Raw genomic sequence first — 144179 nt, forward strand, 5'->3', positions numbered from 1 at the left:
ATAATCTAACAGGGGCTAAAGAGAGGTCAGACATCCCAGCGCCAGACTCTGACTACAGTTGTCCCAGCGCCAGATTCTATGACTACAGTTGTCCCAGCGCCAGATTCTATGACTACAGTTGTCCCAGCGCCAGTTTCTATGACTACAGTTGTCCCAGCGCCAGACTTTATGATGACTACAGTTGTCCCAGCGCCAGATTCTATGAGTACAGTTGTCCAGTGCCAGATTCTGTGACTACAGTTGTCCCAGCACCAGACTCTATGACTATGCATGTTACATACAGAAAACACAATCAACCATACTCTTCTTTTAAAATTATATTTGGCAAAAATCAGCAAATTCTTAAATAAAATTTTTCAGATGCAAAATGCGCTGTCCCCATGCGAACGAAAAATAGAGCCAGGGAACGCAGCTATACAGAGGTTTCCATGTCGTGACCGTATAAGAGAGAACATACAAACACATATGTAACATTGAGGCGCCATGTTCCGCTAATACAAGTAGAAAGCTGGAGTATGACAATATGACTGAATGGGAGATGGGTGGGGTGCAGTGGTATTAGCCGCACCCCCTTCACGTGACGGTATCTACAACAGATTTCCTTGCACGCAGCTTCATATATAAACCTCACAGGTACCCTGGAGGCGTGCAGTCTCAGCAGGAAACGTTAGGGCATCTTACACCTAATAGAGGTTCAGTGGCCACCAGGGGGCCCCACAATGCAGGCTGGCCCACACACTGTCTGTCCAGGTGACTGCCCAATAAATCACAGCCTGACCCATCCAATGCTGGGAGAGGAGCTGAACTCGGCGCTGTATAATCCCCTGTGTGGAGAGCCAAACACACACAGCTTCAGGAGGACCGATATCCCTGGGTGGTGGTCCCTTCACATGTCTTCCCCCTTAATTAAAGTGTCCTCTGAGCTCTCAGCAGCCGCCTCTGGCACCTCTCCTGGGCTGTCAGCTCTGGTTTCTAGAGCACCATATGTGGGGTGGGCAGGAGAGGCTAGAGGTGAGAGGACCTGTTCTTGGAGGACAGAGGCCACAAAAACCTAGAGGACATAAATGATTAGACTGAGGAAATGATGTTAAATAAAAAGAAAAAACAGCACTTACCCAGATCAGGGAGACAAGTATTTATGCAGCAGTAAAGAAGAGTTTTTTGCTACCTCTTGACAACAGTACAGAAAAGGCAATATACTGCGCTTATATACTACGCTTATATACTGCGCTATTATACTGCGCTTATATACTACGCTTATATACTGTGCTTATATACTGCGCTTATATACTGCGCTTATATACTGCGCTTATATACTGCGCTTATATACCCCAGTCAGGACATTAATTCAAACACACGGAAAATATTAATAGGTTTAATTACCCGCACTTATGGTCAGAAAAAGTACATAGATTTGCAAGACATAAATACGAATAAATACACTACCTAAAGGAATATATATCATACTGGTAACAATATAGATAGCATTATAAAAAATACAGAGAGTTGATCAGACTCTATGGGCCAAATGTAATAGGGGGTCAGCTTTAGTAACAGTACAAACTCGCAAAAGTCTGTACTGAAACTCGCAATTTCAATAGCCTGCAAACTTTTCAGCTCTAGGCTACTGAATTTGCGAGTTTAGGCGAGTTTTTCGCTATGTAAACTGACACCTTTTAATGCGAGTAGCATTAAAAGGTTTGAGTTTTACAGAAGCCACCACAGATCAGTGAGATCCGTGATGGCTTCTGTGTTTGAAAAAAAACAAACGTGCACCCCCTCCCCAAAAGCATAACCAGCCCTGGGCTTTATAAAGCCTGTTCTGGTTCTCAATATACAGGGGCCCCCTACGCATTTTGGCCCCTGTATTTTAAGAACCAGCACAGGGCTTTGTTGAGCTGGTTCTGGAAAATCAGGGGACAAAACGAGTAGGGGGCCCCTGAATATTCCAAAACCAGCACCGACTCTTTCTAGCAGGGGGATAATGCCACAGCCAGGGAAAACCTTTCACCGGTTTCCCCGGCCAAAGCATTATCCCTGACCGCTAGTCAGTCCAGGCCGGGGATCTCTGGGGAGTTGGGTACCCCCCAATAAAGGGGTACCCCTCTCCAGGGCACCCCAGGCCTAGACTGATAGCCCAGGGCTATTCCCGGCACCCTAGGGTGCTGGGTGCCGGGTTGATAGTGTAAAGTGTAAAATTTAAGTTTCCATATCGTCTTTAGTTGTAGAACCATAAGTACCAGCAAGCCTCCCCCGCATGCTGGTATTTGGAGAACCACAAATACCAGCATGCGAGGCATTACGGGCCCGCTGGCACTTATAGTTCCACAACCAAATAAAATATGAGATATGGTAAGAACTTACCCTTGTTATCTCTATTTCTACGAAGTCCATAGGGTTCCACAGGATACCTTGGGGTATAGGTGTGACGTCAGTCGCAGGGCACCAAAGAGTTAAGCTTTCAGCCTCCCAGGATGCACTAGGTCCCCCTCCTATACCCCGCCCCCAGGCCAAGGCACCTCAGTTAGTTACCAAGCCATAGGCCGGAGGAGGAGAAGGAAGAGAGAGAACAAAGATCTGGACACATACAAGAATCACATTCTCACCAGAGGGAGACGGAAAACCGGTGACCAGAGCAAAGCCCATCTGCAGCACAGGTGCGACAGGGCGGGAGTCCTGTGGAACCCTATGGACTTCGTAGAAATAGAGATAACAAGGGTAAGTTCTTACCATATCTCATATTTTCTACTTCAGGGTCCATAGGGTATCCACAGGATACCTTGGGGATGTCCCAAAGCAGTATCCTTTAAGGGTGGGGACGCTCCTGTGCAGAAAGGAGAATCCGCCGCCCGAAGGAAGCATCCTGAGAGGCGAAGGTGTCAAACCTGTAATACCTCACGAAGGTATGGACAGAAGACCACGTAGCAGCCTTGCAGATCTGAACTGCCGAGGCACCACGTCAAGCTGCCCACGAAGGACCCACAGACCTAGTGGAATGAGCCTTCAGAGAAGGAGGGACCGGTAGGCCTTCATGAAGATAAGCTTCAGAAATAGCCATACGGATCCAGGCTGCCAAAGTTTGCTTTGAAGCAGGCCAACCCTTTTTACAGAAGCCATAGAGGACAACAAAGCGTCCGACTTCCTAAACAAAGAAGTGCGGTCCACATAAGTCCTTAAGGCCCGCACAACATCCAAAGAGGCCTCACCCACGGAAAGACCCGGTGAGTTAAAGGCCGGAACAACTATTTCCTCGTTAACATGAAACTGGGAAACAACTTTGGGAAGAAACTTGGGCCGAGTGCGGAGCACTGCCCTGTTCCCATGAAAAACCAAGAAAGGGGGTCTACAAGAAAGAGCCCCTAACTCAGAAACACGTCTGGCTGAAGCAACGGCCAGAAGGAAAACAGTCTTAGCTGTTAGCCATTTAATATCCACTGAGCCCAGTGGTTCAAACGGCGGTCCTTGGAGAGCCCTCAGGACCACAGCCAAATCCCAAGGCGCCACAGGTGGAACAAAGGGCGGCTGAATACGGAGAACACCTTGCATAAAGGTGCGCACATCCGGGATTGTAGCAATCCTACGGTGAAACCAGACAGATAGGGCCGAAACCTGTACCTTCAAAGAAGCAAGGCGAAGCCCATGATCTAGTCCCGCTTGCAGGAAGGCGAGAATCCGAGACAGACGAAACTCCCGCGGTGCATAACCTCTCGGTCGACACCACTGGAAGAACATATGCCACACGCGATGGTATATCCTCGCGGAAGACGGTTTCCGAGCTCGTAACATGGTACGCACCACAGAGCTGGAAAACCCCCGGGACCTCAGCATGGCCGTCTCAATAGCCACGCCGCCAAAGACAGCCGAGTCAGGTCCGGGTGAAGACAAGGACCCTGAGACAGAATGTCCGGTCGTAGCGGCAACCGCAGAGGACTGTCCACGGACAGACCCTGAAGGTCTGAGAACCAGTGCCGTCTGGGCCACGCGGGAGCTATCAACAGGAGCATCCCTCCTTCCTGTTTGAATTTCCGGATTACCCGTGGAAGAAGGGAGACCGGAGGGAACAGGTATGCGAACCTGAACGTCCACCGGACGGACAGAGCATCCACCAGAGACGCCCCTTCGTCTCTTGTGCGAGACCCGTACACCGGCAACTTGTTGTTGTGCCGGGACGCCATGAGGTCGATTTCTGGAAGACCCCACCTGTCCACCAGTAGTTGAAAAACGTCCGGGTGCAGGGACCATTCCCCTGGATGAACGTCCTGGCGACTTAGAAAGTCCGCCTGCCAATTTAGCACTCCCGGGATGAAGACCGCTGATATGGCCGGAAGATTGCGCTCCGCCCAAACCAGGATCCGAGAGACCTCTACGAGAGCCGCCCGACTGCGAGTTCCTCCTTGCCTGTTTATGTAGGCCACGGTGGTAGCATTGTCCGACTGGACCTGCACCGGGTGACCCTGGAGAAACCGCTGTGCCTGCAGGAGAGCATTGAAGACCGCACGGAGTTCCAAGATATTTATTGGAAGCTCCGCTTCTGTCGGCGTCCACCTGCCCTGGAACAAGTGTGGACCCGAAACTGCTCCCCAGCCCCGAAGACTGGCGTCCGTTGTCAACAGGACCCAATTTGGAACCCAGAACGGACGTCCCTTGTTGAGGTGGGTCGTCTTTAACCACCACGCAAGGGACAGGCGAACCTCCGGGGTGAGCACAATCGTCTGGAACTTCAGAGACTGAGGCAGCCCGTTCCACTTGGACAGGATCAGGTGCTGCAGAGGTCTGGAGTGAAACAGGGCGTATTCCACCATGTCGAACACCGACACCATGGAGCCCAGTAACCTCATCGCCGAGTGTAAGGACACCCGGCGGCTGTGCAGACAACTGCGCACCCTTGACTGTAAAGCAGAGATCTTGTCCTCCGTCACGAAGATCCTTTGCTGTCCCGAGTTCAATAAGGCTCCAAGATGCAGAATCCTCCGAGACGGGATTAGAGTGGACTTCTGCCAGTTGATTAGCCAGCCGTGCCGTTGCAGCAGTGCAATGGTCAGGTCCAAGTGGTGTAACAGGAGCTCTGGAGATCCTGTCACCAATAACAGGTCGTCCAAGTACGGCAACATGCGGACTCCTTGCAGCTGCAGAGAAGCCGCCATGACCGTCATCACCTTGGTGAAAACACGTGGTGCTGTCGCCAGGCCAAAAGGTAACGCCCGAAACTGGAAATGGTCGCTGCGGATTGCAAACCGAAAGAACTCTTGATGGCGCAAAAGAATAGGGACATGCAGGTAAGCGTCCTGTATGTCCAATGACACCATGTAGTCCCCAGGTTCCAGCGCCAGAATGATGGACCGTAGGGTCTCCATCCGAAACTTCGGGACCCGCAAAGACTTGTTGAGTGCTTTGAGGTTGAGAATCGGACGATATGACCCATTGGGTTTCTGTACCAAAAATAGATTTGAATAGAAACCCTGGCCCCTCTGGGAGAATGGAACAGGCACTATAACTCCAGCCTGGAGCATAGTGTGCAATACCTTCCGCAGCTCCGTAGCCTTGTTCCGGTCTGATGGTAGACCCGTGGTGAAGAATCGAGCCGGGGGTCTGTGCCGGAAGGAGAGGGCGTACCCGTGAGAGACCACCTCCAGAACCCAAGTGTCTGTCGTAGTGAACGACCAACACCGGGAGAACTGCAGCAGGCGGCCTCCCACCCTGGGATCCCCCAAGGGGAGACCCGGACCGTAAGGCCGCAGGCTTGTCATCTGGCTTGGGGGCCGGACGTCTGGTACTCCATGCCTGTTTCCGGGGCTTGCCCGATTTCTTAGGGCCAGCCTGTCGAGGAAACGACTGTGGTTTGGGCCTGCCCTGGGCCCTAGATGACCGAAAGGACGATGGTCCAGAACCAGAAGGAGCAGCGGCCGACGGGAGACAAGCAGATTTGGCTGCCGCCAGCGTGGCCACAATCTTATCCAGATCCGGACCGAAGAGAACTTCTCCGGTAAACGGCAACGCTTCCAGACCTTCTTGGATCTGCGTCCGCCTTCCAGGATCGCAGCCACAAGGTGCGACGAGCAGCTACCGCTGCTGAAGAAATTCTAGACACCAGAGTACTAATGTCTAGAGCCGCCTCGTTGATGTAGGTGGCCGAATCACGGAGATTGCCAATCAACTCCGCTTGTTCGGCCGGACAGTCGGATTCAAAAGAAGCCTCTAATGAATCCGCCCAGCGCTCCATCGCTCTGGCAACCCAGCAAATGGCCATAGCCGGCCGTGCTGCCCCCCCTGCAAGGGAATAAGCGGACTTCAGGCAGATTTCTACCTTGCGGTCCGTAGCATCCTTAAGGGAGGACATGGATGGCATCGGCAATGTGGCACTACGGACAAGACGGGTCACGTGAGAATCCACCTGTGGAGGGGATTCCCACTTCGCAAAATAATTATCCGCGAACGGATAAGCCACCGCCAGGCGTCTCTGCGGCTGGTATCTTTTGCCAGGTTGTTTCCACGCCTCCTCTAAATGGTCCACCAACTGACCCGAAAGAGGAAAGACTGTGGCATCGCCCTTCACATCTTTGAAAAAGGCATACTTAGATTTAGCCGCTGGGGGAACTTCGTCCTCAATCACCAAGGCTGTGCGGACCGCCCGAATAAGTCCAGGAATATATACTTTGGACTTAGCATCAGCGTCCTTAGTATGGAAAGGTTCCTGATCGTAAGGATCCAGAATCTCCCCATCATCAGACGTCCCTTCGTCATCCTCATAAGGAGCGGACAGAGACGCCACCGGCCTTTTATGAGGCCGCATCACAGACTCCCCTTGCAATACATCCGACAAGTGCTGTAAAGAACTCGTCAGGGAGTTAACCCACGCTGGCTCCTGAGAACCCGGGAGCGGGGAAATAGGGAGACTGTGGGGTACCACCAATTGTCGTGGGAACCCATGCATGGGTGACGACACCACAGACTGCTGGGACAAACCCATCGGAGTAAACGCGGGCTGCGGAGCTAACTGGCCCACTAAAGCTGTTAACGCCTGAGCGAAACAAGCCCAGGGCGGCTCCTGTACCGGTGCTGTAACCGTAATAGGCCGCGCCATGGACAACACTGCCGGCAAAGGCCCTCCGCGCTACCCTCCCCCTCCGCTAACGGTACTTTGCACGTGGTACACTGTAGCCGGAGGGGAAAATCACTTTCAGACATGATGGCACCACGTATGTGACCTCTCTCACCAATTAAGTATTAAATAGGCGAGAGACCACCCTGCAGCACCGCACCGCAAGGGCTTTAGCAGAAAGAACAGGGACAGTAATAAAGCTGACAGTTTAGAGAAGAATAGTTACAGGCAGCGCTAGCACAGTCACATACAATGCAGAGAAATAACAATTCCTGCACTAACAGCGCTGATCACTCAACTACACAGACACAGGGCCTGGTAGGACACAGCGCTGCATACACAGACCTGAGCCACAGCGGAGGAGAGGTATGCGGGGGGACCCAGACCACGATGCTTCCTTCCAGACTTCCAGCAGCGTTCACCATGCGTTGCAGAGAAGATGGCCGCCGAGGAGCAGAGAGAAGCTGGCCTGGGGGAGGAGCGCTGACACAGGACCAGTCAGCACAGTGCAGAGAGGGCTGTGTGCAGCGGGGGAGGCGCCGGCTGTGAGACAGGGAAGGCGCGCTCCCCTGGCATGCATTTAACCCCTGGGACGCCGCAGCGCTACCGCTCTGCTGCGGTCCACTGTCCCAGGGGGTAGTGGAAGCGCAGGTTGGTCGCCTGGCTCCACGCTGCAGCCAGTCCCCAGGGAGCCCCCTGCCTGGGGACTTAGGACCATGTGATCAGCGGGGACCCACCGCGGGACCCCGCTGCTTACCTCTGTCCCCCTTGAATCCGGCCATGGTCCGGAGCATCTGGGGTCACCGCTAGCTGTGACCCCAGACGCCCACCAGCATCCCCGGATCAGTACCGGCGTTCTGGTACCGGCGGGGTGTAGGGAAGACAGCATGGACGTCAGGACTGACTGTCCATGCTGTTCATCCAGTTGTGCAGCCACAGCTGCATGAAGAATAAGCTTCAGGGGCTCTTCTAGCCCCCACTCCAACAGGTGCACCCGACTCCGGCCGGGCACCAAACTAAACTGAGGTGCCTTGGCCTGGGGGCGGGGTATAGGAGGGGGACCTAGTGCATCCTGGGAGGCTGAAAGCTTAACTCTTTGGTGCCCTGCGACTGACGTCACACCTATACCCCAAGGTATCCTGTGGATACCCTATGGACCCTGAAGTAGAAATACGTAAATAAACACAAACCGTGAATGTAAAATTTGAATAAAACATACATGCACACTCACACATACCTGAAAAAAAAAAATCTATACTCACCTCTCCTATGCGTAGATCGCGTCCACTTGTCCAAGTAGGCAATCCAGGGGTTAAAAAAAAATCCACGCAAAAAAAAACGAGCCATGCCGTACCGAGCAAAGGTATGTGTGTACACATACCTTTGCTCCGCCTAAATGGCTGGGGCACACGTGTGCCCCGTCATTGGAGGGGCCGCCAGCCAATCAGGGAGCATCTCCGTCGGAGCAGCTCCCTGTTTGGCTTAATTCGGCCAGCCTGTGTGTCCTATAGACTGCAATGGTGAGAAATCCCCATTGAAGTCTATGGTGGGAACCGCTACATTGCTGACGTGTGCCCCGGTCATTTACGTGGAGCAAAGGTATGTGTACACACATACCCTTGCTGTGTCCGGCGTGGATCGGGTTTTTTTCGGTTTGTTGTTTAATCCCTGGATTGCCTACTTGGACAAGAGGACGCGATCGACGCACAGGAGAGGTGAGTATGGATTTTTCATTCAGGTACCCCTATGGATTACTTCGGATACTAGGTGAGTATGTGTGAGTGTGCATGTATATTTTATTCAAATTTTACATTCTGGGTGTGTGTGTGTTTATTTACGTATTTCTTTAGTTGTGGAACTACAAGTGCCAGCGGGCCCGTAATGCCCCGCATGCTGGTATTTGTGGTTCTCCAAATACCAGCATGTGGGGGAGGCTTGCTGGTACTTGTGGTTCTACAACTAAAGACAATATTTAACCCTTAATTTAACACACAACATTAACACTATGAACCCGGCACCCACCGCCCTAGGGTGCCGGGGATAGCCCCGGGCTATCAGTCTAGGCCTGGGGTGCCCTGGAGAGGGGGGCCCCTTTATTGGGGATCCCCGACCTGGACTGACTAGCGGTCAGGGATAATGCTTTGGCCGGGGAAACCGGTGAAAGGTTTTCCCTGGCTGTGGCATTATCCCCCCCCCCCGCTAGAAACAGTTAGGTGCTGGTTCTGGAATTTTCAGGGAACCCCTACTCGTTTTGTCCCCTGATTTTCCAGAACCAGCTCAACAAAGCCCTGTGCTGGTTCTTAATATACAGGGGCCCCCTATGCATTTTGGCCCCTGTATTTTTAGAACCAGAACAGGCTTTATAAAGCCCGGGGCTGGTAAGGCTTTTGGGTAGGGGGTGCACGTAATTTTTTTTTTATTTAAAAACCTTTTACATAAGTACACACAGAAACATGTACATATCTCATGGTTATGTGCATGTTTCTGTGTTAAAATTACTTGCTCAGGATGTACTCGCTAGCCTGAAGCAGGTCTACTATTTGGGGACTTTTGGTTATCTTTTTTTTGCGAGTCTGAAACTGACACCCTATTACATTGGGCGACTTGATTGTTTTCAATGTGAAAACATCTGGATGAGAGTTTGAGAATGGGGAGTTTTAGTAACTCTGAAAAATGCGAGTTTTAGTGAACAGAGGGCCTGATTCAGACCCGGTCGCAAGCGCTGATCGCTCGCAACCGGGTCGATGGTGGCCCAGAGCACATGCGTATGACGGAGCCGGCTCCGTCGTGCGCATGCGCGAGACCCGGATAGCGACGGGCAATCCGTCGCTCCAGGTCTCGCACCAAAGGGGGCGTGCTGTCGATGTTGAGTGACAGCACGCCCCCTTTGGTGGGCGGGCCAGGGGGGTGGCTGCCCAGACGGATGCGTTCCCATGAGAATGCCTACCGTCTGGGGGCGGCCCCACTGACATCACAAGTGATGTCAGTGGGAGAGCTTTCGGCTCTGTTTGAGCCGAAAGCTCTCTGGGGCTTGCGGCCACGAGACCCTACCACAAGGGTCTCGTCGCAAGCCCGATGGTCTTGAGGGTCTTGACCATCGCGACCATCATCCTGGCCGCTCGCATTAGCTGTTCGTGGCGAGTCATATCCGGCGTTTCATGTCCATGTGGGTCCAGGATATGACACGCCACAGTGATGGCGGAAGTAATGCTAAGAAGGGCGGAAATAGCCCTAATACCAATACTTTAAAAAGGTTTTAAAACAACTCACAAATATAATATTTGAAGAAGAATTACTGCAATATATTAGATATAAGCTGAAGAACTGATAAAAATCTATAGCTTACAGGTGCGCTCTTACATACAGGAAGTGATGTGGACTCCTGACCCTGATTGAACTCCTAATGGGGTATAAATACCTGACCTTTACATCTATACACTATCCCCTTGATGAAGTCATAGGATGAAACGCGTTGGAGAGGGACTGTTACTTGCCTCATGAGCTTTGAAGAAAACTAACTTTTCCATACACTCAGATAAGCTGCTATTATTTACAACTTGCTCATTCCTCTTTTAACTATTTATACTGTACCTTGATTTACTTTTATGATGATTCATATGTTGGTTAGGAACTTTGCCTAACTATGGGCGTTTTTATTCTTTGTTTTAGTAAATAAATCTTCTTTTATATTTATTCCATTGCATTGGCACTTTTTGTTCCTAGTGACTTAAGTTTACAGGACTATATTATCTTTTTCACAGAACGTTAATTGTTTACATATATATATATATATATATATATATATATATATATTTTGATAACGCACAGGCACTTCTTATTCATTTTACATAACACTATTTTATTGTTTATCTGATAAGTTATTTATTGCACGTTATTAATTTATTGTGATTGCACAAGACACTTTATATTCACTTGCTGATTTACATATTATTTACATGGAAAAATATTTATTTTACTTAGCATACCTGTCGCTTAAGGGTCAATACAAATTCTGTTTATTTATTTTCTAAATACTTGCACTAGTATTTTTCTATTTACCCAGAGCTGACACCTAAAATATTTATAGGTTGAGGTGCTATCTAATTTCAAATTGTCCATTTTTGTATCATAAATTTACAAATAGTGGTGCTATACCCATCTATTTTTCTATATTGATATATATATATATATTCCTTTAGGCAGTGTATTTATGTCTATGTAAATTGATGTACTTTTTCTGACCATAAGTGCGGGCAATTAAACCTATGAATTGTTTATGTGTGTTTGAATGAATCTCCTGACTGGGGTATATAAGCGCAGTATATAAGCGCAGTGTGTAAGGGCAGTATATAAGCGCAGTGTGTAAGGGCAGTATATAAGCGCAGTGTGTGTAAGGGCAGTATATAAGCGCAGTGTGTAAGGGCTGTATATAAGCGCAGTGTGTAAGGGCAGTATATAAGCGCAGTGTGTTAGGGTAGTATATAAGCGCAGTGTGTGTAAGGGCAGTATATAAGCGCAGTGTGTAAGGGCTGAATATAAGCGCAGTGTGTTAGGGTAGTATATAAGCGCAGTGTGTGTAAGGGCAGTATATAAGCGCAGTGTGTAAGGGCAGTGTATAAGCGCAGTGTGTAAGCGCAGTATATAAGCGCAGTGTGTAAGGGCAGTATATAAGCGCAGTGTGTAAGGGCAGTATATAAGCGCAGTGTGTAAGGGCTGTATATAAGCGCAGTGTGTAAGGGCTGTATATAAGCGCAGTGTGTAAGGGCAGTATGTAAGCGCAGTATGTAAGTGCAGTGTGTAAGGGCAGTATATAAGCGCAGTGTGTAAGGGCAGTGTGTAAGGGCTGTATATAAGCGCAGTGTGTAAGGGCAGTATATAAGCGCAGTGTGTTAGGGTAGTATATAAGCGCAGTGTGTAAGGGCTGTATATAAGCGCAGTGTGTAAGGGCAGTATATAAGCGCAGTGTGTTAGGGTAGTATATAAGCGCAGTGTGTGTAAGGGCAGTATATAAGCGCAGTGTGTGCAAGGGCAGTATATAAGCGCAGTGTGTAAGGGCAGTATATAAGCGCAGTGTGTAAGGGCTGTATATAAGCGCAGTGTGTAAGGGCAGTATATAAGCGCAGTGTGTAAGGGCTGTATATAAGCGCAGTGTGTGTAAGGGCAGTATATAAGCGCAGTGTGTGTAAGGGCTGTATATAAGCGCAGTGTGTAAGGGCTGTATATAAGCGCAGGGTGTAAGCGTTGTAAATAAGCGCAGTGTGTAAGGGTTGTAAGTAAGCGCAGTGTGTAAGGGCTGTATGTAAGCGCAGTATATAAGCGCAGTGTGTAAGGGCAGTATATAAGCGCAGTGTGTTAGGGTAGTATATAAGCGCAGTGTGTGTAAGGGCAGTATATAAGCGCAGTGTGTAAGGGCTGTATATAAGCGCAGTGTGTAAGGGCTGTATATAAGCGCAGTGTGTAAGGGCAGTATATAAGCGCAGTATGTAAGTGCAGTGTGTAAGGGCAGTATATAAGCGCAGTGTGTAAGGGCTGTATATAAGCGCAGTGTGTAAGGGCAGTATATAAGCGCAGTGTGTGTAAGGGCTGTATATAAGCGCAGTGTGTAAGGGCTGTATATAAGCGCAGGGTGTAAGGGTTGTAAATAAGCGCAGTGTGTAAGGGTTGTAAGTAAGCGCAGTGTGTAAGGGCTGTATGTAAGCGCAGTGTGTAAGGGCAGTGTATAAGCGCAGTGTGTAAGCGCAGTGTATAAGCGCAGTGTGTAAGGGCAGTATATAAGCGCAGTGTGTTAGGGCAGTATATAAGCGCAGTGTGTTAGGGTAGTATATAAGCGCAGTGTGTGTTAGGGCTGTATATAAGCGCAGTGTGTAAGGGCAGTATATAAGCGCAGTGTGTAAGGGCAGTATATAAGCGCAGTGTGTTAGGGCAGTATATAAGCGCAGTGTGTTAGGGTAGTATATAAGCGCAGTGTGTGTTAGGGCTGTATATAAGCGCAGTGTGTAAGGGCAGTATATAAGCGCAGTGTGTGCAAGGGCAGTATATAAGCGCAGTGTGTAAGGGCAGTATATAAGCGCAGTGTGTAAGGGCTGTATATAAGCGCAGTGTGTAAGGGCAGTATATAAGCGCAGTGTGTTAGGGTAGTATATAAGCGCAGTGTGTGTAAGGGCAGTATATAAGCGCAGTGTGTAAGGGCTGTATATAAGCGCAGTGTGTGTAAGGGCTGTATATAAGCGCAGTGTGTAAGGGCTGTATATAAGCGCAGGGTGTAAGGGTTGTAAATAAGCGCAGTGTGTAAGGGTTGTAAGTAAGCGCAGTGTGTAAGGGCTGTATGTAAGCGCAGTGTGTAAGGGCAGTGTATAAGCGCAGTGTGTAAGGGCAGTATATAAGCGCAGTGTGTTAGGGCAGTATATAAGCGCAGTGTGTTAGGGCAGTATATAAGCGCAGTGTGTTAGGGTAGTATATAAGCGCAGTGTGTGTTAGGGCTGTATATAAGCGCAGTGTGTAAGGGCAGTATAAAAGCGCAGTGTGTAAGGGCAGTATATAAGCGCAGTGTGTAAGGGCAGTATATAAGCGCAGTGTGTAAGGGCAGTGTGTTAGGGCAGTATATAAGCGCAGTGTGTAAGGGCAGTATATAAGCGCAGTGTGTGTAAGGGCAGTATATAAGCGCAGTGTGTAAGGGCAGTATTTAAGCGCAGTGTGTGTTAGGGCTGTATATAAGCGCAGTGTGTAAGGGCAGTATATAAGCGCAGTGTGTTAGGGTAGTATATAAGCGCAGTGTGTGTAAGGGCTGTATATAAGCGCAGTGTGTAAGGGCTGTATATAAGCGCAGTGTGTTAGGGCAGTATATAAGCGCAGTGTGTGTAAGGGCAGTATATAAGCGCAGTGTGTAAGGGCTGTATATAAGCGCAGTGTGTAAGGGCAGTATATAAGCGCAGTGTGTAAGGGCAGTATATAAGCGCAGTGTGTAAGGGCAGTATATAAGCGCAGTGTGTAAGGGCAGTGTGTTAGGGCAGTATATAAGCGCAGTATATAAGCGCAGTGTGTAAGGGCAGTATATAAGCGCAGTGTGTAAGGGCTGTATATAAGCGCAGTGTGTAAGGGCAGTATATAAGCGCAGTGTGTAAGGGCAGTATATAAGCGCAGTGTGTTAGGGTAGTATATAAGCGCAGTGTGTAAGGGCTGTATATAAGCGCAGTGTGTAAGGGCAGTGTGTTAGGGCAGTATATAAGCGCAGTGTGTAAGGGCAGTATATAAGCGCAGTGTGTGTAAGGGCTGTATATAAGCGCAGTGTGTAAGGGCTGTATATAAGCGCAGTGTGTAAGGGCAGTATATAAGCGCAGTGTGTAAGGGCAGTATATAAGCGCAGTGTGTAAGGGCAGTATATAAGCGCAGTGTGTAAGGGCAGTGTGTTAGGGCAGTATATAAGCGCAGTGTGTAAGGGCTGTATATAAGCGCAGTGTGTAAGGGCAGTATATAAGCGCAGTGTGTAAGGGCAGTATATAAGCGCAGTGTGTGTAAGGGCAGTATATAAGCGCAGTGTGTAAGGGCAGTATGTAAGTGCAGTGTGTAAGGGCAGTATATAAGCACAGTGTGTAAGGGCTGTATATAAGCGCAGTGTGTAAGGGCAGTATATAAGCGCAGTGTGTAAGGGCAGTATATAAGCGCAGTGTGTTAGGGTAGTATATAAGCGCAGTGTGTAAGGGCTGTATATAAGCGCAGTGTGTAAGGGCAGTGTGTTAGGGCAGTATATAAGCGCAGTGTGTAAGGGCAGTATATAAGCGCAGTGTGTGTAAGGGCTGTATATAAGCGCAGTGTGTAAGGGCTGTATATAAGCGCAGTGTGTTAGGGCAGTATATAAGCGCAGTGTGTGTAAGGGCAGTATATAAGCGCAGTGTGTGTAAGGGCAGTATATAAGCGCAGTGTGTAAGGGCTGTATATAAGCGCAGTGTGTAAGGGCTGTATATAAGCGCAGTGTGTAAGGGCTGTATATAAGCGCAGTGTGTAAGGGCTGTATATAAGCGCAGTGTGTAAGGGCTGTATATAAGCGCAGTGTGTAAGGGCAGTATATAAGCGCAGAGTGTAAGGGCAGTATATAAGCGCAGTGTGTTAGGGCTGTATATAAGCGCAGTGTGTAAGGGCAGTATATAAGCGCAGTGTGTAAGGGCTGTATATAAGCGCAGTGTGTAAGGGCTGTATATAAGCGCAGTGTGTAAGGGCTGTATATAAGCGCAGTGTGTAAGGGCAGTATATAAGCGCAGTGTGTTAGGGCTGTATATAAGCGCAGTGTGTAAGGGCAGTATATAAGCGCAGTGTGTAAGGGCAGTGTGTAAGGGCTGTATATAAGCGCAGTGTGTAAGGGCAGTATATAAGCGCAGTGTGTAAGGGCTGTATATAAGCGCAGTGTGTAAGGGCAGTGTGTTAGGGCAGTATATAAGCGCAGTGTGTAAGGGCAGTATATAAGCGCAGTGTGTGTAAGGGCAGTATATAAGCGCAGTGTGTAAGGGCAGTATATAAGCGCAGTGTGTAAGGGCTGTATATAAGCGCAGTGTGTAAGGGCAGTATATAAGCGCAGTGTGTTAGGGCTGTATATAAGCGCAGTGTGTAAGGGCAGTATATAAGCGCAGTATATAAGCGCAGTGTGTAAGGGCTGTATATAATCGCAGTGTGTAAGGGCTGTATATAAGCGCAGTGTGTAAGCGCAGTGTGTAAGGGCTGTATATAAGCGCAGTGTGTAAGGGCTGTATATAAGCGCAGTGTGTAAGGGCTGTATATAAGCGCAGTGTGTAAGGGCAGTATATAAGCGCAGTGTGTTAGGGCTGTATATAAGCGCAGTGTGTAAGGGCAGTATATAAGCGCAGTGTGTAAGGGCAGTGTGTAAGGGCTGTATATAAGCGCAGTGTGTAAGGGCAGTATATAAGCGCAGTGTGTAAGGGCTGTATATAAGCGCAGTGTGTAAGGGCAGTGTGTTAGGGCAGTATATAAGCGCAGTGTGTAAGGGCAGTATATAAGCGCAGTGTGTGTAAGGGCAGTATATAAGCGCAGTGTGTAAGGGCAGTGTGTTAGGGCAGTATATAAGCGCAGTGTGTAAGGGCAGTATATAAGCGCAGTGTGTAAGGGCAGTATATAAGCGCAGTGTGTAAGGGCAGTGTGTAAGGGCTGTATATAAGCGCAGTGTGTAAGGGCAGTATATAAGCGCAGTGTGTAAGGGCTGTATATAAGCGCAGTGTGTAAGGGCAGTGTGTTAGGGCAGTATATAAGCGCAGTGTGTAAGGGCAGTATATAAGCGCAGTGTGTGTAAGGGCAGTATATAAGCGCAGTGTGTAAGGGCAGTATATAAGCGCAGTGTGTAAGGGCAGTATATAAGCGCAGTGTGTAAGGGCTGTATATAAGCGCAGTGTGTAAGGGCAGTATATAAGCGCAGTGTGTTAGGGCTGTATATAAGCGCAGTGTGTTAGGGTAGTATATAAGCGCAGTGTGTAAGGGCTGTATATAAGCGCAGTGTGTAAGGGCAGTGTGTAAGGGCTGTATATAAGCGCAGTGTGTAAGGGCTGTATATAAGCGCAGTGTGTAAGGGCAGTGTGTAAGGGCTGTATATAAGCGCAGTGTGTAAGGGCAGTGTGTTAGGGCAGTATATAAGCGCAGTGTGTAAGGGCAGTATATAAGCGCAGTGTGTAAGGGCTGTATATAAGCGCAGTGTGTAAGGGCTGTATATAAGCGCAGTGTGTAAGGGCAGTATATAAGCGCAGTGTGTAAGGGCAGTATATAAGCGCAGTGTGTTAGGGTAGTATATAAGCGCAGTGTGTAAGGGCTGTATATAAGCGCAGTGTGTAAGGGCTGTATATAAGCGCAGTGTGTTAGGGCAGTATATAAGCGCAGTGTGTGTAAGGGCAGTATATAAGCGCAGTGTGTGTAAGGGCAGTATATAAGCGCAGTGTGTAAGGGCTGTATATAAGCGCAGTGTGTAAGGGCTGTATATAAGCGCAGTGTGTAAGGGCTGTATATAAGCGCAGTGTGTAAGGGCAGTATATAATCGCAGTGTGTGTAAGGGAAGTGTGTAAGGGCAGTGTGTAAGGGCTGTATATAAGCGCAGTGTGTGTAAGGGAAGTGTGTAAGGGCAGTGTGTAAGGGCTGTATATAAGCGCAGTGTGTAAGGGCAGTATATAATCGCAGTGTGTGTAAGGGAAGTGTGTAAGGGCAGTGTGTAAGGGCAGTATATAATCGCAGTGTGTGTAAGGGAAGTGTGTAAGGGCAGTGTGTAAGGGCTGTATATAAGCGCAGTGTGTAAGGGCAGTATATAAGCGCAGTGTGTTAGGGTAGTATATAAGCGCAGTGTGTGTAAGGGCAGCATATAAGCGCACTGTGTAAGGGCTGTATATAAGCGCAGTGTGTAAGGGCTGTATATAAGCGCAGTGTGTAAGGGTTGTAAATAAGCGCAGTGTGTAAGGGCTGTATGTAAGCGCAGTGTGTAAGGGCAGTGTGTAAGCGCAGTATATAAGCTCAGTGTGTAAGGGCAGTATATAAGCGCAGTGTGTAAGGGCAGTATATAAGCGCAGTGTGTAAGGGCTGTATATAAGCGCAGTGTGTAAGGGCAGTGTGTTAGGGCAGTATATAAGCGCAGTGTGTAAGGGCAGTATATAAGCGCAGTGTGTGTAAGGGCAGTATATAAGCGCAGTGTGTAAGGGCAGTGTGTTAGGGCAGTATATAAGCGCAGTGTGTAAGGGCAGTATATAAGCGCAGTGTGTAAGGGCAGTATATAAGCGCAGTGTGTAAGGGCAGTGTGTAAGGGCTGTATATAAGCGCAGTGTGTAAGGGCAGTATATAAGCGCAGTGTGTAAGGGCTGTATATAAGCGCAGTGTGTAAGGGCAGTGTGTTAGGGCAGTATATAAGCGCAGTGTGTAAGGGCAGTATATAAGCGCAGTGTGTGTAAGGGCAGTATATAAGCGCAGTGTGTAAGGGCAGTATATAAGCGCAGTGTGTAAGGGCAGTATATAAGCGCAGTGTGTAAGGGCTGTATATAAGCGCAGTGTGTAAGGGCAGTATATAAGCGCAGTGTGTTAGGGCTGTATATAAGCGCAGTGTGTTAGGGTAGTATATAAGCGCAGTGTGTAAGGGCTGTATATAAGCGCAGTGTGTAAGGGCAGTGTGTAAGGGCTGTATATAAGCGCAGTGTGTAAGGGCTGTATATAAGCGCAGTGTGTAAGGGCAGTGTGTAAGGGCTGTATATAAGCGCAGTGTGTAAGGGCAGTGTGTTAGGGCAGTATATAAGCGCAGTGTGTAAGGGCAGTATATAAGCGCAGTGTGTAAGGGCTGTATATAAGCGCAGTGTGTAAGGGCTGTATATAAGCGCAGTGTGTAAGGGCAGTATATAAGCGCAGTGTGTAAGGGCAGTATATAAGCGCAGTGTGTTAGGGTAGTATATAAGCGCAGTGTGTAAGGGCTGTATATAAGCGCAGTGTGTAAGGGCAGTATATAAGCGCAGTGTGTTAGGGCAGTATATAAGCGCAGTGTGTGTAAGGGCAGTATATAAGCGCAGTGTGTGTAAGGGCAGTATATAAGCGCAGTGTGTAAGGGCTGTATATAAGCGCAGTGTGTAAGGGCTGTATATAAGCGCAGTGTGTAAGGGCTGTATATAAGCGCAGTGTGTAAGGGCAGTATATAATCGCAGTGTGTGTAAGGGAAGTGTGTAAGGGCAGTATATAAGCGCAGTGTGTGTAAGGGCAGTGTGTAAGGGCTGTATATAAGCGCAGTGTGTAAGGGCAGTATATAAGCGCAGTGTGTTAGGGTAGTATATAAGCGCAGTGTGTGTAAGGGCAGCATATAAGCGCACTGTGTAAGGGCTGTATATAAGCGCAGTGTGTAAGGGCTGTATATAAGCGCAGTGTGTAAGGGTTGTAAATAAGCGCAGTGTGTAAGGGCTGTATGTAAGCGCAGTGTGTAAGGGCAGTGTGTAAGCGCAGTATATAAGCTCAGTGTGTAAGGGCAGTATATAAGTGCAGTGTGTAAGGGCTGTATATAAGCACAGTGTGTAAGGGCAGTGTGTAAGGGCTGTATATAAGCGCAGTGTGTAAGGGCAGTATATAAGCGCAGTGTGTTAGGGTAGTATATAAGCGCAGTGTGTGTAAGGGCAGTATATAAGCGCACTGTGTAAGGGCTGTATATAAGCGCAGTGTGTAAGGGCAGTATATAAGCGCAGTATGTAAGTGCAGTGTGTAAGGGCTGTATATAAGCGCAGTGTGTAAGGGCTGTATATAAGCGCAGTGTGTAAGGGCTGTATATAAGCGCAGTGTGTAAGGGCAGTATATAAGCGCAGTGTGTTAGGGCTGTATATAAGCGCAGTGTGTAAGGGCTGTATATAAGCGCAGTGTGTAAGGGCAGTGTGTTAGGGCAGTATATAAGCGCAGTGTGTAAGGGCAGTATATAAGCGCAGTGTGTAAGGGCAGTATATAAGCGCAGTGTGTAAGGGCTGTATATAAGCGCAGTGTGTAAGGGCAGTATATAAGCGCAGTGTGTTAGGGCTGTATATAAGCGCAGTGTGTTAGGGTAGTATATAAGCGCAGTGTGTAAGGGCTGTATATAAGCGCAGTGTGTAAGGGCAGTGTGTAAGGGCTGTATATAAGCGCAGTGTGTAAGGGCTGTATATAAGCGCAGTGTGTAAGGGCAGTGTGTAAGGGCTGTATATAAGCGCAGTGTGTAAGGGCAGTGTGTTAGGGCAGTATATAAGCGCAGTGTGTAAGGGCAGTATATAAGCGCAGTGTGTAAGGGCTGTATATAAGCGCAGTGTGTAAGGGCTGTATATAAGCGCAGTGTGTAAGGGCAGTATATAAGCGCAGTGTGTAAGGGCAGTATATAAGCGCAGTGTGTTAGGGTAGTATATAAGCGCAGTGTGTAAGGGCTGTATATAAGCGCAGTGTGTAAGGGCAGTATATAAGCGCAGTGTGTTAGGGCAGTATATAAGCGCAGTGTGTGTAAGGGCAGTATATAAGCGCAGTGTGTGTAAGGGCAGTATATAAGCGCAGTGTGTAAGGGCTGTATATAAGCGCAGTGTGTAAGGGCTGTATATAAGCGCAGTGTGTAAGGGCTGTATATAAGCGCAGTGTGTAAGGGCAGTATATAATCGCAGTGTGTGTAAGGGAAGTGTGTAAGGGCAGTATATAAGCGCAGTGTGTGTAAGGGCAGTGTGTAAGGGCTGTATATAAGCGCAGTGTGTAAGGGCAGTATATAAGCGCAGTGTGTTAGGGTAGTATATAAGCGCAGTGTGTGTAAGGGCAGCATATAAGCGCACTGTGTAAGGGCTGTATATAAGCGCAGTGTGTAAGGGCTGTATATAAGCGCAGTGTGTAAGGGTTGTAAATAAGCGCAGTGTGTAAGGGCTGTATGTAAGCGCAGTGTGTAAGGGCAGTGTGTAAGCGCAGTATATAAGCTCAGTGTGTAAGGGCAGTATATAAGTGCAGTGTGTAAGGGCTGTATATAAGCACAGTGTGTAAGGGCAGTGTGTAAGGGCTGTATATAAGCGCAGTGTGTAAGGGCAGTATATAAGCGCAGTGTGTTAGGGTAGTATATAAGCGCAGTGTGTGTAAGGGCAGTATATAAGCGCACTGTGTAAGGGCTGTATATAAGCGCAGTGTGTAAGGGCAGTATATAAGCGCAGTATGTAAGTGCAGTGTGTAAGGGCTGTATATAAGCGCAGTGTGTAAGGGCTGTATATAAGCGCAGTGTGTAAGGGCTGTATATAAGCGCAGTGTGTAAGGGCAGTATATAAGCGCAGTGTGTTAGGGCTGTATATAAGCGCAGTGTGTAAGGGCTGTATATAAGCGCAGTGTGTAAGGGCAGTGTGTTAGGGCAGTATATAAGCGCAGTGTGTAAGGGCAGTATATAAGCGCAGTGTGTGTAAGGGCAGTATATAAGCGCAGTGTGTAAGGGCAGTGTGTAAGGGCAGTATATAAGCGCAGTGTGTAAGGGCTGTATATAAGCGCAGTGTGTAAGGGCAGTATATAAGCGCAGTGTGTTAGTGCTGTATATAAGCGCAGTGTGTAAGGGCTGTATATAAGCACAGTATATAAGCGCAGTGTGTGTAAGGGCAGTATATAAGCGCAGTGTGTGTAAGGGCAGTATATAAGCGCAGTGTGTAAGGGCTGTATATAAGCGCAGTGTGTAAGGGCAGTATATAAGCGCAGTGTGTAAGGGCAGTATATAAGCGCAGTGTGTAAGGGCTGTATATAAGCGCAGTGTGTAAGGGCTGTATATAAGCGCAGTGTGTAAGGGCTGTATATAAGCGCAGTGTGTAAGGGCAGTATATAAGCGCAGTGTGTAAGGGCAGTATATAAGCGCAGTGTGTTAGGGTAGTATATAAGCGCAGTGTGTGTAAGGGCAGTATATAAGCGCACTGTGTAAGGGCTGTATATAAGCGCAGTGTGTAAGGGCAGTATATAAGCGCAGTATGTAAGTGCAGTGTGTAAGGGCTGTATATAAGCGCAGTGTGTAAGGGCTGTATATAAGCGCAGTGTGTGTAAGGGCAGTATATAAGCGCAGTGTGTGTAAGGGCAGTATATAAGCGCAGTGTGTAAGGGCTGTATATAAGCGCAGTGTGTAAGGGCTGTATATAAGCGCAGTGTGTAAGGGCTGTATATAAGCACAGTATATAAGCGCAGTGTGTAAGGGCTGTATATAAGCGCAGTGTGTTAGGGCAGTATATAAGCGCAGTGTGTGTAAGGGCAGTATATAAGCGCAGTGTGTAAGGGCAGTATATAAGCGCAGTGTGTAAGGGCAGTATATAAGCGCAGTGTGTAAGGGCTGTATATAAGCGCATTGTGTAAGGGCTGTATATAAGCGCAGTGTGTAAGGGCTGTATATTATCGCAGTGTGTAAGGGCTGTATATAAGCGCAGTGTGTAAGGGCAGTGTGTAAGGGCAGTATATAAGCGCAGTGTGTGTAAGGGCAGTATATAAGGGCAGTATATAAGCGCAGTGTGTAAGCGCATTGTGTGTAAGGGCAGTATATAAGCGCAGTGTGTTAGGGCAGTATATAAGCGCAGTGTGTGTAAGCGCAGTGTGTAAGCACATTGTGTGTAAGGGCAGTATATAAGCGCAGTGTGTGTAAGGGCAGTGTGTAAGAGCAGTATATAGGCTTAGTGTGTAAGGGCAGTATATAAGCGCAGTGTATAAGGGTAATGTGTAAGGGCAGTATATAAGCGCATTGTGTGTAAGGGCAGTATGTAAGCGCAGTGTGTTAGGGCAGTATATAAGCGCAGTGTGTGTAAGGGCAGTGTGTAAGGGCAGTATATAAGGGCAGTGTGTAAGGGCAGTGTGTAAGCGCAGTGTGTAAGAGCAGTGTGTAAGAGCAGTGTGTAAGAGCAGTGTGTAAGAGCAGTGTGTAAGCGCAGTTTGTAAGGGCAGTATATAAGGGCAGTATATAAGCGCAGTGTATAAGGGCAATGTGTAAGCGCAGTGTGTAAGGGCAGTATATAAGCGCAGTGTGTAAGGGCAGTATGTAAGCGCAGTGTGTAAGGGCAGTATATAAGCGCAGTGTATAAGGGTAATGTGTAAGCGCAGTGTGTAAGGGCAGTATATAAGCGCAGTGTGTAAGCGCATTATGTGTAAGGGCAGTATGTAAGCGCAGTGTGGTAGGGCAGTATATAAGCGCAGTGTGTGTAAGGGCAGTATATAAGGGCAGTGTGTAAGGGCAGTGTGTAAGCGCAGTGTGTAAGAGCAGTGTGTAAGAGCAGTGTGTAAGAGCAGTGTGTAAGAGCAGTGTGTAAGCGCAGTTTGTAAGGGCAGTATATAAGGGCAGTATATAAGCGCAGTGTATAAGGGCAATGTGTAAGCGCAGTGTGTAAGGGCAGTATATAAGCGCAGTGTGTAAGGGCAGTATGTAAGCGCAGTGTGTAAGGGCAGTATATAAGCGCAGTGTATAAGGGTAATGTGTAAGCGCAGTGTGTAAGCGCATTATGTGTAAGGGCAGTATGTAAGCGCAGTGTGGTAGGGCAGTATATAAGCGCAGTGTGTGTAAGGGCAGTGTGTAAGAGCAGTGTGTAAGAGCAGTGTATAAGGGCAGTATATAAGCGCAGTGTGTAAGCGCAGTGTGTAAGGGCAGTATGTAAGCGCAGTGTGTAAGGGCAGTATATAAGTGTAGTGTATAAGCGCAGTATATAAGGGCAGTATATAAGCGCAGTGTATAAGAGCATTGTGTAAGCGCAGTGTGTAAGGGCAGTATATAAGCGCAGTGTGTAAGCGCATTGTGTGTAAGGGCAGTATGTAAGCGCAGTGTGTTAGGGCAGTGTGTAAGAGCAGTATATAAGCGCAGTGTGTGTAAGGGCAGTGTGTAAGGGCAGTGTGTAAGGGCAGTGTGTAAGGGCAGTGTGTAAGGGCAGTGTGTAAGGGCAGTGTGTAAGGGCAGTGTGTAAGGGCAGTGTGTAAGGGCAGTGTGTAAGAGCAGTGTATAAGCGCAGTGTGTAAGAGCAGTGTGTAAGCGCAGTGTGTAAGCGCATTGTGTGTAAGGGCAGTATATAAGCGCAGTGTGTTAGGGCAGTATATAAGCGCAGTGTGTGTAAGGGCAGTGTGTAAGAGCAGTATATAAGCTTAGTGTGTAAGGGCAGTATATAAGCTTAGTGTATAAGGGCAGTGTGTAAGCGCAGTGTGTAAGGGCAGTGTGTAAGCGCAGTGTGTAAGCGCATTATATAAGCGCAGTGTGTGTAAGGGCAGTGTGTAAGGGCAGTGTGTAAGAGCAGTATATAAGCTTAGTGTGTAAGGGCAGTATATAAGCGCAGTGTATAAGGGCAATGTGTAAGCGCAGTGTGTAAGGGCAGTATATAAGCGCAGTGTGTAAGCGCATTGTGTGTAAGGGCAGTATGTAAGCGCAGTGTGTAAGGGCAGTATATAAGCGCAGTGTGTAAGAGCAGTGTGTAAGAGCAGTGTGTAAGGGCAGTATATAAGCGCAGTGTGTGTAAGGGCAGTATGTAAGGGCAGTATGTAAGCGCAGTGTGTAAGGGCAGTATATAAGTGCAGTGTATAAGCGCAGTGTATAAGCGCAGTATATAAGGGCAGTATATATGCGCAGTGTGTAAGGGCAGTATATAAGCGCAGTGTGTAAGGGCAGTATGTAAGCGCAGTGTGTAAGGGCAGTGTGTAAGGGCAGTATATAAGCGCATTGTGTGTAAGCGCATTGTGTGTAAGGGCAGTGTGTAAGAGCAGTATATAAGCTTAGTGTGTAAGGGCAGTGTGTAAGAGCAGTATATAAGCTTAGTGTGTAAGGGCAGTGTGTAAGAGCAGTATATAAGCTTAGTGTGTAAGGGCAGTATATAAGCGCAGTGTATAAGGGTAATGTGTAAGCGCAGTGTGTAAGGGCAGTATATAAGCGCAGTGTGTAAGCGCATTGTGTGTAAGGGCAGTATGTAAGCGCAGTGTGTAAGGGCAGTATGTAAGCGCAGTGTGTGTAAGGGCAGTGTGTAAGCGCAGTGTATAAGGGCAGTATATAAGCGCAGTGTGTGTAAGGGCAGTGTGTAAGGGCAGTGTGTAAGAGCAGTGTGTAAGAGCAGTGTGTAAGCGCAGTGTGTAAGCGCAGTGTGTAAGCGCAGTTTGTAAGGGCAGTATATAAGCGCAGTGTGTAAGGGCAGTATATAAGCGCAGTGTGTTAGGGCAGTATATAAGCGCAGTGTGTGTAAGGGCAGTGTGTAAGAGCAGTATATAAGCTTAGTGTGTAAGGGCAGTATATAAGCGCAGTGTATAAGGGTAATGTGTAAGCGCAGTGTGTAAGGGCAGTATATAAGCGCAGTGTGTAAGCGCATTGTGTGTAAGGGCAGTATGTAAGCGCAGTGTGTAAGGGCAGTATGTAAGCGCAGTGTGTAAGGGCAGTGTGTAAGGGCAGTATATAAGCGCAGTGTGTAAGCGCATTGTGTGTAAGGGCAGTATATAAGCGCAGTGTGTGTAAGGGCAGTGTGTAAGAGCAGTATATAAGCTTAGTGTGTAAGGGCAGTATATAAGCGCAGTGTATAAGGGTAATGTGTAAGCGCAGTGTGTAAGGGCAGTATATAAGCGCAGTGTGTAAGCGCATTGTGTGTAAGGGCAGTATGTAAGCGCAGTGTGTAAGGGCAGTATATAAGCGCAGTGTGTGTAAGGGCAGTGTGTAAGCGCAGTGTGTAAGCGCAGTGTGTAAGCGCAGTTTGTAAGGGCAGTATATAAGCGCAGTGTGTAAGGGCAGTATATAAGCGCAGTGTGTTAGGGCAGTATATAAGCGCAGTGTGTGTAAGGGCAGTGTGTAAGAGCAGTATATAAGCTTAGTGTGTAAGGGCAGTATATAAGCGCAGTGTATAAGGGTAATGTGTAAGCGCAGTATATAAGCGCAGTGTGTAAGCGCATTGTGTGTAAAAACAGTATGTAAGCGCAGTGTGTAAGGGCAGTATATAAGCGCAGTGTGTGTAAGGGCAGTGTGTAAGCGCAGTGTGTAAGCGCAGTGTATAAGGGCAGTATATAAGCGCAGTGTGTGTAAGGGCAGTGTGTAAGGGCAGTGTGTAAGCGCAGTGTGTAAGCGCAGTTTGTAAGGGCAGTATATAAGCGCAGTGTGTAAGGGCAGTATATAAGCGCAGTGTGTTAGGGCAGTATATAAGCGCAGTGTGTGTAAGGGCAGTATGTAAGGGCAGTCTGTAAGCGCAGTGTGTAAGGGCAGTGTGTAAGGGCAGTGTGCAAGGGCAGTGTGTAAGGGCAGTGTGTAAGCGCATTGTGTGTAAGGGCAGTATGTAAGGGCAGTATATAAGTGCAGTGTATAAGCGCAGTATATAAGGGCAGTATATAAGCGCAGTGTGTAAGGGCAGTATATAAGCGCAGTGTGTAAGGGCAGTATGTAAGCGCAGTGTGTAAGGGCAGTGTGTAAGGGCAGTATATAAGCGCAGTGTGTAAGCGCATTGTGTGTAAGGGCAGTATATAAGCGCAGTGTGTGTAAGGGCAGTGTGTAAGAGCAGTATATAAGCTTAGTGTGTAAGGGCAGTATATAAGCGCAGTGTATAAGGGTAGTGTGTAAGCGCAGTGTGTAAGGGCAGTATATAAGCGCAGTGTGTAAGCGCATTGTGTGTAAGGGCAGTATGTAAGCGCAGTGTGTAAGGGCAGTATATAAGCGCAGTGTGTGTAAGCGCAGTGTGTAAGCGCAGTGTATAAGGGCAGTATATAAGCGCAGTGTGTGTAAGGGCAGTGTGTAAGGGCAGTGTGTAAGCGCAGTGTGTAAGCGCAGTGTGTAAGGGCAGTATATAAGCACAGTGTGTAAGCGCATTGTGTGTAAGGGCAGTATATAAGCGCAGTGTGTTAGGGCAGTATATAAGCGCAGTGTGTGTAAGGGCAGTGTGTAAGAGCAGTATATAAGCTTAGTGTGTAAGGGCAGTATATAAGCGCAGTGTATAAGGGCAATGTGTAAGCGCAGTGTGTAAGGGCAGTGTGTAAGCGCATTGTGTGTAAGCGCAGTGTGTAAGCGCATTGTGTGTAAGCGCAGTATATAAGCGCAGTGTGTGTAAGGGCAGTGTGTAAGGGCAGTGTGTAAGAGCAGTATATAAGCTTAGTGTGTAAGGGCAGTATATAAGCGCAGTGTATAAGGGCAATGTGTAAGCGCAGTGTGTAAGAGCAGTATATAAGCTTAGTGTGTAAGGGCAGTATATAAGCGCAGTGTATAAGGGCAATGTGTAAGCGCAGTGTGTAAGGGCAGTGTGTAAGCGCATTGTGTGTAAGGGCAGTATGTAAGCGCAGTGTTTAAGGGCAGTATATAATCGCAGTGTGTAAGGGCAGTATATAAGCGCAGTGTGTGTAAGGGCAGTATGTAAGGGCAGTGTGTAAGGGCAGTATATAAGCGCAGTGTATAAGGGTAATGTGTAAGCGCAGTGTGTAAGGGCAGTATGTAAGCGCAGTGTGTTAGGGCAGTATATAAGCGCAGTGTGTGTAAGGGCAGTGTGTAAGCGCAGTGTGTAAGCGCAGTGTGTAAGCGCAGTGTGTAAGCGCAGTGTGTAAGCGCAGTGTATAAGCGCAGTGTGTGTAAGGGCAGTATGTAAGAGCAGTGTGTAAGGGCAGTATATAAGTGCAGTGTATAAGGGCAGTGTGTAAGGGCAGTGTGTAAGCGCAGTGTGTAAGGGCAGTGTGTAAGCGCAGTGTGTAAGCGCAGTGTGTAAGCGCATTGTGTGTAAGGGCAGTATATAAGCGCAGTGTGTGTAAGGGCAGTGTGTAAGGGCAGTGTGTAAGCGCAGTGTGTAAGGGCAGTATATAAGGGCAGTGTGTAAGGGCAGTGTGTAAGGGCAGTGTATAAGGGCAGTGTGTAAGCGCAGTGTGTAAGGGCAGTGTGTAAGCGCAGTGTGTAAGGGCAGTGTGTAAGGGCAGTGTGTAAGGGCAGTGTGTAAGGGCAGTATTTTGCCTTTCCAGAGGAAATGATGTTGCCAAGATGAGAGGAGAGAGGATATATTACATGAAGGAGCACTGACTACAATCCCATGGTACAAGGGCAGGAGAGAGAATGGAGAACACAACACTCACGCTGTATTGAAGCGCAGATGATATACTGGCACTTTCCGTGTCCTGGATGATCCCATCGCCCTGTTCAGACATCTAGCCGGAGACACCAATTATAAGGAGAAAGTTAATCAGTACGTAAAGGGTGAGAGACTGAGTTTGGGAAGTAAGAGGAGCATGCAATGGAACCCAATGGGTGGTCCTAGATGTTAATAGTTTATAGGGGCGGCCCCATGTGTTATTAAAGGTGAATGGTGCATATCAGTAGGAGTGGTGTTTAAGATGTCTTATTGTCCAGTACAGGAGGGCGGTCTGAGATGTGTGGGGTCTTACAGTCAAGTACAGGATGGCAGTCTGAGATGTGTCAGGTGTTACTGTCCAGTACAGGAGGGCGGTCTGAGATGTGTGGGGTCTCACTGTCCAGTACAGGAGAGCGGTCTGAGATGTGTCAGGTGTTACTGTCCAGTACAGGAGGGCGGTCTGAGATGTGCATGGTTATACTGTCCAGTATAGAAGAGCTGACTGATATGTGCTGGTTCTAACTGTCCAGTACAGGAGGGCGGTCTGAGATGTTTCGGGTGTTACTGTCCAGTACAGGAGGGCGGTCTGAGATGTGTGGGGTCTCACTGCCCAGTACAGGAGAGCGGTCTGAGATGTGTCAGGTGTTACTGTCCAGTACAGGAGGGCAGTCTGAGATGTTTTGGGTGTTACTGTCCAGGACAGGAGGGCGGTCTGAGATGTGTCGGGTGTTACTGTCCAGTACAGGAGGGCGGTCTGAGATGTGCAGAGTGTTACTGTCCAGTACAGGAGGGCGGTCTGAGATCTGCATGGTCCTACTGTCCAGTATAGAAGAGCTGTCTGAGATGTTTCAGGTGTTCCTGTCCAGTACAGGAGGGCGGTCTGAGATGTGCATGGTTATACTGTCCAGTATAGAAGAGCTGACTGATATGTGCTGGTTCTAACTGTCCAGTACAGGAGGGCGGTCTGAGATGTTTCGGGTGTTACTGTCCAGTACAAGAGGGCGGTCTGAGATGTTTCGGGTGTTACTGTCCAGTACAAGAGGGCGGTCTGAGATGTTTCAGGTGTTCCTGTCCAGTACAGGAGGGCGGTCTGAGATGTTTCAGGTGTTCCTGTCCAGTACAGGAGGGCGGTCTGAGATGTTTTGGGTGTTCCTGTCCAGTACAGGAGGGCGGTCTGAGATGTGCAGAGTGTTACTGTCCAGTACAGGAGGGCGGTCTGAGATGTGCATGGTCCTACTGTCCAGTATAGAAGAGCTGTCTGAGATGTGCTGGGTCTTACTGTCCAGTACAGGAGGGCGGTCTGAGATGTGCAGAGTGTTACTGTCCAGTACAGGAGGGCGGTCTGAGATGTGCATGGTCCTACTGTCCAGTATAGAAGAGCTGTCTGAGATGTGCTGGGTCTTACTGTCCAGTACAGGAGGGTGGTCTGAGATGTGTGGGGTCTTACAGTCAAGTACAGGATGGCAGTCTGAGATGTGTGGGGTCTCACTGTCCAGAACAGGAGAGCGGTCTGAGATGTGTCAGGTGTTACTGTCCAGTACAGGAGGGCGGTCTGAGATGTTTCGGGTGTTACTGTCCAGTACAGGAGGGCGTTCTGAGATGTGCATGGTCCTACTGTCCAGTATAGAAGAGCTGTCTGAGATGTGCTGGGTCTTACTGTCCAGTACAGGAGGGCGGTCTGAGATCTGTGGGGTGTTACTGTCCAGGACAGGAGGGCGGTCTGAGATGTTTCGGATGTTACTGTCCAGTATAGGATAGTGGTCTGAAATGTGCAGGGTGTTACTGTTCAGTATAGGAAAGTGATCTGGCAAGTGCAGGGCCTATTGTCCAGTCTGAGATGTGGGGGGTCTTAGTACCCAGTATATGAGGAGGGATGGTATGAGATGTGTGAGGCCTTACTGTCCGGTATAAGGTGGGGAGAGGTATAAGTATTAGGGGGGTAATGGTCAGAGAGGTGCATCAACTTAATAGACAGTATGGTTGGGGGGAGATAATCCTACTGTCCAGTATCTTATGGGGGGGGGGGGGGGGAAGGTCGGTGCAGTTTCTTCAAGATGCAATATAAGATTATTGCTGCGGTATCCTAGCCTAGTTCCAACCTGATAGCTCGATGGTCTCTTTGGTCGCAGTTTTCTGAGATAAAATCCAAAAATGGAGAACAGCAAACAGCAGAGGAGGGTAGTAAATGTAAACAGGGTGACCGGGTGCGTGGACCCTGCAGGAACAACACAGGGAGAAGTGAGGGATGACTGTGGAGTACACATAAGGGATGAGCAGTATGGTATAAAGGCTTTTGGTAAAAAAATCTGTGATGAGCCATCCAGTGCGTTATTCACACCCATGGGTAAATTTACCAAGAATCGAGTTTGGGTGAGATTGCAATCTCGGGTGAGTTTTGTCATTTTTCTCAGCTCACAAAATGACTAAAGACAAACTCGGCAGAGATTTCTCTGTTTACATTGAAAAACTCGGGTGAGATTGCAAATACGATGAAATACACCATCGGCCAAACTTGCAAGTACTTTTCATCGAATAAATACAACTCGGGAATTTACCAAGAATCGGGATTACAATCACAGGTGTAATTGTAGCAAACTCGGTCCTAAATAGGAGTTTCAAGTAGACCACCCCCTGAGCTGCGAGTTTGGCAGAAACATACACAGATCAGTGTGATTTGTGTATGTTTCTGCCTGTAAACACTACTTAATAAAAAAAAAAAAAAAACGTAACCAGCCCAGGCTACTCAGCCCGTCCTGGTTCCTTTCTGAACCAGGACTGGTTTCTCTAATACTAGGAAAAAAAGTATAGGGTTCCCCCATAGGAACCAGCACTGGGCTGCTCAGTCAGTCCTGGTTTTAAAAATAGGGGGGAAAAAAATACATAGGGTACCTCCTATTTTTACAACGAACAAAGAACCAGACTCAAATCCAGCCGGGGTGTAAAGCCACAGCCAGGGGACCCTTTCACTGGGTCTCCCCAGCCAAAGCATTATCACCCCAAGCCGGTCAGCCCAAGTCGGGGATCTCAGGGGAAGTGGGGACCCACCAATAATGGGATCCTTCCTCTCCCGAGCACCCCAGGCTTAAGCTGAAGTCTGGGGTTCTTCCTTGCACCCCCGGGTGGTGGGTGCAGGGGTAATAATGAGGATAATAATATAAACTATTGTTTTTTACAGTGGAACTACAGGTGCCAGCGTGCTTGCCCTTTGGCACTTGTGGGTCCCCACCTTCTCTGAGATCCCCAGCTTGGGCTGACTAGCTTGGGGTGATAATGGTTTGGCCGGGGAAAGCCGATGAAAGGGTACTCTGGCTGTGGCATTACACCCCGGCTGGATTTCAGTCCGGTGCTGGTTTTAAAAATAGGGGAAACCCCTACACAATTTCCCCCCCTATTTTTAAATCCAGGACTGGCTCAGCAGCCCAGTGCTGGTTCCTAAAATACGGGGGAACCCTACATGTTTTTTTTCCCCGTATTTTTAGGAACCAGGATTGGCTGAGTATCCCGGAACTGGTTATGAGTTTTTTTTTTTTTTTTGTGGGGGGGGGGGGCCATGTCATTTTTTTTTTTTTTAAATGAACCCTTTTTCCCCCTTTAAAACACACAAGCAGCCTCCACATATCTCACTGATATGTGCAGGCTGCTTGTTCGGGAGAGTTTGGCTGCGGTTAGACAATGAAAACTCGGGTGAGAAATCTCGATCACATACACCATCAGAAAACACGATCTCCGCAAAACACGATTCTTGGGTAATTTTAGGCTTCTGAAACACTCAAATTGACTGAGTATCAGCAAGCCTAACCACGTTTCAAAACGGCAAAACTCAACCAGACACGAATCTTAGTTAATTTATCCCCCCAGTCTTCAGCATGTTCTACATCTCCAGCATCTTTCTACTGCTTGGATAACTAAGCTACCAGCTCTCTATATGAGCTTCATCACTACTGATAGTGTATATATACTGTATATGAGGCCCACCCTGCTGGACCAATCAGTGTCTGCACATGGGGGGTACAAGGGAGTGAGACCCCCAAGCATCATAATAACAGTCTCTTCTGGATAGGGACTGTCTGGTGATGTGGCGTGGACAGACCTAATTGTCTGGTACATTTAAGCTGGGCCTTCTCTGCTGGTACATCACAGGCATCACCTCATATGGAGCGTTAAAGTGGGGTATTGAGGGGGGGGGGGGGAGATTTTTGAAGAGTGTATAGTAATGACCACACATCTTACCCAGCCTCAGGACGGAGAAGAAGAGCAGCCAGAAGATGCAGAGGATAGGGGCAGCGAGGAGCTGCCGGGATGCCGCTATGTGCAGACTAGGGCTCAGCATGGTAGGGATATAGGCGTAAAAAATATTGTATCTGTCAGTCATATGTTTCAGGAGCAGATACAGGAGTCCTGAGGAAAGAAAGGGCAGCGTTAGAGGACAAGGACTCGTCATTATTGGTAACTGTATAATATGGGCACAGAATGAAGGGAAGAACTTAGCGATACCTGGAAACAGATCATGGTCCAGATCAGTGCAAAGATGAGGAGACAGATCTAGGACAACACCAGGCAGGTAACACACCCTGGCACCCAAAAAAATACAGGTGGCACCTGTGGGTATACCCGAGACAGCCATCTTACCCCTGCAGACCCCCTGTACTGTGTCACACTTACCAAAGGGAACAATGATAGGGCAAGTAATGCTGTAAGTCATCGCCACCGAGAAGACACACGTGGTCCAGGCATACTCCAGGCCAAACTGGAATTCATAGGCCTGATTCTGCAACAAAAGACCCGAGAGTCTACACTGCTGCCCTAGACCAGTCCCCCAACACATGAAAAGCTCCCGATACTAAACTATGGAGTGTTACCCGCTTCACGTGCAGGCGTTCCGGCACCGACTTGGCCAGGCAGAGGCGGGCCGTGTACAGAGTGAGGCCGGGAATCCGCAGCAGCTCCATGGCGGTACCAATCAGGCTGGCTGTGATGACGTAATTCACAAAGAATGCCCCATTGTTGGGGAGAAACACACACCTGGGGCACATGGAGAAAAGTGATCAGGGATAGCTCTATGGTTAGTAAAAGGGGGAGAGTATCAGAGGAGCATGTATCTGGGGAGTATCAGGAGACACGTGACCAGGGAAAGCTCCATGTAAGGTATCAGGAGCGGGGATAAGGGATTATAAGGAGACACGTGACCAGGGGAGGATAAGGGGAGAACACCAAAGTAAGTACAGGCAGGGGAGGATAAGGGGAGAACCCCAAAGTAAGTACAGGCAGGGGAGGATAAGGGGAGAACCCCAAAGTGAGTACAGGCAGGGGAGGATAAGGGGAGAACACCAAAGTGAGTACAGGCAGGGGAGGATAAGGGGAGAACACCAAAGTAAGTACAGGTAGGGGAGGATAAGGGGAGAACACCAAAGTAAGTACAGGTAGGGGAGGATAAGAGGAGATCACCAAAGTGAGTACAGGCAGGGGAGGATAAGGGGAGAACACCAAAGTGAGTACAGACAGGGGAGGATAAGGGGAGAACACCAAAGTAAGTACAGGTAGGGGAGGATAAGGGGAGAACACCAAAGTAAGTACAGGTAGGGGAGGATAAGAGGAGATCACCAAAGTGAGTACAGGCAGGGGAGGATAAGGGGAGGACAACGGGAGAACACCAAAGTAAGTACAGGTAGGGGAGGATAAGAGGAGATCACCAAAGTGAGTACAGGCAGGGGAGGATAAGGGGAGGACAACGGGAGAACACCAAAGTAAGTACAGGTAGGGGAGGATAAGAGGAGATCACCAAAGTGAGTACAGGCAGGGGAGGATAAGGGGAGAACACCAAAGCGAGTACAGGCAGGGGAGGATAAGGGAAGAGACCCAAACTTAGTACAGGCAGGGGAGGAAAAGGGGAGAACCCCAAAGAGAGTACAGGCAGGGGAGAACACATAACTAGAGACAGCTCCAAGTATAAGTATAGGGGATGGAAAGCATTAGTATCAGGAAAGGAATGAACAGAGGATCAAAGACAGCTCCATGTTTAGCATAAGTATTATATGAGTATGAGTATTATAGGAGAGACACTTCCATGGTATGTAGAGTGGGACAGAGCATGAGGTGAGTATCAGGAGAGATATGGTCAGAGACTGCTCCATGTGGGGTATTAGGGGAGAGTGTATCGGAGGAGACCGCATATAAAATACTCACTGGAACTTTAAGTTGGCAGAATCCAAAAAGTGAACATCAAAGAGCCAGCGGAAAAACAGGTCCAAGCTGGGTGAGACATAAGCGACTGAGAAATCCCGCAAATAGCACTATAATTACTACACTTTATCTCCTATACAGCCTTCTAATGTATGCTACACGGTATATTCTCTCAGCAGAAGAACATCAGCCCAAACATGTAACATGAGAATGAAACCAAATAACAGTGAGAGGCAAGACAGCAGTACACGCTACATGTAATATGGGGAGTGCAGGGGACAGTGAGAAGAGACAGCAGTACACGCTACATGTAGTATGGGGAGTGCAGGGGACAGTGAGAAGCGTGGCAGCAGTACACGCTACATGTAATAAGGGGAGTGCAGGGGACAGTGAGAAGAGACAGCAGTAAACGCTACATGTAATATGGGGAGTGCAGGGGACAGTGAGAAGCGAGACAGCAGTACACGCTACATGTAATATGGGGAGTGCAGGGGACAGTGAGAAGAGACAGCAGTACACGCTACATGTAGTATGGGGAGTGCAGGGGACAGTGAGAAGCGTGGCAGCAGTACACGCTACATGTAATAAGGGGAGTGCAGGGGACAGTGAGAAGAGACAGCAGTAAACGCTACATGTAATATGGGGAGTGCAGGGGACAGTGAGAAGCGAGACAGCAGTACACGCTACATGCAAACTGGGGAGTGCAGGGAACAGTGAGAAGAGACAGCAGTACACGTTACATGTAACATGGGGAGCGCAGGGGACAGTGAGAAGAGACAGCAGTACACACTACATGTATACAAAAAGTATGGTGGTCGCTCACATCAGCTTAATGACATTACACAGGTGCTTGTGAATGGCGGGGTTTACAGTGAACCATAGAAAAAAAATGGATATTCCCTCCTGCACACTGCAGCAATATCAACAAAAATACTTGAATCCTACAGGATAATAGAAATTCAGAGATATTAGTTACATACATTTGCAAATATATGAATAAGCGCCAAGCCAGCGTCAAGGCTCCTCTATACTGGCGTCCCTAACATAAAGGGGTTCACGTCCAAGGAGCAGGGTACCCCAAAAAATTCCAGCCAAGGACCATTCCCAGGGCATCACACAAAAAGGTGATAGTGAAGTGTAAAGTATAGATGTGTAAAGATAATCAATAAGTGTTAATATAATGAGAAAGAATTAAAATGACATAAATAATAAACAAACAAAATTTTGGGGTGAGCATTTGGGAGTGGGCTCCCCGGAGTTGCTCTGGCTGGGCCTTTTTCAGGGCATCACCACTTAATTCACATAGATACTTTTTTATCACCTCTCTATTTGTTTGTTTATTATTTATGTCATTTTAATTCTTCCTCATTTATTAACACTTATTGATTTATCTTTACACATCTATACTTTACGCTTCACTATCACCTTTTTTACCCTTTTCGTGTGATGCCCTGGGAATGGTCCTTGGCTGGAATTTTTTGGGGGTACCCTGCTCCTCGGACGTGAACCCCTTTATGTTAGGGGCGCCAGTATAGAGGAGCCTTGACACTGGCCTGGCGCTTATTCAAATATTTGCAAATGTATGCAACTAATATCTCTGAATTTCTATTATCATGTAGGATTCAAGTATTTTTGTTGATATTGCTGTAGTGTGGTGGAGGGAATATCCATTTTTTTCTGTGGATCACGCTACATGTAATAAGGGGAGTGCAGGGAACAGTGAGAAGAGACAGCAGTACACGTTACATGTAATATGGGGAGTGCAGGGAACAGTGAGAAGAGACAGCAGTACACGCTACATGTAATATTGGGAGTGCAGGGAACAGTGAGAAGAGACAGCAGTACACACTACATGTAATATGGGGAGTGCAGGGAACAGTGAGAAGAGACAGCAGTACACACTACATGTAATATGGGGAGCACAGGGAACAGTGAGAAGCAAGACAGTAGTACACACTACATGTAATATGGGGAGCGCAGGGAACAGTGATGAGAGTGTGACACAGCAAATGGCAGCAGTGCAGTACCTGGTCAGACCTAGAGAGGGCAGTATGATGACCATAAATACGAGGAAGAAATAACACTTGTGCATCGTTAGCTCATTTTCATTAGATCTGAAAACAAAGTGCAAAATGGCAATAATAAATGAGAACATGGAGAGAAGTGCATTGTGGGAGTCTAAGAGATGATAATGACAGGTTAAGTAGAAAGGAAATAACACTGATCAGGTGAACACAACACACAGTGAAGTATAAAATACTACTGCCGGGGAGTGTGCACCACCACTACTGAGGAATGAGTACTGTGCATCACCGCTACTGAGGAATGGGAACTGTGCATCACCACTACTGAGGAATGTGTACTGTGCATCACCACTACTGAGGAATGTGTACTGTGCATCGCCACTACTGAGGAATGTGTACTGTGCATCGCCACTACTGAGGAATGTGTACTGTGCATCGCCACTACTGAGGAATGTGTACTGTGCATCGCCACTACTGAGGAATGGGTACTGTGCATCGCCACTACTGAGGAATGGGTACTGTGCATCGCCACTACTGAGGAATGGGTACTGTGCATCGCCACTACTGAGGAATGGGAACTGTGCATCACCACTACTCAGGAATGGGATCTGTGCTTTGGACCTGTTAATGTAATTCTAGCTGGAATTGTGCATTGTCCCTAGCGCCACACTAATAGTCTCTAGGACATCTTGCCAGTGTTCATGCTAGGTATAAACTGTAAACATATGATATAATCTGCAGAGTGATAATAGAGATGACAGTACACAACAGTGATTCCTGGGGTGGACTTTGTATAACTGAATCTCTAATTTAATGATGAATACAAACTCCCTCTTTACCGTACATAGGTATCAGCAACAAATATGGCCGCTCCCCCACTAATGGCACCATTGGATGTCACGGGCGGCCCTCAGTGATAACATGCCTTTCCACTAATGGCACAACTGGATGTCACGGGCGGCCCTCGGTGATAACATGCCTTTCCACTAATGGCACCACTGGATGTCACGGACGGCCCTCAGTGATAACATTCCATTACACTAATGACACCATTGGGGCGGCCCGCAGTGATAACATGCCTTTCCACTAATGGCACCATTGGGCGGTCCTCAGTGATAACATGCCTTTCCACTAATGGCACCATTGGATGTCACGGGCGGCCCTCAGTGATAACATGCCTTTCCACTAATGGCACCATTGGGGCGGCCCTCAGTGATAACATGCCTTTCCACTAATGGCACCATTGGGCGTCCCTCAGTGATAACATGCCTTTCCACTAATGGTACCATTGGATGTCACGGACGGCCCTCAGTGATAACATGCCTTTCCACTAATGGCACCATTGGGCGGCCCTCGGTGATAACATGCCTTTCCACTAATGGCGCCATTGGGCGGCCCTCAGTGATAACATGCCTTTCCACTAATGGCACCATTGGGCGGCCCTCAGTGATAACATGACTTTCCACTAATGGCACCATTGGATGTCACGGGCGGCCCTCAGTGATAACATGCCTTTCCACTAATGGCACCATTGGGGCGGCCCTCAGTGATAACATGCCTTTCCACTAATGGCGCCATTGGGCGGCCCTCAGTGATAACATGCCTTTCCACTAATGGCACCATTGGATGTCACGGGCGGCCCTCAGTGATAACATGCCTTTCCACTAATGGCACCATTGGGGCGGCCCTCAGTGATAACATGCCTTTCCACTAATGGCACCATTGGGCGGTCCTCAGTGATAACATGCCTTTCCACTAATGGCGCCATTGGATGTCACGGGCGGCCCTCAGTGATAACATGCCTTTCCACTAATGGCACCATTGGGGCGGTCCTCAGTGATAACATGCCTTTCCACTAATGGCACCATTGGATGTCACGGGCGGCCCTCAGTGATAACATGCCTTTCCACTAATGGCACCATTGGGGCGGCCCTCAGTGATAACATGCCTTTCCACTAATGGCACCATTGGGCGTCCCTCAGTGATAACATGCCTTTCCACTAATGGCACCATTGGATGTCACGGACGGCCCTCAGTGATAACATGCCTTTCCACTAATGGCACCATTGGGCGGCCCTCGGTGATAACATGCCTTTCCACTAATGGCGCCATTGGGCGGCCCTCAGTGATAACATGCCTTTCCACTAATGGCACCATTGGGCGGCCCTCAGTGATAACATGACTTTCCACTAATGGCACCATTGGATGTCACGGGCGGCCCTCAGTGATAACATGCCTTTCCACTAATGGCACCATTGGGGCGGCCCTCAGTGATAACATGCCTTTCCACTAATGGCGCCATTGGGCGGCCCTCAGTGATAACATACCTTTCCACTAATGGCACCATTGGATGTCACGGGCGGCCCTCAGTGATAACATGCCTTTCCACTAATGGCACCATTGGGGCGGCCCTCAGTGATAACATGCCTTTCCACTAATGGCACCATTGGGCGTCCCTCAGTGATAACATGCCTTTCCACTAATGGCACCATTGGATGTCACGGACGGCCCTCAGTGATAACATGCCTTTCCACTAATGGCACCATTGGGCGGCCCTCGGTGATAACATGCCTTTCCACTAATGGCGCCATTGGGCGGCCCTCAGTGATAACATGCCTTTCCACTAATGGCACCATTGGGCGGCCCTCAGTGATAACATGACTTTCCACTAATGGCACCATTGGATGTCACGGGCGGCCCTCAGTGATAACATGCCTTTCCACTAATGGCACCATTGGGGCGGCCCTCAGTGATAACATGCCTTTCCACTAATGGCGCCATTGGGCGGCCCTCAGTGATAACATGCCTTTCCACTAATGGCACCATTGGATGTCACGGGCGGCCCTCAGTGATAACATGCCTTTCCACTAATTGCACCATTGGGGCGGCCCTCAGTGATAACATGCCTTTCCACTAATGGCACCATTGGGCGGTCCTCAGTGATAACATGCCTTTCCACTAATGGCGCCATTGGGCGGCCCTCAGTGATAACATGCCTTTCCACTAATGGCACCATTGGATGTCACGGGCGGCCCTCAGTGATAACATGCCTTTCCACTAATGGCACCATTGGGGCGGCCCTCAGTGATAACATGCCTTTCCACTAATGGCACCATTGGGCGGTCCTCAGTGATAACATGCCTTTCCACTAATGGCGCCATTGGGCGGCCCTCAGTGATAACATGCCTTTCCACTAATGGCACCATTGGATGTCACGGGCGGCCCTCAGTGATAACATGCCTTTCCACTAATGGCACCATTGGGGCGGCCCTCAGTGATAACATGCCTTTCCACTAATGGCACCATTGGGCGGCCCTCAGTGATAACATGCCTTTCCACTAATGGCACCATTGGGCGGCCCTCAGTGATAACATGCCTTTCCACTAATGGCACCATTGGGCGGCCCTAGTGATAACATGCTTTTCCACTAATGGCACCATTGGATGTCACGGGCGGCCCTCAGTGATAACATGCCTTTCCACTAATAACACCATTGGGCGGCCCTCGGTGATAACATGCCTTTCCACTAACGGCACCACTGGATGTCACGGACGGCCCTCAGTGATAACATGCCTTTCCAGGGGGACATGGCACCAAATTGTTGTATGTGAGAAGATTATCACACACAAACAACAGTGACAGGAGGACTTTAGGAGAAGATAAAGGATTAAGGGGAAGAGAACACAAACAATGACAACTCTTACACACAAGTACTATGACAGAGGACACTGATAATGGACATGAGAGATAAGAAGATTCGGCAGAGATAAACGTACACGACATCTTATTACCTGGTCCAGTGACACTCCAAGAATGCAGAATAATATACAAGGAAGGGCAGGCACACCGAGAAGATCCACAGCAGGAACGTGGGCAGGAACTGGGTTATTACTGGATTCTGGGGAGGAGAAGTTTGGAGGTTATGAGAACAGTGAGAGCCCTCTACAGTACAGTAAGGGGAGGCCAAAGAGAACAGTGAGAGCCCTCTACAGTCCAGTAAGGGGAGGCCGAAGAGAACAGTGACAGCCCTCTACAATACAGTAAGGGGAGGCCGAAGAGAACAGTGACAGCCCTCTACAATACAGTAAGGGGAGGCCGAAGAGAACAGTGACAGCCCTCTACAGTACAGTAAGGGGAGGCCGAATAGAGCAGTGAGAGCCCTCTACAGTACAGTAAGTGGAGGCCGAAGAGAACAGTCCAGGTCTAAGGGGGGATTCAATTTCCAAGATCAATCTGATAAACGGTTTCAGAACGGCACTTCGCGTCTTGCCACCATGGTAAGTTTGCCCTCACACCCCATAGAGGCATGAGGAAACATTGCAAAGTCGGCACTACAGTCACTGACTTGATATGTGCGCAGCTGCGCATGGCGGCAGTGCCGGACTCCACGTCTCGCAGAATTGATTTCCCCCCTAAGAGTCATACCCTGGGGGTCTCGGGGCCTGATTCAGCAAGGTTCGCAACTGCGATTACGCACGCATTGCGTGTGTGCTAACCGGACACTGCGACCGGGACTGCGATTGCAGAGACTACGCAGACCCATCGCAGAGTGATTGACAGGAAGTGCCTTTTGTGGGTGGTGACAGGGGGGGGTGGTCGGTGAAACGCAGGCGTGCCAGTGTGTTAGAACACCGTTGCAGGGGCATGCATAAATTAGCCACTGCGATGCCCTACGCAGCTTAGGTACTCACTGCGTGCGATGAGGTTAGTAATTTCTGAGTAAGGTCGGAACAAGTGTGCGTGAGGCTGCGATGGTACTCACTGTTACTGATGGTTTCGCAGTCTGGCAAAGTATTATGGATGTGTGTAAGGTAAATTGGGTGTCCTTATGTGGTGCTGCGACGTCATAGCGATCGCATTGGATTAGCATATCATCGCAGTCATTGGAGGGCTGGGCCGAGAGGCAGGGTGCCATGTGCCCCCCGGGCAGTAGCGTCATGCGGGCCGCGGTGCAGACTGTGTCACTGTGCTTTAGCAGCTGATGAGAGTCAGACAGACTCTCATCGGCTGCTGCTCCCACTGCCAGAGCCGGACATCTTCCTGCTCCCGCAGTGGTTAATGGGCATGACGCGTCACTCCCATAATGCAAAGCGGCAGACGGAGGAGCCGATCTCGGCGGCGGGACCAGGAGTGGGTGTCAGGTAAGTGTGGTTTTTTTTATTATATCTCTACTGCGGGGGGGGGGGGGGACTACTACTGGGGGCACTACAAGGGGGGGAATACTACTGGGGGCACTACAAGGGGGGGGAATACTACTACTGGGGGCACTACAAGGGGGGGGACTACTACTACTACTGGGGGCACTACAAGGGGGGGACTACTACTACTGGGGGCACTACAATGGCAGGACTACTACTACTGGGGGCACTACAAGGGGGGGACTACTACTGGGGGCACTACACGGGGGGTACTACTACTGGGGGGGACTACTACTAGGGGCACTACAAGGGGAGGGGACTACTACTAGGGGCATTGCATAGGGGGGAGGGGACTACTACTAGGGGCACTACATAGTGGGAGGGGACTACCACTGGGGGCACTGCATCGAGGGACCACTGCTGGGGGCTCTATATAAAGGGCAATAGTGGGGGTACTGCATAGGGGGAAGACTACAACTGGGGCCACTATTTAAGGGGCACTGCATAAGGGTTACCACTACTGGGGGCACTATATAAGGGGCTTACTACTGGGGGCACAAGGGGCATTGCATAGGGGGGATCACTACTGGGGGCACTACTCGAGGCCTGCATAAGGGTGTCCTCCTGTGGCACAGGGTGGCACTGCATATGGGCACTACGACAGAGGGCTGCCCCTAATCTTTATTTTTACCTTACATTAATCCCATATGGACCCGCCTCCTCCCCAGAACACTTGAGGGGGGGGGGCGCCGTAGCACGCACGTTCTTTCGGGCACCCTGGCTTCACGCTACTCCTCTGCCAGGGTCGCCTGCATGCATTTGCCCCCCAGGCTAAAAGTTGGCAGCCAGCCCCTGATCGCAGTCAGACTGAGTGTGTAATCGCAGTTGCGATCCGTAGTGAATCAGACCCTCAGACCTGGGATAAAGGAGCTGAACATTTCTGGGGGCGAGAGAGTATGTCTCACCCTTAAGTTCTCCGCCGGGTAAGTGACGTTGAATCTGTCCATGGTGCTGACAATGACAGCCGGTGTAGTCAGGAAGAAGAGCAGGATGAACAAGGCCAGATTTATACCAACAAAACGAAGCCACCACTTCCATCCAGACAATGCCAGGTTCTCCCTGTTACCAACACAAACGTTACCGAGCGCACAGTTCCAGACTAGACAATCTCCTCCGAGGATGGAGTGAGGCGGAGGAGGACCGTCACTTACCAGATGACATCACTAGGTGCCGGAGCATAACGCACCCCCCACCGGGGGGACTGGAGGATCGGGGTGACAGAGGAGTGCTGTGGGGCTCGTTTGCAATGTGGCCGGTTATAGTCCTGGATAATTCTGAGGAGGAGACAACACTGATCATTCCCCAAGGTTATATGTCATAGTAACCCTACTACATTTAGCACTGGGCCGACCATCTGTCTGATGCCCCGAATAAACAGACTCCGCCCCCTTGTCCCTCATTGTTACTGGATGACGTACAGGAAACAAAACTATTCAGGACTTTCTTGGTGCTGAGACAAATCCCTACTGTGTTTCATATTTGTATTCCTGAATTTTCTAAGGCGCTATTATACACCGCGGAACAGAATAACCAGATGGCTGGAAACCTGTTCCCAGAAATGGTGCTGTAACCCATGGCAACCTATGAGACGGCTGCATTATGTTTTTAGCACTGTAAATAAATACACTGTGAATTGGAGGAATCTGCTGAAAGGCACAAAATACAGCAAACTAGGGCCCTCATTCAGAGCCGTACGCTCTGAGCAGAGTGCACGCTCTGAATGAGGGCCGCCCTCCATAAAAATGGAGCGTCCTCCTGGACGCTCGTATAGCTGTGGGTCACCACCCACAGCCTATACGAGTGTGCAGTTTGATGGCCGCGATGGTCGTGACCATCGCGACCATCGAAACTGCGAGCCGGAGCCTGCGGTTGAGGTTTTCAACCGCAAGCTCCGGAGTGATTTTGGCTCTATCAGAGCCAAAATCACTCCCACTGACATCACTAGTGATGTCAGTGGGCCGGCTTCTAACGGGAGGCGTTCCCGTGGGAACGCCCCCGTCAGGGAGGCACGCCCCCGGCACGCCCACCAAAGGGGGCGTGCTGTCAATCAACATCGACAGCACGCCCCCTTTGATCAGACACAACGAGCGAAGGACTTTCCTTCGTTCGTCGCATCTGGCGCATGCACACGACGGAGCTCCCTCCATCGTGCGCATGCTCAGTGCAGAACATCGACCCACTTGCAAGCGGACAGCCGCACGCGAGTGGGTCTGAATCAGGGCCTAGATGTGTAAGATACATTCGCCATCGGCCTGATTCTGAGCTGTTTGCAGGACGCAGCAGTAGTGACAATGCGGCAGGAGGCGTTTTGTAGACGTCTCCTGCCGGCTTTAGTGATCTGCTGCTGCGTATGAGGACTCATCATCAGATCATCTGCGAAAAACATCGGCCATCTGAATAATCAGGTTACTCAGAAAGGCTGTCTCACATCCATAGCTAGGGGTAGTAAATTTGCTTAAGTAGATGCAGACACTGGCCTCAGCACTCCCAGAAAACAAGGGCGCAACCCACCCCGCCAAACCGTTTTCAGGAACACTGGCCGGCGCCACCACCTCCCCGCCGGCTGATGGCTGCAGCTTGTCAATCAGGCTGCGGCTTATGGATACAGCGTGCGACGACGCAGGATATGTTCTACACACGTGCTGCCCCCCCGCCGCCATCGTGTATGCGTACACTCTGAACCAGGCCCAATGTCACCAGTGCGTGTTAGTGTTTAGGATTATGCTTGAAATGTGCTAGAAAAGATATGGCGACTCATTTACAAAGTCGAACATTATGTCTGTGTCAACATTGTGAATGTCGAGATATTTAGACCATGTCAACATTCTGGTGCCGACATTTGTGAATGTCAGCATTTGGTAGAACACCTGTAAGATGTAACTCCCCAAATAATCAGACGACTGAGCCCCACTCTCCCTGACGGGCACAGGCAGGGGTGGTGCACTCACACTGCCGTCATCCGTTCATCCTGGAAGGTGACAAACGTAGTCCCCAGTCTCTTCAGCGGGATCCGGTTCCTTTCAGCTGTGAACTCGTCAGTCAGCTTCTCCTCCAGCTCCGCGTAGTAATGCTCCGCCTCTACCTGGGAGCAGGAGACAGGGAAACATAGGTCAGCTCTGGCTTCTGTGACTCCTTCCAGGCTGCCATCTTCCCATGTAAGTCAGGTGACATACTGCCCTCACATCGTCCATACACTAGAAGTTTCCACCAACACACATAAGGAGGGGAATTCAGGACCTCATTCAGAGTCGGTGGCGAGCACCGATTCGCTCGTAACCGACTTGATGGCTCGGCCTGCGCACGTGCAGCGGCCGCACTGCGCGTGAGCAAGCCCCGGAGCGACAGAGAAACTCTGTCGCTCCGGAGCTCGTTACCAAAGGGGCGGCTGTCGATGTTGATCGACAGCTGCCCCCGTTTGGTAGGCGGGCCGAGGGGGTGGTTTCCAAAATGGAGGCGTTCCTTTACGAACGCCTACCGTTTTGTGGGCGGCCGCACTGACATCATCAGTGATGTCAGTGGGGAGCTTCCTGCTCCATCAGAGCAGAAAGCTCCCTGGGGCTTACGAGTGTCCAGACCCAACCTTAGGGTCTGGTCGTAAGCCCCAATGGTCGCGATGGTGATCACAGCTTAACGATCGACAAGGAGGCGGCCGTTCAGGATGCAAGCGACCGCCCTGATTCAGTGCGACCGCTTGCAACTAACGACCGCCTCTGAATGAGGTCCTCAGTCCCACGCCATCTGGCTGCTCACGTCTCCATCTATCACGATGGACAATCGGCGATAATTATTCCTGCACAACAATATGGGGAAGTGAGAGAAAATGTGTGACTATACCTCCTGGGTATGGCAAGGAAATTTCTCCAACTTCCCTCTCTCAGCGTAACTGTGATCACCTATATTTTAGTACATACACACTAGCGTATGTATCTACTTCTCACAGCGTAAGGAGAGATAGTTACATAGAAGGACGCGATCATCGTAGAAACAGCGTTCAGCATATAACACTCTCTGCAGGGGAAATGGAACAAGGAATTGAACAAAATGGCTACAGGACCCATCCCCGCACCAGAACGCTATTACAGATAACCGTAGTCCATTCTTCCAGTTACGGAGCTCATTATGGTTACGCCTGGTGTATGTGACATACATTGCTAGTAACAGAAGGCAATCAGCAGTGCATGATCCGCTCATGCGAGCCATACACAGGGCGATTTGAAAGCGTACAACACCTCGGTACGTTTTCAAATTCAGCCCGATGCATCGCATGCTGCTGTGAATGGTAAACGATGCATCTTACAAGAGGCTTCGGTTACCGAATTTAACAGCATAACGGATCTGGTAGATCTTATGGTTTTCCCATAAGATCTACGACAGCGGGGACGCGCATCGCCGTCGTACAGCATGCCAAACCACACACGATATGCACGATTGATCGTTGCGATTGATCAAAATCGTGTACATCGTCCAAAAAAATCTTACCGTGTATGGACGGCATCAGACACGTACAGGGATTGGTATTAGTGGTATAGTACATACTGCAGTGTGACGGTCATCTATACATCATGATAGGTGAGATACAGGAACTGGTTACTGTAACATTGCTGCTTATTCGCCGGGTCTCACGTGCTAATCATGTACGCTAAAGCCTATAAACACAACAGAGAGGTCCCCACCGCGGAGCTCCACTGCAGACTGGCAAAGGGCAACACTCGGCTGTGCCATCTACAGTGCATCCGGAAAGTATTCACAGTGCTTCACTTTTTCCACATTTTGTTATGTTACAGCCTTATATCAGAATGCAATAAATTCATTTTTGTCCTCAAAATTCTACACACAATACCCCATAATGACAACGTGTAAAAAGTTTTTTTGAGATTTTTGCAAATTTAATTAAAAAAAAAAAAAAACTAAGAAATCACATGTACATAAGTAATCACAGCCTTTGCTGAATACTTTGTTGATGCACCTTTGGCAGCAATTACAGCCTCAAGTCTTTTTGACAGGTCAGGACAGGTATGTCCAGCTGCATAATGCACCAAACAGCGGTTATTCACACTCGTGCTCCTGTTGTTATGTCCACATGCAAAAAATACATTTGTCTAGTGGGAAGAGATTATTGATGTAAGTGTAGAGAAGGTGCATTATGGGGGAAATAGCCGGATGAAAGATCAATAGGTCGACACCAGATGGTCGACAGACAATAGGTTTAATATAGTGAAAACGTCTGACAAAGGGTAGACAGTGCCGAAAGTCGACAGGGTTAACAGATCGACAGATTAAAATAGTCGCCCACAAATGGTCGACCCAAAAATGGTTGACTTTTTAATGCTTTTTCAACACATTTAAGGTTAGGATGAGACAGTTAGTATTAGGCATCAGGGGGAAAGTTAGGGTTAGGCACCAGGAGGGGGTTTAGGCACCAGGGGGAGGGTTAGGGTTAGGCACTAGGGGGAGGGTTAGGCATCAGGGGGAAAGTTAGGGTTAGGCACCAGGAGGGGGGTTTAGGCACCAGGGGGAGGGTTAGGCACCAGGGGGAGGGTTAGGGTTAGGCACCAGGAGGGAGGGTTAGGCACCAGGGGGAGGGTTAGGCACCAGGGGGACGGTTAGGGTTTGTCACAAGGGGGAGGGTTAGGGTTAGGCACCAGGAGGAGGGTTAGGGTTAGGCACCAGGAGGAGGGTTAGGGTTTGTCACCAGGGGGAGGGTTAGGGTTAGGCACCAGGGAAAGGGTTGGGCTAAAACAAGAAATAAATGAGTCGACTATTTGCGAGTCGACCATTTCAACATGTCAACCTTTTGACCATGTCGACCTATTGCCTATCGAACATCTGCTGTTGAGCTATCGACTGTCGATCTGATGACTGCCAATCCATTTTACCACGCCCATGGTGGCGATGTAAGGTTTGGCAGATGACACACATTTATCCCGGTGTGTGAATGGACAGGGAGGAAGTTGGGGGCGTGCTATTGCTAGACAAACCCCATCGGTGTCTCGTCACCCATCCACGATTGGTGGCACACACTGGGCCACTAGTTTTGTCTATTACACCTGGCTAAAACTGGCTGGCCCCAGTCTACATAGTTTTTTTTAATTAACTTTCTTTACTGAAGTTTCAAATGTAACAATAACATATATGCAATATTTCATGGATACAAATATAGAGACATAACGGAGTCTATAATATTTCAGATATTCTGAAGTATAAACAGTGACAGAATCAACACAAAAAAAAACACAAACATACATATCAGAAAAACAAAAAAATCCGGAACCGGACCAAACACAATTGATTTCTTAGAGGGGAATGGGAGGATGCTGGGGGAGGGTATGGGGGTCTCATACCACATGGCATTACGGAAGCAGTGAAATACGGCTTCCTTAGTAGAAGCAGGTAAAGTTTCTATGTAGCTCTGACATGTTGCAAAAAACTTTTTAGTTCTTATTTCCTTATGGAGAGAGGTCTCCAACCAATCCATATGAAAAATAAAAAAAAGAGTTTAACGGTTGTTGGAGAGCTCTGAATCCACAAATGAAGGATAGTTTTACGGACAGCTGATGAAATTGATAGTGTTCTTAGAGATGTTAAAAAATTACTCTAACACTTGTGGTAATATCCCAAAAATTGCCCATTCAGGAGTAGGAGGGGCATAATTAACTAAGTAAGTTGTGGCAAAATGCCACCCCCGCCCCCAACCAAAACCGTCTTCCAACGGGGCAGGCCCACAAACAATGATACAAGTCAGCCGAGGAATGTTGACAATTAGGGCAGCTAGGACTAGTTAATATGCCCATTAAAGGTCCTCTATGGGGAGAAATATATCATCGATGAAAAATATTGAGGTACATCTCTGTATATCTGGCCGCTGGAAAAGTATTAACAGAGTACAGCAATACAAGGAGGACATCTATGGTTAGAGAAGGTAAACATCCCAACCATTGGGCCATACCTGTACGTAGGGAAGAGTGTTCAATAGTAGGTCGGAGAAATGTATAGTACAGTATGAAGAAAGGGATGGGTATGAAATACCGGCGGCTCAAATCCCAACGCTGCAAGCGCGAACGTGCAGAATCCCGACAGCAGTGGTAAGTACACTCTCCCTTACTCTTCTCCCCCCCCCCCCCCTACCCCTCATCCTAACCCTTAGTGGTGCCTAACCCTAACCTGCCACCGGTGGTGCCTATCCCTAACCTCCCAGGGGTGCCTAACCCTAACCTGCCACCGGTGGTGCCTAACCCATAACCTGCCACCAGTGGTGCCTAACCCATAACCTCCCAGGGGTGCCTAACCCTAACCTGCCACCGGTGGTGCCTAATCCTAACCCATAACCTGCCACCGGTGGTGCCTAACCCTAACCTGCCACCGGTGGTGCCTATCCCTAACCTCCCAGGGGTGCCTATCCCTAACCTGCCACCGGTGGTGCCTAACCCTAACCCATAACCTGTCACCGGTGGTGCCTAACCCTAACCTCCCAGGGGGTGCCTAACCCTAACCTGCCACTGGTGGTGCCTAACCCCCCCCCCCCCCTTGGCGCATCCTAAACCTAACCCTCCATGGGGGGGCCTAACCCTAACCTTCCCCCCCCAATGATGCCTAATCCTAACCCCCTGTCCCCGCAGGCTAACCCTCTCCGGGGGGTGCCTAACCCCTAATTTCCCCGCGGGGGGTCCCTAAACCTAACCCCCTTCTTCCCCGGGATAACTGCACATACTTACACAGATCATCGTTCTGGATTACGGCGGTTGGGATGCCAACGCCGGTATCCTGATTCCATTCGGGATAGCAGCGTCGGCATTTTGCCGGGTGGCAGGATTCTGGCGTCAGTATATCGACGTCCGGCATCCCGTCCGCCAGCAAATTGACTGCATCCCGGAAGAAATAGTTCCTCTAGATAAAGGAGATTGTGTTAATAATTGTCCAGAGGGTTACCACAGTCCCCAGTTAGAAATTATTTAGGAACTTTATTAACATAATATTGGGCCTGGAGAAAAGAAAAACCAAATGTACCAATAAAAAGAAATTTGACTACAGCTTCAAAGTGAGACAGGAGTTTATGGGAATCAGAGTCTATAAGTTGACCCAAGGTAGAAAGGCTTCCTGCAGCCCATGTAGAAAACGTATGTGAAGCCTGGACATCCTGAGAATTTGGATTACGCAAAAAAAGGCAAATGCATAGAAAAGGATGGGTTCAATTTAAATTTATGTCACAATGACAACCATAGTTTTCTCAGTTTTCTCGCTGTTATAAGAAGGGGGTTATCAAGGGCGTCTGAAGGAATGTCTCGCTCTGCCATATGTAAAAATACGCATAAAGAAATTTGAGGTAAAAATTTTGCTCCAAGACAATATCAGTATATATTTGATGAGTCGTCAACCAATCTTTTAAATAGCGGAAGAAAGCCGCGTAATTGTATTGCAATATGTCTGGAAAATTAACGCCACCATTGTGTTTAGGTTGACACAACTTAGCCAGACCAAACCTCGCTCATTTATTGTTAGAAATACAAGTACGAAACAGAGGAGTAATAGAAAGACTATCTGTCCTAGTTAAAGGAATAGGGAGTACTGTACCTGAAGGGGGTATAGACGTTTTGGAAAATAAAACATACGCAAGAGATTGGTTTTACCTAAATAGGATAACTGGAGATGGCTCATCTTCCCCAAATCCGCAGTAAGTGTGGATAAAATGTTTCCAATATTAAACCAGACCCAGATATGGAAGCTGCCCTCTTGCGCATTTCAGTGGCAATTGTGCCACCCAAGCCGGGGGCGTACAAACCCATGCTTTAAATATAGAGCCCTTGATTTACAAAAGTTAATAAACAATCCTGAAACCGGCACAATGCTTCCCAACATGTCTAAGAGAGGTTTCAAAGATATTCTAGGGATGGAAAGATAAATAAAAACATCATCAGCGAATGCCGTATCCCTAATTTCAGCATTGAAATTTAACAGGCCAAGATTCAATTATCCAAAGTAAGGGGTCAATAGACAGATTAAATAATAAAGGGGAAAGGGGGCACCCCTGACGAGTTCCCCTATTCATCAATATGGGATCACTTCTGGTACCATATATCAGTAAAGAGGTACAGGGGATTAATAAAGTCTGGTCCGAACGCACGGGAAGATAAGACAGGAAAAGGAAAGGCCAGGAGACAGTATCCAAAGCTTTATGAGTACAGCTCAGAAACATATGGGGGACAGAAGACCTATTGTTGGCAAACACTATAGGCGCTATTGCTGTGCATATGCCTTTGACTGAATGCCGTCCACCGATGAAGCCCAACTGGTGTGGTGTAAGAATAGAAGAAAGAGACTGTAGTCTCGTAGCAATAATCTTGGAAAGAATTTTAAAATCCATATTCAAAAGGGTAATAGGACAATAAGAATCCTATAATGTGGGACTCCGATTAGATTTAAGTATCAAAGTAGTGAAAGTCTTGTTAAGGGCCGGATATAAAGGATGTTTTTTGTGTATAGAACGATATAGCTCTAATAACGTGGGGGTCAGGTCTGACTGTAACATTTTTAAAACATTCCCCAGAGAGGCCATCAGGGCCAGGTGTTTTACAAGGGTTGGGTATGTAATGCCGACAACTCAGGATTCCAGCGGTCAGAATCACGATGCCGGGATCCCGACAGGGTTAACATACAGACACTTGTTGGTGGGTACGCTAACCCTCCTCCTCTCCCTAACCTAACCCTAACCGTCCCTCTTTGGTGCCTAACCCTAACCTCCCCCTTTAGTGCCTGAACCTAACCTCCCCCTCCCCGATGCCTAACCCTCCCCTCTTAGTGCCTAACCCCTTAGTGCCTGAACCTAACCTCCCCCTCCCCGATGCCTAACCCTAACCCTCCCCTCTTAGTGCCTAACCCTCCCCTCTTAGTGCCTAACCCTAACTTCCCCCCTTAGTGCCTGAACCTAACCTCCCCCTCCCCAGTGCCTAATCCTCCCCCCTTAGTGCCTAACCCTAACCTCCCCCCTTAGTGCCTGAACCTAACCTCCCCCCCCGATGCCTAACCCTAACCCTCCCCCCTTAGTGCCTAACCCTCCCCCCTTAGTGCCTAACCCTAACCTCTCCCCTTAGTGCCTGAACCTAACCTCCCCCCTTAGTGCCTGAACCTAACCTCCACCTCCCCGGTGCCTAATCCTAACCCTCCCCCCTTAGTGCCTAACCCTAACTTCCCCCCTTAGTGCCTGAACCTAACCTCCCCCTCCCCAGTGCCTAATCCTAACCCTCCCCCCTTAGTGCCTAACCCTCCCCCCTTAGTGCCTAACCCTAACCTCCCCCCTTAGTGCCTGAACCTAACCTCCCCCTCCCCGATGCCTAACCCTAACCCTCCCCCCTTAGTGCCTAACCCTCACCCCTTAGTGCCTAACCCTAACCTCTCCCCTTAGTGCCTGAACCTAACCTCCCCCTCCCCAGTGCCTAACCCTAACCCTCCCCTCTTAGTGCCTAACCCTAACCCCCCGATACTTACCTTTGGCATGCCGGCGGTCGGTATTCTGGAGCTGGGATGTAGTCAGTCGGCATCCCGTGTGGAGGCATTCAAACAAAAACCCCTGTGGAGGCATTCTGACTACATCCTGTTTGGAGGCATTCTGACTACATCCCGTGTGGAGGCATTCTGACTACATCCCGTGTGGAGGCATTCTGAATACATCCCGTTTGGAGGCATTCTGAATACATCCCGTTTGGAGGCATTCTGAATACATCCCGTTTGGAGGCATTCTGACTACATCCCGTGTGGAGGCATTCTGACTACATCCCGTGTGGAGGCATTCTGACTACATCCCGTGTGGAGGCATTCTGACTACATCCCGTTTGGAGGCATTCTGACTACATCCCGTTTGGAGGCATTCAGACTACATCCCGTTATACAAGTATGAAGTGGAAAAATGGCCGCAGTAATTTCCTGATCTGTGATTTCCAAATCAAGAAATTCAATCTGGTCAGGGGATAAACAAGGGAATCTAGACTCCTTGATGAAAGCGTCCAGTTGGGCTGGGCCAGAGGGCACAGCAGAATATAAATCACAATACTATTTATGGAAGGCAGCAGAAATATCATGGGGGGGGATTTTTGTCAAAAAAGAGGATCCACGGCCCGTCCCTACGGACACTATATGGTTTTTACGACCATAAACTTTGGTCAGTGAAGCTCAGAGACACCCTGTACGGCTACCCCATCTGTAGTATCGATTTTGTCCAATTTTAATAGTCCAGCAATTGTTCAGTTTGAGTATAGACAAGAAAAGTCTCCTCATTAGGAGCAGAGACATACGCAGAAAAACATGGACTCATCGCGTCATGGAGTGAACTATACTGTTGTTTATTCATCTTATTACGATTAGCAATGTATGAAATAATATAACCACGCGTTTTCGAGGCCTCTCAGAAAAGGACAGGGTTGTCCCAGTGAAGATTATTATTATCAACCTATTCAAGCCAGTGATGCTTAAGATACTGTCGAAAGTTGTTAGAATGTAACAGGTAGGAAGGGAATCTCCAAACACGATGATCGGCAGCCGAAAACACCAGAGCGCGATCCGAAATAATCATATCCCCAATATCAACAGACGAAACTTCCTCATTCAGCTTGGATCGCACCTCTACGTTCGCACGCACCTGGTCGATGTTTGCGGTCTGTGCATGCGTACGCACCGCAGTACACGTGCGCAAATGGGATACGCAGAGCCATTGCAGAGTGTTCAGAGGAACGCAGGCGTGCCTGTGCGTTTGAATGCCGTTACAGGGGCGTGCATAATTAATCTCCTGCTATGGCATACGCAGCCTGACCTCAAAACACAGTCATGAAGTTTCGCAGTTTCTGAGACAGGTCAGCTCAACCACAACTGTGTGTCTGGGTCCGATGTTATCGATGTTTTCGCTGACTTGCGGATGTATGTAATGGGAAGTGGCCGGCTTTATAAGATGGTGGGCGTCTTGGTATAGTGCTGCGATCGCATTCATTTGCATAATTTAACAAAGGTGCGGGTGCGTGCGAACGCAGACGTGCGATCCAAGCGTAATGAGACCTTAAAAGCTATTTGCCACTAAGATATAGTCGATCCGCAAGAAGGAACGATGGACACCTGAATGGAAAGTAAAAGATTTGTCAGTGGGGTGGAAGAGTCTCCAAGTATCCGTTAAGTGTATTTGCAACATAGAATTATTGAAAGCAGTCCGAGAAGGAGAATTAAGGTTAGAACGAATAAGGGAAATTGTCTAAAGCTGGATCTCAGACAGTATTCTTGTCGCCTTTTAAAATAAATGTAACAATTTCACGTTGTTCTAACATTTGGGATATTTGACAGAGAAAAGCAGATGTCTGAGTGTTGGGATCATAGCCATTGAGTATAGTATAAGGAGTATCACCAATTTTTGATACCCGAGAGCAGATAACGACCTTCCGGATCTAACACTGTGTCTAGAATCTTATAAGAGAGACGTTTTGCAAAAAGAACAGCAACCCCCCTAGATTTCGTGACAAAAGGAGCTGGATCACATTCCCCGGCCACGAAGAACTTTATTAAGAGTTCTGTCCTCTCTATTTGCTGTTAAAGAAAGGAGACAAAGAAAAGCTGGAAAACAGCAGGAACAATACCCTAAATTATACGCCTCATCCCTGGATAGACATCTGCCCCCCCCCCCCCCCCCGGGAATAATTTGCTTCATTTGAGCCCTCAATATAAGACTATACTCACTTTCTGGAACCCGCAGCAGTCACAGGGGCAGAGCCGGGCACACGGATGTGTTGTAATCAAAATCCTCCCTTCTTTCTGAGACCGTCCAGCAAAATACACACGGCCTTTCATAGCCCGCCGCCTGAGAATCACAAAACAGTCACACTGAGGAGCCAGTACACATGGGGAGGGTATAGGGGTGTGTGAGATGTAACAAGAGAGAGATAATGGGGGTTATGAGACCCAGGGGATTGATAAGGGGACTAAATAATTCACATCATGGTCTCCTCACCTTTCCATGTCCAGCTTCATCAGTCGCCGGACGTCATAGCTGAACTGGACATCGGTGACTGTGCAGCTAGGATACGCCTCACTAAGACAAACACCAAGTTACATCTCAGTCGTTTTGTTTTATAATCTGACTGTCACAGCTTCAGAAAAGTACAGTCTGAATTTTAGGGGTAGATACCCATAATCACAATCTGACTGTCATGAGAAGGCACCCTTTGTCACAGTCTGAATGTCAGGAGTAGACTGCCACAGTCACAGACTGAATGTCAGGGGTAGACTGCCACAGTCACATTCTAGATGTCAGGGGGAGGTGCCCTCTGTCACAGTCTGAATGTCAGGAGGAGGAGCCCTCTGTTACAGTCTGAATGTCAGGAGGAGGAGCCCTCTGTCACAGTCTGAATGTCTGGGGGAGGAGCCCTCTGTCACAGTCTGAAAGGAGGAGGAGCCCTCTGTCACAGTCTGAATGTCAGGTGGAGGAGCCCTCTGTCACAGTCTGAATGTCTGGGGGAGGCGCCCTCTGTCACAGTCTGAATGTCTGGGGGAGGAGCCCTCTGTCACAGTCTGAATGTCTGGGGGAGGAGCCCTCTGTCACAGTCTGAATGTCAGGAGGAGGAGCCCTCTGTCACAGTCTGAATGTCAGGTGGAGGAGCCCTCTGTCACAGTCTGAATGTCTGGGGGAGGCGCCCTCTGTCACAGTCTGAATGTCAGGAGGAGGAGCCCTCTGTCACAGTCTGAATGTCTGGGGGAGGCGCCCTCTGTCACAGTCTGAATGTCAGGGGGAGGCGCCCTCTGTCACAGTCTGAATTTCAGGAGGAGGAGCCGTCTGTCACAGTCTGATTGTCAGGGGTAGACTGCCACAATCACAGTCTAGATGTCCGGGGGAGGCACCCTCTGTCACAGTCAATGTCTGGGGGAGGCGCCCTCTGTCACAGTCTGAATGTCAGGAGAAGGAGCCCTCTGTCACAGTCTGAATGTCAGGGGGAGACTGCCACAGTCACAGTCTGAATGTCAGGGGGAGGCGCCCTCTGTCATAGTCTTAATGTCAGGGGTAGACATCCACAATCACTATCTGATTGTCAGGTGGAGGCGCCCTCGTTCACAGTCTGAAATGAATGTCAGGGGTAGGTACCCTCGATCACAATCTGAATGTCAGGGATTGACAGCCACAGTCACCGTCTGAATGTCAGAGGGAGGCCCCTCCATCACAGTGTTAATGTCAGGGATAGACACCCACCATCACAATCTGAATGTCAGGGATAGATAGCCACAGTCACAGTCTGAATGTCAGGGGGAGGCATCCACAATCACAATCTGAATGTCAGGGGTAGACACCAACAATCACAGTTTTAATGTCAGGGGTACACACCCACAATCACAATCTGAATGTCAGGTGGAGGCACCCTAAGTCACAGTCTGAATGCAAGCGGTAGACAGCCACTCTCACAGTCTGAATGGGGAGGCGCCCTTCGCCACAGTCTGAATGTCAGTGTGAGGCGCCCTCCATCAAAGTATGAATGTCAGGGATCCTCCATCACAATTTTAATGTCAGGGGAAGACGCCTTCCATCCAAGTCTGAATGTCAGGGGGAGGCTCCCTCCGTCACACAGATTAAATATCAGGGGGAGGCTTCTTTTGTCACAGTCTGAATGTGAAGCAGAGGTGCTCCTGGTCCCAGTCTGAATGTCGGACGAGGTGCCCTCCATACCAGTCTGAAAGTCAGGGGGAGGTGCCGTCTGTCACAGTCTGAACGTCAGGGGGAGGTGCCCTTCGTCACAGTCTGAATGTCAGGGGGAGGAGCCCTTCGTCAGAGCCTGAATGTCAGGGGGAGGGGGAGGCACCATCTGTCACAGTGTGAACGTCAAGGGGAGGTGCTCTTCGTCACAGTCTGTATGTCGACGATGGCGCTCATAGGGGTAGAGGATACTCACTGAAAATGTTTGGTGATGAGAGAGGTATCAGAAATTTCTTGAGGAACCCGAGTGACCATCAGAGTTCGAGCCACCTGGTGACAAACACACAGAATGGAAATCACATAAAAAAAATCAAGATTTTACAGATCCTTTGCTCAATATTTTAATAATTTCTTCTTAGAGTTTGTATTCACAAACCATTAACCAACATGAAAGTCTGTTTACTATCGGGGAGATGTATCAAGCCTTGGACGGAGATATAGTGGAGAAGTTGCCAAAAACATCCAATCAGCCTCTTACTGTCATTTCAAAGACTGTGCCAGATATATGACAGTAAAGCTGGATACACACAATCTGCAGTCAGTCCGATCCCCCGACTGACAAGTTGGTCCAACAGACGGATCAAATGATTTTTTTATATATTCTTAAACAATCAGGAGACCAGATCATCAAACCATTGTACAAGTGTGTACCCTGCTGAGATCAGTGTTGGCGACTGATCTCCGGAACAGCAGCGCCAACAGGCTAATTAACACCAGGTCCCGGGCACGGCGGCGGGCCAAGATCCTGTGAGATCCAGGAATCATACGCCGTGCAGCGGGACTTGGCAGGGGGTTGCGGTGTCAGGTCAGGACCTTGGAGGATCCATTCCCCGTCAGCCATTACTGCAGAGCTCGGCAGCGGCCGTGGGTTTCCCCTGTACAATAGAAAGAAAAAATGGAGCCGTTAGCCATGATTGGCTCGCTTGTGGTGCCTTTTTAGAAAAGGGCCGCAAATAAATTCAAGATGGCCTCATCATCCGCATCGTGGTACCACAAGTGCCATCAAGTCGGGGATGGCTTGCTGGGACTTGTAAGCCAACTATAAAAGATCAATATTAGTTAACTATTTAATGACCACTAACCCCACACCCATCGCCACCAGGGGTGCGGGAAATAGCCCATTGATTTAACCTCATGAGGGGTGATTCCATTTTTTGTGGGGGTCTCGACTTCCTGAGGAATTCCAGCCCTGGGATGACCAGTTTGGGGCTGGTTAATGTTATGGCAGGAGGACTCCACACTCATTTCAGCAGATTGTTTCAGCAGATGCAGCTTGGAGGTCTACTGTATAATTGGACAAGAGTGTATGGATAGATTGGTTGTAGAATCAGTCTGACCAGTAGCTGGATCTCCTGAGGATTGGACAAGTGTGTACCCAGCTTTAAAAGCTGAGTGGTAACTTTGGGCAACTACTCCACTTTATCTCCCTCCAAGGTTTGATACAGCTCCCCCTATTAGCCTTTATTTCCAGCAAAATTGAAACTTTTTTTTATTGTTGAATGGTTTAACCAGAACTCCTGACAGTTATTTAATTGTGATTATGAAGCAATTTTATTCCAAGTAGCTCCATACAATGACTTGTTGATAACAGTAAGTGCCATAGATTGTAATGGTGAAGGGAGTTATTCATTCATATTTATAGAACTCTATGAATTAATAATAAAGTTCATTAGAACAAGGCAACTATGAAATTGTTTCAATGTGATTGTAGCAGAAACAGTCGGGTGTACTCGGGAAGCAACAATACTAGCTATGAGCGACTGTCACGTCAGGCTCCAGGAGTTGTAGGTGGTTTTACCTTATCGTCTTCCCTGTAATGTAATGAGGCCGAGTGATGACTCATACACAGCACGGTCAGCAGGAAGTAGACCAGAGCAAATACACTGTGTAGCCAAAGGAAGCGGTCCCTGTGTAGGGGGGATCACAAACATTAAGTGTCAGAAAACATCACAGGCCCTGCAAAACCAGCACACGTATAGCCCTGTCACTCACTGTGTGGGAACATTGACGATAGTAGTACGACCAAATTGTGCCGGACTGTCGCCTGCAGATCCAGAGAGACAAGGGTTATAGAGGAAAGGGTCAGGCGGAGGAGAGACCAGAGACAGGGGTTGTGGAAGGGACTCACCCAGCAAATCTCCAGAGAAGTTCACTGGCAATATGATAGACACAGAAATGACACAGACTAGTAACATCAGCACCAGCAGATGGCGCTGATAGGACAGGTAGATGATGGCATCTACTCCACATTTACTCTGAATTTCTTCATCCCTGTAGTGAGAAACCAGGACATTACTGTGGGGCTTTATATCTTCTGAATTTATCTTCTCCCTATGTACCCAATCTTTCCACCATATCTCCCCCTGCCCCAACTCTCCACCATATCTCCCCCTACCCCAACTCTCCATCATATCTAATACTGCCTAACTCTCCACCATATCTCCCCTGCCCCAACTCTCTCCCATATTTCCTGCTGCCCCAACTCTTTGCCATATCTCCACCTGCCCCAACGCTCCGCCATATCGAATACTGCTCCAACTCTCTGCCATATCGCCACCTGCCCCAACTCTCCACCATATCATTACCCAGCAACAATTCTCCACCATATCTGTCCCTGCCCCAACTATCCACCATCTCTCACAGCCCCAGATCTCCACTATATTTAATACTGTCGCAACTCTCCACCATAACATCACCTAGAACATATTCTCCACAACATCATCACACAGCCCCTATTCTCCATCACATCTCTCACTGTCCAAACTCTCCACCACATCTAATACTGCCCCAGCTCTCCTCCATATATTCTCCTGTCACAACACTCCTCCATATCGAATACTATTCAAACTCTCCACCATATCGAATACGGCCCAACTCTCCACCATATCTTCACCTAGCACCTATTCTCTACCATATCATAATCCAGCACCTATTCTCCATCATATCTCCCCATGCCCCAACACTCCACCATGTCATCACCTATCCCACATTGTCCACCATATCATTACCCAGCAACAATTCTCCATCATTTCTCCCGCTACCACAACTTTCCACCATATCACTACCCAGAACTAATTCTCTACCATAACTCCCCTTGCCCCATCTCTCTACAATATCATCCCCATGTTTATCATTCTATTATACCTCCCTCTGCCCCAACTGTCCACCATATGTCCTCCTGTCCCGATAGCCCATATCTCCAATACCTCTCCACCATATCATCCTCATGTTAATCTTTTTGCATACAGAAACGCCTGCATCTGTTTGTATCCTGTGACCAAAGAGTAGTGCAAAATGTCCTGTCTCCAAGTTCAAGCCCTCTGCCTGCTACCAAGTGCAGCACTGGTCCATAGGAAGTGGCTAGTGGGTATTTAGCCAACACCAACTAGAAGGTGTTGCAGCAGCATGACCACACATACTAAGGAGTAAGAGGTTCCAGGTGCTGGTGTAAGAACCTGGGAAACTAGCGGTTCCAGGTGCTGGTTTAGGAGCCTGGTGGTGGCAGTGGGGCTCCTGTTCACAAAGCAGTGGGAGAAGTCAGTAGCAGAAGGTTACTGATGGTAAGAGAATCCCTATACCTGAGGAGTGGTGAAGTAAGCCTATTCAGGTTGCACAAGGGAGAGTAACCTACTACGCAAATCTAGAACATCTGACAGAGTAAGGTCACCCGATCACATCCACCATGTCTCATCCTGCTTCATATCTGCACCATATGTGCCTCTTTTCCAACTCTCAAACAAGTCATCTCTTGCCCCAAATCTCCACCATATCTCCCCCTGTCCCAACTCTCCACCATATCTCCCCCTGTTCTAACTCTCCACCATATCTCCCCCTGTTCCAACTCTCCAATATATCTTTGACATATTCACCATTTTGTATCATATTTCCCACTGCGCAAACTCTCTTCCTCCTGCGATATCTCCCCCTGCCCCAACTCTCCACCATATCTCCCCCTACCCCAACTCTCCACCATATCTAATACTGCCTAACTCTCCACCATATCTCCCCTGCCCCAATTCTCCATAACTGTCCGTGCCCATACTCTCCAACATATCTCCCAACTGTCCACCATATCTCTTCCTGCCCCATCTTTGTACCATATTCCCCATACTCCAAATCTCCAATCTTTCTCCTGTCCCAACTCTCCACCTTATATACCCCTGGTTCCACTCTCCACATTATCTCCCCCTGTCTAGAATCCCACACCTAGCCCTTTCCCCAAAAGAAATTCTCACTTCATCTGATAAATGGAGCTGAGCCAGGAGCAGAATCCCTGCAAGAGAGGAGACACAAAGCATTATATACAGAAGCACACCGCCATGTGTATGATATCTAGGCTAATATAATGAATCAATTCCCTATCTGTGTAATAATACCACCATTGGGGTTATATGTCATGGCACACCACCATGTGTGCGATAACTAGGCTAATATAATGAATCACTCCACTATCTATGTAATAATACCAGCATTGGGGTTATATGTCATGGCACACCGCCATTTGTGTGATAACTAGGCAAATATAATGAATCATAACCCCAATGGTGGTATTATTACACAGATAGGGAAGTGATTCATTATATTAGCCTAGTTATCGCACACATGGTGGTGTGCCATGTCATATAACCCGAATGGTGGTATTATTACACAGATAGGGAAGTATGTCATGGCACACCGCCATTTGTGCGATAACTAGGCTAATATAATGAATATCTCCACTATCTGTGTAATAATACCAGCATTGGGGTTATATGTCATGGCACACCGCCATGTGTGTGATAACTAGGCTAATATAATGAATATCTCCACTATCTGTGTAATAATACCAGCATTGGGGTTATATGTCATGGCACACCGCCATGTGTGTGATAACTAGGCTAATAAAATGGATCACTTCCCTATCTGTGTAATAATACCACCATTGTGGTTATATGTCATGGCACACCGCCATGTGTGTGATAACTAGGCTAATATAATGAATATCTCCACTATCTGTGTAATAATACCTATGATCTCAACAGCTATTACGCATGCAATCTGCCGATTGTTGTGTTCTGAGCATGCATCGCAGTGCGTGTGTACGAATCGGCCACTGCGATCGCAGTGACTACGCAGACCGATCACAGATAGAAAGACAGAAAGTGCTGTTTGTGGGTGGTGACAGGGGGGTGGTCGGTGAAACGCAGGTGTGCCTGAGCGTTTGAACACCGTTGCAGGGGCGTGCATTAATTAGCCACTGCGCTGCCATACACAGCCTGAGGCCTGATAGTGTGCAATGAGATTAGTAATTCCTGAGTAAGGTCAGAGCCTGTGTAAGTGTGTGTGAGGCTGTGATGGTAGTCCATGTTACTGATGGTCTCTCAGTCTTGTGTAATCACTGTGTGTGATGAGGTTAGTAATTCCTGAGTAAGGTCAGAGCCTGTGTAAGTGTGTGTGACGCTGTGATGGTACTCCATGTTACTGATGGTCTCTCAGTCTTGTGTAATCACTGTGTGTGATGAGGTTAGTAATTCCTGATTAAGGTCAGAGCCTGTGTAAGTGTGTGTGAGGATGTGATGGTACTCCATGTTACTGATGGTTTCTCAGTCTTGTGTAATCACTGTGTGTGATGAGGTTAGTAATTCCTGATTAAGGTCAGAGCCTGTGTAAGTGTGTGTGAGGATGTGATGGTACTCCATGTTACTGATGGTCTCTCAGTCTTGTGTAATCACTGTGTGTGATGAGGTTAGTAATTCCTGAGTAAGGTCAGAGCCTGTGTAAGTGTGTGTGAGGCTGTGATGGTACTCCATGTTACTGATGGTCTCTCAGTCTTGTGTAATCACTGTGTGTGATGAGGTTAGTAATTCCTGATTAAGGTCAGAGCCTGTGTAAGTGTGTGTGAGGATGTGATGGTACTCCATGTTACTGATGGTTTCTCAGTCTTGTGTAATCACTGTGTGTGATGAGGTTAGTAATTCCTGATTAAGGTCAGAGCCTGTGTAAGTGTGTGTGAGGATGTGATGGTACTCCATGTTACTGATGGTGTCTCAGTCTTGTGTAATCACTGCGTGTGATGAGGTTAGTAATTCCTGAGTAAAGTCAGAGCCTGTGTAAGTGTGTGTGAGGCTGCGATGGTACTCCATGTTACTGATGGTCTCTCAGTCTTGTGTAATCACTGTGTGTGATGAGGTTAGTAATTCCTGAGTAAGGTCAGAGCCTGTGTAAGTGTGTGTGACGCTGTGATGGTACTCCATGTTACTGATGGTCTCTCAGTCTTGTGTAATCACTGTGTGTGATGAGGTTAGTAATTCCTGAGTAAGGTCAGAGCCTGTGTAAGTGTGTGTGAGGCTGTGATGGTACTCCATGTTACTGATGGTCTCTCAGTCTTGTGTAATCACTGTGTGTGATGAGGTTAGTAATTCCTGATTAAGGTCAGAGCCTGTGTAAGTGTGTGTGAGGATGTGATGGTACTCCATGTTACTGATGGTTTCTCAGTCTTGTGTAATCACTGTGTGTGATGAGGTTAGTAATTCCTGATTAAGGTCAGAGCCTGTGTAAGTGTGTGTGAGGATGTGATGGTACTCCATGTTACTGATGGTCTCTCAGTCTTGTGTAATCACTGTGTGTGATGAGGTTAGTAATTCCTGAGTAAGGTCAGAGCCTGTGTAAGTGTGTGTGAGGCTGTGATGGTACTCCATGTTACTGATGGTCTCTCAGTCTTGTGTAATCACTGTGTGTGATGAGGTTAGTAATTCCTGATTAAGGTCAGAGCCTGTGTAAGTGTGTGTGATGATGTGATGGTACTCCATGTTACTGATGGTTTCTCAGTCTTGTGTAATCACTGTGTGTGATGAGGTTAGTAATTCCTGATTAAGGTCAGAGCCTGTGTAAGTGTGTGTGAGGATGTGATGGTACTCCATGTTACTGATGGTGTCTCAGTCTTGTGTAATCACTGCGTGTGATGAGGTTAGTAATTCCTGAGTAAAGTCAGAGCCTGTGTAAGTGTGTGTGAGGCTGCGATGGTACTCCATGTTACTGATGGTTTCCTAGTCTTGCTAAACATTACGGATGTGTGTAAGGTAAGGTGGGCGTCCTTATGTTGTGCTGTGAGGGCATAGCGATCACAATGGATTTGCAGAGACTGCGTGCGTAATCGCTATTGCAATCGCAGTTGCGATCCTTAATGAATCAGGCCCAATATGCGAAATTCGGCCACTATATAATGAATCACACCAATATATATGTAATAATACCAACACTGGGGCTATATAATGGCATCACACCGCTATCAATAAAGTAATACCGGAACCGGGGTTATATAATGAATCACACCACTATCTATGCAAATAATAGCAGCACCAGAGTTATATAATGAATGACAGCATCATCTATATTATAATATCAGCACCAGGGTTATATAATCAATGACAGCATTATCTACATAATAATACCAGCACCAGGGTTATATAATGAATGACAGCATCATCTATATCAGTGATTTTCAACCTTTTCAACTTGAGGCACAGTACAAAGCACACCATCCAGCTATGCGGTGTGCGTGATCAATGGAAAAACGTAAACATTGGCTCCCACATAAAAATATAAACACATATTGGCCTCCACCGGAATAAAACACTCTATATTGGCCTCCTCAGGAACAAAACACACTACACTACAAGTGTGCTGAGCTGACTGCCGCGGCACACTTGACAACCGCTCGCGGCACACTAGTGTGCACGTGGTTGAAAAACACTGATCTATATAATAATACCAGCACCAGGGTTATATAATGAATGACAGCATCATCTATATAATAATACCAGCACCGGGGTTATATAATGAATCACACCACTATGTAACAATACCAGCACCAGGGTTATATAATGAATGACAGCATTATCTATATAATAATACCAGCACCAGGGTTATATAATGAATGACTGCATCATCTATATAATAATACCAGCACCGGGGTTATATAATGAATCACACCAATATCTATGCCAATAATACCAACACCAGAGTTATATAATGAATGACAGCATCATCTATATAATAATACCAGCACCGGGGTTATATAATGAATCACACCACTATGTAACAATACCAGCACCAGGGTTATATAATGAATGACAGCATCATCTATATAATAATACCAGCACCAGGGTTATATAATGAATGACAGCATCATCTATATAATAATACCAGCATCGGGGTTATACAATGCATGACAGCATCATCTATATAATAATACCAGCATCAGGGTTATATAATGAATGACAGCATCATCTATATAATAATACCAGCACCGGGGTTATATAATGAATCACACCACTATGTAACAATACCAGCACCAGGGTTATATAATGAATGACAGCATTATCTATATAATAATACCAGCACCAGGGTTATATAATGAATGACTGCATCATCTATATAATAATACCAGCACCGGGGTTATATAATGAATCACACCAATATCTATGCCAATAATACCAACACCAGAGTTATATAATGAATGACAGCATCATCTATATAATAATATCAGCACCAGGGTTATACAAGGAATGACAGGATTATCTATATAATAATACCAGCACCAGGGTTATATAATGAATGACTGCATCATCTATATAATAATACCAGCACCAGGGTTATATAATGAATCACACCACTATGTAATAATACCAGCACAAGGGGTTATATAATGAATGACAGCATTATCTATGTAATAATACCAGCACCAGGGTTATATAATGAAAGACAGCATCCTCTATATAATAATACCAGCACCGGGGTTATATAATGAATCACACCACTATGTAATAATACCTGCCCCTAGGTCATATAATGAAGATCCACCTTCCCCTCATTGAGGACAACTTGCCAATAATGCATGACCTTTTTCCCCCTGAAGTATATAGTGTTATATACCTACAGCCTTCCGACCCCACATCCCACCTACTTGCCCTATTTCCATACGAGCAGAAGGGAATCACACTATAATCCTGCAGACACCTCACTGTACAGCGCATTCCACCCCCTGTACTCACCAGGTCTTTAGTGCTCAGGTCTGAGGGGCTGGTCTCACAGGGGGACTTCTCCTTGTCATTCGGTTCCCCATAAAAGAGAGAGGTTAGGCTGGAAAGACAGGGACAAGATAACTTTGTGTATCCTGAATATTTGTCTCTATGCGCCATCTCCTTCACCCAACTCATGCTGCAAAATCACCTCCACCTCTATCTGCCCAGTCCTGCACCGCCACCTCAGCCAAACAGGGAATCTAGCATGAAAATCATCCGCCTTTGTGTGAAACGCGCTGCCGTGGAGGCACTGCATAAGCATTGCCCATTGGTCTTCCTCTCTTAACTCAGTTGGAAAGCGGACTTAGGGCCTTATTCAGCAAGTAACGCAGATGCTTATACGCACGAAATTGGTCGATTGTTGCGTACGGCGCATGCATTTGCTGTCCGCGTGCGTTAACTAGCCATTGCAATCTGGAATGCGATCCCAGTGACTACGCAGACCCATCACAGAGTGATCGACAAAGTGTTGTTTGTGAGAGGTGACAGGGGGTGGTCAGCGAAACGCAGGCGTGCCAGTGCGTTTGAACGCGTTGCAGGGGCATGCATAAATTGTCCACTGTGATGCCGTACGCAGCCTGAAGCCTGATAGCGTGTGATGAAGTTAGCAATTCCTTGTGCCAGTGAGCGTGAGGCTGCGATGGTACTCGATTGTACCGATGGTTTAGCAGTCTTGCTAAACATTACGGATGTGTGTAAGGTAAAGTGGGCGTCCTTATGTTGTGCTGCGGCGGCGGCATTGCAATGAATTAGCATATCGTCGCAGTTAAACTGTGTGCGTTCAAGCATCTGCGTTCCTTGCTGGATCACGCCCTTTGTGCGGCAGGATGATTTATGATAGAATCCCAGTATCCCTCCACCACAGTCCCATAAGTGTGGTCGAACATTACTTATATGATGTCCATCTGCGTCGCATGGCCCGGCTGGGGAGAGAGTTCAGGTGTCAGGAAGGTTTACACTGCTCTTACTTAATATGACCCAGAGAATGAGGACGCAATGTACTGTCTCACCTGTCATTGTCTATCAGGAGGGCGAGGCGCCCATAGTCCCAGGCTGCCTTCCTCAGACACGAGAATACCAGCAGCAGAAACTAGAGAGAAGACAAATCACCAATTATACCACCCGGCAGTGTCTTCCTTCTGCCCTGTACTACAATGGATGGTTCGATATCTGTGCTATACCAGCCTGCAGGGTCCTATATATAGGTTATGCCAGCCATCAGGGTCTTGTATGTATATAGTATACCACTCTCCAGGGTTTTATAACCACCCTGTACTGTATGGTCCTATATCTGGCTTACATCATCCTGCAGGATCCTGTATATGGACTGTACCGCCCTGGATGGTCCTGTATCTGACCTGTACCAGCCTCATGACTTACATACTTCTGCATCTGGACTGTACTACCCCAGATGGTGCGATATCTGGACTGCACCTATTATAATAGTATTTTGCAGTCCTAGCCGTACTATAACCCTAGGCCCTGACAGCATTACCAGCCATGCCAGGAAATTGATAGCCAGGACAGTGGGGACTCCGCCAAATGGAAGCCCCTGTAGCACAGAACTGCGTGAGTGCGCTCTGTAACACTGATCCGTCATATTCCCAGGAAGGTCATCGGGTACCAGGGGCTCCATGGTGACTCTAACGAGGCTTTGGTGGTGAACCTGGGTCAAAGAAGGGGGCACATTAATACACAAAGCAAGAGCTGTGTACTACTGACACATTTAAAATCATATACTACTACTGTATATCAAGTAAGTCAAATCAATATATTTCAGTGTCTCTGATCATATAAACAGAACGACTACATATAAAATAGTATACAATGTCATTTTGCCACCATCAACAACAATTATTACCCTTACTAACACAGAGCTTCATATGTCCTGTCTAACCTCTTCCCTTACTGACACGGAGCTTCATATGTCCTTTCTAACCTATGTCTTTACTAACACAGAGCTTCATATGTCCTGTCTAACCTATGTTCTTACTGACATGGAGCTTCATATGTCCTTTCTAACCTATGTCTTTACTTACACGGTGCTTCATATGTCCTCTCTAACCTATGTCTTTACTGACACGGTGCTTCATATGTCCTTTCTAACCTATGTCTTTACTAACACAGAGCTTCATATGTCCTGTCTAACCTATGTTCTTACTGACATGGAGCTTCATATGTCCTTTCTAACCTATGTCTTTACTTACACGGTGCTTCATATGTCCTCTCTAACCTATGTCTTTACTGACACGGTGCTTCATATGTCCTTTCTAACCTTTGTCCTTACTGACACGGTGCTTCATATGTCCTTTATAACCTCTGCCCTTACTGACACGGTGCTTCATATGTCCTTTCTAACCTCTTCCCTTACTGACACGGTGCTTCATATGTCCTTTCTAACCTCTGCCCTTACTGACACGGTGCTTCATATGTCCTTTCTAACCTATGTCCTTACTGACACAGAGCTTCATATGTCCTTTCTAACCTATGTCCTTACTGATATAGAGCTTCATATGTCCTTTCTAACCTCTGTCCTTACTGACACAGAGCTTCATATGTGCTTTCTAACCTCTGTCCTTACTGACACAGAGCTTCATATGTGCTTTCTAACCTCTGTCCTTACTAATATGGAGCTTTTTTCTATATCCTTTCTAACCTGCATCCTTACTGACACAGAGCTTTATATATAATTTCTACCCTCTGTTCTTACTGACAGGCTGACCTTCACATTTACGGACATGGTATCTGCTATGGGTTGGTATCTTTGCCCATTGGCCACATATAATAACACTAGCTGAATTACCCAGCGTTGCCCGAGTTTAAATCTTCACAGTATAAAGTTAGGCATCCCAGACCAATTTTCATCCAGATCCATCCAGTGGAAGGGCCAGAACAATCTCCCAGGGTCAAAGTACTGCCCAGCGTACACCAACGGGAGGTCCGACCGGGACCTCAACTCCACTAGTATGTCTTCTAGGATCCAATGTTACCACTCTGTGAAGATTTCGTCCAAATTATGTTATGTCATCCAAATCCATCCAGTGAAAGGCCCAGAATAAGCTCTCTGGGTCAAAGCCTGACGCACTCCGCTGTGAGGTCCGGCCGAGACCCCAACTACTACATTAGGTATGTCAGACACACTGCCACCCCTCTGTGAAGTTTTTATCCAAATCCATCCAGTGGAAGGCCCAGACCAGGCTCCCCGGGTCAAAGTTCTGCCCAGTGTCCCCGGGTCAAAGTTCTGTGGAGTGTAGACCAACGGGAGGTCCGACCGGGACCTCAACCCCCTAGTATATTAAATTATATCCAATACCGGAAATCTGTGAAGTTTTCGTTCAACATCATCCTGTGGAAGGCTCAGAACAGGCTCTCCGAGTCAATGTTCTGCCCAGCGTACACCAACAGGAGGTCCGACCGGGACCCTAACCCACCTAAAACTTGCTCAGGAACCAACTGGACCACCTCAACTTGGTTTCATCCAATTCGGTGCAGGGGTATCCTTATTGGACATAATCGGACAGACAAAACAAACAAACAGACCAATTAATTTTATATACAGTATAAGATGGTGATTAGATGTGTAGTACCTGGTTACGTTACACTTATCAGCTGGGTATTTTCCTCATGATTTTTGACCACAAGAGCAACTGCACCAAACTGCTGGGGAAGAAGAAGCATGTCACCACGTGTTCACCAAATTTTGAACCTCTCTGCTACTTCAGCACTACCCCTCACACATTGCCAACCCTCTCTGCTACTCCACTACCACCATCCCCACACCCTGCCAACCCTACCTACTACTTCAACACTCCAAACCTGCCAATCCCACCCACCGCACATCTTGACAACTACCCTCCTACCCCCTTATTCTTTAACAACCTACCCAGCCTATTCTATTACTATCCCCTCCCCCTCAAGCACACTGATAACCGTGCCACCCCCCCCCCCGCTTTGACAACCCTCTAAACTACTCTACCACTTAATCTTTACTACTCCATCACTACCCCCATCATATACTTCAAATCATTATTGCTACTTCAATATACTGAAAAAATTACAACCCTCCTTTCTACTCAATCACTTCCCCAGAAACCCCGCCAACTCTCCCGTGTACTGTGCCAATACCACCCTTCCAATCTGCCAACCCTCCCCGCTACACTACCACTACCCCCTCACACCTTGCCAACCATCCTACTATTCTACCACTCCTTCACCTCTTATATTTTGCCAATTCCTTTATTTCATCACTTCCCTTGATAGCCTACCAACTCTCTCTGCTACTCCACCACGACACTCTCAAACCCTACCATCCCACCTTCTCTGTCCCTCAAACTCCCCCTCTGCACATTCTCCCAACCCTTCCTACAACTCAACCATTTCTACTACACCCTACCTACTGCTCTACCATTACCCTTTCACACCTTACCGGCCCTCTCTGCTATTATACTATTCCATCTCCCTCTGCCAAAATTTATACTACTCCAGCACTTCCCCTCACACCATGCCATCCCTTCCTACTATTCTACCACTCCTGCCAACTCTCCCTATTACTCAACCACTGCCGCTAACACCCTGCTAACACTCACTTCTACTCAACTACTACCTCCTCAAATTCTGCCAACCCTCCCTGCCACTCCACCATTTACTACACACCCTGACAACCCTCCTACTCTGCCATTCCTTCCCAAAACCCTACCTCCTACTCTACCACTATACCCTCACATTCTGCAAACCCTCTCTGCTTTTCTTCCCCTTCACAACCTGACAAGCTTCTGTACTACTCCACTGCTTCACCTCACACTCTGCCAACACTACTTACTCTTCCACCATCATCCCCCCCTCACACTATGCTACTCTCTCTACTACTCTACCGCTACATCCATCACACTCAGCAAACGCTCTCCAGTTCTCCAATACACATTTGGCCAACACTCTCTCCAACTTCACCACTCCCCATCATAATTTACCAACCCTCTCTGCTACACCACCACATCCTCTGCCAATCCTCCAGTATACTCCAACACTTCCCCTCCCCATAGCCAACCCTATATGCTACACCACCACATCCTCTGCCAACCGTCCAGTATACTCCAACACTTCCCCTCCCCATAGCCAGCCCTCTCTGCTACACCACCACATCCTCTGCTAACCCTCCAGTATACTCCAACACTTCCCCTCCCCATAGCCAACCCTCTCTGCTACACCACCATATCCTCTGCCAACCCTCCAGTATACTCCAACACTTCCCCACCCCATAGCCAACCCTATGCTACACCACTACATCCTCTGCCAACCCTCCAGTATACTCCAACACTTCCCCACCCCATAGCCAGCCCTCTCTCAAACACCACTACATCCTCTGCCAACCCTCCTGTATACTCCAACACTCTTCCTCACCATAGCCAACCCTCTCTCATACACCACTACATCCTCTGCCAACCCTCCAGTATACTCCAACACTTCCCCACCCCATAGCCAACCCTATATGCTACACCACTACATCCTCTGCCAACCCTCCAGTATACTCCAACACTTCCCCACCCCATAGCCAGCCCTCTCTCATACACCACTACATCCTCTGCCAACCCTCCAGTATACTCCAACACTTCCCCACCCCATAGCCAGCCCTCTCTCATACACCACTACATCCTCTGCCAACCCTCCAGTATACTCCAACACTCTTCCTCACCATAGCCAACCCTCTCTGCTACACCACTACATCCTCTGCCAACCCTCCAGTATACTCCAACACTTCCCCACCCCATAGCCAACCCTATATGCTACACCACCACATCCTCTGCCAACCCTCCAGTATACTCCAATACTTCCCCTCCCCATAGCCAGCCCTCTCTGCTACACCACTACATCCTCTGCCAACCCTCCAGTATACTCCAACACTTCCCCACCCCATAGCCAGCCCTCTCTCATACACCACATCCTCTGCCAACCCTCCAGAATACTCCAACACTTCCCCTCCCCATAGCCAACCCTATATGCTACACCACTACATCCTCTGCCAACCCTCCAGTATACTCTAACACTTCCCCTCCCCATAGCCAACCCTATATGCTACACCACTACATCCTCTGCCAACCCTCCAGTATACTCCAACACTTCCCCACCCCATAGCCAGCCCTCTCTCATACACCACCACATCCTCTGCCAACCCTCCAGTATACTCCAACACTCTTCCTCACCATAGCAGCCCTCTCTGCTACACCACTACATCCTCTGCCAACCCTCCAGTATACTCCAACACTTCCCCACCCCATAGCCAGCCCTCTCTCATACACCACATCCTCTGCCAACCCTCCAGTATACTCCGACACTTCCCCTCCCCATAGCCAGCCCTCTCTCATACACCACCACATCCTCTGCCAAACCTCCAGTATACTCCAACACTTCCCCACCCCATAGCCAGCCCTATATGCTACACCCCCATATCCTCTGCCAACCCTGCAGTATACTCCAACACTTCCCCACCCCATAGCCAACACTATATGCTACACCACTACATCCTCTGCCAACCCTCCAGTATACTCCAACACTTCCCCACCCCATAGCCAACCCTATATGCTACACCAGCACATCCTCTGCCAACCCTCCAGTATACTCCAACACTCTTCCTCACCATAGCCATCCCTCTCTGCTACACCACTACATCCTCTGCCAACCCTCCAGTATACTCCAACACTTCCCCACCCCATAGCCAGCCCTCTCTCATACACCACCACATCCTCTGCCAACCCTCCAGTATACTCCAACACTTCCCCTCCCCATAGCCATCCCTCTCTGCTACACCACTACATCCTCTGCAAACCCTCCTGTATACTCCAACACTCTCCCACCCCATAGCCAGTCCTCTCTCATACACCACCACATCCTCTGCCAACCCTCCAGTATACTCCAACACTTCCCCTCCCCATAGCCAGCCTTCTTTGCTACACCACCACATCACCTGCCAATCCTCTAGTATACTCCAACACTTCCACTCCCCATAGTCATCCCTCTCTGCTATTCAAAAACTTCCCCTCACACTGCCAACTCTCTCTGCTACTCCATTATTTTATCTCACAGTCTACAATTGATCCCTCCAACTCCAAAACTTCCTTTCAGTCACAACCGCCTCTACTAACCCCAGTCTGCACTATTCCCCATCTCACACTCAGTCAACTCACCCAGCTGCACCAATACTTACCCTTCCACTATGCCAACCCTCCTGTCTACTCCAACACTTCTTTTCACACTGAAAACCATCTATCCTATACGTTCACTCACCACACTCTGCCAAGCCTCTCTGCTATACCATCACTCTTGCCACACTCTGCCAAGCCTCTCTGCTATACCATCACTCTCGCCACACTCTGCCAAGCCTCTCTGCTATACCATCACTCTCGCCGCACTAAGCCAAGCCTCTCTGCTATACCATCACTCTTGCCACACTCTGCCAAGCTTCTCTGCTATACCATCACTCTCGCCACACTCTGCCATACCATCACTCTTGCCACACTCTGCCAAGCCTCTCTGCTATACCATCACTCTCGCCACTCTGCCAAGCCTCTCTGCTATACCATCACTCTTGCCACACTCTGCCAAGCCTCTCTGCTATACCATCACTCTCGCCGCACTATGCCAAGCCTCTCTGCTATACCATCACTCTTGCCACAATCTGCCAAGCTTCTCTGCTATACCATCACTCTCGCCACACTCTGCCATACCATCACTCTTGCCACACTCTGCCAAGCCTCTCTGCTATACCATCACTGTCGCCACTCTGCCAAACCATCACTCTCGCCACTCTGCCAAGCCTCTCTGCTATACCATCACTCTCACCACACTCTGCCAAGCCTCTCTGCTATACCATCACTCTTGCCACACTCTGCCAAGCCTCTCTGCTATACCATCACTCTCGCCACACTGAGCCAAGCTTCTCTGCTATACCATCACTCTCGCCACACTCTGCCGAGCCTCTCTGCTATACCATCACTCTCCCCTCACAATTTGGAAACCTTTTGCTATTCCATCAACTTTCACCTTCACACTCTCCTACCCTCACTAATACAACACCACTTCCTCTCACACCCAGCCAACTCTCTCCAATGCTCCACCACTTCCCCCACGCTATGCCAGCTATCTCTGCTACTACACTACACCCCCTCTCACTCTGCCAACCTTTCCTCTCTACTCCACAACTTCCCCTCACAACCTGCCAACCATCACTACTATGCCAGCACTTACCTTGACACTCTGCTAAGCCCCCCTTCTACTCCAATTTTAACCACATACTCTAACCCTCTAGTCTCCTTCCCTCACACCCTGCCAAGGCTATCTACCACTCACACCCTGCCAATGCTGTCTACCACTCACACCCCGCCTATGCTATCTACCACTCACACCCTATCAATGCTATCCACCACTCACACTCTGCCATCTCCACCAGTACCCCATCACACTCACCTACACTACCACTTCCTCTCACTCTGTGCCAATCAATTATGTCCTCTACTTCCCACTCTGCCAACCCTTTCCTCCCAAAGAAACATTTCACCCATCTGCCATCGTGTTCTGCTACACCACACCACAACCCCCTACAATATATCCCCTCACACTGCAACCCTCTCTACTATTCCATAACTCTCCCCTCACACTTTGTCATCTTCATCTCACACACTGCACACCAGTTCTAAAACTCCACATTTCCCCTATTGCACACCATCTCCCCCACAAACACACAATCGACCAACCCTCCCTGTATTCCCAAATTTCTCATCACAATCTGACAACCTCTCTGCTACTCATACACTTTCCCTCACCCTTTGCCAAATCTCTCTGCTACAACACCACCCCTTGCACTCGGCCAGCCATGCTTCTTATTCCAGCACTTACTCTCTAACTTCCGACCTTCTATATGATTTCAGCAATCTCTCTGCACACTCTACCACCCCCCTCTTCTACACAACCCCTTCCCCTTTACAGTCTGCCAGCCCTCCCTCCTGGTGCACCATTACCAATATCATGGGCAGCACAGACGGTGTAATGGTTAGCATTACTGCCTCACAGCACTGAGGTCGTGGGTTCAATTCCCACTACACCCTGTGTGGAGTTTGTATATTCTCCCTGTGCTTGCGTGGGTTTCCTTCGGGTACTCCGGTTTCCTCCCACATTCCAAAAATATACTGGCAGGTTAATTGGCTCCCAACAAAAAAATAAGCGTAGTGTGTATGTGTGTGTGAGCATATGATAGGGAATATAGGCCCTCATTCAGAGCCGTACGCTCTGAGCAGAGCGCACGCTCTGACTGAGGGCCGCCCTCCATAAAAATGGAGCGTCCTCCTGGACGCTCGTATAGCTGTGGGTCACCACCCACAACCTATACGAGCGTGCAGTGCGATGGTCGTGACCATCGCGACCATCGAAACTGCGAGCCGAAGCCTGCGGTTGAGGTTTTCAACCGCAAGCTCCGGAGTCAAAATCACTCCCACTGACTCCCACTCCCATCAGAGCCAAAATCACTCCCACTGACATCACTAGTGATGTCAGTGGGCCGGCTTCTAACGGGAGGCGTTCCCGTGGGAACGCCCCCGTCAGGGAGGCACGCTTACCAAAGGGGGCGTGCTGTCAATCAACATCGACAGCACGCCCCCTTTGATCAGACACAACGCTCCCTCCGTCGTGCGCATGCTCAGTGCAGAACATCGACCCACTTGCGAGTGGGTCTGAATCAGGGCCATAGAGTGTAAGCTCCACTGGGGCAGGGACGGATGTGAATGGCCAAATATTCTCAGTAAAGCGCTGCGGAATATGTGTGCTATATAAATAACTGGTAATAAATAAATATATATTACTCCTACAATAACACTTCACATCTTTGCAAAATTCTCTGCTACTCCACCACTACCAGTCATACCATGCCAAGCCTCCCTTCTACTCCAATACTGCACCTCATAATGCTATGCCAGCTATCTCTGTAACTCCACAGGGGTTGGGTATGATATCCCGGCATTCGGGATACCTGCTGGCAAAATAGCAACAGAGGCATCCCGACAAGTAAGTATACTAGCCCTCCCTACTTGCACCTTAACCCAAACATTCCCCATTAGTGCCTAACACTTACCTTCCCCCCTTGGTGCCTAAACTTAACTGTCCCCTCTTTGTGCCTAACCCTAATCCTCCCCAGTGTTACCTAACCCTAACTCCCCCAGTGGTGCCTAACATTAACCCCCCCCCCACAAAGCCTAACCCTAACTCCCCCAGTGGTGCCTAACCCTAACCTCCCTCCCAAACAGCTTAACCCTAACACACCCCCCGTGGTGCCTAAAGCATCCACCTCCCCCCCACACCTAACAGCTAAGGGCGGCCTGATTACCTTCGATCAGGATGCCGTCTGTCGGGATTACGGCATTGGTGTGTAGGCTGGCTTTGAGATTTCAACAGACGGCATCCCAGTATTTTTACTACATCCCGCTGCACAGAACCCCCTCACACTCTGTCAACCCTCCATACTACTGTAATGCTTCACCTAGAATCCTGCCATTTTTTTCCCTCCAACCCTGCTAACCCTTTCTGCTACATAATCAGGTACCCTCACAACCTATATAACACAGGCCACAATGTATTACAATGATACCCACTCCAAAAAAAATTCTCAGTCTCTTCTAAACTCCTCTACTATTCCATCACTCTCCCCACACACTCTGGCTCTCCCCACACACTCTGGCAACCACCTCTGAAACTTCTCTATTCCACTCTCCAACTATGATCCTCTGACAATGTGGCCATATCTACTACTCCTACTCAAGCTCCTTAGACATTGTGCCCTATCTACTACAACTACACTAGCTCCTCATACACTGTGGCCCTATCTACAACACTAGCTCCTCATACTCTGTGGGCCTATCTACTACACTAGCTCCTCATATACTGTGGCCCTATCTACTACACTAGCTCCTCATATACTGTGGCCCTATCTACTACACTAGCTCCTCATACACTGTGGCCATATCTACTACACCTACACTAGCTCCTCATACAGTGGCCATATCTACTACACCTACACTAGCTCCTCCTACATTGTGGCCCTATCTACAACTCCTACACTAGCTCCTCATACACTGTGGCCCTATATACTACTCCTACATTAGCTCCTCATACACTATGGCCCTATCTACTACACTAGCTCCTCATACACTGTGGCCCCATCTACTACACTAGCTCCTCCTACACTGTGGCCCTATCTTCTACTCCTACACTAGCTCCTCCTACACTGTGGCCCTATCTTCTACTCCTACACTAGCTCCTCATACACTGTGGCCCTATCTACTACTCCTACACTAGCTCCTCATACACTGTGGCCCTATCTACTACACTAGCTCCTCATACACTGTGGCCCTATCTTCTACTCCTACACTAGCTCCTCCTACACTATGGCCCTATCTAATACTCCGACACTAGCTCCTCATACACTGTGGCCCTATCTACTACTCCTACACTAGCTCCTCATACACTGTGGGCCTATCAACTACTCCTACACTAGCTCCTCATGCACTGTGGCCCTATCTCCTACACTAGCTCCTCATACACTGTGGCCCTATCTACTACTCCTACACTAGCTCCTCATACACTGTGGCCCTATCTACTACTCATACACTAGCTTCTCATACATTGTGGCCCTATCTACTACTCCTACACTAGCTCCTCATACACTATGGTTCTATCTACTCCTACACTAACTTCTCATACATTGTGGCCCTATCTACTACTCCTACACTAGCTCCTCATACACTGTGGCCATATTTACTACTCTTGCTCTAGTACATATATTATAGCCCTCTGCTATTACTGCGCTATCTCCTATTCCTACACTAGCTTCTCATATTGTACATTGTGACTCTTTCTACTATTCTTTTTATTCTTCAAGTAGCTCCGTATTAATTCTGTTTCTCCCTCTTCTATTCCTATACAAATTCCTGGTACATTGTGGTTTTATTGTAAATTGTCATATATTGTGGCCCTGTCTGCTATTCTTATATTAGGTTCTCATACATTGTGGCCCTCTCTGCTATTCTTATAGTAGTTTATTGTACACTGTGGCCCTCTGTTATTCTTATAGTAGATTATTGTACACTGTGGCCCTCTCTGCTATTCTTATAGTAGTTTATCGTACACTGTGGTCCTCTCTGCTATTCTTATAGTAGATTATCGTACACTGTGGCCATCTCTGCTATTCTTATTGTAGATTATCGTACATTGCGGCCCTCTCAACTATTCTTATAGTAGATTATCATACACTTTGGTCCTCTCAGATATTCGTGCAGTAGATTATCGTACATTGTGGCCCTCTCTGCTATTCTTATAGTAGATTATCGTACATTGTGGCCCTCTCAGATATTCGTGCAGTAGATTATCATACATTGCGGCCCTCTCTGCTATTCTTATAGTAGATTATCGTACATTGCGGCCCTCTCTGCTATTCTTATAGTAGATTATCGTACATTGTGGCCCTCTCTGCTATTCTTATAGTAGATTATCGTACATTGTGGTCCTCTCTGCTATTCTTATTGTAGATTATTGTACACTGTGGTCCTCTCTGCTATTCTTATAGCAGATTATTGTACACTGTGGCCCTCTCTGCTATTCTTATAGTAGGTTCTCGTACACTGTGGTCCACTCTGCTATTCTTATAGTAGATTATCGTACATTGTGGCCCTCTCTGCTATTCTTATAGTAGATTATCATACATTGTGGCCCCTCTCTGCTATTCTTATAGTAGATTATCGTACATTGTGGCCCTCTCTGCTATTCTTATAGATTATCGTACATTGTGGCCCCTCTCTGCTATTCTTATAGATTATCGTACATTGTGGCCCTCTCTGCTATTTTTATAGTAGATTATCGTACACTGTGGTCCTCTCTGCTATTCTTATAGATTATCGTACATTGTGGCCCTCTCTGCTATTCTTATAGTAGATTATCGTACATTGTGGCCCTCTCTGCTATTTTTATAGTAGATTATCGTACATTGTGGCCCCTCTCTGCTATTTTTATAGTTTATCGTACATTGTGGCCCCTCTCTACTATTCTTATAGTAGATTATTGTACACTGTGGCCCTCTCTATTTTTATAGTAGATTATCGTACATTGTGGCCCCTCTCTGCTATTCTTATAGTAGATTATTGTACACTGTGGTCCTCTCTGCTATTCTTATAGTAGATTATCGTACATTGGGGCTCTGCTATTCTTATAGTAGATTATCGTACATTGGGGTCCTCTCTGCTATTCTTATAGTAGATTATCGTACATTGGGGTCCTCTCTGCTATTCTTATAGTAGATTATTGTACATTGTGGTCCTCTCTCCTATTCTTATAGTAGATTATTGTACACTGTGGTCCTCTCTGCTATTCTTATAGTAGATTATTGTACACTGTGGTCCTCTCTGCTATTCTTATAGTAGATTATCGTACATTGGGGTCCTCTCTGCTATTCTTATAGTAGATTATTGTACATTGTGGTCCTCTCTGCTATTCTTATAGTAGATTATCGTACATTGGGGTCCTCTCTGCTATTCTTATAGTAGATTATCGTACATTGGGGTCCTCTCTGCTATTCTTATAGTAGATTATCGTACATTGGGGTCCTCTCTGCTATTCTTATAGTAGATTATCGTACATTGGGGTCCTCTCTGCTATTCTTATAGTAGATTATCGTACATTGTGGCCCTCTCTGCTATTCTTATAGTAGATTATCGTACATTGTGGCCCTCTCTGCTATTTTTATAGTAGATTATCGTACATTGTGGCCCCTCTCTGCTATTCTTATAGTTTATCGTACATTGTGGCCCCTCTCTACTATTCTTATAGTAGATTATTGTACACTGTGGCCCTCTCTATTTTTATAGTAGATTATCGTACATTGTGGCCCTCTCTGCTATTCTTATAGTAGATTATTGTACACTGTGGTCCTCTCTGCTATTCTTATAGTAGATTATCGTACATTGGGGTCCTCTCTGCTATTCTTATAGTAGATTATCGTACATTGGGGTCCTCTCTGCTATTCTTATAGTAGATTATTGTACATTGTGGTCCTCTCTCCTATTCTTATAGTAGATTATTGTACACTGTGGTCCTCTCTGCTATTCTTATAGTAGATTATTGTACACTGTGGTCCTCTCTGCTATTCTTATAGTAGATTATCGTACATTGGGGTCCTCTCTGCTATTCTTATAGTAGATTATTGTACATTGTGGTCCTCTCTGCTATTCTTATAGTAGATTATCGTACATTGGGGTCCTCTCTGCTATTCTTATAGTAGATTATCGTACATTGGGGTCCTCTCTGCTATTCTTATAGTAGATTATCGTACATTGGGGTCCTCTCTGCTATTCTTATAGTAGATTATTGTACATTGTGGTCCTCTCTGCTATTCTTATAGTAGATTATCGTACATTGGGGTCCTCTCTGCTATTCTTATAGTAGATTATCGTACATTGGGGTCCTCTCTGCTATTCTTATAGTAGATTATTGTACATTGGGGTCCTCTCTGCTATTCTTTATACTAAATAACGGTGGCCCCTGTCCTATTCTTGTACTAGATACTTATAATGTGGCCCTTTAATGTTTTGGCACTACATCCTTATACAATGTGGCCCTTGGCTGTAACCTCTGCTATTCCTGCCCCCTCGTCTCGTACGCTGTGCCGTTCTGTGTATGTAGAACAGGTGAATTGGATACAATGTATCTCTCTGCACACCCTGGCACTACACACGTCTTATCTACCCGGAAAACAAATACACCGCACCCAGCTCCGGGTGTGCACCCCGCATCCACCGTGCCCCACGCCGCCTCCGCTGCTCCCAGATCCCCCACCCCTCCCTCCGTCACCATCGCATGTCTCTCCCGGCTCCCTCTTACCTGTCGGCCCGCAGCATCCTAGGCAGCCAGGGACCATCAGCTCAGCTGAATCCGACTCCCAGATGTCCCGATCAGGGCGCCGCCTCCTGACATCAGCTGCACGGCGGGGCGGGGCGGCTGTGTCCGAGTGCTCGCCGCTGCCAGTGTCACCTATAGATTCTGACTTCTATAGGCACAGTGTACTAACAGCTGCCAGTGCCAACTATAGATCCTGTGTGCCTATAGGGTCAGTGTTCCTCAGTGCTGCCAGTGTTACCTACAGTATAGATCCTGACTTCTACAGGGACAATGTACTAACTACTGCCAGTGCCAGCTATAGATCCTGTGTGTCTATAGGGTCAGTGCTGCCAGTGTCACCTATATATCCTGACTTCTACAGGCACAGTGTACTAACAGGTGCCAGCTATAGATCCTGTGTGCCTATAGGGTCAGTGCTGCCAGTGTCACCTATATATCCTTACTTCTATAGGCACAGTGTACTAACAGCTGCCAGTGCCAGCTATAGATCCTGTGTGTGCCTATAGGGTCAGTGTTCCTCAGTGCTGTCAGTGTCACCTATATATACTTACTTCTATAGGCACAGTGTACTAACAGCTGCCAGTGCCAGCTATAGATCCTGTATCTATAGGGTCAGTGCTGCCAGTGTAACTTATAGATCCTGACTTATATAGGCACAGTGTACTAACAGCTGCAAGTGCCAGCTATAGATCCTGTGTGCCATAGGGTCAGTGTTCCTCAGTGCTGCCAGTGTCACCTATAGATCCTGACTTATATAGGCAAAGTGTACTAACAGCTGCCAGTGCCAGCTATAGATCCTGTGTGCCATAGGGTCAGTGTTCCTCAGTGCTGCCAGTGTCACTTATAGATCCTAACTGGCACAGTGTACTAACAGCTTTCAGTGTCATCTATAGATCCTCTCGGTTTATAGGGTTACTGTATGCACCACCACCAGTGTTACCTATAGATCTTGTGTGTCTATCAATGTACTCACTGTTGTTGTCCTTGTCCCCAATTTGTCAGGCACTGTGGAGGTACAGTATTCAGGTGGTAAATCCATTACCCATTACTATGGCTTATATCACAATCTGCAGCCCTGACAGCCTCACCAGAAAGACGTAAAGCAACGTCTTTTCTTTAGTAGTTCTACCACAAAGTGTTGGTAAGGCATGCATGCTATGGAGATAATCCTGTTTGGTCAGTGACTGGCATCCTCCTGAGGGCATTGTGAAGACTTTCTAATCATTTCTCTAGTTTTTGTGCATTACAACCAGAATTAACTGTCAAGATCACATCTCTCCAGGAAAAACATTACTGCACATACAGTACAACATGGACTATTAGGCAAACATTATTATTATTATTTATTTATATTATTATCATCATCATCATCAGTTGTGCCTGTAGGAGGGGGGGGGGGTTCTGAGTACTCAGAAAACCCTCTCTAATAGTCTCTGCACCAGCCGCGGGACCCACTTCGATCGGAGCTGCCGCACATGCGCGGCAGCTTCTCACAAGGAGAGCTCTGGTCTGCAGAACTCTCTGCACTGGACACAGATGGACGAGGAGCTGCTGCACGTGCCCACCCGCAACAGCTCCACTCACAAGCCATCTGTTATCCAACTCCAGCAGCCAAACTCCTTCTCCCCTCAGCCCTTGGCTTGTGTAAGTTAGGTGTGTGTGTGCAGAGCCGTAACTAGACTTTCTGGTGCCCTGTGCCAGAGAGAGCATTGGCGCACCCCCCCCCCCCGCCAGGGAAGAGATAGGGGAGGCCAGGAGATGCTGGGGATAAATAGGGACATTATATAGTGCACCTGAGAGAGGGCCATGGCCTCATGGGGAAGGGCCAGGGAAGAGATAGGGGAGGCCAGGAGATGCTGGGGATAAATAGGGACATAATATAGTGCACCTGAGAGAGGGCCATGGCCTCATGGGGAAGGGCCAGGGAAGAGATACGGGAGGCCAGGAGATGCTGGGGATAAATAGGGACATAATATAGTGCACCTGAGCAGGGGCGGATTGGGAACTTAAAGTGGCCCTGGAAAATTTTCTGAAAGTGGCCTCATGTAGGCGGGCGGAGTCAAATAAACTGTAGGCGGGTCCATATAGAAACCAAGGTGGGGCTATCTAATCCCTTACCCTAACAACAATACAATACAGAGATTATACATATGACCACAATACAATAAAGGCAGCATCCATGTGACTCCAGTACAGGACTGATGGCATCCATGTTGCCGCAATGCAGGACAGACAGCATCCGAGTGACCACCATACAGGACAGATAGCATCTTAGTGACTACCATACAAAATGCACAGCATCACAGTGACTGTCATACAGGACATAAAGTATCTAAGTGACTGCCATAAAATAAAAACATTTAGTGACAGCAATAAAATGCAGACTGCATACTAATGTCCACCATACAGTACAGACACCATACAGTAACTGCCATATAGGACAGACAGCAACCCACAGGGAACCATAAAATATATGTAAGAATCCTGCAGCTGCTGGGTCTCTACATGCCCAGGTATTGTCCAACATATGCATGAGATTCCCAAGAAGCAGCACCCTATCCATGGTCTGTGTCTGCCAGGCTGTGTGATGACCCGCAGGGGACAAAGCCGGCTTATCCATTGAGAACAACTAATGGGCCCTTCTTCAGGAAGCATAGAGCCTTGCCTGGATTCTGGCTTTTGATGGTGTTCAGGGCAATGCCTATACAGCACTGCGCCTCATTCTGGTTTGATTCCTTTGTGGAAGGAGTGGTTCTCCAAGGAATGTTTGGGTGAGAGGAGGAAGAGGCTATGTAACTAAATAGCCAAATGCTCCCTATGATATTAAAGCAGCTCCCAATTTCAATTAGAATAGACATAGTAAAGTAGTAACAAAGGATAGTGCTGTGTGTAACTGAAAACAATAAATACCAGCAATGACAATGAATTTAACTGCTAAATGCAAGCTGTGTGATACTCAAAATAAGACCTAAATTGCTAAACATAGACAACACAAAAAGAGATTTGACCCTACCTTTCCCTAGGTCATCCTGTGGTATGTAACGGATCACAGCCTTTTGTCCGGCTGCTGTTCACTACCGCTCTGTTTCTGTCGATCCCCAATGGCTGATGGTAGTGTGGGGATCTTACATGTTGCTGGTGTCCCTAGATGTCTGTGTATTCAGTGATGGTGGGAGCACAGTGAGTGAGGGGGTTACAACAAGGGGACTAGCAGTGATGGAGGGAGCAAAGTGAGTGAGGGGATTACAGGTGGATGTGCAGTGATTGTGGGAGAAGAGTGAGTGAGGGGGTTACAGGGGGATGTGCAGTGATGGGGAAGCAGAAAGTGAGGGGATTTACAGGGACTAGCAGTGATTGTGGGAGCAGAGTGAGTGAGGGGGTTACAGGAGGACTAGCAGTGATGGGGAGCGGAGTGAGTGAGGGGGTTACAGGAGGACTAGCAGTGATGGGGAGCAGAGTGAGTGAGGGGATTACAGGTGGATGTGCAGTGATGGGGAAGCAGAGAGTGAGGGGGTTACAGGAGGACTAGCAGTGATGGGGAGCAGAGTGAGTGAGGGGGTTACAGGTGGATGTGCAGTGATGGGGAAGCAGAGAGTGAGGGGGTTATAGGAGGACTAGCAGTGATGGGGAAGCAGAGAGTGAGGGGGTTACAGGAGGACTAGCAGTGATGGGGAAGCAGAGAGTGAGGGGGTTACAGGAGGACTAGCAGTGATGGGGAGCAGAGTGAGTGAGGGGATTACAGGTGGATGTGCAGTGATGGGGAAGCAGAGAGTGAGGGGGTTACAGGAGGACTAGCAGTGATGGGGAGCAGAGTGAGTGAGGGGGTTACAGGTGGATGTGCAGTGATGGGGAAGCAGAGAGTGAGGGGGTTATAGGAGGACTAGCAGTGATGGGGAAGCAGAGAGTGAGGGGGTTACAGGAGGACTAGCAGTGATGGGGAAGCAGAGAGTGAGGGGGTTATAGGAGGACTAGCAGTGATGGGGAAGCAGAGAGTGAGGGGGTTACAGGAGGACTAGCAGTGATGGGGAAGCAGAGAGTGAGGGGGTTACAGGAGGACTAGCAGTGATGGGGAGCAGAGTGAGTGAGGGGATTACAGGTGGATGTGCAGTGATGGGGAAGCAGAGAGTGAGGGGGTTACAGGAGGACTAGCAGTGATGGGGAGCAGAGTGAGTGAGGGGGTTACAGGTGGATGTGCAGTGATGGGGAAGCAGAGAGTGAGGGGGTTATAGGAGGACTAGCAGTGATGGGGAAGCAGAGAGTGAGGGGGTTACAGGAGGACTAGCAGTGATGGGGAAGCAGAGAGTGAGGGGGTTACAGGAGGACTAGCAGTGATGGGGAGCAGAGTGAGTGAGGGGATTACAGGTGGATGTGCAGTGATGGGGAAGCAGAGAGTGAGGGGGTTACAGGAGGACTAGCAGTGATTGTGAGAGCAGAGTGAGTGAGGGGGTTACAGGTGGATGTGCAGTGATGGGGAAGCAGAGAGTGAGGGGGTTATAGGAGGACTAGCAGTGATGGGGAGCAGAGTGAGTGAGGGGATTACAGGTGGATGTGCAGTGAAGGGGAAGCAGAGAGTGAGGGGGTTACAGGAGGACTAGCAGTGATGGGGAGCGGAGTGAGTGAGGGGGTTACAGGAGGACTAGCAGTGATGGGGAGCAGAGTGAGTGAGGGGATTACAGGTGGATGTGCAGTGATGGGGAAGCAGAGAGTGAGGGGATTACAGGTGGATGTGCAGTGATGGGGAAGCAGAAAGTGAGGGGATTTACAGGGGGACTAGCAGTGATTGTGAGAGCAGAGTGAGTGAGGGGGTTACAGGAGGACTAGCAGTGATGGGGAGCGGAGTGAGTGAGGGGGTTACAGGAGGACTAGCAGTGATGGGGAGCGGAGTGAGTGAGGGGGTTACAGGAGGACTAGCAGTGATGGGGAGCAGAGTGAGTGAGGGGATTACAGGGGGATGTGCAGTGATGGGGAAGCAGAGAGTGAGGGGGTTACAGGGGGATGTGCAATGATGGGGAAGCAGAGAGTGAGGGGGTTACAGGAGGACTAGCAGTGATGGGGAAGCATAGAGTGAGGGGATTTACAGGGGGACTAGCAGTGAGATTGTGAGAGCAGAGTGAGTGAGGGGGTTACAGGAGGACTAGCGGTGATGGGGAGCGGAGTGAGTGAGGGGGTTACAGGAGGACTAGCAGTGATTGTGAGAGCAGAGTGAGTGAGGGGATTACAGGGGGACTAGCAGTGATTGTGGGAGCAGAGTGAGTGAGGGGGTTACAGGAGGACTAGCAGTGATGGGGAGCGGAGTGAGTGAGGGGGTTACAGGAGGACTAGCAGTGATGGGGAGCAGAGTGAGTGAGGGGATTACAGGGGGATGTGCAGTGATGGGGAAGCATAGAGTGAGGGGATTTACAGGGGGACTAGCAGTGATTGTGAGAGCAGAGTGAGTGAGGGGGTTATAGGAGGACTAGCAGTGATGGGGAGCCGAGTGAGTGAGGGGTTTTACAGGGAGACTAGCAGTGATTGTGGGAGAAGAGTGAGTGAGGGGTTTACAAGAGGACTAGCAGTGATGGGGAGCAGAGTGAGTGAGGAGATTTACAGGGGGACATGCAGTGATGGGGGAGCAGAGTGAGTGAGGGGATTACAGGTGGATGTGCAGTGATGGGGAAGCAGAGAGTGAGGGGATTACAGGTGGATGTGCAGTGATGGGGAAGCAGAAAGTGAGGGGATTTACAGGGGGACTAGCAGTGATTGTGAGAGCAGAGTGAGTGAGGGGGTTACAGGAGGACTAGCAGTGATGGGGAGCGGAGTGAGTGAGGGGGTTACAGGAGGACTAGCAGTGATGGGGAGCGGAGTGAGTGAGGGGGTTACAGGAGGACTAGCAGTGATGGGGAGCAGAGTGAGTGAGGGGATTACAGGGGGATGTGCAGTGATGGGGAAGCAGAGAGTGAGGGGGTTACAGGGGGATGTGCAATGATGGGGAAGCAGAGAGTGAGGGGGTTACAGGAGGACTAGCAGTGATGGGGAAGCATAGAGTGAGGGGATTTACAGGGGGACTAGCAGTGAGATTGTGAGAGCAGAGTGAGTGAGGGGGTTACAGGAGGACTAGCGGTGATGGGGAGCGGAGTGAGTGAGGGGGTTACAGGAGGACTAGCAGTGATTGTGAGAGCAGAGTGAGTGAGGGGATTACAGGGGGACTAGCAGTGATTGTGGGAGCAGAGTGAGTGAGGGGGTTACAGGAGGACTAGCAGTGATGGGGAGCGGAGTGAGTGAGGGGGTTACAGGAGGACTAGCAGTGATGGGGAGCAGAGTGAGTGAGGGGATTACAGGGGGATGTGCAGTGATGGGGAAGCATAGAGTGAGGGGATTTACAGGGGGACTAGCAGTGATTGTGAGAGCAGAGTGAGTGAGGGGGTTATAGGAGGACTAGCAGTGATGGGGAGCCGAGTGAGTGAGGGGTTTTACAGGGAGACTAGCAGTGATTGTGGGAGAGGAGTGAGTGAGGGGTTTACAAGAGGACTAGCAGTGATGGGGAGCAGAGTGAGTGAGGGGATTACAGGGGGATGTGCAGTGATGGGGGAGCAGTGAGTGAGGGGATTACAGGGGATGTGTGCAGTGATGGGGGTAGCAGAGTGAGTGAGGGGATTACAGGGGGATGTGCAGTGATGGGGGAGCAGAGTGAGTGAGGGGATTACAGGGGGATGTGCAGTGATGGGGGAGCAGTGAGTGAGGGGATTACAGGGGGATGTACAGTGATGGGGTAGCAGAGTGAGTAAGCGGATTACAGGGGGATGTGCAGTGATGGGGGTAGCAGAGTGAGTAAGGGGATTACAGGGGGACGTGCAGTGATGGGGGAGCACAGTGAGTGAAGGGATTACAGGGGGATGTGCAGTGATGGGGGAGCAGAGTGAGTGAGGGGATTACAGGGGGATGTGCAGTGATGGGGGTAGCAGAGTGAGTAAGGGGATTACAGGGGGATGTGCAGTGATGGGGGGAGCAGAATGAGTGGGGGGATTACAGGGGGATGTGCAGTTATGGCAGGAGCAGAGTGAGTGAGGGGATTACAGGGGGATGTGCAGTGATGGGGAGAGCAGTGAGTGAGGGGATTACATGGGGATGTGCAGTGATGGGGGGAGCAGAGTGAGTGAGGGGATTACATGGGGATGCGCAGTGATGGGGGGAGCAGGGTGAGTGAGGGGATTACATGGGGAGGCGCAGTGTTAGGGGGAGCAGAGTGAGTGAGGGGATTACATGGGGATGTGCAGTGATGGGGGGAGCAGAGCGAGTGAGGGGATTACATGGGGATGTGCAGTGATGGGGGAGCAGAGTGAGTGAGGGGATTACAGGAGGATGTGCAGTGATGGGGGGAGCAGAGTGAGTGAGGGGATCACATGGGGATCTGCAGTGATGGGGGAACAGAGTGAGTGAGGGGGTTACAGGAGGACTAGTAGTGATTGGGGGAACAGAGTAAGTGAGGAGATTACGGGGCTGGAGGATGGGTAGGAGTGATGGGGATATTCCCAGTAAGGGGGTATTCATATTCCCACCCCTACTCCATGAGTAGTCACAGCGAGAACCTGTCAGACGTCTGTGAGAATCCTATATGCAGACTGAGGAGCCCCTAGTCTGCATGTAGGGTTCTCACAGGAGGATGTTACCAGAGATAAACGATAGATAATACTGGCAGGCATCTGACAGGGTCTCGCTGTGACGTTGCTTGCCGTTGACCGGAGCTCACTTCTGTGTGTTGTGTTCTGTGTTCCCGGCGGCAGCTGTAAATGCCAGGAACAGAGAGCGGGTTGGCAGTGGTTATGTGCGTCACTATGGATTGGCAAATAGCAGGTACATCCTCAGTGACCGATGCGGAGCTCACTTCTGGGTGGTTCTCTCGGTTCCCGGCGGCAGTGGTAAAGGCTGGGGAACTGAGAACGGGTTGGCAGTGGGCGTGTGTGTAACTTTGAATCGGCCAATAGCAGGTCTGGGAGGCGGAACAGGGACGGGCTGCTCTTGTAGTGAGGTGGCTGGTCCCTGGGGAGGAGCCAGCCACCAGGAAATGCAATAATAAGCCGGAGCCAGCCCCGATGAGAGAAAAACTTTAATATATGTAAAAATACTAAATATGCAGCCAGCAGCCCCTCGAGCCATCGGCCCACCGGGAAAGTTCCCGCTGAAGTGTATTGCCAATCCGCCCCTGCACCTGAGAGAGGGTCATGGCCTCATGGGGAAGGGCCAGGGAAGAGATAGGGGAGGCCAGGAGATGCTGGGGATAAATAGGGACATAATATAGTGCACCTGTGAGAGGGCCATGGCCTCATGGGGAAGGGCCAGGGAAGAGATAGAGGAGGCCAGGAGATGCTGGGGATAAATAGGGACATAATATAGTGCACCTGTGAGAGGGCCATGGCCTCATGGGGAAGGGCCAGGGAAGAGATAGGGGAGGCCAGGAGATGCTGGGGATAAAAGAAGAGGAAGCTACAAGTGAGGATGATAATAAGCAGGAAAATTGACAGGCCCAAACAGCGCCCCCTGCCCTGCTGTGCCCTGTGCCATGGCACTGGTCGCACCACCCTAGTTATGGGTGTGTGTGTGTGTGTTTGTAGTGCCATACAAGGTATGCATACAAAACAGTAACAGGGTATCAGACCATAAATACAATATACAACATGAAACAGCAAATCAAAGCATAAGTACATAGGAAAAATCAGCGGTGTACTGGTGACATGGATAGTGCAAAGGAAGAACAAGAGGGTGGAGAACCCCGCTCATAAGAGCTTACATACTAAGGGGAAGTGGTGAGCGGGGAAGGGCATATAGTGGAGGGAGGTCTCTGCTACTCTTTAATGAAAAGGTACATTTTAAGGGTGCGTTTAAAGCTGGGGAGGCTGGTTGAGAGTCTGGCTGGCCAAGGGGGGTGTCCAGAGGATAACAATACAAAATGATGATGCCGTCTTTGCTCGTAGCTCTATATTTGTTTGTAAAATACCACCACTACATGGAGCAGAGGGCCTGATTCAGACCCGGTCGCAAGGCTGCGTTCGCACGTAGCCAGCCAATGTTTGCAATCTACGCATACGTACAAGACGCAGTGCGCGAACCAGTCACTGCGATCGCGAAGCAATCGCACCCTGTACACAGATGCTCCGCAAGCATGAGTGACAGGATGTGCAGTTTGTGGGTGGTGACAGGGGGTGGTCGATTATAAGGGGGGTGTGGTGGTGCGAACGCAGGCGTGTCTGTACGTTGGAACGCCATGGAGCGTCGGCATACACGTCACATAGCTGAATTACACACAGCAGCACTAGCAGTAGGGTATGGTCAGCCACAAGTGCTGCGTATGGGTCCGATGTTACTCGATGTTACCGATTGTTTCATACACTTCCTGGAGATGACGTGTGTTACTGGGGGAAAGTGGGCGTCTTGTGTCAGGCAAAACATAGTGGGCGTGCTAATGTCTTGCTAGCGATCGTGGGATTTGTATACTTTGGCTGCTGACCGGATCTGAATCAGGCCCAGAGTGCATAGTCCAGTCACCATTATAACTAACGGGATGTAGTTATGAGACCGGCAGCATCCCGTCGCTGAAAGTCTGACACGGGACCTATAGATAGGCGTCGATATACCAACGCCTATCTTAATCCCGACGCCGGAACACAGACGGACGACTGCCCGAACGAGGTAAGTCCAGGGTGCCCTTAGAATTAGCCCCGGGTGGGGGGGGGGTTAGGTTCAGATAACATAGCGGGGTTGACATTAGGCTTTGGGGGAGTGGGGGGTTAGGCACTCCTAGGGGGGAGGGTTAGCCACCACTTGGGGGGGGTATGGTTAGGCACTAAGGGGGAAGGGTTAGGTTTAGGCACTAACAGGGAAGGTTAGGGTGCAGGGTGGGGAGGGTTAGGCTACAAGAAGGGAGGTTATGGGGAGTAGGGGGGAGGGTAAGTATACTTATCCAACCCCTAATGGGATACCAACCATCGGGATACCGCTTTCGGTATTTTGACATGAGGCATCCCGACAGCCGGCATTTCATACCCATTCCTAACTAATAACCACTAACAATATAATCTCTAAATGGTTTATAAACTTTAAACATTTATAAAAAAATATATATTTCACAAATAGCAACAGAGCCGATATTTCCACGATGATTACAACATGTACAAGAGTCATGAACAGCTTCAGGGCCAGAAAGTAAGAGTCCAGCAACCGCCAAGAAAAGGAAAAGAAAAGAGTTAAAGTTGATGTTTTGCCAAGAAGATGACAAAGGTAACAATGTGAGAGATAGCATGGTGCTGAGAAGGAGGAAATGACATTGAGTGGAGGTAAAAGTTGAGAGGAATTGAGTTGTGTCATGAGGAATAAGAGAAAGTTTAGGTGGAGTAAGTGTTATATTATCTCATTCTCTCACAATTACCGCAGCTGTAGGTAGTGCTGCGCATGCGCTGTTTTTACGGATGTAACAGCGCATGCGCAGTGCTGATTACAGCTGCGGTAAGGTAGTGTAGTGAGGGAAAACTATCTATTTCCTGAAAAGCTGTCATCACAAAAATTACATCTTTTCAGAATAGATAGTTATAGGGAGGAGGAATGATGAATTCATCTGGTAATTAGGTAGAACCACATGCCAGTTCTAAACCTAATTACCTCCATCGAGTTTTTTAGTAATGATGAATAGGCCCCTCTCTCTCTTTAGGTGTATGAACCATTCATCTGTAACAAAACTGAGCCAAGCAGTCGCGATTTTAGTGAAGCAAGTCACAGAAAATAATTTTGCACCAAGCTGATGTAAACAGCAAGAGAGCATCTGAAACTGAGCCAATCAGTAATAGCAATATGCCCTGTTGCTTAGCAGCAGCCTAGAGAGGGGAGGGAGTCAGGGACTGAGCAGGGTCACGTCTGAGGCAGCCAGAGAGTGAGAGACAACCTCCAACGAACCCATGAAGATGCCCTGATACAGACACAGTAACCAGGAAGGATCCAGGTGAGGCATAGCTATCAGGAATTTAATAAAAACAAACAACCATCAGAACACCAACAAATGATTTCCATTTGATTGTAGCAAACATCGGACAGTCACCAACGAATGGTAAAAACACTACAATCAGAACAAAAACATTGATTATTAGTAACCATCAGATTCTGATGTCCATTCCTACGCTGAACCTGCAGGCAGACTCCGCCCACCACTCCTCCACTGTGAAGTGCTACCATAGCAATGTGCCCTTTTGCTTAGCAGCAGCCTAGAGAGTGGGAGGAGTCAGGGATTGAGCAGGGCCACGTCTAACCCATGAATATGCCCGTATGATGATGGTGGCCATTTATCATTTGATGCCACCATCCAATAAAAATTAAAACACTACCATCAGAACAAAAACATCAATGGTTAGTAACCGTTGGATTCCAATGTCCATCTCTACGCTGAACCAGCCGGCGTACTATGGCCACCACTCCTCCACCATGAAGTGCCCCCTCCCCAGCGTGATGTTCCCGCTCAGCCACACGACCCTCGGTGAACAGGAACACCTCCCATGGAAGTCAGCGCTATTCTCAGACAGGGGAACCACAGCGAGCGAGGAAGCTCATTAGGAAGCCTGTAAAACAAAGGGATGAGTGGAAGTCACAGTTGTATCATGAGAAATAAGATAAGGGCAAGTGGAAGACACAGTTGTGTCATGAGGAATAAGATAAGGGCGAGTGGATTTACCATCACTGGATGCTGACATCCAGTGATGGCAAACCCCTGGACCGAGGAAGAAATCTTATCAGTAATAAAATCTCTTCCTTTAGATAAAGCGTCTGGACCAGACGGGTATATTAACAAATTCTTTAAATGGTTCCAAAACACTTTGTCTCCTATATTAGCACAAATGTTTAATGACGCCTCGTCAGTGGGCTCGTTCCCGGGAGAAATGCTAGAGGCAAGAATAGTAGCCTTCCCCAAACCAGGAAAGAACTTGACATCTATGGCCAATTATAGACCAATCGCATTCCCAAATACAGATATAAAAATATTCGCTAAACTTCTAGCAAATAGACTTAATCTAATGCTACCTAATTTAATACATCGAGATCAGTTAGGATTTGTCTTGGGACATCAAGGACCGGACAATATGAGGAAGGTGATCAATATTATCAAATCATTTTCCAGCTTCAACCAGTACCTTCTTCTATCATTAGACACGGAAAAAGCATTCAATGGATTGAACTGGAGATCTCTAAGAGCCGTCTTGGAACTTTTATGTATTTATTTTGTACTATTTGTATAGTACTGCCCTTAATGGGCCTTTGTTATATTTATTATTTACCATTATTTTTTGTTGTATATATGCTATATTATTGCTCTGCTGAATAAAAAGAAATGTAAAAAAAAAGCCGTTTTGGAGAAATTTGGTATTAAGGGCAGCCTGATAACATCAATTTTTGCTCTTTACTCTTCCCCTTCAGCCAGAGTCCTTGTCAATGGTATATTATCCACCCCATTTCTGATTAAGAATGGCACTCGACAATTATCGTTAATATTAATTGATTGGATGATGTACAATGTGTCATGGATGGGCAGACTTTCTGCCTTAAAGATGGTTGTATTACCAAAGTTATTGTATTTATTTCGAACAATAACCATATTAGTTCCAAACTATGTCCTTCTTAAGCTCCAAAAACTTTTTACCAATTATATTTGGAAAGGTAAGAAATGGAGATTGTCAAGGAAACAATTATCTCTTCCAAAAACGGAAGGAGGCCAGGGACTCCCAGATTTACATTGGTACCAAATAGCGTCATTATTATCCCAATTAACCTCTTGATTTTCAAAAGAGAACTTAATGCACTGGGTCCAGCTTGAATGTGATATGGTTTCCCCGTTTCCGCTCACTGATTGTCTTTGGTTGCCATCACATGTTAAAATACCGTGGATTGAAAGATCCTCGGCGGTATCCACAACCCGAAAGGCTTGTTGGAAATTATAAACATGACCTCGAATACTAGTCTGCCCTCCACCAATTTTACTCTGGAGGGGTTGGCTACCCTAATACCTAATTTAAATCTTGTGACATGGAAAACACAAGGCATAATCTCCTTAAAGAAATTACGACGTCTGGTACTGTCCTGCCATATACCCAACTCAACACACAGCTTAACATCTCTTTTAGAGAGTTTATAAATATTTACAAATCAGACATTGGCTGAATAGTATAACACCAACCCCACACATCGTTCATTATCTCCCTAAATTTCTACTTATTCAACTAAATAAAACAAATAGCAAAGGCGGCATCACGTGGTGGTACTCCTACTTAATTACCCCTACAGAATTTATTAAACCTAGAACAATACTGAAATGGGAAGTAGACCTTTGTTGTGTATTTTCTGAAGAAGACTGCCGATTAATGTTTAAAACCAGTTCTAAACTATCAAAATGTGTTTCTCATATGGAACAATATTATTGACTACTTCATCGTCAATATTTCACTCCTATATTAATGCATATTATTTCACCTTCTCACTCCAACCTATGTTGGCGGAACTGTGGACAAGTGGGCTCCCTGTGTCACATATTTTGGTCATGTCCTTATATCACTATATTGTGGAAAAGGGTATTTATTTTAATATCTAAAATTCTAAAGATCTCTATTACTCCACACCCTATTATAGCTATTTTTCATTTATATAAAGGAACTTTGACGGCTAATGATCGGTATATAATGGGTCACATTCTTATAGCTACTAAAATAATGATAGCCCAATTCTGGCGATCCCCTATAATACCGGCTTTGGAGGATATAGAGAAAAAGGTCCAACACCACTGTGAGTTTGAAACAGCAGGAGTACACTACTCCTCATCGACATCAAACCCGCTGATTCAGTGGTTAAATTGGTCGGATTACTGGACCTCAAAACCCAAACCATGAAATTTGAGGTTTAACCTGATGATAATCAATCAATTATGGATAGACCAGTGGATAATTGAAAAGAGTTGATCACCCTAGTCTTAACATTTTGACTATTTGGACAGTTTTAGCTTTCAATCTTTATCCTCTCAGTTTAGTTTTATTTTGTTAATGTTGGCTAGAACTATATAATACTATTGTATAATGGTTGATAAGAACATTTACAATCTCTGGACTATATACAGTCAGGTCCATAAATATTGGGACATTGGCAGAATTTTCAGATTTTGTCCTCTATTCACCACCACACTGGTTTTGAAATGAAACAAACAAGATGTGGCTTTAACTGCAGACTTTCAGATTTAATTTGAGGGTAATTACATCCAAATCAGGTGAACGGTGTAGGAATTACAACAGTTTCAATATGTGCCTCCCACTTTTTAAGGGGCCAAAAGTAATGGGACTATCAATTCAAAAGCTATTTCATGGACAGGTGTGGGCTATTCCCTCGTTATTTCATTATCAATTAAGCAGGTAAAAGGTCTGGAGTTGATTCTAGGTGTGACATTTGCATTTGGAATCAGTTGCTGTCAACTCTCAATATGAGATCCAAAGAGCTGTCACTATTAGTGAAGCAAGCCATCATTAGACTGAAAAATCAAAACAAACCCATCAGAGAGATAGCAAAAACATTAGGTGTGGCCAAATCAACTGTTTGGAACATTCTTAAAAAGAAAGAACGCACCGGAGAGCTCAGCAACACCAAAAGACCCTGAAGACCACGGAAAACAACTGTGGTGGATGACAAAAGAATTATTTCCCTGGTGAAGAAAAACCCCTTCACAACAGTTGGCCAAATCAAGAACACTCTCCAGGAGGTAGATGTATATGTGTTAAAGTCAACAATCCAGAGAAGACTTCACAAGAGTGAATATAGAGGATTCACCACAAGATGCAAACCATTGGTGAGCCACAAAAACAGGAAGACCAGATTAGAGTTTGCCAAACAACATCTAAAAAAGCCATTACAGTTCTGGAACAACATCCTATTGACAGATGAGACAAAGATCAACTTGTACCAGAGTGATGGGAATAGAAGAGAAGGAAAGGAACTGGTCATGATCCAAAACATACCACCTCATCAGTGAAGCATGGTGGGGGTAGTGACTTGGCGCCAATGGAACTGGTTCCCTTGTATTTATTGATGATGTGACTGTTGACAAAAGCAGCAGAATTAATTCTGAAGTGTTTCGGGCAATATTATATGCTCATATTCAGTCAAATGCTTCAGAACTCATTGGTCAGCGCTTCACAGTGCAGATGGACAATGACCCGAAGCATACTGCAAAAGCAACAAAGAGTTTTTTAAGGCTAAAAAGTGGAATGTTATGCAATGGCAAAGTCAATCCCCTGACCTGAATCCGATTGAGCATGCATTTCACTTGATGAAGACAAAACTGAAGGGAAAATACCCCAAGAACAAGCAGGAACTGAAGACATTTGCAGTAGAGGCCTGGCAGAGCATCACCAGGGATGAAACCCAGCGTCTGGTGATGTCTATGCGTTCCAGACTTCAGGCTGTAATTGCCTGCAAAGGATTTGCAACAAAGTATTAAAAAGTGAAAGTTAGATTTAGGATTATTTAGTTTGTCCCATTACTTTTGGCCCCTTAAAAAGTGGGAGGCACATATAGAAACCGTTGTAATTCCTACACCGTTCACCTGATTTGGATGTAATTACCCTCAAATTAAATCTGAAAGTCTGCAGTTAAATCACATCTTGTTTGTTTCATTTCAAAGCCATTGTGGTGGTGAATAGAGGACAAAATATGAAAATTCTGTCAATGTCCCAATATTTATGGACCTGACTGTATATGTTTCTACGTTATATTAGTTTTGTTGATTGAAAATATTGTGCTTATTATTTTTCTTTGTTCCCCCCTCTCCCCTTTTTTCAATTTCTGTACCCCTTACCTTTCCCTATATTCTTGAAACAATGAAAATCTAATGTTTTTTAAAAAAAGAAAAGGGCGAGTGGAGGAAGTCACAGTTGTATCATGAGGAATAAAAAAAGGGCGAGTGGAAGTAAATTGTATAATGAGAATAAGGGCGAGTGGAAGTCACAGTTGTATCATGAGGAATAAGATATGGGCGAGTGGAAGTCACAGTTGTATCATGAGGAATAAGATATGGGCGAGTGGAAGTCACAGCTGTATCATGAGGAATAAGATAAGGGTGAGTGGAAGTCACAGCTGTATCATGAGGAATAAGATAAGGGCGAGTGGAAGTCACAGCTGTATCATGAGGAATAAGATAAGGGCGAGTGGAAGTCACAGTTGTATCATGAGTAATAAGATAAGGGCGAGTGGAAGTAAATTGTATAATGAGGAATAAGATATGGGCGAGTGGAAGTCACAGTTGTAACATAAGGAATAAGATCAGGGCGAGTGGAAGTCACAGTTGTATCATGAGTAATAAGATCAGGGCGAGTGGAAGTAAATTGTATTATGAGGAATAAGATAAGGGCGAGTGGAAGTTACAGCTGTATCATGAGTAATAAGATCAGGGCGAGTGGAAGTCACAGTTGTATCATTAGGAATAAGATAAGGGTGAGTGGAAGTCACAGTTGTATTGTCGAAGCTGGATTATTGGCTGAGACAAGATCAGTTTAAAATTGAATCGCAGCGACACCATCTTGCGACTGGCCACAAGATGCCATCTTGGAAATGAGATCACAAGACGCCATTTTACGAATGGCCGCCTAAGCGCCATTTTAGATAAACTCACACTTTAGTACATGTGGCGATATTACTATTAGCATCATGCAATTGCATCTGTAACCATCGCCATAAGTTACAGCGATTCACCAAAAGCCCATTTCATGACTTTACGTAGTTTGGGTGCTCTGGATAAAGTGTATATTATTATAATTCCCCTAAAGGATATATTGCATTAGCTAAACAGAGCAAATGGCCATGTGACAACTAGCCTGTGTAGGCAAGCTTCCTGGATATAACGTCTGCTCTCACTCCAGGTGGCCCTGCTCGAATACACACCTTACATTAGCAGGCTTCCTGCAATAAAATACCTTCAAAGCCAAGAGTGTTATCTTGGGTTTGGGTCTTGTAGCTGTGCTAATTTGCATTTACACAAGAGCCTGGGAGAACAAAGGACTTTACTTTTGAGCCTGGGAAGGGTGGGGGCTGCTGAGAGAGGGGGGAGTGTGGAACTATAAGGCTCAGCATTCCACACTGCTAGGTGTTCACTTAGTTTAAGTGAGATTTAAGTGCACCATTTCTCATACACAGATTAATACGCACAATTGCGCTGGTAACTAATCTTAGCGAATGCATAAGATCCTATATGAAAACGCTGTTCATTAGCTTTATGCGCACGCATCTGCTCCAAGTTAACTAGCGTCTTTATATCAAACCCTGCATGCTCACACATTACATATCCACATACAAGGTTCCATAAGCTTTAAGGGATAAGATTTATGTTCGTTCATTTAGTATAAATGCTGTGAAATAAAGATTATTTGGTAACTAAGGTTTTATACATGCTAAGTAAGCCGTGTTTGGTTTTGTACTGATGTGTACTCTTTCAACAGAATTCCGGTATTATCGGTGTGGAGATCACATCATGCATTCTCAACTTATGGACCACAGAGACTTCAAGCAACAAAATGTATATTATATGAACAACTGTTAGGATGTTGCATGGGGCGGGAAACCAGAGACCCTCAGTTGTTGGAGGCTGAGTTGTGTCTATTTGAATCAGCCTGTTAAATGCTCTGTAACAGATGCATCCCCCTTGAGGACCAATGGCATCAGCAACAAACTTCTCTATTGTGTTGTCTATTTCTGGGGGGTATAAATATGTGTGCTCCAACACTGGGTCTTAGTCTTCTTGCTGAATGCTGACTGACGAGGGGTTTCTTGCTGATGCCTAACATCTGGAACAGAGAGCACTGCGTATGTATAATTGTACTTGGGTCTGTATAATCTCTTTGCACTTAGATTATATGAGGATCATAGCGTGTAACTGCTGTACTTTTACTTGAATAATACTTTGTGCTTTGGAACCACAGATTCTAGGTCTGAAGTCTTTATTTACTGTATGACTGCGTACGCAAAATAGCATCATCCTTAGAGGTTTATAGGTAGGATATTAGAAGGTATAGGCAGGGGTATATAGAGGTTCAAATATAGATTCCTTAGTATCATGAGGAATAAGATAAGGGTGAGTGGAAGTCACAGTTGTATCATGAGGAATAAGATAAGGTCAAGAGGAAGTCACAGTTGTATCATGAGGAATAAGATAAGGGCGAGTGGAAGTCACAGTTGTATCATGAGGAATAAGATAAGGGCGAGTGGAAGTCACAGTTGTATCATTAGGAATAAGATAAGGGCGAGTGGAAGTCACAGTTGTATCATGAGGAATAAGATAAGGGCGAGTGGAAGTCACAGTTGTATCATGAGGAATAAGATAAGGGCGAGTGGAAGTCACAGCTGTATCATGAGGAATAAGATAAGGGCGAGTGGAAGTCACAGTTGTATCATGAGGGATAAGATAAGGGCGAGAGGAAGTCACAGTTGTATCATGAGGAATAAGATAAGGGCGAGTTGAAGTCACAGTTGTATCATTAGGAATAAGATAAGGGCGAGTGGAAGTCACAGTTGTATCATGAGGGATAAGATAAGGGCGAGAGGAAGTCACAGTTGTATTATGAGGAACAAGATAAGGGTGAGTGGAAGTCACAGTTGTATCATGAGGAATAAGACAAGGGCGAGTGGAAGTCACAGTTGTATAATTAGGAATAAGATAAGGGCGAGTGGAAGTCACAGTTGTATCATGAGGGATAAGATAAGGGCGAGAGGAAGTCACAGTTGTATTATGAGGAACAAGATAAGGGTGAGTGGAAGTCACAGTTGTATCATGAGGAATAAGACAAGGGCGAGTGGAAGTCACAGTTGTATTATGAGGAATAAGACAAGGGCGAGTGGAAGTCACAGTTGTATTATGAGGAATAAGATAAGAGCGAGTGGAAGTCACATTTGTGTCATGAGTAATAGGAGAAAGTTGAGGGGAAGTTAGAGTTATACAGTATAGTATGGAATAAGATTTGGTTTAAATGGAAGTCAGAGTTGTATAATTAGGAATAAGATCAGGTTAAGTGAGTCAGGGTCGTGTGACAAGAAGTAAGGTAGAGTTGAGGGTAAGTCAGAGTTGTATCATGAGGAATCTGAGTCATGTGCAATAAACTGAGAGTTGTGCCATAAGGAAGAAGAGAACATTGCAACAAACAGGGTTATGTCATAAGGCAGGAGAGAAGGTAGAGGGGAAATCAGAGCTGTGCCATAAGGCAGGAGAGAAGGTAGAGGGGAAGTCAGAGCTGTGCCATAAGGCAGGAGAGAAGGTAGAGGGGAAGTCAGAGCTGTGCCATAAGGCAGGAGAGAAGGTAGAGGGGAAGTCAGAGCTGTGCCATAAGGTAGGAGAGAAGGTAGAGGGGAAGTCAGAGCTGTGCCATAAGCCAGGAAAGAAGGTAGAGGGGAAGTCAGAGCTGTGCCATAAGGCAGGAGAGAAGGTAGAGGGGAAGTCAGAGCTGTGTCATAAGGCAGGAGAGAAGGTAGAGGGGAAGTCAGAGCTGTGCCATAATGCAGGAGAGAAGGTAGAGGGGAAGTCAGAGCTGTGCCATAAAGGGTAAGAGAGAGTTGATGGTAAGTCAGAGTCGTATCATGAGGAATTACAGTAAGATGAGGGGAAGTCAGAGCTGTGTCATAAAAAAAGAAGATTGACAGGAAGTCTGCCTATTCACCTGATGCTGGATTGACTCTAGCTTGAACTCATTGTGATGTGAGGAATCTGAATCAGTCAGTTTGGTTGATGCTACTCACATTAGCGGTAGCAGAGTCTAGCATGGCTCAGGTGTTCTCCATGGTCCTGGAAAGGAGGTATGACCTTCGCTACTAACATCAGACATGTCACAGCCCCCGATTTAGTAGCAGATGAGATTGGCAGTGAGAAATGACAATCAGGCACATGGATATCACTGACAGAGTGAAGAGATGACAATAAGGTATTAGGATATCACTGGCAGATGAGCACACAAGCCACAAGGAGTTAAAGATAGAGCAGGATTCCAGGCACAAGGAGATGAATAAGGACAAAGAAGATTCCAAGGAATAGGAACATCAGGAGTCAAACAGAGGAACCTGATTCAGACCCGTTCGCTAGGCTGCGTTTGCACGTAGCCTGCTGATGTTTGCATTCTGTACATGCGTACAAGACGCAGTGCGTAAACTAGTCCATGCGATCGGAAAGGGTTTGCACCCAGTATAAAGACGCTCTGCAAGCATGAGTGACAGGATGTGCCATTTGTGGGGGGTGACAGGGGGTGGTCGATGGTAACGGGGGGGGGGGTGCGAACGCAGGCATGTTTCAGGGGCGTGCATAATTAAGACGCATCATCAGCGTACACGTCACATGGCTGAATTACACACAGCAGCACTCGCAGTGCTTGCGGTAGGGTATGGTCAGCCACAAGTGTTGCATATGGGTCCGATGTTACCGATTGTTTAATACAATTCCTGGAGATGATGTATGTTACTAAGGGAAAGTGGGCGTCTTGTGTCAGGTTGGTGGACGTCTAAATACATACCGCGATCGCACGGCAAGACATAGTGGGCATGCTAATCGCGGGATTGCATACTTTGGCTGTTGACGGCTGCGTGCGAACACATCCTAGCGAACGGACCAGAGGTCCAAGAAGTTATTTAACCTAATACTCTTGCAGTAGATGGATGCACAAAGGAGGTATAAATAGCCCACCACAATGATCAGAGGGCAGAGCTGTGATAAGCACTTATAAATTAACTGCAACTATAAATTAGGGTGAAGCTAAGGTAAAGTGGGCACTTTTAAGCTCAACTTCGTAGTGACAGATTGTAGAGAAAGATTGGCGTGCACAGTGACTGTAAAGCAAGATTCTTCAAAAAGATGATGCCAGTCTTCCATAGCAAGGTTCATTGCCAACAGCTCTTTAACTCCGGTTGTATAGCTCTTCTCAGCAGGAAAAAATTTCCAAGAGTAACGGGGGGGGGATTTTCTCATTGGAGAAATGTTGAGAGAGGATGGCACCCACTCCCACGGAAGAGGCATAAATTTCAAGACAGAAGGGCAAACAGCATCAGGGGCTGTTGTGTGAAAGCCTGTTCCTTCAGAAAAGTGTCCAGATAAAAGAGGCAGAATTATGAGGCAACAGATCACTTGATTCCCAAAAGGGAGAAACCCACAACAGTCCTTGGCCTGCGATGAGAAATGTTAGGTAGGCTTCTTTGGCCTTTCTGAAGGGAAGTTCATTGCCAATATTTTGTACTGTATGAAACTTCAGAGGCAACAGCTGGTGGTGTTGGATTAACCAACAAATTCTGGAGGGCGTAGAAAGAATGAAAAGTCCCTAAAGAAATTTCATGAGCTGTGCAAAAGATGTTGAAGTGAAGTGGTGTGACAAATCCAATCCAGTCAGTCTTGTTTGACATTGCTCACTATGGAGGTGCAGAGTCTAACGAGGTGTAAGTGTTTCACAAGGATTTCTGCAAGGAAGCATGGACTTAGCTGCTGAGACCATGCAATTCAAAGTAGCCTGTGTGAGTATAATATGTGACTATCAAGAACATATGACAATAAGGCACGAGGATACCACTGACAGAATGACCAGATGAGATTAATGCACAAGGAAATCACTGGCAGAAAAGTACACAAGGCATGTTAGATGGAGAAGAATTCCAGGCACTATATGAATAAGGACAATCAGGACTAAGGCAGGAAATCAGTATAAATCTTTGCCGCCATGTGTCCGCATGGTAAAGTTATTACTCCCAATACATAAGTTCAGGTTAAGTGCTGCTGTTTGCATATCATAAAGTCGCTACAATCAACTTGTGTGGATCACAATCCTTGACGCGTTTCAGAAGCATAAGATGCTCTTTCATCAGATGATAAATAAAATGTATCTTTAGGAGGACATTCGGCAGCAAACATTTATACTGACAGCGATCAAGATCCTTCTGGATTGTCAGCTCTCACGGGCAGAGGGGATGTAGTTAGCAGACGGGCGAACGGCATGCTGCCAGTCTGAATCCCGACAGTGGAAGCCCGACACAGGACTTAAGATAGGCGTCAAAATACAGACGCCTACCTTAAACCAAATGCCAGAATACAGACAGACACCAGCCCGAACGAAGTAAGTCGGGGGTGTCTTAGCTGTTAGCCGTAGAGGGGAGTGTTAGGCAGCATAGCGGGGTAAGCTTTAGGTTTTGGAGGGGTGGGGGTTTAGTGTTAGGCATCCCGGGGAGGGGGGTTGGGTTAGGTACCACTAGGGGGGGTTAGGCACTAAGGGGAGAGGGTTAGGTTTAGGTACAGAGGGGGGAGACAGTTTTAGGCACATGCGGGATGGCGAGGGTTAGAGTTAGGTTACAAGAAGGGAGGGTTAGGGGGAGAAGGGTAAGTATACTTACCTGACCGCTGTCGGGATACGGACCATCGGGATGCCGGTGTCGGTATTTTGACTGCCGATATTACATACCGATTCCGGGCAGAGTCATCTACGCCAACTGTCTCATGTCTGACCTCTTTGTACATCCGTCAACATCTTATGCTGAATTCTTCTGCCCTTTTTAACTTAACACCTCTACATTTTCCATATCCCCACTTGTATATATCCACATCACACTGTCTATACATTCACCCACATATTGTATCAGTGTGAAAGTACCCCTAGTTTGCATGATGTCAGTATTTGCAGTATTCTGATATTTGAATTGAAATGAATTTAAGTAAATATTTTATATATAAATGAGTAACTTTTTGTATTTCTGTGCACGGATCTTCCCTATGTAAAATAGAAAGGTAAAACAATACATTGCTTTATGCTCCATTCCCAGTACAATATGTATAGCAGGCTGGGCCACTGGGGGCTCACAGATAAAGGGGCTGCAGGATCCATGCAAACTTCACCAATGAGTCTAGTGACAATGGGCCTGATTCAGACCCACTCGCGAGCGGCTGTCCGCTCGCAAGTGGGTCGATGTTATGCACTGAGCATGCGCACGACGGAGGGAGCTCCGTCGTGCGCATGCGCCAGACGCGACGAGCGAAGGAAAGTCCTTCGCTCGTTGTGTCCGATCAAAGGGGGCGTGCTGTCAATGTTGATTGACAGCACGCCCCCTTTGGTGGGCGTGCCGGGGGCGTGCCTCCCTGACGGGGGCGTTCCCACGGGAACGCCTCCCATCAGAAGCCGGCCCACTGACATCACTAGTGATGTCAGTGGGAGTGATTTTGGCTCTGATAGAGCCAAAATCACTCCGGAGCTTGCGGTTGAAAACCTCAACCGCAGGCTCCGGCTCGCAATTTCGATGGTCGCGATGGTCTCGACCATCACGGCCATCACAAAGCACGCTCGTATAGCCTGTGGGTGGTGACCCACAGCTATATGAGCATCCAGGAGGACGCTCCATGAAAATGGAGCCCGGCCCTCATTCAGAGCGTGCGCTCTGCTCAGAGCGTAAGGCTCTGAATGAGGGCCAATGGCAGTAACAATGGCAGTAACATGACTGAGGTATCATTATCATTTATTTAGTACCAGTTATTTATATAGCGCATACATATTCTGCAGATCTTCACAGAGAGACTATTTGGCCATTCCCATCAGTTCTTGCCCCAGTGGAGTTTACAATCTATTATCCAAACACAGCAATGCCCCCTCTGCCTTCTGTCTGCACACATAAAAGATCATGGACCACAACTAGCAGGGAACCCTATAACAAAGTGCCCAGCAGTGCTCACACTCATTACGCAGGTTATTTAGGCCCGCACTGCTGTATGAAAGAGATATACACAATGATAAGACATGAAGTGTGGAAGTCACAGTAATGAAGGGGATGTGAAGGTTAATCCTCAGCACAGAGAGAGAGAGAGAGAGAGAGAGAGCGGGAGACACCACTGGCTGCTGCTGCTGCTGATTAGGGTGAGTGATGCGGAGGAGGAGGGCAGGTATCTGGGTAGAAGGGGAGGAGTGTGGTCGGTGAGTTAGATGTTATAGAAGATGCCACCTCAGGATGAGAAAGGACCAGCACAGCACACAGGCTGGAATCTCGGATCCTACCCAAGGTCAGTGGGACACAGAGAGGACTCATGTGTGTCAAGGTACCTGTGTGAGCTCTCATGGGACAGTGCCATCTCCATCACTGCATGTGCCATGCTCAGAGGGCACTGTGAGTGTATATGTAATGCGATAACACATAGGGCAATGTGTGCACACACTGGATAGACTAAGTATATGCTGCGCAGTGTACAGAGTATGGGTATATGTAGTTCAGTGCACAGAGTATGGGTATATACAGTACAGTGCACAGAGTATGGGTATATGTTATGCAGTGCACAGAGTATGGGTATATACAGTACAGTGCACAGAGTATGGGTATATGTAATGCAGTGTACAGAGTATGGGTATATGTTATGCAGTGCACAGAGTATGGGTATATACAGTACAGTGCACAGAGTATGGGTATATGTAATGCAGTGTACAGAGTATGGGTATATGTTATGCAGTGCACAGAGTATGGGTATATACAGTACAGTGCACAGAGTATTAGTATATGTTATGCAGTGTACAGAGTATGGGTATATGTTATGCAGTGCACAGAGTATGGGTATATGTAGTTCAGTGCACAGAGTATGGGTATATGTAATGCAGTGCACAGAGTATGGGTATATACAGTACAGTGCACAGAGTATGGGTATATGTTATGCAGTGCACAGAGTATGGGTATATACAGTACAGTGCACAGAGTATGGGTATATGTAATGCAGTGTACAGAGTATGGGTATATGTTATGCAGTGCACAGAGTATGGGTATATACAGTACAGTGCACAGAGTATTAGTATATGTTATGCAGTGTACAGAGTATGGGTATATGTTATGCAGTGCACAGAGTATGGGTATATGTAATGCAGTGCACAGAGTATGGGTATATGTAATGCAGTGCACAGAGTACGGGTATATGTAATGCAGTGCACATAGTACGGGTATATGGTGTGCAGTGCACAGAGTATGGGTATATGGTGTGCAGTGCACAGAGTATGGGTATATGGTGTGCAGTGCACAGAGTATGGGTATATGGTGTGCAGTGCACAGAGTATGGGTATATGGTGTGCAGTGCACAGAGTATGGGTATATGGTGTGCAGTGCACAGAGTATGGGTATATGGTGTGCAGTGCACAGAGTATGGGTATATGGTGTGCAGTGCACAGAGTATGGGTATATGGTGTGCAGTGCACAGAGTATGGGTATATGGTGTGCAGTGCACAGAGTATGGGTATATGGTGTGCAGTGCACAGAGTATGGGTATATGGTGTGCAGTGCACAGAGTATGGGTATATGGTGTGCAGTGCACAGAGTATGGGTATATGGTGTGCAGTGCACAGAGTATGGGTATATGGTGTGTAGTGCACAGAGTATGGGTATATGGTGTGCAGTGCACAGAGTATGGGTATATTGTGTGCAGTGCACAGAGTATGGGTATATGGTGTGCAGTGCACAGAGTATGGGTATATGGTGTGCAGTGCACAGAGTATGGGTATATGGTGTGCAGTGCACAGAGTATGGGTATATGGTGTGCAGTGCACAGAGTATGGGTATATGGTGTGCAGTGCACAGAGTATGGGTATATGGTGTGCAGTGTACAGAGTATGGGTATATGGTGTGCAGTGCACAGAGTATGGGTATATGTTATGCAGTGCACACAGTATGGTATATACAGTGCAGTGCACAGAGCATGGGTATATACAGTACAGTGCACAGAGTATGAGTATATGTAATGCAGTGCACAGAGTATGGGTATATGTAATGCAGTGCGCATAGTATGGGTATATGTAATGCAGTGCACAGAGCATGGGTATATACAGTACAGTGCACAGATTATGGATATATGTAATGCAGTGCACAGAGTATGGGTATATGTTATGCAGTGCATAGAGTATGGGTATATGGAATGCAGTGCACAGAGTATGGTATATACAGTGCAGTGCACAGAGCATGGGTATATACAGTATAGTGCATAGAGTATGGGTATATGTTAAGCAGTGCACAGAGAGGTGCACACAATGCTTTGTTATAAAGCTTTAATTACATACTTGGAATTCTTCTATAGAAAATATACTACTAGGAAGTCGTTCATCTGAAACCCCTAATCATTTACATGTAATATAGAAAAGTGCATATATCTCTCCTTTGTTTTCGGTTGGATGGTGCAGCCCGGAATAGAAGGAGTGTTCCCCGTGGAGGCACTCGTGTGGTTGAATGCATTAATAATACCAGTGCCAGCACTGACAATACTTTCTGGTGATCTTCTTGTGCGATACTCAGAAACAGGCCTGATTACCCGGACCTCCTGAGTGCCCATAAAATGCCAGTCTTTTAGTAGGGAGGGAAATGCTGCATGGCCAATAGTGACACAGGGAGCCCCCTACCTAAATACATCTTCTCCCCATTTCAATCTCATTTAAAGAGGGACAGTCACCAGGGTCACCTGCATCATTTTCTGCCATGTAGTGCGCACAAAGGGGCTGAGCCCGACTGCCACGGATCTCTCATCGGACACACATGGCGAGTTTTTTTGCATACAGCGCATGCGCAGTTGGGAATTTACGCATATTTGTCTGTCCTATTCTGAGCCGGATGCAACTTAGCCGGAACTGTCGATCCATGAAAAAGGGCGCTGAAAATGCGATGGCACGTAACCACCCTGACTTGTGATAGTATTGTGGGCGTGTATGCACAGCTCTGTGTGATTATGAGTTGTGTGTACAGGGAAGGGAAGCCTCTGTCTGACGGATCTCCTGCACACAGCATGGGTTGGCAGACTGGGGCGCTCAATCCGGGCAGCTTGCAAACGCAGCTGCTGAGCTTGCTGGGGGAAGCTTACAGCCTAATGCACAATGCACCACTGTGCGCAGCAGAACAGCAGATAATGACAGTGTAACTGATGACCTTTACATATTACTGTGCTGAAAAACAAAATGACGTTTGTGCATCTGGGTGCACAGGAAGATCCAGTCTTAGAGCCTAATTCAAATATGGAAGCAATTGGCGTCAACTACTGTGATCCCTTACATAGTGCAGAAATATGCTAATGCCACAGACGCTGTATTTTGTACAGTGATGCACACCGGCGACGCCGCTGATCCACGTGTGCGCACAAAGGGCTTGATTCAGAGTCGGACGCAAGGGAGACGACGCACGCACAGATTGAGCGTTTGTTTGGCACTGCGCATGTATATAAGCTGCACTGCACATGCGCAGCATTCGCATTCCAACTACGGAAACACAGATGAGCCAATCGCAGAGTGAGTGACCGGTTTTCAGCTTTTGGCAGTGGTGACGAGGGCGCGTCTGTCCGTTTGAGCGCCATTTCATCGGTGTGCATAAATTAGTCACTGCGATTGCATACGCAGCTCTGCGTGTCAGAAGAGCACCCAAGGCTGCGGCAGGTCAGACCTGCTGCAAGGGAAAGATGGTTGCTCGATGTGCGTCGCTGTTACCGATAGTTACGCAGGTAAGCAGCGTCGTACGCATTTGAGAAGGCAGTAGTGGGCGTCTTTATGCTCGGGTGACCTTTACAAACATTAGCATATTTTCGCAGCTGCATCGCGTACACAAAAGCAGCTGTGATCGCATTAGCGTCCATCACTGAATGAGGCCCAAAGACACACACTGGACGCATCATTGGACCCCTGAGCAACCCCATGGTGGCTCTGAATGTCTGCTGCAAATAAGATGCCTGCGCCATTACAACTGCGTACGACGACAGTTGCAGGCTGAGACACATCCCCAAAAATGGCTGCGACTCCCCTGCGTTACACTTGCCCGTTACCTCCCACAAATGCTCACTGACTGTCAGTCGTTTTGGGAATAAATCCTCACTGCGTCCGCCATCGCTAATCAACCACTGTGTGTGCACAGTCCAGACTGTAACGCTATGCACAGTCCAAAAAAACATCACTCAACTGTTTTATATTTGGACTGTGCATGTGTTACAGTCTCATCGCATCCACCTCTGCATCAGGAGCGAAGAAGCTCCTGCCATTAGACAATAACGCTGCACCCTCACAGATGTCTCTTTTCTTGGGTACGCCTTAGGTCACAAAACACTCTCTCCCAACTGTGGGATGCTGCTCTTAGCCGCCCGGAAGAGCATTCAAGTCTCCCGGAGGCCGCAGTTTCTCCTGCTGCCTCCGCCCGGTGCCCTCCACTTTTTGAGTAAAGTTGGCAGTCTGGGCGGCTGATGAAGCAATTTGTGCTGCATCGCATCATGGTAACCATGACCCCTCTTTACAATGCCGGTAATCTTGGCATTGGAAAGCGGGGGGGAAAGGCCAGGATGACGCAATCACGCTCTCCAACATTTGCCTCCTTTGCCTCACCACGACCCCGGCAACTATGGGTTATAGGGTGGAGTTAGTCAGCTTGGACCTGACGCTGCGTTGGATACGCAATGGATGTAATTTCAATTAAAAAATAAATAAAAGCACATAAAAGAAGACCAGGGTACGTGCAAGTTGGCGCCAGTACTGTATATGACCAGTTTACATTAGGCACACACCTTAAATAAGACTGAGACACAACTCTCCATATTCATGTATGAAAAAGCAAAATACACAATGGGGGTCGGCCGCAACTGCAGTTGCTAAAATATACTAATGTCTTCCAAAGCTTAGATGAGCATAGGGATGCCCATTGCTTTCTTCTCAAAGCTGTCCGACAACGTGCAGCAGCATAAACATCGGTAACATTGACGCAGTTCCGTAGCTTGGGAGTCAAGTCTGACCAGCCGCAAACACTGCGGTTCTCCTGACATGCTGAGAGCTCTCGTGCTGCGCAGGATAATGCAATGGCTAATTTATGCACGCCCATGTTTGCCTAGCGACCCGTCATTACCTCCCCCAAACGCTGACCACCTGTCACTTACTATGCGAGTAAATCCTCTGGGCGAGCGTGATCGCAATACAATTGCTGCACGTGCGGAGTGAGGCATGCGCAATGACAAACAATCACTTGATCTACGTAAATATCGGCATTGCGTAAAACCTCTGAATCAGGCCCTAAGATTGGCTGTCCCAGACTCCTGAGGGAGTCGGCCAGCCCAGGGGTTGGATAACACGATTCGCATTGAATTGCGCCATTGTAGCCACTGTAAAATGCCACGCATCACAACTTGGAACAGCAGGGGGAGGAGCCATAAATACACGATTGTGACATCACAGCCCCGCACTCGAACATGCCTAACTGAGTCTTGCCTAAGTTAGTATGACCCTTCCCTCCGTGGTATCTCCAGACTCTAGTGTCAGATTCACGCAAATCTATATGTGCGCCTATGCCGTATGCATGAACACTTTATTCTGATAGACTGGCGTAAATTCAACTCAGCATCAACGTCTCTATAATAACCATTTAACAATGAGTAACAGCCAGAGAAGAACACACACTGATAGTCTTTATATATAGTTATAAAGACGAAGATAGGATTGCACAATGTATGGAGAGAACACATACCAAAGAACAAGGTATAACCACAGGAATCACTCTGCAAACAGGCAAATGCCTCATTTATGTTGAATTTATTTGGTAATAGACGCTATCAGATTAGCCTTTTGTAATCACACTGCTTCATGCCTGTACAGTAACACTTATCAGCATGCAAAGCTTCATATACTTGAAATATCTAACTGTATTTTGCAAATATCTTACATGGTGGTCTTGAGATTTAACTGTTACAATACCAGCTACTGTATCCTCCCTGTCAGACGGAGAGCAGGTTATCCAGCAGACAGTGGAGAGAGGAAAATTACCTACTGCATTCTCCCAAATGTTTTACACACAGCCAGAAATTGTGTGTTAGGGGCCTAAATATTATATTTATGTATCACTAAGACAGATTTTTACTATTGGGGCATATTAACAAAGGCTGAATGCAGTTAATATCGGATATTATAACCTGCATCATCTGATACTATAACTCTGAGGTCTCTTCCTCTATTACTGACATTATATCCCAATCATCCTGTATTCTGCTTTCAAACTGGTGACTACACTGCTTGTTACCCTCATATCATCTGATGCTATAACTCTGAGGTCTCTTCCTGTTACTGACATTATATCCCCATCATCCTGTATTCTGCTTTCCCACTGGTGACTACACTGCTTGTTACCCTCATATCATCTGATGCTATAACTCTGATGTCTCTTCCTCTGTTACTGACATTATATCCCCATCATCCTGTATTCTGCTTTCCCACTGGTGACTACACTGCTTGTTACTCTCATATCATCTGATGCTATAACTCTGAGGTCTCTTCCTCTGTTACTGACATTATATCCCCATCATCCTGTATTCTGCTTTCCCACTGGTGACTACACTGCTTGTTACCCTCATATCATCTGATGCTATAACTCTGAGGTCTCTTCCTCTGTTACTGACATTATATCCCCATCATCCTGTATTCTGCTTTCCCACTGGTGACTACACTGCTTGTTACCCTCATATCATCTGATGCTATAACTCTGAGGTCTCTTCCTGTTACTGACATTATATCCCCATCATCCTGTATTCTGCTTTCCCACTGGTGACTACGCTGCTTGTTACCCTCATATCATCTGATGCTATAACTCTGAGGTCTCTTCCTGTTACTGACATTATATCCCCATCATCCTGTATTCTGCTTTCCCACTGGTGACTACACTGCTTGTTACCCTCATATCATCTGATGTATAACTGAGGGCTCTTCCTCTATTACTGACATTATATCCCCATCATCCTGTATTCTGCTTTCCCACTGGTGACTACGCTGCTTGTTACCCTCATATCATCTGATGCTATAACTCTGAGGTCTCTTCCTGTTACTGACATTATATCCCCATCATCCTGTATTCTGCTTTCCCACTGGTGACTACACTGCTTGTTACCCTCATATCATCTGATGCTATAATTCTGAGGTCTCTTCCTCTGTTACTGACATTATATCCCCATCATCCTGTATTCTGCTTTCCCACTGGTGACTACACTGCTTGTTATCCTCATATCATCTGGTATTATAACTCAAAGGGCTCAATCCAATTAGGTGTGAATGGCGAGTAGCGAGATTGTTTCTTGAAACGCGCACACTTCGCAGTGAAGCACGCTCCCGAGAAATCACCAAACCAATTAAAAATGCCTATTTGCACTACTTGCAGTGGAGGGGTGTGAATTGACTGCCAAATGAGATTTGTGAGAAATGCATGATAATGTGGGGAGACCATTCTGGACCGCCCCAAAATGGATATTATCGTTAGCAGGACCGTATAGAAGGCTGTTTGTGGGCATTAGGAAGGTACTGTAGGTTTTTGAATAGTGTAAAATGGCTGATTTGTATGTTTTTGTTTTTTTTTAAGTACAAGAAAATGATAAAAAAAAAAAAACTTTTTTGTTTAATCTTAAACTAATTAAATGAAAAATGCAAAAAAAAAAAAGAAAAGTAGGAAAAAGAGCGATTTTGTGGTACTTTGATTTCTTTTTTTTAGAAAAAGAATTATTTTTCAACTTAAAAATTATTGTAATTAAATTTGGGGTACCTAAACTCACAAAAAAGGTGAAGTTGTGGTAATTTGAGGACTTATTTTTTTTTTTACCCCCAAAACTGACATGGCTTTATAGGGAAGGGCCAGGGAAGAGATAGGGGAGGCCAGGAGATGCTGGGGATGAAATAAGAGGAAGCTACAAGCAAGTATTATAATAAACAGAAACTTGACAGGCCCACACAGCGCCCCCTGACCTGTGGTACCCTGTGCATTGGCATCGGCCGCACTACCCTAGCTACGGCCCTGGTCCCAACATTTTAACCTTAAAATAAAGATTTTCCTTTCCATCTCACACCCTCAGGGAGGTGCGAGTGGAAAGTTGCGAATTCAGTCTGACTGATTCAGTGCAAGTTGCTAATTGGATTGCAAAATGAATTCGCTACGCGAATACTAAGTGAAAATAGCACCTCGCAATTCGCACCTAATAGGATTGACCAGTCTTTTGCTCTGTTCTAATTACACCTCTATGTGGTTACATTTGGACATGTGACCTTGCAGTATATAAATGTTTGACTTATTAATGTATTAAACTATGACCTTCCTGTACTCTCACCGTTTAGGAACACATACCACGCTGATCCTCTGGTAACAATTTTGGCACTAATGCTCCATAAACGCCGACCCTCCTCTCTGGGCAGGTTACCGGCCATGTGGAGATTGCAGAAGGTCCCAGGATGGTGGTCCTGCAGCTGCTGAACCTTATGGCCCCGTTTTACTTCCTCTGCCTCCTTGCAGTCACTATTTGCCTCCAGCTGTTCTTCTTCCTCCCCGGCATGTGTGATGACTACTCGCTGCCTCTCTCTGGCCTTCTGCACAGTTCTCTGTTTTTCTTCTTTCTGGTCAATGTCATAGGGAATTACTTCCTGGTCATCTGGAACTGTCCTGCTGCCAACGTGGTCAGTGCAAATGCTGCAGTGTCCGATAAACCATTTTGCCAGATATGTGTCCGAGTGATGTGGGACCAAGAGCATCACTGCTTCTTCACCGGGACCTGCATTAGCCGGAGCAATCTGCGCAGCTTTGTGTTGTTCTGCCTCCATGCCTCCTGCAGTTGTTTCCATGCATTGGTGTCAGGAGTGGGATACATTTCAAAGAGTTTCTCTCTCTCTTTCTTCGATCCTTTGACTTTTATCCGGCTGCTGCCTCTCTCTGTCACCCGCTTCTTCTCAGGTCAGCTTTTTATTCATTGCTATTAAAGTCCTAAATCACGGTCACCAGTTACTGAGCCAAATGTGGGTTTCAGACGTTTGTACGCAGAATCTTCCTGGGATAAACGGCTTGGGTGGTGAATGATGCGACATACACGTCTACAAGTTTCAGAGCATTGAAACTATGGGAGGGTATTCATGAAAGCTCGGAGACTGGTAAATGTGTGAAAGATAAAGTACCTACCGATCAGCTTCTAACTGTCCTTTTCAAACACTGGGCCTGATTCAGCGGAACGCATATTCGCAATGGTCGAGAATCTGCACAGGCGCTTGTCCCCTACTGCGCACATGCTGTACGGGTCCTGCATATTCGCACGCAGAGCGGCAGCAGACTGTCAGTGATTGACAGGGGTATAGGGGCAGCTGGGGCTGTTTGCAGCTGGGGTTAAAAGCACCAAGTGTTAAAGGCACAAAGTGTGATTACATAACAGTTAATCAAACAGTTGAACAAACATTGACCAACATCTAAGGTAATTTAAGATTTAGACAAATTTTAAGGAAATCAGTTTTAAAGTAACAAACCTAATACTCGCCATGTACTACACATTTCTTTTCATCAAAACTATTCTTTATATTTTCTCTAAGGATATAACATCCTTACCTCTCCCTGCATATCACCTCTCTGTGCTTATTGCAGCCGTATTGATTCACTCCCCTCCTCCTAAAATTCATGAGCTTTCTTTTCATCATACATTGACGATTACAACCTCATTGTGTCACTATAAAAAACGTTTACAACTATATCTACTTCTCTATCCTTCTGCTTTTATTATCTGGTGACATATCACCAAATCCAGGCCCCACACAAATACACAGCGGTTTTAATATGGAATAAATATCCTGCAAACCCCATGTGTTCCCCATCACCCTCCACATCATTAAATGTGCCTTATGGAATCCACACTCTATCACAACTTATCATTATTTTACATCTGAACATCTCTTTACAACTACAACTTTCACCAATTTCTACATTTACCTGAGACTGCTGGTTCACACCTTAACCATACAGTAACAACCATGGCTTTCCCCAGACACCTCCAGTAACAACCATGGCTTTCCACAGACACCTACAGTAACAACCATGGCTTTCCACAGACACCTCCAGTAACAACCATGGCTTTCCACAGACACCTCCAGTAACAACCATGGCTTTCCACAGACACCTACTGTAACAACCATGGCTTTCCACAGACACCTACTGTAACAACCATGGCTTTCCATAGACACCTCCAGTAACAACCATGGCTTTCCACAGACACCTACTGTAACAACCATGGCTTTCCACAGACACCTCCAGTAACAACCATGGCTTTCCACAGACACCTACAGTAACAACCATGGCTTTCCCCAGACATCTACAATAACAACCATGGCTTTCCACAGACACCTCTAGTAACAACCATGGCTTTCCACAGACACCTACAGTAACAACCATGGCTTTCCACAGACACCTACAGTAACAACCATGGCTTTCCACAGATACCTACAAATACTGTCACATAAAGTAGAATGTCAGAGGTGTAAATCTTACTCCATCTTACTGGTTCACATAATGTAAAACTGGAATCTACCCATCTATCATTCTAACCCTCTGTTCCATGCTCACTGTCTACCCCATCTGTGTCATCCCTGTCTGTCTACCCCTCCCCTTTAGAATGTGAGCTCTCACGAGCAGGGCCCTCTTCCCTCATGTGCTTTTCCTTCCTTTACTTATATTATCTACTTTATACTCCTTATAACAGCACCTAACCCTTGACTTTTGCCATCCTGCTACTGTTGCAGCAATGTTTATTTACCATGTACTTGTTTTGCAATGTCTTATACTGTATGTTAGTGTTTTCTTGTTCTGTTCAACTGTTTATGTACTGTTTCTGTACTTTGTTTTTGTACTTGTTAGGCGCTGCAGAACCCTTGTGGCGCCATATAAATAAAGGATAATAATAATAATTGACAGTCTGCTGCCGTTTGTAGGCTATAGGGGGTGGCGATGGCGTGTTGCTGCTGATGGGCGGGTGGAAAGAGGCCAGAATCTCCATCGGTTGATGGAGGTTTTCCTGGCCTCTTTGTTGCAACTGCGGCGGCTGGCTTGGGTCACTTTGTTATCGCAGATTATCTGATGCTGCATCCTTGGATGCAGCTCAGATAAAGAATGTATGCAGGAGGAGTGACTCCTTCTGCTGCATTACCAGAATTGCAAGGACGGAATTGCAAAGCTGCTTACGTGCAGATTTGCAATTCCCTCCTGTGCTGAATCAGGTCCACAATCTGTAAATTGACAGTGAGGAGCAGATTGGTTGGTACTTTATCTCTCACAATTTTATTACATTATCCAAGCTTTCATGAATACCCCCCTACATGACTGGTAGAAAAACATACACACTTGGTTTTTAAGGATACATATTTAGCAGCCTATGTCCGACACAGGGAATTCCAAACACCCAGGATTCATCCCTTACATTGCAATCTGTTGGCTGCTAGAACAATGTGAAGACAACGGTGATATTAATGTAAAGGTTTAGTGTAGAGATGCAGTGTAGAGTTATTTGCCATTTACCCTAGGACAGAGGTTCCCAAACTTTTTTGAATCACGGCACCCTAGAGTATCAGCAATGTTTTCACGGCACCCCTAAGCCAAACGTTTGGTATTGAGAAATTCAGAAAATTTTTTAGTAACGTAATAAAGTGAAGTAAATTGTGCTGACCTGTCATCCTTAGGCTCAGTTATGTGGTGTTGAACAGGTTTGAGCTTCTGTCTGTCACATATTTACATTACATTGACCATAAATAATATGATTTAGTGCTGGACCACCAACCTGAGGCACCCCTGCAAGTGTCCCAGGGCACCCCAGGGTGCCACGGCGCACAGTTTGGGAACCACTGCTCTAGGACCTTGTAACGCTGTGAGGACAGGGGTGAGGTTCGGTTGTGGAGTGCTAGGCTAACATTTCTGTCTACTGTTTAGCATTTTAGTCTCAGTTGGGTCTGTGAATTCACAAAACATCACTTACCTCTGCTGATTTTTGTCTGGGGGAGAATCTCCATTTAATCTACGCTATGGTGAGTGCTTCACTTCAGGAAGTTGTATATCTGGGTTGGACAATAGGAGAATGTGAAAGAGAGCTTTGGGCAGGAACTGCAGAAATGTCTATTTGGTGGGAAATATAGAGAAGAACAAGATGTAGAGGGTAGACAGGAACATTTACTAGAGGAAAAACATCTACCTTTTTTGCGTATTTACCTAGCACATCATGGGGCCGATTCTGAATTGTGAGCAAAGCCAAAACAAAAATGAGTAACTTTGCTCCTGGTATAAACCATGTTGCAAAGCAAGGGGTGCAAATACATATTTATTTTAGCATGCATAGTAAGTACTGGCTGCTTTTGCATGTAGCCCACCATTGCTGGACAGCTATGTTTACATGGGAATTTAGATATGAGCTATCTAAATCTCTCTGCACATCTGCCCCTTCCTGCAATGCAAAGTTAATTGCTTTTCCTTGCTTTGGTCCCAGCCCTGAAACAGCCCCAATGCGTGAATTTATTTGCAGATGTATTGATGTTGAGGCTGTAACAATGTGCCAGGAGACCAGCTGGCAGGAACAAGTCATCATATTATCTAATTTACATAGACTTGTATTATCTAATTTACATAGATCCGGCAGATTTCAGGAATGGCAGCCCTATCAGGTGAAGAGATAGCTAGGGGACTTTTTCCACCATCCCAGCAACACCCTGCCGTGAGCTGTACAGACAAGTAGATATATCACGCAGCGTGTGGTAAACCTGGGCATGCACCACGTACAAAGTCTACAGGCAGCAGTTACATTGTCTCTGGCCATGGTGACATTGATAAACGCTGCCCCAGTTTTGTGCCTTATGAAAAATGACACACGGACCCTGCCAAGATCCCGACTATTTATAGAAGAGGGATGGGAGAGGTTATATCTGGCCCAGAAATTTGCCGTCTGTCATGTCTCTGTCCTACATTGCCACAGCTAATTTCCACAAATTAATTATCTCCTAATCTTTGTCTCATATTAAACCTGACCTTCATCTTCTACTCATTAGCCTTCATTCCGTTCCTACACTCTTCATCTTCTCCAGCTAATCCTTCACCTGTCCATAGTCCTATTAGAGTCCCACAATCTTCAGCCTCTCTGTGCTTCCTGTCCACAGGTTCTCTTCTCAGCTCAGAAATGTTGGCGGTCCTCATGCTTTACCTCTGGTTGGGGGTGGGATTAGCCTGTGCCGCCTTCTGCTGTCACCAGCTGCTACTGATATCCAGGGGACCAGCCTACCACAAGAGGACCACCGAGGAGGCCAGTACCATCAACAGGATGAACAACTTGACGAGTGTCTTTGGAAAAAGGTGGTTGCTGGCACTTTTGGTCCCTCAGGCTAAGGACAATTGATGGCAGGGACAAGACAGTTTGTTGAGTTGAACTTTCACTATAGACTATGCTCGGATATGTACAGTGTGCATTAACCTATTGCTTTGTAGACACACAGTGGTAACTTCTCACTGTTAGAGTGGCCTCACTTCATATGTTTTAAGAGGTATCCTCGCTGCTAGATCCCCTCAGTGCCTGCACATATAAATAGCCAGACCTACTCACGGCGCTTTATTTATAGCAAACTACCACTATATAATAATCTCTATATAATATAAGTAGCTAGACCTCACAGCTCTGTAACCGTAGCTGGGTTCCTAAATGCACTTTTCTCAGTAGTTAGATTGTTATGACCATTAGCATTTATTTAAATGAGGCGCCACAAATGTCCGCAGTGCCGTATAGAGCAAACAGGACTGGGTGAACAAAAGTAATATACTACAGAATTACAAATGTAGCGTATAGCAATTGGTTGAGATAGTGGACCCAGGGGAGGGATGAAACAAGAAGGAACATGCTGATGCAAGCTTAGCAAGCTCCTTATAGCAAGTCTCTAAGGAGAGGGACCTCACAGCTTTGCACCCATGCCTAAGTCCCCGAAATTCAACCTCTACCTGCAGCCAGAGCTCCCCACAGATCTGTAAATGTGACTAGATCTCCTATAATCTACACCAATAGCAAGAATTCTGATTGCTACTGTAGGTTCAGTCAAAATCCTATGTCACTAGCTATACATCCGTACATCTCTGTATTTAAAGCTATAGGGCCTATTTCACAGTTGTACGCCATTGCACTCGCAGTTGCGATCGTGTTCGCAATTTATGTGCGAAAATATGCTAATGCCTGCTAAAAGGCTCCCTGCCTGAAACAGTGTTGTAACATGTGCTCAGCCCATCGCACTCACTTCCCCTATCTGCATTATGTACAGATCCTCCAGGGGATGAGAACACACCACCATCCACGCAACATCGGCCATACGACGACTCCTCCAGTAAGTCCTGGGCTGCGCAGATTGCGGGTCAATTTTCTCTCTAAAAATGGCCTCTGAGACTGTGGTTCTGTGATTGGGAACGCATTCGTGAGCGCAGAACACCCATGGAACTCCCACAACACGCCCATGGACCGGCCTCCTATTGCGAACACTAACGGCCATCTTCCCGGCCCAGGAACAGCCATGGATCGCAGTGGTCCGCTCAGGATTTTGCAATCATGGAGACGTTGCGAATGCTGTGTAAAACTATCGCTCACGTGTGCGCAGTGAAACTTTCCTTGGCGTTTTGCGCATACCTTTGGCATATCTGGGGGGGTTGAATGGGGCACTTTTTAGGATCCGACTGGGGGGGCGGCGGCGGCAGTCCAGGTGTGAGTGTGATGATTGATGTGACTGTGACAGGCAGTGTAAAAATTAGTGTACCCGGAGCCGCGCTGCACTAATCCAGGCTGAATCATTCCTTCCCGACGCATGCGCAGTAGCAAAAAAATTTCTCAACTGTGTGAACATTGGCAGCGCTAAATCAGGCCCATAGTTCCATCATCGCCTCTAATCAGTAGCTACACTGCTCCTCGTATCTCTGCCTGGATGTCTACACGGGACGTAGTTAATAGACCGGCGGACGCAATGCCGCCGGTCTAAATCCCGACTCGTCCTGCCCGATAAGGGAATTAAGATAGGCGTTGAAATGCCGACACCTATCTTAATCCCAACACCGGAAGACTGACCCCTGTCATCCCGATCGTCCCCTGACTGGTAAGTAGAACACTTAGCCCGGGGATGTGGGGGTTAGGTTTAGGGACCCCTGGGGGGAGGTTAGAGTTAAGCACTAAGGGGGGAGGTTAGGGTTAGGCACCCCCCCAGGGAAGGTTAGGGTTAGGCTAGGGGAAGGGGGGTTAGGCACTAGGGGGTATATTAGGGTTAGGCGCCCCTAAGGGAGAGTTAGGTTTAGGGTGCGTGGAGAGGGGGTTAGATTTAGGCACCCCTGGGGGGAGGTTAGGGTTAGGCACCCCTAAAGGAAGGATAGGGTTGGGGGGGGGGGGGAGAGGGGAGGGTTAGGTTACTTACCTTTCCCTGTTGGGATTTCGACCCGCCTGGCTGCCGCTGTCGGTATTTGATCCAGCGGCTAAACAGCCGTTGGCATTTCATACCGAATCCGTCTACATTAGTAGCTGCACAACCCCACACCTGTGTATTGGTAGATATAACTGAACATCTAAGTCTACTCATATGTCTGCACAAATAGCTACTGTAGATTCAATCATCTATCTGGATATCTAGCCCCCATAAATTACCTGCATCAGTACCTAGACCTCTACACACCTCTGTATGGAAATCTAGTCCCCATAAATTACCTGTATCAGTACCTAGACCTCTACACACCTCTGTATGGAAATCTAGGTCAACTTAATTTCATATATTACCTAAACCTCCTCCTCATATCTTTGCAGGTAGATTTAATGAACTAAGGGCCTGATTCAGACCCGTTCACTATTTGCGGTCGTTCGTTCAAAAACAAGGGGTGGCTATTCAAATGATCCGTTCGCAAATTGCAGTCTGTTCACACCTCTAAGTCTGAACGAGCGAGCAAAACATACGCTCGTTTATTTGTTAAAAACGCCCCCTGGCCGCTCGCACCATACGTCATGTCCGCTATTTATTAGATTAATCGAGTACATCGACCAGCGTATGAACTGCTTGCTATTCTTGTGGTTGGTTTTTTCAACCAGTATTTTGCGAGCAGTTCTGAGTTAAAAAAAACCAAGTGACGTGGTCAATGACGCTGCTGGATTAATTATGCACTCCCTTAAAACGCCCGTTTTGACCTTTAAGCACGCCTGCGTTCGGATCTCCACTCCCCATTTTCAAGCACCTTCCCGTTACCACCCACATACGCCTCATTCTGGCACTCAAAATAGCAGGCATTCGCTATATTGCGAGCACATGAATTTCGGCCGCACTGACTGGTTCGCGCATGCGTATAACGATCCGTACGCATGCGCAGATGTGCGAACATCGCTCGGAACGAGCGTACTGCCGCTAGAGAGTGGCTCTGAATGAGGACCTAAGTGCCTGATTCACTAGCGTATGCAAGGGCCATTCCGGATGCACATTGCCTGATTGTTTATTATCGCGCATGCGTATAAGCCGTACTGCGCGTGCGCAGTTATAGCGCTCTGACTACGGATGCACAGAGGAAAACATCGCAAAGTGAGCGATAGGCTGTCAGCGTTTGGGGGTGTGACGGGGGAGTGGTTGGAAGAACGCAATCATGCCTGGCCATTTCCTGGGCGTGCATAAATTAGCCACTGAGATTGCATACGCACCATGAGACAACTCTGAGTGCGAGGAGACTTGTAGTGTCTGCGGCCGGTCAGAGCATTTGCTGCATTACTGGCCGATGTTGTTTCGATGGTAACGATGTTTACGCAGAAGAGCACATTGGACGGATATGAGAAGGCTGCTGTGGGCGTCTTTATGTCGGCTGAGCTTTGGCAAGCATTAGCATATATTCGCAGCTGCGTTCTGTGTGAATTTGCAGCTGTGACCACAATTTGCGAATCTGTACTGAATAAGGCCCCAAGTTAAAAATATAGATATCTAGACCCCAAAAATTACCTGTATCAGATATATATATATATATACACACACATCTGTATGGATCGCTAGGTTTCCTTACTTATGTCATCATCTTTACATAGATGCCATCAATTATACCCCGTAGCTAGACTCCCTAATTCCCTACATCAGTACCTCCATCTATACCAGTGGTTCCCAAACTGTGCGCCGTGGCACCAGGGTGCCACGGCCGGAGGGAAGGTGCTGTCATCTCAGCAGGCCTGGCCAAAACGTTGATCACGCAGAGCTTCCACCGGTAGATCGCGATCAACTTTCCTTCAGAAAGTGGATCGCTGACATCTGAAGCTATCAGAGGCTAAAGAAGCCTCTGATAGCTTCAACGTTCCCAGTGATGCAGTGCGCGCGGGATATCATGACGTCACCCGTGCACCCGCGGCACTGCACATTACACCATTGGGAACCTGTGAGCATCCTGCGCGCCTGCTGGATCCAGCTTGATCCAGTCAGCGCAGTAGCAGTGGGAGAGAAAGCAGGAGGAGCGGTCCCCAGCGTGAACTTCATGCAGGTAAGTTCTGCACAGGGATGTGGGGGCTACTTGTGGGGGCACAGCCTGAGGCACTGCTACAAGGGGTACTGCATAATGGGCTCAACTACAGGGGGCATTGCATAATGGGCAGTACTACAGGGGACTTTACATAAGGGGCACTACTACAGGGGACATTGCGTAAGGGGCACTACTACAGGGGGCATTGCATAACAGGCACTACTACAGGGGGCACTGCATAATTGGCAGTACTACAGGGGGCATTGCACCATGGGCAGTACTACAGGGGCACTGCATAAAGGGCAGTACTACAGGTAATTTGGCTTAAGGGTGCCTTGAAAAAATGAAGGAGACCCTAAGGGTGCCTACAACTGAAAAAGTTTGGGAGCCACTGATCTATACACATTCCTTTAAGGGCAGCTCTAGTTTTTAGGACCAAATACAAGCATCCAAGCCAGTGAATGTTACTTATACACAGGTCTGCACAATAAACTATATAAGGAGGCAGGGCTCCTGAATGCTATAATGGAGGCTGAATGAGGTCCTTACAATAGTTATAGATCCTCTCAGGTATATAGCGTCCCATTACTCCTGTGTTTCCGTGCAGTAGCTTACTGCTGGATATGTGCTCTAAGTACTCTATACTTCCAGTAGAAGCTGCCTCACAGTTTATTGCTCCTGTGCATTCTATAAAACCAATATCAAGTGACTAGCGACTGCTTTATTAGTAGCAGTTAAATACTCTAGTTATCAGCAACATTACCTGTTGAGTACAGCATGCCATATCCCTCATGGGCCAAATGTAACGGGGTTCGAGTTTTAGTTCAAATCCAACTCGCACCTTCTCGCATTTATTGAAGGTGCGAGTTGATGCCGGGACTCTCAAATGTAATAGCCTGCAAACTTTTGAGCTCGAGGCTACTACACTATGCGAATGTGTGAGAGTATTTCCTATGGAAACTCTTAAAAGGTGCGAGTTATACAGAAGCCTTCACAGATCAGCAAGATCCGTGATGGCTTCTGTCTGCATGCTAAAAAAATAAAAAATGACGTGCAGCCCCTCCCCAGAAGGATAACCAGCTCCGGGCTCTGTAAGCCTGTGCTGGTTTTTAAAATACAGGGCCCCCCCTACACATTTTGTCCCCTGTATTTTGAAAACCAGCACAGGCTGTACAGAGCCCAGGGCTGGTTATGGTTATTGGGAGGGGGGTGCATGTCTCTCTTACACTGACCTGCTCAGGGTAAACTCGCTATCCTGAAGCTGGACTAAAGTTTTTGCGATTTCTCAGGCAGTAATATGTGCGAGTGAAGCACTCCATTACATTGCCCGAGTTCTATCTAGAGAATGGGAAAGCATCTGGATGCGAGATGCTTTTTTGGAGGTTAATAGTAAAGCTCGAGTTACTATAGTGGCGCCTTATCACATTTGCGAGTGAGTAAAAAATGTGAGTTTAGCACTAAACTCGCATTTTTTATAAATTCGCAACCTATTACTTTTGGCCCCATATATTTGTTAGAGGTCCTCTCTAATATATAGCAATCCCTGTCCTAACAACAAGGTCCATATAAGAATAGGTTGGAATTTGGGCTCTATATACTAAGTGGAGATAAGGGGGCCAAACGAAAAAGGCACAGAAAATCCCTGTACATATCACTTGTCAATATGTACTAAAGGCACTCCCCAATCATTACATTACATGTCCATGAGCTCCACAGTCATGAGAACCATGTTTGCGCGCTCCCCAGTCATGACAACCATGTCCTCTTAGCCCTCCATCCTGATAACCACGTCTACTTGGTGCTCTTTCCTTAGAACTGGGTCTACTCACTCCTCCATCCTGATAACATGGTCAGGTTACTCCTCTGTCCTGATAACAAGGTCAGGTTGCCCCTCCGTCCTGATAACATGGTCAGGTTGCCCCTCCGTCCTGATAACATGGTCAGGTTGCCCCTCCGTCCTGATAACATGGTCAGGTTGCTCCTCTGTCCTGATAACTAGGTGTACTCTCTTCATAATTGTATAATGCTGCTAGGCATGTGTCTAGCTTCTGCACATTAGAGTGCCAGTTGTCCCATGAACCAGCACTTCCCACACCCCTCTATCTAGCCAGCGGTGCTGCCACTTGGCACCCATAGTACCGCAATCTCCCCCTCCCCCACCGATGGTTCCACAATCGGGCACCTCACACAAACCCCACAAACACACCATTGGTCCCGCAAACTGACAAACCGCCAACCACCAGAGGTCCCACGAATCGGCACCTCCCACTACTCCCCTTCCTCAAATCATACCTGCAGGATGCAGCCAGTTTGCACCACCGCAGAGGAAGGTCTGGAACTTGCGCATGCGTACAAGATGCAGTGCGCATGCGCAAACTCGTCCATGCGATCAGGAAGCGCTCGCACCCTGTACACAGACGCTCCGCAAGCATGAGTGACAGGGCGAGCCATTTGTGGGCAGTGACAGGGGGTAGTCAATGGTAACGGGGCAGTGGTGGTGCGAACGCAGGCGTGTCTGTGCATTGCAACGCCGTTTCAGGGGTGTGCATAATTAAGACGCAGCGTCAGCGTACACATCACATGGCTGAATTACACACAGCAGCACTCGCAGTGCGTGTGGTAGGGTATGGTCAGCCACAAGTGCTGCGTATGGGTCCGATGTCAGCCGATGTTACCGATTGTTTCATACACTTCCTGGAGATGACGTATGTTACTAAGGGAAAGGGGGCGTCTTGTGTCAGGCTGGTGGGCGTCTAAATACATACCGCGATCGTACGGCAAGACATAGTGGGCGTGCTAATGTCTTGCTAGCGATCGTGGGATCGGCATACAATGGCTGCTGACGGCTACGTGCGAATGCATCCTATAGAATGGGTCTGAATCAGGCCCTCAGTACAATAGCTAAAGACCCAGCAAATGAAGGGTCCACAATACTAGGACTAAATTAGGATCTCGTTTTGTTTTACTGTGACTTACAGGAAACCTTGGATGGTGTAAATAATAGAAAACACCTCTCTATATTAACCAGTCACTCGCTGTACTATATTATTAATCCAGATTATCTCACTGTTCTACATTGACAATCAAATTTCCTAACCGTTATACATTAACAGATCTACTTCATAGTTTGAGGAGATTCCATATTAGTATCAAATGTGGACAAATATCTGTTATTCAGAAATTAGCAAAAACAACCTATTATTATCATTTATTTAAATGGCGCCACAAGTGTTCCACAGCGCCTTACAAAGTACATAAACAACTAGGTTGACCAGTGATTTACAGTACAATACAATACAGGACAAGGACATGGATAATATACATTGCTATATTAGCGACCATAACACCCAGATAAGCAACAGAGCAAAGTAACCAAGTGTTAGGTGCCCTAGTGGGGAGTAAGGAGTAGATGAAAGTAGAGTAAGGAGAAGCACAAAAGAGCTGAGGGTCCTGCTCGTAAGAGCTTACATTCTAAATGGGAGGGGCAGACAAACAGGTGTGACACAGAAGGGGTAGGCAGGGATGAAGGAATGTGTAGCAGCAAGTTGAGATTAGAGCTGGAAGGCTTTGATGAAGTAGGGGGTCTTGAGAGCCCGTTTGAAGGATTGTAGAGGTGGAGAGTCTGATGGGAAGAGGGAGAGAGTTCCAAAGGTGAGGAGCAGCAAGGGCAAAGTCTTGGAGGCGGGAGTGGGAGAAAGTAATCAGTTGGCATGAGAGGCGGCGTGCATTTGTTGAACGAAGAGGGCGAACAGGAGAGTGAAGGGAGATGAGGTCTGAGATGTAAATTGGAGAGGAATGGCTGAGGGCTTTGTAAGCGAGTGTGAGAACCTTGAATTGGGTTCTGAAGGGGAAGGGGAGCCAGTGGAGGGCTTGTAAGAGAGGGGTGGCAGATGTAGAACGTTTGGAAAGGAAGATGAGCAGAGCAGCAGCACTGAGGACAGACTGGAGATGGGAGGAGGCTACAGTAACCCAATCTGGAGATGACCAGTGAGTGTATGAGGGTTTTAATGGCATCCTGGGAGATAAAGGGTCTAATCTTGGAAATATTTTTGAGATGAAAACGACAGGACTGTGAAAGGCTCTGGATATGTGGTTTGAAGGAGTGGGAGGAGTCCAGGATAACTCCAAGACAGCGCACTTTGGGGCTAGAGGAGATAGTAGTTGCCATCAATTGATAAAGAAATAGTGGGAAGTGAGGTTATGTTGGGGGGTGGGAAAATGATCAGCTCTGTCTTGGATATATTAAGTTTAAGAAATCGCTGGGACATCCAAGAAGAGATGTTGTCTCTCAATGACACACGCACAATGAACTGATACTCTAGTCAGATTACAATCTACAAATGATAACCAGGTTTTATTTTGTATTCAATGTATTGGTTTGAAAAATGCAATAAAGGACACACAGAAAACAAGCCGTGCAGTATCCGTCCTCTCCAAGTCTTACATACAGGGAATGTATGGGTTTACTATGTGCTGGATCTGTTACTGCTGACACTAGTAGTTGGTGGGGGGTAGGGGGCTGTATGGCACTGAGACCCGACCCATATAGGGGCATTGGTGTTTTAAGTAGATCACAATCATTACTATCACCAGTACCGTCACACTTAGGTGTGAAGCTATTTTCTATATCATCCTCCTCTCATGTCAGCACCACACCAGGCACACGCTCATGTTGGGATACCTGTACTATGGTCCCCGGCTACATACACTATTTCCTAATTTTCCTGGAGCGCTTTGCAAGGAAACTAAAAGTGCTGACACAGTATAATAAAGTCTCCAGGTGCATAGGACTATGGAAGTAACCGAGGAGAGAAAGGGTCCGTTTCCGAGTCAGAGGCAATATTTTGTGACTGCGCACGTGTCCCGGTTTTTCTATGCACAGAGCCGCAGGGCCGACTGAGCTGCAGGTATTAGGTGTCCCTGGGCTGTGACTGGGAGGGGTCTAAAGAGATGCACAGAGATAGTTCATCTTATGGGCGTGTTATGAGAATGTCGCAAGAGTGGTCTTGGACTTAATCGCGTACATTGGAGGCCATACCCTGAGGAGATTCTGCCACTAGCATGGGGCTGGTGCATGTTCCGATGGCTGCCACCTCAGCCGCTTAATGTGGGCACCCCAGCCCTTCCGCACCCAGACGCACGACTGCACAACAGAGGAAGACGCACTGCAAAAAGGCAGCAACTGCTTCTACATGCCACGCTGCAGGTATAACAAGCTGTGTGCAGGCCGTCACCAGCAGCCCATGCACCGGGTTTATGCCAGACATACGTCACAGGCAGTGGCGGTTCTAGGGGTGGGCTAACAGGGCCGCCGGCCCCTAGAGGGTGCCACTGAGTCCCCAGAAGGTAAAAAAAAAAATATTTCCCATAATAAAAAAAAGTCCCGGACCCCCCGCGTTGCCGGGCGCCCACTGATATTTGTTATCAGCGGGCACCCAGCTCCCTCCCTGCAGAGGCAGCCGAAGCTCACTCCAGAGCTCCGGCTCTGGCATAGAGCACTATGGGAGGGACGTCATGACGTCTCTCCCATAGATCCGTGGAGCCGGAGCTCACTCCAGAGCTCCGGCTCCAGTAGAGAGCACTATGGGAGGGACATCATGACATCTCTCCCATAGATCCGTGGTGGAGCCGTGGTCAGACCGGACGGCAGCGGACGCAGGAGCGGGGCCTAAGGTAAGTATTGTGTTTGTATTTTTTATTTTTCAGAAGAGAGGCATGGGGGCATTACTGCTGGGGGCATGTCTATAAGGGGGCATTACTACTGGGGGCATGTCTATAGGGGGGCATTACTACTGGGAGCATGTATATAAGGGGCATTTCTACTGGGGGCATGTCTATAAGGGGCCATTACTACTGGGGGCATGTCTATAAGGGGCCATTACTACTGGGGGCATGTCTATAAGGGGGCATTACTACTGGGGGCATGTCTATAAGGGGGCATTACTACTGGGGGCATGTCTATAAGGGGGGCATTACTACTGGGGGCATGTCTATAAGGGGCATTACTACTGGGGGCATGTCTATAAGGGGCATTACTACTGGGGGCATGTCTATAAGGGGGCATTACTACTGGGGGCATGTCTATAAGGGGGCATTACTACTGGGGTCATGTCTATAAGGGGGCATTACTACTGGGGGCATGTCTATAGGGGGGCATGACTACTGGGAGCATGTCTATAAGGGGGCATGTCTATAAGGGGGCATTACTACTGGGGGCATGTCTATAAGGGGACATTACTACTGGGGACATGTCTATAGGGGGCACTAATAGGGGCATTCCAACTTTGGGCACTACTATAACGGGAATTCCTACTGTGGGCACTACTAATGTGGGCATTGTATTAGGGGCACTACTACTCAGTACTGTGGGCCTTATGTATAAGGGGCACTAATTTGGGCATTGTGTAAAGGGGCATCACTGTGTGTCATAACATGAATAAGGGACTAATGTGTGGCGTAATTTGAATTGGGGATACTGTATTATAAAGGGAATTACTGCATGTGGCATAATGTGTTATACAGGGCATTACTGCATGTGGCATAATGTGTTATACAGGGCATTATTGTATGTGGCATAATGTGTTATAAAAGCCATTACTGCATGTGGCAAATTGTGTTATACAGGGCATTACTGCATGTGGCATAATGTGTTATAAAGGCCATTACTGCATGTGGCATAATGTATTATACAGGGCATTACTGCAAGTGGCATAATGTGTTATAATATGAGATATGGTAAGAACTTACCCTTGTTATCTCTATTTCTACGAAGTCCATAGGGTTCCACAGGATACCTTGGGGTATAGGTGTGACGTCAGTCGCAGGGCACCAAAGAGTTAAGCTTTCAGCCTCCCAGGATGCACTAGGTCCCCCTCCTATACCCCGCCCCCGAGCCAAGGCACCTCAGTTAGTTACCAAGCCATAGGCCGGAGGAGGAGAAGGAAGAGAGAGAACAAAGATCTGGACACATACAAGAATCACATTCTCACCAGAGGGAGACGGAAAACCGGTGACCAGAGCAAAGCCCATCTGCAGCACAGGTGCGACAGGGCGGGAGTCCTGTGGAACCCTATGGACTTCGTAGAAATAGAGATAACAAGGGTAAGTTCTTACCATATCTCATATTTTCTACTTCAGGGTCCATAGGGTATCCACAGGATACCTTGGGGATGTCCCAAAGCAGTATCCTTTAAGGGTGGGGACGCTCCTGTGCAGAAAGGAGAATCCGCCGCCCGAAGGAAGCATCCTGAGAGGCGAAGGTGTCAAACCTGTAATACCTCACGAAGGTATGGACAGAAGACCACGTAGCAGCCTTGCAGATCTGAACTGCCGAGGCACCACGTCGAGCTGCCCACGAAGGACCCACAGACCTAGTGGAATGAGCCTTCAGAGAAGGAGGGACCGGTAGGCCTTCATGAAGATAAGCTTCAGAAATAGCCATACGGATCCAGGCTGCCAAAGTTTGCTTTGAAGCAGGCCAACCCTTTTTACGGAAGCCAAAGAGGACAAACAAAGCGTCCGACTTCCTAAACGAAGAAGTGCGGTCAACATAAGTCCTTAAGGCCCGCACAACATCCAAAGAGGCCTCACCCACGGAAAGACCCGGTGAGTTAAAGGCCGGAACAACTATTTCCTCGTTAATATGAAACTGGGAAACAACTTTGGGAAGAAACTCGGGCCGAGTGCGGAGCACTGCCCTGTTCCCATAAAAAACCAAGAAAGGGGGTCTACAAGAAAGAGCCCCTAACTCAGAAACACGTCTGGCCGAAGCAATGGCCAGAAGGAAAACAGTCTTAGCTGTTAGCCATTTAAGATCCACTGAGCCCAGTGGTTCAAACGGCGGTCCTTGGAGAGCCCTCAGGACCACAGCCAAATCCCAAGGCGCCACAGGCGGAACAAAGGGCGGCTGAATGCGGAGAACACCCTGCATAAAGGTGCGCACATCCGGGATTGTAGCAATCCTACGGTGAAACCAGACAGATAGGGCCGAAACCTGTACCTTCAAAGAAGCAAGGCGAAGCCCATGATCTAGTCCCGCTTGCAGGAAGGCGAGAATCCGAGACAGACGAAACTCCCGCGGTGCATAACCTCTCGGTCGACACCACTGGAAGAACGTATGCCACACGCGATGGTATATCCTCGCGGAAGACGGTTTCCGAGCTCGTAACATGGTCCGCACCACCGAGCTGGAAAACCCCCGGGACCTCAGCATGGCCGTCTCAACAGCCACGCCGTCAAAGACAGCCGAGTCAGGTCCGGGTGAAGGCAAGGACCCTGAGACAGAAGGTCCGGTCGTAGCGGCAACCGCAGAGGAATGTCCACAGACAGACCCTGAAGGTCTGAGAACCAGTGCCGTCTGGGCCACGCGGGAGCTATCAACAGGAGCGTCCCTCCTTCCTGTTTGAATTTCCGGATTACCCGTGGAAGAAGGGAGACCGGAGGGAACAGGTATGCGAACCGGAACGTCCACCGGACGGACAGAGCATCCACCAGAGACGCCCCTTCGTCTCTTGTGCGAGACCCGTACACCGGCAACTTGTTGTTGTGCCGGGACGCCATGAGGTCGATTTCTGGAAGACCCCACCTGTCCACCAGTAGTTGAAAAACGTCCGGGTGCAGGGACCATTCCCCCGGATGAACGTCCTGGCGACTTAGAAAGTCCGCCTCCCAATTGAGCACTCCCGGGATGAAGACCGCTGATATGGCCGGAAGATTGCGCTCCGCCCAAACCAGGATCCGAGAGACCTCTACGAGAGCCGCCCGACTGCGAGTTCCTCCTTGCCTGTTTATGTAGGCCACGGTGGTAGCGTTGTCCGACTGGACCTGCACCGGGCGACCCTGGAGAAACCGCTGTGCCTGCTGGAGAGCATTGAAGACCGCACGGAGTTCCAAGATATTTATTGGAAGCTCCGCTTCTGTCGGCGTCCACCTGCCCTGGAACAAGTGTGGACCCGAAACTGCTCCCCAGCCCCGAAGACTGGCGTCCGTTGTCAACAGGACCCAATTTGGAACCCAGAACGGACGTCCCTTGTTGAGGTGGGTCGTCTGTAACCACCACGTAAGGGACAGGCGAACCTCCTGGGTGAGCACAATCGTCTGGGACTTCAGAGACTGAGTCAGCCCGTTCCACTTGGACAGGATCAGGTGCTGCAGAGGTCTGGAGTGAAACTGGGCGTATTCCACCATGTCGAACACCGACACCATGGAGCCCAGTAACCTCATCGCCGAGTGTAAGGACACCCGGCGGCTGTGCAGACAACTGCGCACCCTTGACTGTAAAGCAGAGATCTTGTCCTCCGTCACGAAGATCCTTTGCTGTCCCGAGTCCAATAAGGCTCCAAGATGCAGAATCCTCCGAGACGGGATTAGAGTGGACTTCTGCCAGTTGATTAGCCAGCCGTGCCGTTGCAGCAGTGCAATGGTCAGGTCCAAGTGGCGTAACAGGAGCTCTGGAGATCCTGCCACCAATAACAGGTCGTCCAAATACGGCAACATGCGGACTCCCTGCAGCCGCAGAGAAGCCGCCATGACCGCCATCACCTTGGTGAAAACACGTGGTGCTGTTGCCAGGCCAAAAGGTAACGCCCGAAACTGGAAGTGGTCGCTGCTGATTGCAAACCTGAGGAACTGTTGATGGCGCCAAAGAATAGGGACATGCAGGTAAGCGTCCTGTATGTCCAATGACACCAAGTAGTCCCCAGGTTCCAGCGCCAGACTGATGGACCGTAGGGTCTCCATCCGAAACTTCGGGACCCGCAAAGACTTGTTGAGTGCTTTGAGGTTGAGAATCGGACGATATGACCCATTGGGTTTCTGTACCAAAAATAGATTTGAATAGAAAACCTGGCCCCTCTGGGAGAATGGAACCGCCACTATAACTCCAGCCTGGAGCATAGTGTGCAATACCTTCCGCAGCTCCGTAGCCTTGTTCCGGTCTGATGGGAGACCCGTGGTGAAGAAGCGAGCCGGGGGTCTGTGCCGGAAGGAGAGGGCGTATCCGTGGGAAACCACCTCCAGAACCCAAGTGTCTGTCGTAGTGGTCGACCAACACTGGGCGAACTGTAGCAGGCGGCCTCCCACCCTGGGATCCCCCAAAGGGAGGCCCGGACCGTCAGGCCGCAGGCTTGTCATCTGGCTTGGGGGCCGGACGTCTGGTACTCCATGCCTGCTTCCGGGGCTTGACCGATTTCTTAGGGCCAGCCTGTCGAGGAAACGACTGTGGTTTGGGCCTGCCCTGGGCCCTAGATGACCGAAAGGACGATGGTCCCGAACCAGAAGGAGCAGCGGCCGACGGGAGACAGGCAGATTTGGCTGCCGCCAGCGTGGCCACAATCTTATCCAGAACCTGACCGAAGAGAACTTCTCCGGTAAACGGCAACGCTTCCAGACCTTTCTTGGAATCTGCGTCCGCCTTCCAGGATCGCAGCCACAAGGTGCGACGAGCAGCTACCGCTGCTGAAGAAATTCTAGACACCAGAGTACTAATGTCTAGAGCCGCCTCGTTGATGTAGGTGGCCGAATCACGGAGATTGCCAATCAACTCCGCCTGATCGGCCGGACAGTCGGATTCAAAAGAAGCCTCTAATGAATCCGCCCAGCGCTCCATCGCTCTGGCAACCCAGCAAATGGCCATAGCCGGCCGTGCTGCCCCCCCTGCAAGGGAATAAGCGGACTTCAGGCAGATTTCTACCTTGCGGTCCGTAGCATCCTTAAGGGAGGACATGGATGGCATCGGCAATGTGGCACTACGGACAAGACGGGTCACGTGAGAATCCACCTGTGGAGGGGATTCCCACTTCGCAAAATAATTATCCGCGAACGGATAAGCCACCGCCAGGCGTCTCTGCGGATGGTATCTTTTGCCAGGTTGTTTCCACGCCTCCTCTAAATGGTCCACCAACTGACCCGAAAGAGGAAAGACTGTGGCATCGCCCTTCACATCTTTGAAAAAGGCATACTTAGATTTAGCCGCTGGGGGAACTTCGTCCTCAATCACCAAGGCTGTGCGGACCGCCCGAATAAGTCCAGGAATATATACTTTGGACTTAGCATCAGCGTCCTTAGTATGGAGAGGTTCCTGATCGTAAGGATCTAGAATCTCCCCATCATCAGACGTCCCTTCGTCATCCTCATAAGGAGCGGACAGAGACGCCACCGGCCTTTTATGAGACCGCATCACAGACTCCCCTTGCAACACATCCGACAAGTGCTGTACAGAACTCGTCAGGGAGTTAACCCACGCTGGCTCCTGAGAACCCGGGAGCGGGGAAATAGGGAGACTGTGGGGTACCACCAATTGTCGTGGGAACCCCTGCATGGGTGACGACACCACAGACTGCTGGGACAAACCCATCGGAGTAAACGCGGGCTGCGGAGCTAACTGGCCCACTAAAGCTGTTAACGCCTGAGCGAAACAAGCCCAGGGCGGCTCCTGTACCGGTGCTGTAACCGTAATAGGCCGCGCCATGGACAAACACTGCTGGCAAAGGCCCTCCGCGCTACCCTCCCCCTCCGCTAACGGTACTTTGCACGTGGTACACTGTAGCCGGAGGGGAAAATCACTTTCAGACATGATGGCACCACGTATGTGACCTCTCTCACCAATTAAGTATTAAATAGGCGAGAGACCACCCTGCAGCACCGCACCGCAAGGGCTTTAGCAGAAAGAACAGGGACAGTAATAAAGCTGACAGTTTAGAGAAGAAAAGATTACAGGCAGCAGCGCTAGCACAGTCACATACAATGCAGAAAAATAACAATTCCTGCACTAACAGCGCTGATCACTCAACTACACAGACACAGGGCCTGGTAGGACACAGCGCTGCATACACAGACCTGACCACAGCGGAGGAGAGGTATGCGGGGGGACCCAGACCACGATGCTTCCTTCCAGCGCTTCCAGCAGCGTTCACCATGCGTTCTGGAGAAGATGGCCGCCGAGGAGCAGAGAGGAGGCTGGCCTGGGGGAGGAGCGCTGCCACAGGACCAGTAGGCAGCATGCAGAGAGGGCTGTGTGCAGCGGGGGAGGCGCCGGCTGTGAGACAGGGAAGGCGCGCTCCCCTGGCATGCATTTAACCCCTGGGACGCCGCAGCGCTACCGCTCTGCTGCGGTCCGCTGTCCCAGGGGGTAGTGGAAGCGCAGGTTGGTCGCCTGGCTCCACGCTGCAGCCAGTCCCCAGGGAGCCCCCTGCCTGGGGACTTAGGACCATGTGATCAGCGGGGACCCACCGCGGGACCCCGCTGCTTACCTCTGTCCCCCTTGAATCCGGCCATGGTCCGGAGCATCTGGGGTCACCGCTAGCTGTGACCCCAGACGCCCACCAGCATCCCCGGATCAGTACCGGCGTTCTGGTACCGGCGGGGTGTAGGGAAGACAGCATGGACGTCAGGACTGACTGTCCATGCTGTTCATCCAGTTGTGCAGCCACAGCTGCATGAAGAATAAGCTTCAGGGGCTCTTCTAGCCCCCACTCCAACAGGTGCACCCGACTCCGGCCGGGCACCAAACTAAACTGGGGTGCCTTGGCTCGGGGGCGGGGTATAGGAGGGGGACCTAGTGCATCCTGGGAGGCTGAAAGCTTAACTCTTTGGTGCCCTGCGACTGACGTCACACCTATACCCCAAGGTATCCTGTGGATACCCTATGGACCCTGAAGTAGAAAAAGGCCATTACTGCGTGTGGCATAACGTGTTATACAGGGCATTACTTGGACACGCCCCCTTTCCAGAAGCGTGTGTGCTTTCAGCAGAAGCAGAGGAACGTCATCTACAAAAAATTGTTTTTTATATTTTGGGGGGGGGGGGCGCAACTGTGAACTTTCGCCCTTAGCGCCGCAATGTCTAGAACCGGCCCTGGTCACAGGCACCAGCCAACTCGTATGTACAATGTAAATATTTTAGTTTGCTAACACAATTTTTTTTTTATATATGCCCTAGCTACAAAGAAAGCACCTACCGGCACCAGGATGTCATCAAAATGACGACACCACAATGTTGACAGTTATGACAGAGCAAGTAATGGAGCATACACATGGTCAGATGTGTCAGATGAACGATTTGAACAATTTGACCAATGATTTGAACGATTTTGCAAACGATTTTGCAAACGATTTGATCTACGAACGATTTTTAACTGCATTAAAATGACTGAAATCGTCCAAAACTGACTGCAAACACATCAGATGTCAGATATCGTTATCTGACCAACGGGAAGGTGCATTGTTCATCTTGCAGACATGTCAGATTTTCCTTCAGATATGAACGATTTTTGAAATCGTTATCGTTCAGATCTGAAGAAAAATGTGACCGTGTGTATGCACCATAAGTCACCGCTGGGTGACCAGGGACGATATATTGACATATTGACACATGATGATTGTCAACATTCACGACTGTCGACATATCATACCAACATCCATCAACATTAGGGGTGCATTCATCATCACTCGATCCCAAGGGATCACCAAGTGCAGACACTCATCGTCATCATCGTATTTGTGCCATCCCTTGTTCAGCTGGTTTCCTGGACAGTTTTATGCAATTTACGATCCGAAAACAGGACAGGTTCTCACTCTGTATCACCCGGAAAGTTTGTGAGCATAAAGTGTAAGGAGATCCATAGCTAGACTAGCCTGGGACAGGAATAACATGGACCCCCTCTCTATCAGAGGAATAATAAACCCCATACCGTTCAGGTGGTTATGGACACCTAGGGGGAGTAGTTGGAGGAGGATGTGGTGGTGCGACCCAGCGACGGTGCTATGTGATGTAACGATACATCATGCATGCCGTACACACTGCACAATCTGGCATGTAACACCACCACGTCGTTCATTGTATCGTCCAATCTGCCGCACAGAACGGGAGATGGGAAGAGGAGATGAATGACTGTAGTGAACGACAGATCGGGTGTACACATTATACGATGTTTATGATATATATCGTTCCGATCCCTGTGTACCCAGCTTTAATGTGGGGAATCTGATATTTTTCCTGGAGCTCTGCAAATAAGTGAGATACAAAGTCACCAACAATGTTGCAAAAGCCGGTAATATCCACAGTGCTCCAAGTAAGTGCCATGGATGGGTCACGTGCTGGGGAAGACAGAGAGTGGTTCCAAGGCGTCTCGTGGGAAGAATAATCAGTGAGACGAGGATTCCCAATAAATCTATCCTAAAGTAAAAAGCACGAGGGATAGAGTGGGATTGGGAGGATCCAGTCTTAAGCCGGGTACACACTAACGACCATTCGTTACGACAAAGCCGAATGCAGCATGGCCCCGCCATCGTTCCCTCGCTGCCGGCATCGGCAAATGTGTATGCACTCGCCGATGCCGGCACCCTGCCGGGTCCTGTTGCTAGCAAGGTTGGTACACACTAGACATCGTCTAATGTATATCCGGATTTAGCCCAGTCCCTGCCTTGGAGCCAAAAGGTAGAAACAAGAGTGGACAAGGTTTTCTGTTATTCCAGAAGACTTAATAACAAAGGGATTGAGAGAGTGAGGTGCTGGAATGGGCATTGCGGTGTGTAAGATAAATACAGAACTCTTGGGAGTAAGTTCATTTTAACCACGTCAAATGCACCCAATCCAGTAGATAAAATGCTTCCGCCAATGAATCAGGTCCTGTTCAATCTGGTCAAACAGGAGAGAGTAGTTTGCAGAGTATAAACGGTCATGCACTTTAGATAGGTAGATTCCTAAGTATTTTAAGGCGTATGATCTCCATTGAAAGTCAAAGTTGAACTTAAGAATTTTTCTGAGATGTTCCGGGTAGTGGAAAGGGAGTGCCTGGGGTATGTCCTATGGAGGCATGAGAGAAAAGTGTGATCATAAGAAGTGGGATTCTGTGCCTGCCAGGAATCAAAGAGGCCAGATTCTTTAAGGTGTATATCTAAGGACTTGGCAGCTGTATTGGAGGAAGGGTGGGTGAGTTTGTTAGATCTATCAAGGTTCTGGCAGAGGGCGGTAATAAAGATCCTTCTTCCAGTCTGTCTTAACAATAACTGTTACCTCATTTTATCAACCATGTCGAGACCTCAGACATTTTCACCACCTGATTCAGTTCTATTCTTCAAGAAAGAAGGAATTGCCGACCCATCGTGCCAAAGTCTGAGCAGTCTGCCAGCCTGGAGGAAGAGCTACTGATGACTAGGATGTTCCTTGTAATAGATATATATCCCATAGCGGATTTTAAGTCAACATAAGCATCCACACATGCTCCAGAGGCCACAATGTGTCAACTTCAAGATGTGGTCGACCAAAAAACAACAACGGTGCAATCAGCCAGCTCCTACCTTCCTAATTCAGGAAATTCCACTTTGAGTGGAGATCTTAATTTCAGCACCATGTCCCTTTCTGGTACAGTCCTAATCTAAGAGATCAATCCCAGCCCCTGTGCCGCTTTCACAAAGGCTGTTATCAAGGAGAAGTTTAATTTCTGACAGTGCCGGGCTCACTGACTAACTCATCCGTCACTGTGGTAGCGAAACCAGGGCCGCAGAGAGTGGACATAGGCCCGGGTACTGGGGGAGCGTGGCCAGGTGTGGTCACACCTACCTCCCCCAATTTTTTTTTAAATACAATGCGTGGCACTGTGCGCTGCAAATGGGAGGCATGGGATGCTGTAGAGAGGGGTCAATGTCCCCAGGTGTGTAGCTGTACATGCACCTGACTCACCTGCTGCTACCATGGCACAGGGCACCGCAGGGCAGGGGGTGCTGATTGGGCCTTTCAATTTTCTGCTTATTATCAATCTCACATGTAGCTTCCTCTTATTTCAACCCCAGCATCTCCTGGCCTCTCCTCTCTCTTCTCTGGCCTTTCCCCATGAGGCCATTCCCCTTTTTTGGGTGCGTTATGTCCCTATTTGGAAAATGTTGGGGCCCCATTGCGCTTTCTGGCACAGGGCACCAAATATTCTAGCTGATGCCATGGAAGGAACTCAGCGTCCTCACTGACAGCTGCTGCTACAGGCTCCTCCCCTTTGTTGTTCCTCCTCCCTCGCGGTCAGGCTTCTGGGACACGCCCATTCCACACTTCCCTACAGCTTTGCCACATGATCAGCAGGGTCACGCCCACCGGCCTCACATGCTGGACCTCTGGGAAGCTGCCTGGGGGCGGGGTCATCAGCACTAGCACATGATATTGTCAGATGTGTTCCCCAGCTGACAGGAGGCGAGAGGGTGACCTGTGCCCCTGCCGGGCCCCTCCAGCAAGCCCAGGTTCGTTTAATTAGTACCCGCTATCCCACCCATCGGCTCCCCTGTGTGAAACAGGAGCGTGGGAGATGATCATATCAATGTGGGGCTTTACTTGGAGGCAGAGACAGCCACATAAATGAGCACTGACGAGTCCCTGTTTCCAGGCTGGGCAACAGGCCGGACTCCTTTGCTTAGCTGGTAATGCCGGGAACTTGGTGGACAACTATATGGCCTGGGTCCGGGCCCCCCTAAGACTATGGACTTCATAGCAATGGCACCCCCTGCACCCACTAGCCCATGGGTGCAATCTGAAATGGGCTGGGTCAAGGATCATTATTATCATCATAATTTTTTTTTTCCAATAATTTTTAATGACAGGTATACAACATAGAGTCAACATTATATAATTGTATCTTGGTTGTACATTGTACAACCATTGCTGTTACAAAAAATATCTATTACTTAAATTACATATCAAACTACAGAATAATACCCAAAAAGCAATAAACGATATCCCAAGTTACCTATGTTAACAATGGAGACATTATCAAAAGAAGAGAACAAGGTCAGTATCTCACAACTCTTTAAAATGGGATTCCAGAAGTCAGTACTTCCATATTGTACCATGAAGCGAGACAAAAGCACTTACTTAGTGCTTCTCTGACTGTGGTCGATAAGGTAAGAATAAATGGAAGCCATACATCAAAAAACTTTGCCGAGTGTTTCTCCTTCAACAATGTGGTATCAGTCCAGTCCATTAGGAACAGGAATGAGATTCGGGGATACAACAAAGATATAGGGACAGGATCAGGAGTTATCCACTGAGAAATATAGTTTTCTTTGTGGCCGCAGCTAATTTAACAAGTAACATACGATTACCCTTGGACAATTTATGGGAGGACGTGTTAGTATAAATGCCCCAGAAAGCCCATGTCTTGTTAACAGTGAACTCAGGGCCTGATTCAGAGCCGCTCGTAAGCGGCCGCTCATTCGTTCCGAGCGATGTTTGCCCAACTGCGCATGCGTACGGATCGTAATACGCATGCGCGAACCAGTCAGTGCAGCCGAAAATCGTTTGTTCGCTAAATAGCGAATGCCTGCTAATTTGAGTGACAGGAGGAGGCGTATGTGGGTGGTAACAGGGGAAGGTGCTTGAAATCGGGGAGTGGAGATCCGAACGCAGGCGTGCTTAAAGGTCAAAACGGGCGTTTTATGGGTGTGCATAATTAATACAGCAGCGTCATTGACCACGTCACTGGGTTATTTTATAGTCAGAACTGCTCGCAAGATTGTGGTAGGAAAAACCAACCACAAGAATAGCGAGCAGTTCATACGCTGGTCGATGTACTCGATTAATCTAATAAATAGCGGACATGACGTAGGATGCTAGCGGGCAGGGGGCGTAATTATCCAAAAACCGACCGCAAGTTTTGTTCCCTCGTTCAGACCTAGAGGCGTGAACAGACCGCAAAGAGCGAACGGTTCATTTGAATAGCCACCCCTTTTTTCTGAACGAACGACCGCAAATAGCGTCCGGCTCTGAATGAGGTCCTCAATCTTTAAATCAGTGTTAATATAAGTTTGGAGTGACCCCCAAATAGTCTGTACATTTGGGCAGGACCATAAACAGTGCACAATGTCCGCCTCAGGCGATCCACATTTGTAGCAATTAGAATTAGGAGCATCCCCAATGAGAAACTTTAATTTGGGCGTAAAATAAGACCTATGGAGAACCGTATGATGCATTTCAGCATAAGAAATAGAAACTGTTTGTTTAATCGTATGTTGGCTTCTAATATAATCTCCACCGTGAGATCATCGAAGTCCGCTCTCCATTTAAGTAGCTCCACATTACCAGAGTCCAAATTGATTGACGAACGGGAGTACCTGTAAATGAGAGCGGTAGAAAAGGGGTTTCCAGACTCGCGTCGTACCCTCTCATCCATCCTGCAATCCCTATCTTCATTAGTGAGAGATGACAAAACTTGTATATAGCTACTAGCTTGTAAAAAGTTACATAAAGCAATAACTAGTAATGAATATTTCTCTTTTAGCTGAGAAAGAGTAAGAATTATCAAGGTCTCTATTTGGAGAAATTGCTAGATATAACGGAGACCCCCATTAAACCATGTATGAAACATTGGATAAAATTTGTGCGGGGTGAAATGAGGATTACCCCATAACGACATAAAAATAAAGGAATATCTAGAAATTTTGAGCGAATGGCCCGCCACGCCATACAAGTGGTTGATTACAAAACATTATTTGTAACTGTCTCTGGAAAGGACTGGCGGTGTGTGCGCAAGAGAGACTAAAACCCAGTTTGGTAAGAAAGATTGTTCCAATGTCCTTGGTGCATAGACACTAAGCCCTCCAATCCAGTCTAAAGCAATTATATAGCTGGCTGCTAATGTATAATAGCGGAGACAAGGTACATTGAGGCCTCCCAGTTCCCGTCACTGTTGTAATTTAAATAAGGAGACTCTGGGGCATTTACCTGCTCAAATAAATTTACTTAAGGCTCTATTAAATTGCAGGAATAGGTTTTGGGCAGTAATATAGGAAGCATTTGCAAGACATAAAAAAAAACGTGGAGATCAGATCAATTTGTATAAATAACATCGCCCAGTGTAAGCTAAAGGGAGGTGAGGCCATCTGGCGAAATCTGAATACGTTTTAGCGAGTAGAGGAGAGTAATTTGCTGTATAATTTTGAAGGATGGTTAGGGATTCTTATTCCTAAATAGGTAAAACAATCATTAGTGGCCCATTGGAATGGGAATGAAGTACTCCAACCCAATTTTGCTGCTGAATAGAAGGCTAGGGCTTCCGTTCTCAGATAATTAATTTTAAATCCCGAAATCAATTCAAAAGTTTCTAACAGAGTCAACAAATGTGGGATTGCTACACGTGGATTCCTAAAATAAAGCAGCACATCGTCTGTAAATGGCAAAAATTAGATTTCTAGGTGAGCTAATTTAATACCTTGCCACCTAGTTTATTTAAGAAAACGTCTAAAGAGGGGGTCCAGTGCCAAATTAAATAAGAGTGGGGAGAGAGGACACCCCTGTCTCGTGCCTCAAGATGAAGTAAAATAACGAGTATTATGAGCATTAATAGTTAAGAATGCTAACGGTGTTTGATACAGAGTATGAAAAAACATCTATGAATTCCGGGCCAAACTCCTCCAATTGAAGAATTCTGGTCAGATGAGTCCAAGAAACTCTGTCGAACCCTTTATCAGTGTCACAGCTAATAACAATATTTTCTTTCTCCTGTGAGCTATGTGCTGTGTGCATAGCCGCTTACAATGTGCGGACATTGTGTACTGAGGCCCTGATTCAGAGCCGGACGCTCTGACAGAGCGCTCACTCTGAATCAGGGCGTCCTTTTTTTTTTTTTGTATGGAGCGGCCTCCTGGCCGCTCGCATTGCTGTGGGTTCCCACCCACAGCTAATGCGAGCAGCCAGGATGATGGTCAAGACCATCGCGACCATCAGGCTTGCGATGAGACCCTTGTGGTAGGGTCTCATGGCTGCAAGCCCGAGAGAGCTCGTTAGACGTTCCCATGGGAACGCCTCCGTCTGGGCAGCCACCCCCCGACCCGCCCACCAAAGGGGGCGTGCGGTCACTCAACATCGACAGCTTGGCCCCTTTGGTGTGAGACCCGGAGCGACAGAGTGCCCGTAGCTATCCGGGTCTCGTGCATGCGCACGACGGAGCCGGCTCCATCGTGCGCATGCGCTCTGGGCCACCATCGACCCGGCTGCAAGCGCTCAGCGCTCGCAACCGGGTCTGAATCAGGCCCCGAGTGCCTATTTTTTAAAAAAAACCTGTCTGTGCCGGGTGTCACAATTTAGGCAAAATCAATTGAAGAGGAGATGCCACAATTTTTGTGAAAATCTTGAAATCTTGGTTTAGAAGGGAGATCGGTCTATATGAGGAAACAAGGGTAGGATCTTTATTTGGTTTAGGGAACACTATCACTCTAGCAGTGTTAAAACCATGAGGAGCAGGATTACCAGTGAGAATCGAATTATATAATTTAGAAAGATATGGTTGAACCCGCGGGGTAATAAGTTTATAGTAGGCAGCAGAGAGACCATCCGGCCCTGGTGTTTTCACATTAGGTAAAGATTTAATAACATTAGTTATCTCCATTTCAGTAATTGGAGAAATAAGTGTATCCTTGTCCTCCATAGTGAGGGAGGGAACACCTGCTTTTTTCAGAAAATCTAAACCCTGTATAGGATGATCAGGGGGTGCAGTATATAAGGACTCAAAGAAGTCTAAACATGACTCACTAATGTGTTCTGGATTGGTAGAAATCGTGCCTTGAGCAGTTTTGATGGAAGAAATATGTTTAGCCATTGCTGAGGATTTTACCAGATTGGCCAATAATTTCCCTGGGCGATTACCCCACCTAAAGAACCTGCTCTTCTGATATGATAAACGTAATTGTGCCTGTTCTGTGTACAATGTATCATAAACAGATTTCGCATCTTTGTATAATAATGTATTAGCTTCTGAGGGATCAGCTAATGAAGTGGAATATGCTGTCGTAACCTCCTGGGTAGGAGAAGATAATCTTTGCTGAAAATGCCTCTTCTTTGAGGCCACATAGGATAATATCTGACCTCGTAACACCGGCTTAGAGGCCTGCCAAAATAGATTAACATCATCTACATGAACATTATTATCTTGTGCATAGTTAGAAAAGGATTGAAGAAGGTGATTTTTGAAGTCCTCTGAAGGAGTCAGATAATCAGGGAATCGCCAGTTATATGAGCAGTAACGCGGAGAAATTAATTGAATAGTAAGAATAATGGGGGCGTGGTCAGAGAGAATTTCGGCTATAGACGAATCCTCAACTCTATGTAATAGAGAGCCAGCTATCAACCAGTAATAGAGTCTGGAAAATAACTTATGTGGGTGGGAGAAAAAGGAGTATTCTCTGGAAACTGAGTATAAAAATCGCCAGGGATCTAACAGCTGTAATGAGTCAATCAATAAGGGTAAAGTGGGTGGGGCATTACGGGTAGAACCTGTTTGTCTAGGACCACCTGAAACATCTAAAGAAGAATCGAGAACAGTGTTTAAATCACCACCAATAATTAAGGAGCCCTCCATCCAGCCGTGCAAAATAGCCAAAATATATCGGAAAAAAGGGGCATAAATACAAGCTAAATTGAACGTTTCAAGTTCAATAACGACTTTTAGAAACAAAAATTTCCCTTCAGGGTCTAACCATTCATCCTTAATCTCATAATGTAAATTTTTTGCTAAACAGAATTAATACACCACGGGATTTCGTGACAAAAGACGCACTTCTGTATTCTCCAACCCAAGTATCTTTTAGTGTATTGGGATCATTTATCTTCCAATGTGTCTCTTGTAGAAACACCACATCAGGATGGAATTTTTTAAGGTGTCTTAGGATCTTTTTGAGCTTAATTGGTGTGTTCAACCCCTCTACGTTCCTAGAGATTAGCTTGAGAGTATTTTTAGCAACAGTGTTAGAGACAATATCAGTAGGTGTCCCCAACATCAACCAATACCCAATCTATTGAAACAAGGAAAAATAAACCGTAACAAAGACACCCTCCGCCTGTCCCAGCGAGCAGGCATAAGGTCATGTAAATATACAAACATCTTGGTTGTCAAACCTGTAATTTCAAAACCCTGTATCTTAGTATGTACTTCAGTTGGCAAAGAGCCAATCAAATACAACCTGTCAAAATTTTTTACATTTTTTGAACCCAAAATGATGGTTCCAGGAACCATCGTAATATACATAAATTTAAATATCAGACAAGATAAAAAAACAAAAATAAAAGGAAAGAAAATTTAGATGAGGAAAAGTGCCCACTCCGTGTGACCTCCCAAGGGGAGTACAAAACATTACAACTCAACAGCATCAATTGCAATAAGAATAATTTAACCTGCATTTTAGATATTATATGCATATTTGTAAACATAAAAGACGCACACGTAGGCGATACTTAACAGACATTTGTATGATCAGTCATTGTCGCCCATGTGAGAATGGGGTGAGGCAGAATTTAGAAAACTGAGAAAATTTTTGGCTGTGACAGGAGAATCAAAATAATATGGTTTTCCTGCGCTGATGATACGCAGCTTTGCTGGATATAAAAAGAGCAAAACGGATGTCTTTAGAAAAAAGTTCCTTGCATATTGGAGAGAATTCCCTTCTTCGTGAAGATATTTGAAATTAAAAGTCCTGAAAGAGGAGCAGCTTGGTACCTTCGAGATTGTTGTTTTTACGGTACGCTTCCAGGATTTTCACTTTGTCAAGATAGTTCAGCAATTTAAAGATGACCGGTCTGGGTCGCTGCTGTGAGGACTGACGCTCCACTCCGGTCCAATACAATGTGCTCTTTCCACCATACCCAGGGAAGGTGTCGAGGTGACACCCAGGGTCTCCAGAAGCCATTTAGAGACCAGGGCAAGAAGATCTTTAGGTCGTACCGTTTCCGGGAGGCCTATCAGGCACAGGTTATTCCTCCTGATACGATTTTCCAGGTCTTCAATTTTGTCATTTAAAGCAGCCAGATTAGATTCCTGGGATTGTAATTGTGATTTGGCTTCAGTTAAGTCGTCCTCTAACATTGAAATACGATCTCCAGCCTCATTCAGACGCTTAGTGTGTTGTGAAAGCTGTGCAGTAGCAGAATTAATTGCCTCAGTTAAAGGAGCTAATTTGAAATCAAGAAGGGATGAAATAATATCGGAAATGATGCGTTTACAGAATCATCCTCTTTGGGAGAAGCTGGAGAGAGGGAAGAGTCAGAAGTTGCAGCTTTGTCTTTATCTCCTGCCTTGGATTTAGTAGACTGGGAGCCTCGAGGACCCCTAGGGGTTTTTGCAACATACTTCTCCATGGCTGTATATACTGGTTTAGGAGCCACTAAACAGTAAAGGAGAAAAACGTGGCGATATGTTAGCTTGATAAATAAGTATAGAGCTGTTGAATCGTCTTTTAGTATGTCAGAGGAGGGCTGTGTGACGTGC

The 144179-nt window shown here is 47.5% G+C and overlaps 2 protein-coding genes across 6 annotated transcripts; one reads left to right on the forward strand and one right to left on the reverse strand.

Annotated features, from left to right (window-relative positions):
- Window positions 1–304: 304 nt before the first annotated feature.
- TMEM63C (transmembrane protein 63C) lies at window positions 305–80630 on the reverse strand. Of its 3 annotated transcripts, none has more exons than XM_088460861.1 (25): window positions 79667–80630; window positions 68347–68416; window positions 66255–66425; window positions 65770–65849; window positions 65650–65682; window positions 64730–64817; window positions 59933–59970; window positions 57826–57968; window positions 57690–57741; window positions 57496–57604; window positions 55894–55967; window positions 53967–54047; window positions 53696–53816; window positions 43939–44072; window positions 42142–42264; window positions 41896–42049; window positions 39584–39690; window positions 35796–35882; window positions 33772–33837; window positions 32448–32610; window positions 32251–32356; window positions 31819–31986; window positions 29688–29803; window positions 27593–27664; window positions 305–1051 (listed from the first exon to the last, which is right to left on the reverse strand). In XM_088460861.1, the coding sequence occupies exons 3-25, from the start codon at window positions 66393–66395 to the stop codon at window positions 887–889; spliced, it is 2421 nt and encodes an 806-aa protein (XP_088316987.1). In that variant the 5' UTR covers window positions 66396–66425; window positions 68347–68416; window positions 79667–80630; the 3' UTR covers window positions 305–886. The 3 variants fall into 3 exon arrangements, with proteins under 3 accessions (XP_088316987.1, XP_088316986.1, XP_088316988.1); XM_088460860.1 differs by having other exon boundaries at window positions 68347–68419; XM_088460862.1 differs by lacking the exon at window positions 65650–65682 and having other exon boundaries at window positions 68347–68419.
- A 22921-nt stretch (window positions 80631–103551) lies between these two features.
- ZDHHC22 (zDHHC palmitoyltransferase 22) lies at window positions 103552–118141 on the forward strand. 3 transcript variants are annotated; one of them, XM_088460878.1, is made up of 3 exons: window positions 103552–103581; window positions 111790–112399; window positions 116617–118141. In XM_088460878.1, exons 2-3 carry the CDS (start codon window positions 111904–111906, stop codon window positions 116850–116852), a joined length of 732 nt encoding a protein of 243 aa, XP_088317004.1. In that variant the 5' UTR covers window positions 103552–103581; window positions 111790–111903; the 3' UTR covers window positions 116853–118141. The 3 variants fall into 3 exon arrangements, with proteins under 3 accessions (XP_088317004.1, XP_088317002.1, XP_088317003.1); XM_088460876.1 differs by lacking the exon at window positions 103552–103581 and adding an exon at window positions 103667–103724; XM_088460877.1 differs by lacking the exon at window positions 103552–103581 and adding an exon at window positions 103706–103760.
- The last annotated feature ends 26038 nt before the right edge of the window (window positions 118142–144179 follow it).

This window comes from Taudactylus pleione, unplaced genomic scaffold, assembly GCF_031769625.1.
Source record: "Taudactylus pleione unplaced genomic scaffold, aTauple2 ptg000987l, whole genome shotgun sequence".
In the NCBI taxonomy this organism is placed as follows: domain Eukaryota; kingdom Metazoa; phylum Chordata; class Amphibia; order Anura; family Myobatrachidae; genus Taudactylus; species Taudactylus pleione.

Excerpts from the sequence above, each read along its gene's own strand:
- TMEM63C (XM_088460861.1), bottom strand. The coding sequence starts at position 66,395 with ATGGAGCCCCTGGTACCCGATGACCTTCCTGGGAATATGACGGATCAG. Across the intron at positions 57,969-59,932 it reads AGCTCCATTTATCAGATGAA|GGATGAAGAAATTCAGAGTA; the intron begins GTGAGAATTTCT and ends TTCTCACTACAG. Across the intron at positions 33,838-35,795 it reads CCCTCTCTAGGTCTGACCAG|CTTGGACCTGTTTTTCCGCT; the intron begins GTACTGCACTGC and ends TGTCTCACCCAG.
- ZDHHC22 (XM_088460878.1), top strand. The coding sequence starts at position 111,904 with ATGGTGGTCCTGCAGCTGCTGAACCTTATGGCCCCGTTTTACTTCCTC. Across the intron at positions 112,400-116,616 it reads TGTCACCCGCTTCTTCTCAG|GTTCTCTTCTCAGCTCAGAA; the intron begins GTCAGCTTTTTA and ends TCCTGTCCACAG.